At 47.4% G+C, this 141,768-nt stretch overlaps 5 protein-coding genes across 15 annotated transcripts in view; 1 reads left to right on the top strand and 4 right to left on the bottom strand.

The window, feature by feature from the left end:
• FZD9 (frizzled class receptor 9) overlaps positions 1–3,435 on the top strand; it is a 6,006-nt gene extending 2,571 nt beyond the window's left edge. The window contains exons 1-2 of the mRNA XM_043454959.1: positions 1–1,134; positions 1,662–3,435. The exon at positions 1–1,134 is cut by the window's left edge and continues 2,571 nt beyond it. The gene's annotated coding sequence lies outside the window, so the exon portion shown is untranslated. The remainder of the gene's footprint in view (positions 1,135–1,661) is intronic.
• A 137-nt stretch (positions 3,436–3,572) lies between these two features.
• Positions 3,573–57,814, bottom strand: BAZ1B (bromodomain adjacent to zinc finger domain 1B). Its single transcript, XM_043454958.1, has 19 exons — positions 56,648–57,814; positions 47,673–47,789; positions 45,365–45,509; positions 41,967–42,168; positions 38,606–38,727; positions 36,417–36,614; positions 27,476–29,177; positions 25,212–25,350; positions 24,577–24,710; positions 22,870–22,975; positions 22,068–22,166; positions 20,938–21,115; positions 18,897–19,079; positions 12,868–13,015; positions 11,512–11,659; positions 9,592–9,701; positions 7,218–7,363; positions 5,981–6,084; positions 3,573–5,725 (listed from the first exon to the last, which is right to left on the bottom strand). Exons 1-19 carry the CDS (start codon positions 56,752–56,754, stop codon positions 5,368–5,370), a joined length of 4,446 nt encoding a protein of 1,481 aa, XP_043310893.1. The 5' UTR covers positions 56,755–57,814; the 3' UTR covers positions 3,573–5,367.
• A 3,629-nt stretch (positions 57,815–61,443) lies between these two features.
• BCL7B (BAF chromatin remodeling complex subunit BCL7B) lies at positions 61,444–78,577 on the bottom strand. 5 transcript variants are annotated; one of them, XM_043455946.1, is made up of 7 exons: positions 78,332–78,577; positions 75,137–75,212; positions 66,282–66,377; positions 65,965–66,061; positions 63,630–63,800; positions 62,771–62,850; positions 61,444–62,508 (listed from the first exon to the last, which is right to left on the bottom strand). In XM_043455946.1, exons 1-7 carry the CDS (start codon positions 78,421–78,423, stop codon positions 62,416–62,418), a joined length of 705 nt encoding a protein of 234 aa, XP_043311881.1. In that variant the 5' UTR covers positions 78,424–78,577; the 3' UTR covers positions 61,444–62,415. The 5 variants fall into 5 exon arrangements, with proteins under 5 accessions (XP_043311881.1, XP_043311882.1, XP_043311885.1 ...); XM_043455947.1 differs by lacking the exon at positions 78,332–78,577 and adding an exon at positions 77,789–78,092; XM_043455950.1 differs by lacking the exon at positions 78,332–78,577 and adding an exon at positions 77,888–78,089.
• Positions 78,578–82,568: 3,991 nt separating this feature from the next.
• TBL2 (transducin beta like 2) lies at positions 82,569–90,027 on the bottom strand. Of its 3 annotated transcripts, none has more exons than XM_043455970.1 (7): positions 89,841–90,027; positions 88,232–88,362; positions 87,786–87,970; positions 87,153–87,304; positions 86,706–86,832; positions 86,195–86,347; positions 82,569–85,956 (listed from the first exon to the last, which is right to left on the bottom strand). In XM_043455970.1, the coding sequence occupies exons 1-7, from the start codon at positions 89,968–89,970 to the stop codon at positions 85,494–85,496; spliced, it is 1,341 nt and encodes a 446-aa protein (XP_043311905.1). In that variant the 5' UTR covers positions 89,971–90,027; the 3' UTR covers positions 82,569–85,493. The 3 variants fall into 3 exon arrangements, with proteins under 3 accessions (XP_043311905.1, XP_043311906.1, XP_043311907.1); XM_043455971.1 differs by having other exon boundaries at positions 88,232–88,466; positions 89,841–89,978; XM_043455972.1 differs by lacking the exons at positions 88,232–88,362; positions 89,841–90,027 and having other exon boundaries at positions 87,809–87,946.
• Positions 90,028–97,373: 7,346 nt separating this feature from the next.
• MLXIPL (MLX interacting protein like) lies at positions 97,374–117,923 on the bottom strand. 5 transcript variants are annotated; one of them, XR_006267089.1, is made up of 17 exons: positions 115,947–116,367; positions 112,116–112,222; positions 107,787–107,869; positions 107,531–107,620; positions 107,153–107,197; positions 106,428–106,629; positions 106,221–106,301; positions 103,147–103,316; positions 101,066–101,618; positions 100,559–100,855; positions 100,291–100,403; positions 100,068–100,187; positions 99,784–99,911; positions 99,575–99,698; positions 98,738–98,867; positions 97,739–98,448; positions 97,374–97,397 (listed from the first exon to the last, which is right to left on the bottom strand). XR_006267089.1 is itself a non-coding variant. In XM_043456282.1 (17 exons), exons 1-17 carry the CDS (start codon positions 116,243–116,245, stop codon positions 98,330–98,332), a joined length of 2,586 nt encoding a protein of 861 aa, XP_043312217.1. In that variant the 5' UTR covers positions 116,246–116,362; the 3' UTR covers positions 97,720–98,329. The 5 variants fall into 5 exon arrangements, 4 of the variants coding, with proteins under 4 accessions (XP_043312217.1, XP_043312216.1, XP_043312218.1 ...); XM_043456282.1 differs by lacking the exon at positions 97,374–97,397 and having other exon boundaries at positions 97,720–98,448; positions 100,559–100,712; positions 100,788–100,855; positions 115,947–116,362; XM_043456281.1 differs by lacking the exon at positions 97,374–97,397 and having other exon boundaries at positions 97,720–98,448.
• Positions 117,924–141,768: the final 23,845 nt, after the last annotated feature.

Below are 141,768 nucleotides of genomic sequence, written 5' to 3'. Positions count from 1 at the left end.
GGCCCGCTTGCCTGTCTGAGCCCTGGGTTCCTGCTTCCCAGAGTGAGACGGGGATGTCTGCTGGGAGCAGTCAGGGAATCCCCTGGGATGACACGCCCCACTCTGGCCCCAGTGAGTCTGGCCTGTTTGGGAGCTGTGGGTAAGAGTGCTTTCCTCGACTTGCATAAAAAATGAGAGCATCAGCCTTTCTCTAAGGCTCCCTCGGAGGCTCTGTGTCTGCTCCCACTGGCTGGCTGGGCCCTCTGTTCTTTCCCCGCGCCTGAGGGCCGGGGCCCCAGACTGCCCTCACTGCCGCTCATGTGGCCGCTCACTCCTTGGGGCCTGTCAGGGCAGCCCCCCCGCAACCCCCGTCCTTCTGGGTGGAGATGGGGCTGGACTCTTGGACATCTATGGGCATCTTGGGAGCAGACACGGGCACAGAGACAGCCCTCGAGGAGGGTGGGGATTGGGTCCCCAGCTTCTAAAGGGCTGTGGAAAGACTGGAGGTGCTGAGCACAGCAGTGAGAAACGGGGCAGGTGTGTGCGCGTGGCTCCCTCCACAAGTAGCTCCCACGATCACGAACCCGGAGAGGAAGAGGTGCTGCGCTGACCTACGTGCCGGGGCGGCCCTGGGGCTGCCGGGACCTGCGCTACCTCCAAGTGTGGCCATCCCAGAAACCCTGGTCCCGTCTTAGGCTGGGCTGTGGCCGCTGTGACTCCAGCCGGGGGACGGGAGGCCCCGGGGTCCAGCCCGCTGCCAGTCAAGGGGAGCCCAAGGCCAACTGCTTCATACAGTAGAACCAAGCCCCCAAACCCAGGGCCTCTCGGGCCAGAGCCCTTCCTGCCCCAACCACCAATCACAGGAACAAGACAGACATCAAGTAGAGATCAAACAGATGGTGTCAGCTCCCTCAAGAGATGGAGAGAGGGCGGTCCCTCCCTGCAAGGAACAGCACTGACCCCTAAGGGGATTTTGCAACCCTTAATACTATGATTCTTGCAGGTGGAATCCTCCCCACCCCCGTCCTTCCGTTCTCATAGAGCACGGACAGCTAAGTCCTCATGTCTGCTTTGACCAGCAAAGTCAAGTGACCCAAACATTGCAACTTTTCCAGGGAGGGCCTATGACTGAGAAACAGAATGAGCTTATTGCAGGTGAGGGGGCCCAAGCTGGGAGCGAGGGGCTGTGGCTGCACTGGGTTAGGCTCACAGGCCTGCACTCGGGCGGGGGCAGAAGCCACAGGATGATTCTGGAAATGGGAGGAGAAAGGCAAGTGATGTGTATGGGCCAAGGGTGGAGGGCAGGGCGAGCATCAGGAGTGGCACCGGATCACCCAATCCCTTGCCAGTCAGTGGACACAGCGGGTGGAGGGCACTTGGCTGTGTCCTGCTCAGTGGAAACAAGACTGACTTCCAGGACAACTGGGACCGGAAGGGGAGGCAGTGTAACCAGGACGGACCCCAAGGGAGCTTTGCTTTGAGGCTAAGATGATTCACAGAGGCCAGGACCCAGGAAGGAGGGAGGGGAGGGCAGGCCTTGGCAGCTAGGGCTTCTCAGCCTGGGAGCTTGGGGCGACACTAATGAGAAGTCCCAGACCCTGAAGGACAGAGACGAAGGAAACATTTGATTCAAGCCCTTTTACAGAAGCCCTCCATCTCATCCTCCCCTGTCCATTTTTCAGACAAGGGCAGTGCCTGAAGGCCTTGGCTGGCTCAGGAGCACACAGCCAGGGAGACTGGCCTCCAGAGCTGCTGTGACTTCACACCATGGATTCCACCGGGCCGTGGGGTGAGATGGACACGGTGGGTGTTAACAACCTAGGGCAAATTCATCCAGAGGAACCTGCCCCACAGTGGGACCTCTCCCCACCCCCAAGAGACTCGAGCCCAAGAGAAGTGCCTCAGAAGCCATCACCCTCCAACCTGTGCACTGCGTGTCTCTGCCACTTCCCTCAGGGGCCTGGCAGCCCCACACAGGGCCCCTCAGAGCAGCACGTCTATGCGCGTGTCCACACCAGCCAAGCCTGAGTTTGTCCTTAACGGAACTTTTGAGCCCAGATGGCAGGCAGCAGAAGTTCCAGGGAAACAACGCGAAATTGCCTGGAGTCAGCAGGGGGAATCTTGACTGAGGTCAGACTGAGAGGTCCTGGGGGTCAGCAGCTGCCCCACTCCCTGCTCAGGCCCTCGGGAGGAGGACGCGCCCAGCAGTCCTGGTGTGAAAAGGCTTGGGTGTCCTGGGCAGGGGGAGCAATGAGTGACCTCCTACCAGGTTTGAGCGCCGGCCTCGGTATCCTGCTGAGGGGACCCTGGCTCTCAGGGCGGTGGGGGCCTGGTCCCCTAGTGAAGCACTGCCCGGAGTAGCTGCTTTGGAATCCAGCCACCAACTCGCTGCTACCTGACTGTCCCCTGCCCAGGAGACAGGATTTGAGGAGAAAGACAAGTAGGCAAGACGAGGGAGAGGTCTCCCTTGATTGCCAGAGTAATGGCCAGACCCCTGTCTTCAGGAAAAAAGTCATCTTGTCTCCATTTGCAGTAGTGGAGCCAAGTCAGGCTTGATTTCCCCCAAGGTCACAGCCTGCTAGGGCGGATGGGCTGGGCTGGTGGACTAGGATCAGGACACACACCCCGGGTGAGGTGACGGGGCCCGAGGCGCTGTCCTCGTGTGGCCTAAGAAGCCACCCCAGGAGCAGGACTTCACAGATGCGGGTGAGCTGGGGCTGCAGGGACCGCTCACAGGTAGCACAGCTCCTCCAGAGCCTGAGGGCTGCTCAAATCCAGCCTGACCTTGGGGCAAACCACTTCCTCCCTGTGGGACTGAGAATCCCCCAGTGCTCAGGCCTGGCTCACTGCCCACGCTCACCAAGGCCACAGAGGCAGTCAACGGCAGAACCCACACCCAGCGCTTAGGTTTCTCCTCGGATTTCGCCCTGTTTTTACCTTCTGCCGTCCCCGGCGCAGCGGTCGGGAACTGGTGGTCTCGCTGCTGTCACTGGGATCACGCCCTATGAAACCCCGGGGTTCCACAGGCAGGTTGCCAGCCAGCAGTGACCCACTCCAATCAACCAGTCTGACTAAAGAAAGGCTCCCGCGTAAAATATAAGTGAAGGCATCAGTAAGACCAGACTGGCTACACAGTGGAACTGCTGAAGCTGAGTAGGGGGAATTTGTTGTAATTCTGCTGTGCATGTTTCAAGTTTTCCTTGAAAACTGTTGTAAAATATCCAAAGCTTCCCCAAAATTAAGTCCTGAATGACCACAAATTCCCACAGTGAAGCCTTAAAAAAATTACTTTCTTCTAATTCCCAGAAGTTTCCAACAGGACTGGGTGGGGGGTGGGGGTGGGGTAGGGGTTTGAAATAGAGACAAGGCCAGGAGAGGCCTAAAGGCCACGGCTGCGATTGCCCAGGGCAGCAGAAGGCTGTGCTGGAAGCAAAGAAATGCAGTAGATGGATCTGACCTGTGGTCAAAAAGCCTGTAACCCAGAGGTCCTCTCCTGAAAAACGGCCTCGAAGAGTCCAAGGGAAAACGCGCTCAGGACATACTATCCACTGAGACCTCCAAGAGCACAAAGAAAAATTCACCAGAGTTGTCACTTCTTTATAAACACAAGTACATAATGTTTATTTGAAAGTCCAATTTATTACAAGTTTACCCTTTAATGGGGGCCTTCCTCCTTAAAGACACTTTAAAAAACAAGTAACTGAGGTGTCACTGAAGTGGGAACACAGAATTCTCACTGTGAACAAACAGACTGGCTCTAGGGCGAGAGGCAGGAAGGTGCTGGCGCGGGGCTGTGATGCTGCAACGTCAGCGCTGCCTCCCAGCCCGGGGGAGCCCAGCCGGCAGCCCCTGGGGCAAACCCCGAGGCGGCCCAGGCATGGGGACCACACCTGGACATTTCACTTTAACAGGCTTTAGTTCCGCGAGCTGCAGTCCCCTTGGTGGACTTCTTTTCCCTTCATTTGAATCGGTCCCGAAGCGCTTAGGTGCTCACGTTTTCCAAATTCAAAGTTGACAGAAAAGAAAATTAAACCCTGTTCTGCGTTTTTTTATCAAAATCTGCCATAAAAGGGAAAGAAGACTACAAAGGTGGCCTGAATGTGACGACTATAGCGCGAGATTCACCGCGGGAAGGGCCACAGAGCCCCCTGCTGCCCTCCGCCCCCGAGCCCAACACGGCGCTGAGATTCGGGTTCTCAGGTCGAAGCCTGAGGCCAGAGGAGCGCGGCAGGGGCGCTGCACACGGAGGCGGCGGAGGCGGCCGTCAGAGCGGCCGAGGGAGCGTCCACGAGCAGGTGGTCCCCACCGCCGGCCGAGGAGCCCCAGCCCACCTGCTCCAGAGGAGAGAGGGCAGGCTGAGGGAGGAGACCGGGCAAAGGAAAGCAAGCACGTTATCATAGAAACCGTACTGTACATGTGCCAAAGCGAGACGACAGATCTTTTTACAGATGTTCTTTATACAATATCACTGCTGAAACAAGCAACCTTTCATAACTAGAAAAGTCAATTAAAAAAAATTAAACATTTAAATTCTTCCTGCTTTTCTTCTGCTCCCCTAAGAGCTTGTCTGGTGTGTGGGTGGGCTGGGCTCCAACACCCCTCTGCCAGACCCATCAAAGGAAAGGTTATACACATGGTTACAAGCAGGGCTCCAGGCTCTGAGTGAAGTGCCTTAGGTTTTGTTTCAGGGGGCCAGGGGCGGGGCGAGAGCTGTCACAAAGAAGGGGAGGGGTACTCAGGAATGGCTGTAGGACATGTCCCTTTACTCTGCCAAGATCAACTCAACAGACCACAACTGTCTCATGATGCTGGTGAATACAGAACTCTGTATGGCACTCACTGATACTGTCAGCTGAGAGGGCGGGAGGGCGGGACGGAGAGACAGCATGGGCTTGAAGAAACAGGACTGTGTATAAATATAGATTTAAAAAATCGACACTACCTCCCCAGTTGGCCTGATTACCCTTCATCCTTCTACGTAATAGAGTAATCCCTCCCCTGGAGACCAGAGGGCTTGGCACTGCTGTGGCGGCCAAAGTGGGAGGGACCTTAGCAAAGAAGAAAGAAGAGGAACTGGGTTCACGAGAAAAGACTTGGACTCCTCCTGGAAACCCTCAAGAAGGGGGATTAAGGCCACCTCTCCCCACAGCATTTCTGGGCAAAGACCACCGACCCAGCAAGAGGCTCTCCAAAGTGCGCTGCCTGATTAAGGCCCACGGAGAGTTCTGGAGATGCGTGCGAGCTCGGGTGACAGGCATTCCCGGGCTCCCCGTGACCTCCTCCCGTCCACGTCCTTCTCCAGCTTCCTCTCTCGCCTCCCTCCCCCCTCCCCTGCTCTCTCCCTCGAGTCCCCCCCGACCTCAGCTCCCTTACCAGGGCCCTGCCTCTCTACTTCTTCTGTCTTCGTCCCCTGGACTGTCCAATGGGCTCTGGCTCACTGTCCCCCTCGTCTTCAGCAAGCCGGTCGGGAAACTTCTTGCGTTTCCTACGGACATACGGGTGGCCAGGAAGGTGTTTATGCAACAGAGCCACCAGACACTGTTCCGTCTTCACCATGCAGCTCAGCACGTGGCTGCCCCGGCAGTTGTAAAGCTCAGCGTTGGTAAACACTTGCTTCATGTCAGCAAGAAACTCCTGCACAGAGCGGTAGCCCCCACAGGAACATTTGCTCTGCATTGTCTGCAAGTCCATGGGGTGGGTAATGATGTCATAGTAGTCCTCAGCCTCATCTCTGGTCACGGGCTCCCTGGGAGAAGAACCAAATGGAGAGGTCAGTGCAGCCTTGAACCAGACAGAAACCTGGTTATCAAACGATGGACATCATCACATGTCTCACCGGAATGCCGAGCCCAGCCCACCAGCAGGAAGGCAGAGCGGGGGTATTCACTTGTGCTCAGAGTGGACTTCCGCCAGTCTGGAAGCTCACTTCCCCGCCCGCCACTGAGATGTGTCCCAGGGGCTCAGCTGCAAGGCTGGGCCGCTCCCCTGAGCCCCAGCTCACCTGAAGGGCCAGCTGAAGCGGTATTTCACTATCTTGTGGAGGATCTCTTCACACTTCTGCAGCTCCAGGCTTTGCCTCCGGGAGCTCCGTTTGGTCTGCAGTACCTGGAGCCAAAGAAAAAAGACAAGTTACCGCAGGGCTGAGAGCAGAGGAGACAGGACAGGAGGCACTGTAAGTGTCTCTGTATCTGCTTAAAAAGCAGAGAGTCAAGGTTAGCTATCTTCTTGGAACAGAGAAGATGGTCAAGATCATCTGACTTCCATCTAGGGAGCGCTCTGAGCCGGCGGGCATCAGCCCACCTGCCTCCCCCCGGGTGGACAGTGATCAAAGCAGAGGACAGGCAGCAGTGGCTGGGTCCCAGCAGTCCTGCCAGGGCCAGCGAGAGGGCCACTGTCCCCAGGAAGCTAGCCCTCTGAGAGCAGCTGGACCTGGGATTACGGTCACGCCGTGGATGAGTTTAAACAAGCAACTGCAGAATGCCAGGCAGGTTATGGGGACCACCTGCAGTCAATTTTGTGGGGGTGGGGATGTCTGAGGGAAGAAAAGTAAGAGGTACAGTTCTTTTCCTGGGCTCTCCCCTGAGAAGCCGCTAAGAGGCTAAAGAGAAAGGGGCAGGCCGCCTCTCCAGGTGGCGGGAATAGGCGTGACTCCCAGCCAGGAGCACAGAGTTGAAGGGATTGGGGCCAGGCCTACAGGAAGGGTGCTCACGGTGCCCGCTGAGCGTCCTGATGGCTTGCTTTAATGCCCCCAGCCCACCTCCAATTTGATCTGTCAAGCTTTTTGTTCTTTAAAACTCAAGTGAAATCCAAAGCAAGACTACTAAGATCACACTGGCTGAGGAGCGGAGGGGAGGGTGCGTCCCTCCCATGACAACTGTCGGCAAAAGCCCCAAGTGAGCGAGGCTCCAACATTGCTGACATTCCCACCACAGAGACCCAGCCCCGCTGAGCCGCGGGAGACACATGGATACTATTTTAAAGTCCTTAACGAGTCGCAGGCTGCCCGTTAACTAGAGGAGATGTTTGCAGGCTGCAGCAGTGGAATGCCAGGCATAGCTGCTCCCGGGGGCCTGCTGCCCCGTCTGCCTACATGGCCATCCATCTGCCTCATCAATCTCCAGAGTGGGGGGTGGTGGGGAGCAGAGGGGCGGCTCCACCTGTTGCCTGGTGAATTCCTGACGCTGGAGTCGGGGGTACGAATCTGAGATGCTAGAGCGCGGAGGAAAAGTGATTCTTACCAGCTCGTCCACCTCTGTGTCGTCCGCAGGTGGAGCCTTCGGCCGAGCCCTCCTGGTGGGATGCGGCTTCTTGCCTGGCCGTCGGCCGGGCCGCGCTGTAGGAGGGATGACACCCTGCTTGCCCCGGACAGTCCTGCGTGGTCTCACTGAAATTAAACACATGCGTTCAGAGAAGAACTGAGGATGAAGGGAGCATGCCCACGGAAGGGGTGATGCTCTGGATGAGCAGAGCGGTGACCTCCCCAGGTTTGGGGGGGTGGTGCTCGTGCCATCGTCTCCTGCTCTCTGACCTCACAGGGCATGTCAAGGGCAGTGGCAGCAGATGACGAATGGATGGATACCTTTCATCAACTGCCCAAGACCTTTGAAGAGTCTATTTAGAAAGCCAGTTCCTTTGGTACATGCATCCTCTGTCCCCACCCCATCCACAGGGAAAGAGGGCTGGAAGGAGTCAATTGTAAACTGACTCACTCGAGAGACAAAGCCATTTGCTGATGGGTCTGCCTAGAATTCCTTCAGCCCAAGCTCAGCCTGAGAACGCATGTATTACATGAGAGATGGAATCTGAGTGTGGAACAGATCCTGTTTCCTAATTCCCAGAGTTATCCTGTATTCACTACCACAGTCTGCTCAGAGAAAAGCTGATGCTTATGTGAAGTCTTCCTCACTGAATCCAATTTAAGGCTTTGATTTCTAAAAAGCACAGACAGTAGTAGGCCAGGCCACTTCCACCAGAGCCCTGTCCAGGACCCCCCGAGACAGAAGAGAAACTACTAAGGCACAAGACTGCCCATTTCTCTGTTTACAACAGGCGCTCAATGTCGCGTGGCCAGCATCTCTCAGTATGTCCCCGAGAAACAAAGCCCCATTTGGCTCAAGGCTGCTCCACTAAGCAAACACTTCCCTGGAAAATGGGGAGGGGCACTGGACCAGAGCTAGGGGCACACAGAGGCGGGGATGCAGGGAACCAATAACCTATGTTTTATATTCTACTTCTAGACCAAGAGGACACTTCACCGACACTCTTAGGTTTTGTAAGTTCTGAGACTAGGCAAGGAAGAGAGTAAGAAGCTAATGCCAAGGATGAAACGCAGGATACACGAACAGCCAGCAGCCGAGGACCTTGAACTGCACCAGGGAACCACATCTTTGTGCCCTAAAAGGCAGAGCAGGCAAGAGGCTCTGAAGCACCAAAAGCTTCCTGGATCCTTTCAGGAGAAGAGGTCCTAGAAACCTGGAGCGGGAACAAGTCCTTGGAAAGAGCAATAACTTCAAAGTGGAAAGAAATCATTACTTGGAAAATAAACAAAATCAGCACATGGTTACATCCAGAATCTGTTCACAGACAACAAAGCATCCAAATCATGACCTGGGCAGTCCTCGGCCTTCTCTGTAATGCAGGCTCACAGACCCCTAGTCTCCTTCCCTCCGATACCTGAAAAGTCATGCCGTGTGAGCAAACAAGAGGAGCCCTAGAGGAACGAGAGAAATGCAGATGTCCCAAACTAATCCCCTGCAGTGTCAGGGCAGACGGAGGTCAGGGGCACAAGCGCAGAGCCCTCGGGTTTCGGCAGCACTGATACAGTCAGGACTGGGTCTGGCACGCAAGCCCTCTCTCCCAGCGCCAAGTATGAGCATGGGAACTGTTCCTCTCTTCAAAAGCTCATCAAAATCTTGTAGTTGTATAGCCTACAAAGAAAGGTGTATTTTGCAGGAAAGGCTGCCTGTTAAAAGGCTAGACTGTAGACTTAGCGGTTTAACCAATAAAAATGACCAACTCTCAAAGCCTCCTGAAGAACGGACGTGAGAGAATGAGTTACCAAGGTGAGAGTAACGACGAGCCCTTCCCTGCTGACGCCCAGTGCAAACAGCCGAGCCTCCTGACAACGATGCCCAGACCACGCGGAAAGTCTCCTCTTTTCAGACTAGCACATCTGCAGCCCTACACACTACTGGGAAGAGACAAATCACTGTAACCAGAGAAAAAATAGCTTCTCTCAAAGGAACACTGCACCAGAGGCCAGAAGAATGCAAGAGACAGCAGTGGGCCTGGACCCTCGCTACCGCAGCCTCACACGCAGGGGCTCAGAACCAGCAGACCTATCGCAAACACACCTGGGGCCTGAACTCCACCAAATCGTGGACCAAGTAGCTCGGCCACAATTTGATGCTCTGAGACCAAGCCACCCAACCTCCTACTAGGCAGTTAACTGGCATCTTGAAAACCCATTTAAAACATGGCAGCAGAGTCAGCCCACTGCCACAACACGGAAAATGGCACGCTGGTGTTGTTGGGCATCTCTTACCAACCCAGTCGTGCCAGGTCAGGTTAGAAGACAGTGAGGTTAACTACAAAAGCAAACCGAATACTCACGTCGCAAACCAGCCACCTCATAATCCTCTTCCTCCTCCTCCTCCTCCTCTTCCTCTTCATCGCTCTCGTCATCTTCGCTGTCCTCAGAGGCAGACTCTTCAGTATAATTCCTGTGGGAGAAAATACTTGTAGAGACCATGGATCCAGGCCAAAGTGGTCCAAAGACAGGTAAAGTCCCACATAAATCGTGGCAACCTTTCCCTCTTCACGGACTAGACAGATTTCACGATAAGGGGAGGGAACCTGAATCGAGGCCAGGGCACAGGAAGCAGAATGGAAACGCAAGCTTTAACCGCACGTCTCCTCTGCCAGGCCCCAAACACAGTGGCTGAAACACGACGGCAACAAAAAACCAAGACCCAAATGCAACCCCACCCCTGAACACATAAAACCTCTCCTTTTGTCTCACAGAAGAGCCAGATAATGTAACATTTCAGGTAGAAAAGCTGTCCCCAGTGCTGGGGTGGACTGAAAGGATAAACAGCCCAGACAGGTGTTACTCCACCTGGATGCCCCCTTCCAGGAGCTGAAACAGCTTGCAGATGACCGTAACATCAAAGCACTGGTAATCCCAGCTCAGAACAGCTGGTCCAAAGCCCCACCGATTCCAAGAGGCGGCCTCCCCTCTCTAAGTGTAGCTGGAATGGAGTGAGATATAACCGAGTAATGCTGTCAGGCAGGGCTGGGATCAAACAGCTCTGTCCTTTCAAAGAGACACAAGCCAGAGTGCCTGCATGCTGCTCTTTCACAACCTCAAACTTCAACGTGGAAAACAACAGCGTTAACTTCGGCAGGTATCAGGCGCCTCCTCTTTACAAGGCCCTGTGATCGGCCTCCCTGGTGAGGGTGAAGGACAGAGCGCCTCCGCTACTCTCCGCACACCAACGCTCTCACAGGAAGGCAGCGGGCTGCGGAAAAACTGAGCAGAAAGGCAAGATGCACCAGTATTCCACTTCACAGACATCAGAAGCCGAGTTGGAACACAGAGGAGGAATAGTTAATCCTAAGGATGTAAGGATGCTTCCAGAAAGCAGTGAAACTTTAGGTAGGCGGCGGGCAGTTTAGCCAGGTAGGAGTTCTGGGGCCAGGGACTATGCCCGCTGGGAAGAAGACACCAGAGGCAAGGATACCCAATAAGCGGTCTGTAAGGAGCACACAAGATGGGAACAAGGGTTCATAAAATCGTAAGCTAGTGCTGTGTAAGAAGAGTCTCAAAAGTTACTCTAGGGAGTCTGGGCTTCATTCTAGAGGCAGTGGGAAGACCACAGTGTTTCAAGAGGATAGTGACGTAAGCAAATCTCTGTCTTTTGTAAAGCATTCTGGTATCACCACAAAGCTGGAAGGAGAAGAGGGGGAAGATATGAGGTCCGGAGTTGAGAAGCCAGTGGAGGAGGCCAGATGAGCAATTCAGGAGGGCCGTAGGACAGCAGGAGGCTGACTCGCAGACATCTAGACACTGAACTGGTAACATTCGGCAATACAGAGACGGGAGAGGAAGATGGCCAAGCTGAGGCCAAAATTCTAACCATGCTAAGGAAGGAAAAGAAGAGGTACAGGTAAGGAAGGAAATGAGTTTCATGATTTCTAGCAGCGGGCAGCTGCAGAAGTCATCAGAAATTAAGAAGTGGGCAAAGTAGAAGTAAAAGACAGAGGGAGATATGTTATTTGAAACGAAGAGATGACCAAGAAAATATAAAACATAGCTGGTAATGAAAACTAGAAATGTCAACAATGAGCTAAAATTAAATCGGAGCCCTTTGAGCACCACTCCCCCACCCACTGTAGTACCTTAAATAAGAGGGCTCTGCACACAAAAGATAAACTTAAAGCTCCCCAGCATCATTCAGTCTGAATAACGATGCTCAAGTACAACAGCTACTTATCAATTTATTTGTTTTTAAAAGAAGAAGAAATTCTCACCTGCCACGGGAGTTGCGCCTGGCAGTAGCAGGCTGGCAAGCTGGGCACTGCCACTCACCATCTGGTACTTCATAGAGGGCCGGCCTCAGACAGAACAGGTGGAAGGCTTTATTACACTCGTCACATAAGATCAGCTTGTCATCTTCACCTGCAAGGAGATAAACATGTACAGCACGTTGGGAGCACGGCCACAGTCAGTGACTTGTAAGGAGGAGCTGCCAGCCTCAATCAACCCGACAGAAGAAGAAACTTTCTAGCGCAGTGCTACCCCATTTTAAAGAGCACAGTCATCTTCTGAAAAGAAATGCAGTATTAACTAAGCTATAGGTAATTTAGGGTTTGGGGCTTCTAACTTACATCCCCAAATTGACTCAGGGCTAGAAGAGACGGTTAACATTCACTAGGAGGCATCAAAAACTCAAGCACTGGCTGGAGATTTCACTGCCCCTCTCCCACTAAGAAATGAACCCCTGACAAAGTATACCTTTCTGCCCTCCTTCCTCTGCCCCGACCAGACAAATGTGTCCCAGTTGGCATCTATTATGGTTTGGTTTCCTTACATTTGAAAACACACCAACCCAATTTAAATGATCGTTTCCCTTCTCCAACCTTCAGTTTTTAGAGCAACTAAATGATTTTAGAGAGGTCTTTTCATCCTTGGGAAGTATATCCTAACCTGTCACACAACAGCTTTAGCCACTGAGAAGTCAATCACTGAGGGGCTTTTAGAACATAATGGGGCTCCTAAAAGCTCCAGCGTTTAATAGTCCCACATGCTTCGATCTGCAGGAGTCCAACATAGATAATCCAAACTTCCTTCTTCATGGCGTTCAAATACTGCCCTCTACTGGCAGCACCCACAGCACTACAGATGAACAAAATTCAGAGATTTTAAATTTGGGTTAAACTAGACCTGGGTTCAATCCTTGGGTCAGGAAGATCCCCTGGAGAAGGAAATAGCAACCCACTCCAGTACTCTTGCCTGGAAAATCCCATGAATGGAGGAGCCTGGTAGGCTACAGTCCATGGGGTAACAAAGAGTCGGACGCGACTGAGCGACTTCACTTCACTCACTAATTTTGCTCCCTAGAGAAAACTTAAAGCTTGGCAAGATCAACTGTTATTTTATACTCCAAACTGAGGCACAAAGGGACTGCTCTGATTTGTGGGCATGCGACTTTAAAGACCAGCATTTTATGAACTTTCAGAAGGTGAAATCTGTCCCCCCACATCTAAAACTGTGTGCACAGAACTCTTTAGTGGAGAAAAGAACTTGGAAATGGAAGCCCAAGCGCCTAATATACTCAGGTAAGCCACTCTGACTTAAATATACCTTTCTTTCTGATTTAAATATACCTTTCTTTCGACAAACTTTGCATCGAGCATTTTCAGCTGACATATCCCATTTGATACAGGCATCAAGCATCCCAAGTAGAACATGCATTCTGGAAAAAGTCTGAGCCTCGCGGATAGCTGTCTTCCACTTTTCCAGAGCAGATGCGACCTAAACAGAGACCAAAGCAGGCCAGCATTACTATGACTGCAAAGACACAGAATATGGACCTTTCACATCATATTGACAGAGTATACACCGAGAGAGGAATAGTACTAGGTAAAGACGAGAGAATCCTGAGTACACTCACCTTCTAGAGCCCCTCCGGTCTAACCCATTTATCTTACAGAAGAAACCAAGGCCTTGAAGGGTACAAAAAAGTTGCCAAAGGGCACACAAAGAATTTGGTGGCGGGGGGAGGCGGGTGACTAGAGGCAAGTCTCTTCTAGTGAAATCCACTTAAAGACTCTGTCATTTGAAAGCAAGAACACTATGCTGTGTAAATAATGCTAGTATGCAGCAATGTCACGGAGCTAACAAAACTGTGGTCAACAAGAGTATCAGTTTCTGCACCAATATGTGCCTCAATCCCAGATAACAGGGCCTAGAAATACTAGTGATATGAAACGTTCTACAGTCCTTAAAAGTATGAAGCACAGATATGTGACATTTCTCTTGACTTGATCACCAACTTCTAACTGAAGTGACAATTGTAAAGCGCTGGGGGTTGGCCTCATTTCCTTCTGGGCAGTTACTCTCAGCATAAACCACACTGTCTCCTGCCATCATCAGAAAATGGAAATTAATTTAGAATTAGCAAAAGAGTTGGGATGGAGAAAAATACAATTAAGAATCTTCAACCCTCTCTATAAAACACACATTCTGAGGTGGAACAAAAACATCATTTTAGAATAACTCATGTATTTGTATTGCTGTTTTATTAATTAAAAGGTGATTTTTTGTGGACCCTTTCAAAGCACTTAAGCCTAAATGATTAAATGGCACGATAGAGGGCATCATTCTCAACAGTCAGACAACACAAGAGCTGCCAAGGCGCCGCTCAGGCGGTCCACCAGGAGCCGAGCGCCGTGGGTATCTCACTGTCGTCCGCCTTGTGGAGGCCATCCTGCTCTCAGTCATGACCGAGCTGAAGTCAGCAGTGCTGGCTACTCTTACAGCCTGGCTAGCTCCAGCTGACTGACACCACGCCTGCTGGGTTTTACTGCCCTGTCCTAAACAAAAAGGCCTATTTCAAGTAATAGTCTCCCTCCTGTAAGAAAGGCCATATGGCCTTTTCATGGAAGGCCATAGGCTTAAAACAGAGCTGCCGAAGGAAAAAGACAGTTGAGCTACTTCTGCAACCCTGGTGTACAGGTGGAGGGAGGGGGAAGAAAGGCTGTCTTTTTCTTACAGAAACCGAGAGCCTTGTGTGTGTAAATTTATGAACAAGGGTAAGTAACATAAACACACCAAAACATCTATTTAAGAGGCTGCTCAAGTTCTAGTGAAAACTGACTCATTCCTTACTCCAACTTGCAGTGCAGATATTTCAACATCTGCCTCTGAAATACAATTTCCTTCCTTCCCTTTTCAGAGTGCCTCAGCAGGATGTAAGATATACAATCACAGCTGCCTCGCTGGTCTTCAACCCTAAAGTAATGAGAGCTGACATGCGGTACCAGAGAGTCTCCTACTTAATCTTAAATCTTCTTCATTCAATTAAAACTTAAATCTTCTTCATTCAATGCAATATAAATTTAAGAATTTTAGGTTCAATTCCTAAAAGAGTGTTACTGAGAATAGCCAGGGAACAGCTAAAATGGGCTTTGGTGTCCTCTAGTGGTCAGATGGACACAAGTTACCAACATTTAAAAAACATTTCCTATAAACTACAAAATCTGAGAACCTAGCACACGTGGCCTCATTAGAACAAACAAAGCAAAACACTGAAAGAGACCTTGAGAATAAGCTTATTAAAACCTCATTTTAAAAACTGACTTGAGATATAATTTATATATTAACAAGTTCTCCCTATTAAACATACAGTCAATGGCTTTTCATATATTTGCAGAGGTTTACAACTATCAACATAATCTTAATTTTAGAACATTTTTATCACCCCCAAAAGACTTGCCAATTCCTATCCCTACGCTAACCCACAATTCCCTACCTTATCCCACCACTTCCTCAGCCCAAGGCAACCACAATCTTCCTCTGCTTTACAGATTTAACTATTCTGACATTTCACACAACATGTGGCCTTTTGTGACTGGCTTCTTTAATTGAGCATGTTTTCCAGCTTCATCCACATCCCAGCATGTGACAGTACTTCATTCCACTTAAACTGCTGAGTAACACATCCATGTTGTTTATCCACTCATCAGCTGGCAAACACTTGGACTGCTTCCGCTTTTTGATTATTCTGAGTAAGACTGCTATGAATGTTTGTACCCATTTGTATAAACGTTCGTTTGTTATTTTTCGTGAAAAGAAAGTCTGCCCAAGATCCCAGCAATCTGGGCCAGGTCTCCTGATCCCCAATCTGGTGCTGCTGGCATTTATACATTAGCTCCTGTTTTATCCCCTGTGTTATTCATCCAGACCAGCCTTGTCTACAGTTTAGTTCAGTTCAGCCGCTCAGTCAAGTCTGACTCTTTGCGACCCCATGGACTGCAGCACGCCAGGCTCCCGTGTCCATCACCAATTCCTAGAGCTTGCTCAAACCCATGTCCATTGAGTTGGTGATGCTATCCAACCATCTCATCCTGTCGTCCCCTTCGCCTGCTGCCTTCAATCTTTCCCAGCATCAGGGTCTTTTCCAATCAGTTCTTCGCATCAGGTGGCCAAAGTATTGGAGTTTCAGCTTCAGCAAAAGTCCTTCCAATGAATATTCAGTACTGATTTCCTTGAGGATCGAGTGGTTTGATCTCCTTGCTGTCCAAGGAACTCTCAAGAGTCTTCTCCAACATCACAGTTCAAAAGCATCAATTCTTCGGCACTCAGTTTTCTTTACAGTCCAACTCTCACATCCATACACGACTACTAGAAAAACCATAACTTTGACTAGACGGACCTTTTTTGGCAACAAAGGCCTTGTCTCCAACCAGCCTCTAGTTTCAAGAACAAAAACAACCGGCACTCATCATTTTAAAGAACATCTTAGTCTCCTCCCATTGCACAAAATTCCAAACAGTCTAGAACATTAAAAAAAAAAAAAAACCCACCATATCCAAGACTTAAAAACAGATCAACAGCAGCTAGATAAAGTTTTTACAGTCAACACAGTGCCATCAAGTAAATACTGTCTTGCAGTACTGCTGGGAAGCCAGACACACTATTCTTTTTTTTTTTCCCATTTATTTTTATTAGTTGGAGGCTAATTACAATATTGTAGTGGTGCCAGACACACTATTCTGATGAAAAAGTCAAAGTCTCCAACATATTTAAATCAAGTTGGGCCCTAGTTAGAAACAGCAGAAATGTGTATAACAAAATTAAGGGGAACTCAGCTTTCCTAACAGTAAAAAGACAACATCATATTTTGACAAGAATATAATGAGGCGTCAGACCATATTCTTCCATAAAAGAATGTTTAAAATGGAAAAACAGATAACCAACTTGTCAAGACAAATGCATCCAAAGTAAACAGAGAGCCTAACAGAACCCAGGATTTCGCCCAATTATAAAACATCTTTCCCACTGAATGCAAGAAAATGAAATAAACATTAAATAATTGAAATAATTGACTACCACATGAAGGGATTTAAGAGATAATCTACTTTCACAAATAAGGAAACTGAAGCACAGATTAGAGACTGACATTAGCTCCGTGCAACAGCCTAGTGCCAGCTGAAAAACCCTGGCCCATGCTAAGTGGAAACCTTCAAAGCAAAGGACAGTGGAAAATTTCAGAGCTGTGGCAAGGTTGACCTTCAGTGGGGAACTGCAAGGCATAATGCCATTTTAATGGAGAACATTGTTGAACTACTTAGTCGGCAACCTAATTGATTTTCCAAGAAACTCCTCCATGTTTTCCATTTGTGTGCTATGTGTCTGGGCCCCAAGGTTAAATCTGCAAAGTGCTCACATTTTCCTCCCCAACCAAGCTAAGAATCGTCTCATGCGACAAACTGAAAAGAGGTTCCTTCACGATGGGGCTCAATACTAAAAAGGAACTTGATGAGAACGCTATAGAGCTACTGGCTCCCAATGAGGAGAAAACAATATGAGTAAGGAATGGCAAGCAAAGACCACATCAAGGAGGAGACTGTTCTGCACAGAACTGGGTTAAAAACGAAACCCATGAAGCATTCAGCAAGGCTGAAAGTTACACCTAACGAGAAGAGATTTAGGAAAGGAGAGTACGAACTGTCTGATGTCTTATTTCACCTAGAGGTTACCTGGATGCTGTATTCCTGTAAGACAATGACACGTGTGTGAAAGCTGAGTCTATGTCATGAATTAATAGTTAAAAGTTTATCTAACTGAATCTTAGTTCTTGGCTCACCTCTCACCCAAAATGTTTCTTGTATCACATATCACTCTCGGTCTTAGGAAGAAACTTGGGGGGAACATGACAACTGTGTACAACTCCCAGAGGAGCTTCAGAGAGTAAACTCATTCCATGTCAACTCAGAGGATGAAACTAGGACCAGCGGTCAGTGATGAGAGGCAATTCCAGCTCAGGCTAACACTGTGCCCACCACTCTCCACAACCTAATTAATTTTTACTTGTTCTTTAAAATCCAGGTAATAGGGTCTCTCCTCTGGCAAGTGTTAAGTGGCCCTTGGAATCTCTCACAGGCGAGCCATGGACTCATCTTTCTCCACATCTGTCACACTGCTCTAAGCATCTCTCACACAGTTCTTGAGGGCAAGGACTTCTGGCTTCTACTTATCACCAGAACCCCCAGACTGTGCACAGTGACCGGCAGAGGAAAGCCAGTCCCGGGCATCATCCAGTGGAACACTTTCCCTTGTTTTCACTTTTCTCCCTCCCCTCCTCTCTCTTTGCCACTTGCTTCAAGCTTGGTCAAAGAAGACAATCTTCCCTGATAGAGGAGGACCTTTCTTCGCCCAGGGTGCACAAGTAGTTGTGTTCCCTGAACAGAACCTCCAAACAAGCTCTAAAGGCCCTCACAATAGTCAAAAGGTGGAAGTGACTCAAGTGTCCACTGATGGACTGATAAGCACAATGCGGTCTATACACACAATGAAATATTACTCAGTCTGATAAAGGAAGAAAATTCTGGCACGTGCTATAACACAAGTAACTTTGAAGAAGTTAAATACACCAGTCATAAAAAGACAAATATTGTATGATTCCACTTATATGAGATACCTAGAGTACTCAAATTCATCACAGAAAGAAAATGATAGCTGCCAGGGACTGGGGGGAAGGATGAAATGGGTAACTTAGTGTTCAATGGGCATTTCAGTTTGGGAAGATAAAAAAAAATTCTGAGGACAGATGGTGGTAATAGTTGCAGAACAATGTGAATGTACTTAATGACACAGATTACATGTAAAAATGGCAAAGTTATTGATCATGTATATTTTACAATTTAAAAAACATGAAAAACCACCACCCTTCAAAAAAGGGCTTCCCAAATGGCTCAGTGGTAGAGTCCACTTGCCAATGCAGGAGACACAGAAGATGTTGAGTTTGATCTCTGGGTCAGGAAGGTCTCTTGGAGGAGCAAACTGCCTGGGAAATCCCATGGGCAGAGGAGCCTGGTAGGTTATGGGGTCACAAACAGTCAGACATGACTGAGCACACACACACAAACACCTTTTTTAAAAAGGAATTCGCTTTGGTAAAGGTAAAAGGTGTGTGTGCTGGGGGGTGGGGGGTCTGACACAGTATCCAGCACTATAGGCAGGGCTGTGCTCCACAGACCAGTCTGAAAACAACATTTGGAGAAAGGGATGAAGATCAGACACTGGCTCAGGGAACAGTGCTTATGTAGCTAAAAATCACAGGGTTAGATAATTTTAATACCAATTATATACTTCTACAGTCATAAAATGACATCTTCATTAGCTAAAATACCTTTGCTTCCTCTGCCATTTTTTTCTCTTCATCCACCTCTTCAGTCTTGACTGAATCTTCACTTTGGAGTTTTCTTCTCTTCTGCTTGGGAGCCATGAAGCCTTGGAGAAACTTCTTTATGACACTGGCTTGAAGGGCAATCACACATTCACCAAAATCCTTCAGTTTCTCTAGTGAGATCACCTACAGAAAACGATTTCAAGACTAGACTGAGCGAAAGGCCAAGAGAAAGATGAAACCAGACTATCCTCAATTAAATTCCAATCAACCTAAACCATAATTGGTCACACAACGTTAATTTAACTGGGTGCCTCAGTTCAATGGAAGGCTTATACATTTGAAAGTAGCCAGACTACTTGGATATCCCTGATGAAGGGTCCCATGAGATGCTGAAACTTGCTCTACTTAAGGAAGTTACTGAGCTCATTCATTCACTCAGCAACTGAGTGCCTACTAAGTACAAATGACAGCCTCAAGGCAAAGAAAAACAGAAGGAAAGCAAAAATTTACCAACCTATTAGCTTACAAACTATAAGCCACATAATACATTTTAGATGACGATCTCATCAAAGCCTCACACCGATTTTATGAATGAGGAAACACAAGCTAGATCACTGATCCAAATCACGCTCTACCTTCTTAGTCACACAACACATGCCCATGTAAAAATACCATTTTATAACGACAGAATCAAAATATGGTCCATGGAGAAGGGACTGGCAAACCACTCCAGTCTTTTGCCTTGAGAACCCCATGAACAGTATGAAAACAGAAAGAATGATGATAATCCAATGTTAGCAAGGTATGGGTCTGGGTTTGACACAAAGTAGGCAACTGATAAATACTTGCTAAATAAAAAAGCAATTGTAGTATTTGAAACTGGCAGAATCCTTTTGGTTGAATAATTCCTATTAAAAAAAAACTTGAACAATAAATATGTTTCAATCCTTTTCCCCAGAGAATGTACCAAAAATTCATAACAGAACTAATGAAAAAAAAAGTTACATATATTAAGATGATCTATGATTTGCTAATACAAATAGCAAAGAAAAAAACAGAAGTCTGACAATAAAAGATTTACCATATCAACTCCATGGCTTATTATGTACACCAAAGTGATACAAAAACTAAAAGAAATGGAAAGTTCCTATAAAGGAGGGAAAACTGGGGGGGTGGGGATCCCCAACTGCTCATAAAAATCATTTAACTATTAACACATATAATGCATATGAACAATTTGAAAACACTCACCAATATTGATGTTTGGAGTTAGGTGGACTTCATTACTTAAAATTAACATAAAAATTAGCCTGCCAGGCTCCTCTGTTCATTGAATTCTCCAGGCAAGAATATTGGAGTGGGTAGCCATGCCCTTCTCCAGGAGATCTTCCCAACCCAGGGATGGAACCCGGGTATCCTGCATTGCAGGCAGATTCTTTACCATCTGAGCCACCAGGGAAGCCCCATAGTAATAACTGATGGACAGTGTTTTCCAATCTTTTCTCCAGCTTTGATACCTAAACTTATCTAATGTTGGACACAGAGTCTCTTTAACTGGGTCACCTACAACACTTAAGGGTCCTTCTGAGCAGTAAGTGACAGAACAATAAATGCACCTTCACTGAAATTACCTGTTTAACAGCATGAGTGCTGCCCAACAAAAGATTAACTCTACTGAGTTGATCAGGTTAGAGAATGGACAAAAGCAGGATACACAAACGTTTCCTACCTTAAAGCACAGGCATCACACGGGAATGGACAGGTTAAATAATGTTATATGACTATGACTTCAGGACTAGTTTTCTTGCAACTCAACAAAAAAGCTCTTTTTTAACAAATGTTCTGTGCCAACTATTAGATTTTTCTGGATACCAGCAGATGATGAAAAGGGGAAAATATCATATGTACACAGAGAACTTAGGGTTCACATGTGTCTTTCAAAATAAACTCAAACATATGATCCCCGGGGTCATCTAGGGAAGTCAAGAAGAGTATCAGGGAACAATTCCAAATTAAAAGAGTATTTCCCTGATGGTCTTACCCGAGCTTCAAATTCTGAGGTTTCTTCCACATAACCAAGTCCTCCCTTCTGTAACCTTGTTGCAACTTCAATGAGATCACTTCGAAGAAAGTTTAACAGCTCCTGGTTGCCATCACAGGATTTTAGACCTAAATTTGGCTTCCGGGCCAGATGAATAGAATGAATAATGTCCTGGTACCTAGAAAAGTTGAAGGAACGGGGAGGAGGAATAAAGGAACTTAAAGAATGATTACAGATTCCAATGACTTGAATGACATGTTTTATTTCTACAAGACTGATTTAGATCTTTTTAGCTTTGCTTTTTAATAATCTATTTCTTACACAAATCTCTTGATTCTTTTAAAAAACACACAGATTGTATTCTGCACATGGTAATTCCAGTATTTTAAGTGTGTTTCTTTACCTAGCTCTCATTCATGGTACCTGATTTGTGTGGGTTTTAACTTTTTTTTACCATGAGTTTCTTGGAATTCTATCTGTGGAAATTCTTTGAGGCCTGGTTTGAAGCTGTGCTCCTCCAGAGAGAATGTTCATTTGTACACTCTCAATTCCCCCCATCCCTCATCCCCTGGCAACTACTAATCTATTTTCTGACTATAAATTTGCGTACTGTGGATATCTCATCTAAGTGAAATCACATACTATGTGGCCTTTTATTGTCTGGCTTCTTTGACTAAGCATAATGTTCATTCATGTGGCAGCATATTTCAGCACTTTTTTCCTTTTAATGGTTGAATTTATGCATACACCACATTTTGTTTATTCATCCATCAGTTGATAAAATTGAGGTTGTTTTCATTTTCTGGTTATTCTGGATACTGGGAGAATACTTCTGAATACCAGCTGATGCAGAACTGTGTTTACAAAGCTGCCTAACTACAAAGAAGCTCTCAGCCTGGTATGTGGCATGTTAGTGAATAACCCTGCTACCCTGTATACACATGCTTTAATAGCATAATTTTCCAAATAATTATGAGGTGTCAAGAAAATACCAAACAACAAGAAGATAAGAGGGTTACAGGCTTTTAAAATTTTACTTAAGCTTTTATGGATAAACCACCACCACGCCCTAAGGTATGTGTAATATCGAGCGCAGAAGAAAGATGTGGAGAGCAAGATGGAACCCTTACCTCTTCTCCAGTCTCTCTTTGAGCTGACTTTCTCTTATTCCCTGAGGGTGAAGGCAATTTAGCAACTCATCCAGTTCCTTCTGACTATCACATAAAAACCTGCAGGGGTAAAAAAAACAAACTTGTTAACTCTGGGAGGGGGGAATCAAACACTACGGTGGTGGGAGTGGGAAAGCAAAATTCCAACCTTGCTCAGAAGTAGAACAATTTACTGTTGCCACAAGACCTAATGTTAACTTTATCCCAGGACACTGGAGCCAATGTTTCTGCTAAAATGTAATATGAGACAAGTGTACAAATTCACAAAGTTCACTCTTGTCCCTACCCCTTTAAAGAGTAAACTTATATCCAAAACCAAAGCTGAGCACAACCAAAGCAGCTGATGCGATCACAAAGTGGGAGGGACCCTCTCCAAAACCTAGTTCCCAGCTTAAAGCAGAATAGGCACACAGAAGATTAATGGCTATATTTATAATTCTTTATTCTTTAATAGAGATGAAAATACTGCTCTATTCCCAAGCAGACTGAAAGGCATTTTCAACGCTATATAAGATCTATCATATAATATAGTTACATCACAACAGAAAAATAAATTCTAAATCTTAAAGCAAACAAATATATTCTCATAAAAAAAAAAAAATCAAGTCTGCTTTTAAAGCAATGTGCTTACATATCCAAGAAATCAGAGTCACACAAAATGCTCTCAATAGTGAATAACTCACTCACTGGTGTCACTGTATCAAATATTTTCTTAACACTGAAAATGAAAAAGAAAGAGCAACCAGATGAATGCTCACATTACCATAGATTCTGTCCTTGTTTGGGTACAGTGGTCTCGACAGCAATTTCTGTTGCTGGGCCGTGTTGTGTGTTCATGCTTACATTTTTGCCTAGGTTTGCTTTCTTACCTAAGAAAAATGTATACGTTAGGCTGAACACAGCAAATAACTCCACTCCTAGTTTTAAATTTAAGCAGTACACAGACGCTGCCTATTGAATATATCCACATATACAACAGATGCTAATTTCTCTTAAACATCTTACAGACAGCACAGTATCTGGGATAGTTGTTCTCTACACAGCTGAGCAGTTGTACAGGTCAAAGTTTAAGAGTATCACAAGTTAGAATGAAGAGAGATGACTAAACATCTCAGAGCACATAAATAATCTGCTGCTGGTACATGACGATGTTTGGCACGAAGACACAAGTACCTGTGGTGAAGTAGACACAAATGAAATATATAAACTACTACAAGTTTAGCCCTTGGAAGTGGCTGCAAATGTCAAATACAATGCACTTTTTTATAAACCCAATATATGATGTCAGTAGATAGCTCTAAAGCCAGTATTTGAGGCTTTACCTAATCCTACAATTGGTTCTCTCCCCTGCCCTCCTTCTCCCACTTTAACCTGCACATCTGCCCTGCAACATTAACATGTAACCTTGTTGTGTCTTTTCCGTCAGGGAGTTCTGAAGAAACCCTGCCATGCTGGAACTAGACAACAGGAAGGCACAACATCCACCAGGATGCTCTAGAAGTGAAGAAATATGGATGACAACCTCCTCTCAGGAGAATCCGTAACTGTGGGACTGGATTTCTAAAAATAGCCATTAATTTTCTGAGACACATAATAAAACCACAGTGCATCCCACTGGAATCAGTCTCAAGTCTGAAGATCCTCACTTCACATTTGCTGCTCTCACCTGGATATTTACAAAGTCTGCCCAAACTAGATTTTTCTACTAAGAGCCACATTTGGACACACAACATAATTCAACATGAAAAATGCCTTAAATCTGAAGTTTAGGGATATACATTAATTTCATTATTTAACAATTCTGTGAGTTTAAAGTCTGGATTATGAGTTTCTCTAAAATGAAAGAAAACACATTTTAAGAAGCAATTTTCATATATTTATGGATCATCTAATGCAACGGTTCTCAACAGAAAACCAGGCTGCCTCCTAGAGGACATCTGGCAATACCTGGTGGCATGTGGTTGTCACTAACGGCATTCAATGGGCAGAAGTCAGGGATGCTGCTAAATAACCTACAATGCATAGGACAACTTCCCACTACAAAGAATTATCTGGCCCCAAACGTCAACAACAGTGATGCTGAAAAAATTTGATCTAACCATCTGGTATTTTTAAATTAAAAAATTTTTTTCTTTTAATTTCTTTCTTAGGAAAAAAAAAAGAATTACCTCAATTCCAGCCTTTGAAATACCTACAAAGAGACTCCCAAGGAACAAAGTCTGAAAACTACTTGTATAAATATAATACCCAAATATCCTAAAACTCAAGTTTTTCATCTTTTCACACTATGCCTATATCAACACAAAGCTGGTAATCAAATGTTAAGTTTTCTTCCTTTTTCTAGGCATTTCACATCTTCCCACCTCACTCAAATAGAATTAAGAAGATGATAAAGAAATTTAGCAAGTGAAAAAAAGTGACAGAGGAAAGACAGTCTTGAGCATGATAAATAACTAATAGATATACATACTCCGGGGACAGTAGTCCTCATCAGGAGAGTCTGTGTGGTCTTTCCGGTGATGGCTGAATCGGTAGTCAATGCTGTCATGGACCCAGCCTTTCTCAATGAACAAACCTGGAACTTCATCTGAGAAGAGCCAGTATCTACAAATCACAACCACATGTTAATATAATAATACAACACCGTGAGCACAGGATGACTTCCTTGTTGAGCAAGGTGATTACAGAATGTCACTGAACATTGAGCAGATACAAATTCTAAAGTAAAGGACAGCATACTAAAATTTGGGGAATCTGAGATTCACTTCCTACCTATAATTTTTATAACTACTAATATTTCTCTGCTTTAGGTTCCACACGATGTATGCAGTTAAAATATCTTACCATTTTTAGAGACTTCTATTAGGATGACATTTCTCCTACCACCATAACTTAAGCTTCCTATCTGTCTGGTCTTCAAGGACAAGGTCACATGTTATCTAACTTCATAACCCTAGCAGTTGGCACAGTAAATATGCAAACAAATGTGCGATGAGCAATTCTGTGTCCAACATCCACAAACAGGGAAGCTTGTCTAATCTTAATACTAACTAGCAACACTGTAACAGCCCTAAGAGATGACAAAAACTGAATTTAACAACTGACCTGTTGTGGTTCCTATCTGTACCAATTGGAGTCCTCCGCATGACCAGTTTTGCCCTGGCAATCCCTTCCTGGAAAGCCTTCTCAGCAGCGGCTTTGTGCTTTCGTATCCGTTCTTCTTCAGCTTCGCGTTCTAGTTTCACTGTTGAAGGTAAAAAGAAGCAATAGTTAAATTTTTTTTTCTAGTAAATCTTACAAATTTAAATAAGGAGTGAAAAGTGCCTGATATAAACTAGATAGTCATCAAAGCTTCATTTCCTTCTCTTTATTCTAACCTGTTGTTAAGAAATAATATGAAAGGCAGCAATTTCTATCTGGTCCTTCTATGGTCTTTGAATTTCTGTGACGTCTCAGCCATCAACTCAGTGCAAAATCTGTTCTCTCCAAATCTTAACATTTTATTAATTTTATAATAAATTAATTTTATTTTACTGACAATTTTAAATGAAACCTTAAAACAGTCCTCATGTGGAATTAACTGAAACATTTTCTGACAGGACTAGCCACAGGGTCCTCAAAATGGTCAGGATGAATAAGACCAGAATAGTTATTTCAAAACAGAACATATTTCAGTCCTGAGGAATTTAGAAAAAAAGAACTGAGAAAGCAAGAGCAGGGAAGCATTGGCAGATAATAGCAATTACTGCCTACTTAATATAATTTATCAAGTTACTCAGCAAGTTAACACTGTCAATAATGAAAAAAATTCTTAATCCATTTATTTGTGGTCATTCCTAAGTTTATTCTATCTAGATAGAAATCTCCCTCAACAAAGAAAGAAGTCCTGGAATTTTGCCTTTTCAGTTTTTCCACAACTGTCACAAATTTTGTTACTATAAATAAAGGGTACTGCTATTTACAATGCCAGAAATCTTACTGCTCTACTGATGATAACACCTACAATGTAGCAAGAATCTGGAAAATGCATCAGTCTAGAGATGTTACTTTAAAAAATTAAGACAAATTTCATCTATTTAAAACCAATATAGGGAAATTCCTAGGAGGTGCAGCAGTTAGGATATGGCGCTTTCATTGCCATGTGAGTGAAGTCGCTCAGTCGTGTCCAACTCTTTGCAACCCCATGGACTGTAGCCCACCAGGCTCCTCCATCCATGGAATTTTCTAGGCAAGAGTACTGGAGTGGGTTGCCATTTCCTTCTCCAGGGGATCTTCCCAAGCCAGGGATCGAACCCAGGTCTCCCGCATTGTGGGCAGATGCTTTACTGTCTGAGCCAGCAGGGAATCACTACCATGGGCCCTAGGGAATCACTACCATCACACCCATGAAAAATGAAAACATGTGTTCCCACAGAAACTTGTACGGCAATGCCTGCAGCCAGAGTAGTAAAACAAAACAAATGTCCATCAACTGATAAACGGATAAACAAATGTGGCATGTGCAAAAAGTGGAACAATATTTAACCATAAAAAGGAATGAAGTGTTGAAACACCCTACAACCTGAACCTTGAAACCACAGTTAAGTGAAAGAAGCCAGTCACAAGAGACCACATATACAACTCCACTGATATGATGTAACAGAATAGGCAAATACAGAGATGTATTTCATCAGCCGTGGAAGCTGACTGCTTAGGACTGGGGGCGGGGATGGGATCATGGTAACTAAAGGGCATGAGGTTTTTTTTTGAGGTGATGAAAGTGTTCTAAAATTGATTGTGATAAAGACTACACATATCTGTGAATATATTAAAACAATGAACTGTACAATAAACATGGATGAGATGTGTAGTGTGTGAATTATTTTTTAATAAGGCTGTTTTTCTTTTTCTTTTTTTTAAAGTTCAGACTTAACTGTGCTAGAAAGCCCCCGGTTTTTATTTCCTTACATCTTAATAAAGGAAAGATTAATATCTGAGGTGGCGACCAAGCCGAGGACTTCAAATACCTTGTCATTCAATTGTTACAACAATCTTGAGCATATGAGGATGAGCAACTTGCTCAGAGAACTACATAGCTAAATCAGAGGTAGGGTTTACACCCAGACTGGCCCATTCCCAAGTTGTATGTTGTCTCTAGCACGTCTCTTTGTGGATGTGGTCCTTCACTAGAGCCAGAAAAGATGCCGCCACCACACTAACCCAAGTCAAACTATGCCTGTCAACCAGAATGCCTGGTTGAACACTCCTGCTAGACTCTTACACATGTAGGAGGAACTGGGTTATCACACACAAAAATAACTGCACAGTTGTGACAAATGAAGACACTACCATGACACCTTAGTGACTTCCATCTTTCCACAAGATTTTACCTTTCATTTCTCTCTCCTGAATCTCTCGCTCCTTCTTAGCCTGAATGGCAAGCAGTCGTCTGCTCTTCACAGCACTAATCATGTCTTCAGCTTCCATATCTACTTGGGGCTCAAACTTCACGACTTCTTTTTTCCTGTCAGCTTTGCCTAGCCCATTCTCCTCTTTTCCATTTTCTTTATTCCGGGCTTCCATTTCTTTCCGTTTCTGTTTCTCTGCTCTCTTCTTATCATTTTCTTCCTTCAACACAGCAAGCCGTTCCTTCCATAACTCTGCAGACATCTGCTGCCTGGTTTCCATGTGGTCCTGCACGGAGTATGTCATGAGAATCCGGTGGCAAAGGGCTGTCAAGATCTGCAGTTTCTCTTCTGATGTGAGTTCAAAAAATTCAGAGGTCTCCAGCTTTTCTAGGAACTCATCTTGGACCTCATTGTCCTCGAATGACGCAGAGTCTTTATTGTCGTCTGCGTCTGAGCCCTCGCTCTCTTCCTGAACATCAGATTTGCGCAAGCAGAGCCGAACCAGCTCTGACACAGAATGCAGGGTCAGAGGGATTTCTGACAGCTTCATTCCCAGTTCACCATAGTCTTCTGCTATTTCGTCTTGTAACAAGGTCTGCAGGAGGATGACCAACACTCTATTCAAGTATAAAAAGCCACCCTTCTCTGCGCTCAAGGCTTCCATGAGGGACACAGCAGTGATGGGATACTGGGCATCTGGTAGGAGTAACCCGGAGTAACAGCTCAAGAACTCCACCACCATGGCCACGTCCCCAAAGAGTGTGTTGGGCAGCCCCTCAGGGGTATCTACCAATTTAAATGTTGGAAGGGTTTTGCCAGTTAACTCTTGGTCCTCGTACCGCTTCTGTTTCTCAAGTCTCTCAAGCATTTCTTTCTCCCTCCGCTCCTTTGCTTTCTCCTTTAACTTCTCTTTCAGCTCCTCTCGTTTCTTTTTCAGATATTCTTTGCGCTGCTCTTCGGACATAGAAGCCCACCTCTTTTTGTGCTCTAGGAGCTCAAAGCGCTTCTGCACGAGACTCCGCAGTTCTTCCGGGAGGCGCGCCCTGTCTTCGCTGGAGAGGAGACGAGCTGTCTTGGAGATCACGCAGGACAGCGCGCTCTTCTTGTCCTCCCTGTCTTTGTTTTCCTTGTAGTAGGCGATGAGGTGCAGGGCAGCGGGAGGCAGGTGTTTGTGAGGCTTGCTAGAGGACCTGGGGGTGCCCCCGGAACTCCGTGGGGCTCGAGTCACCTTCTGAGTGCCTTTGGCCATGTCCAACAAAGTCATCTGTTTCATTTTGGTTTTAGGGGTCTTCAGGCCCTTCTTGGGAGATTTGGAATTCCCTGTGGATTTCTGTCCGTTCAAGATGCCTTTGCCTCTGCCCTTGGCTTTCAAAGGTTTGTCACTGTTCTTCCCTGACCTCTTGCCAGGTGGGCCTTTCTTAGGAATGTGAAAGTTGGCATGTAGCTTGTTGGGTGACATCATCTTCATCATTTCCTCCAGATGCTCCTCTGGAGATTTGGAATTCTTTGAATTCTTCACTTTGAGTGGCGAGCCATTCAAGGATTTTTTCAGGTGTACGTGACACCATAACTTAGGATTTAGTGGTGAACTGAGAGACGAGTTGTCTGTCTTGGATTTCTTTGAAGGCTTCCTGTCTGGAGATCCAGTATTCTTCCTTTTAGTAGATGGGTTGAGAGTCATATACTAGAATTTAAGAACAGAAGCAAAATTAATTTTAAAACCTAATTTAAAGAAATACTATTTAAGCATCCTAAAGGCCCTCTTCCCATCCACTCAGGTAAAGCTACATATTCATTCTCTTCACAGACACCCTGAGAAAACAAAGCCATGAATGTTAGCTAATATTTTATTTAGCCTTATCAACACAAAATTCTCCTGACACCAAGACTTAAAAGTCTATACTCCAGGATGTCCCTGGAGGTCCAGTGGTTAAGACTCCATGCTTCCACTGCAGGGACACAGGTTGGATCCCTGGTCAGGGAACTAAGATCCCACATGCCATGAAGCATGGCCAAAAAAAAAAAAAAAACCTATATCAGGCATTTCTGGTATGAGACTACTTTCTTACATATAGATTTTGAGTCTTTAAATACCTTAAAGAAATCTGTGAACTCTTTCCCCAGAAACATACAAAAATCATGTATACAATTTCAGAGTCCATGGGACCTAGATTAAGGACATTTGATCTGGATAATGGCAATATCTGATAAATCTTACAATATACTGCTCAAGACAGATTTGGATTTTTATCCTTTAAACCTCTGTTACAACTGGCAGTATTCTGTGCTTAGGATGAGAGAAAGTATACCATTTAAGTACTTTTGTTTAAATTCAGAAGCATATTTCCTTATGAAGAGTATCAGTAAGTATAGTAACAACAAAACACTGCTCACAAATAAAAAGCCTTCCTGATCCTGGCGTTCTGGCTCCCCACACCTCAAGAACCCATTTCCATGAATACATTGTTAACTACAAGTCTGATAAGTTTTCAACCTCATACAATTCTCTCCTTGATTGTCCTCTCACATCTTTCGAATTCACTCCCTTTAGCACCCCAACTACACAATCCTTCAATCCCAGCAGAACCATTAATTCATTAATTCTATCACATTTTTACCAATCTCACTTCTTCATCCTTTACCCAGATTAAATTCCAGTCAGTCATTCCAATCAACCTTACATAAATCTACAGTCCCCTTGCTCTATTGTATCTAGTCAGTCCTAGCCTGCATACGTTCAGCTTAAACATGACTAGAATAAAAGACACAAGGACAGTGTGTGGACTTACTTTAGATCTCCACCTTATCCCCATCATACAGAATTACTTAATAGGTTAGAATACAGTCAACCTATCATTCCACCACTGTTTCTACTTAGGTGTTTAAAACAAAAACACTGTTGATTTTGATGCTTTGAAAGAATATAATTACAGAGAGAAAAGCCTGGCAGTTAAACTACATGAAATAATAACCAAGCAATGAAAAAGTATCAATTCAAAAAAAAGTTACTGTCTTAAGTGATTAGAAGAAAGACTAGATAACCCCTAGAATACTTGACTTCTATCACCAAAAGCAGTTAAGCACACGGAAGGCACTCAGACACAGAGGAGTGTAACTTCAAGTTTCTGCCTTTAAAGGACTAACTTGTAAAGAGGCAGGCTGGAAGTAGTGGAGAAGACAGGCCAGGGGAGGTGAGACTACATGCAAGGAAACCACTGGAGACCATCAAATATGAAATTAGGACCCTTTAAAAGCCAACAGGGAAGAAAAATAAAATAAAATAAAAGCCAACAGGGAAAAGGCTATGGTGAAGTTAAGTCTCAGTGATCATACAGAACACTTATGCTCTTGTTAGGAGTAAACAAAACAGGTACAGTAAAATTTAATAACCTGTACTATAAAGCCAAATAAGATTTAAACATCAAGGATATATGATCATCAGAGAAACAAACTCCTAGAACCTAAGTTGCAGAAGAGGTAGAAATACGGTCTGTAATGAATGAGTGGACTACACTTAAGCAATCCTTCTGGCTAAGTTCTCTAACTTTAAAGGCCAATCTGCCCTTTAAGAACTATAAGCAACTGCAGGTTACCTCTCCCCTAGCAGGCTGTTTTTGTTCCTTGACCAAAACTGGATGTTCTGTTCCCCAATTATCCTCAGTATGGGCTAATAAAAAGGTTTCATAGTTTATAGAATATATACATTATCTGTGACTCAGGGCACATTTTCCCCAGAGGTAAGAATTTCCCAGTTCTAGTTCCCCAGAACTCTATTTCAAAATGTTAAAAAAAAATAAGCAAAGGTAACTTATTTAAGAGTCCATTCTTCTTGTGGGCAGAATAGCAACAAAACTTCAAAGAAAACAATTATTTCAGAGACCACCCTACAAATCACAGACTAAGGCCCAAAATTACCCTGTCAGGAATTAAAGATAAATACATGCTTTCCAAAAGTTAATCATCCACTTCAGCTAGACTTGGAAAATCTTCAGAGTATAGACATAACAGATTGATGCTTTTTCTAATGTGCAGGATAACAGATTATCTCTGAAGTCATTCCAAAAATTTATCACTAAAAAGGAGATGAGTATGAGACTTCATTTTTACATTTTTAATAGATATCTTGTAATAGGATCTATTATAATTGGGCCACTTTTTAATTTACTGATTACATTTCTATTTAAAAAGCCACTCAAGCATAAATTTAGCATAAATTTCTTCTCCTTAGAAGCACTGTATTAGGCAGAAATGATTATGCAAGAAAGAGCTGGGAGGATGGCTTAGCCATGAGATGGTCCAGTAGCCCATTTATAAGGTGTGTTTGTTTGCCAAGCCACACCATATATATATATGTATTTTTTTTTTTCTTAAAAATGAAAGAAATTAACTCACCCAACCCCCTCCCAAAAGGCCGGCTCCCCGCGTGAGCAGTCCTTCAGTAACTGGATCATCTCAGCATAGGGCATGCTGGGCAGCCACAGCCAGTGGGAGCCGGCATGGCTGGGCTCAGGGGGAATCTGAAAAAGTATAAAACCATGTATGTGCTAAGGGTCTACCCTGTCCCTCATTCAACAAAAGTAATCTACTAGAACAGTGCACCGAGAGGGAGAAAAGAACGGGCACCTGGATTAGCAGTATTATAGCTTTTCCAGCAAAGGCCCTTCTTAACTGATAAACGGGAAAAAATTATTTATGTCTCAGGAACACAAGAGGTTATACAATTCCACAATTGTGTCTACAATTCCACACTTGTTCCCTGTCACCTGGAACAAACCACCACCACAAATAAGGAAATCTAATAAGATAAAAATGAATAAACATATTTATAGCAGCTCATTCAGATGCTAAATTTAACTTAATAGTTAGCAGTAAGAACCTTGAATTAGAAAACTCTGGCAATCCATATTCTGATTCTTATTTCACTCTTCTCATTTGCCCAAGGGACCGTGTTAGGAGTTTCAAGATAACATTCAGAGTGGGCTTGTCTCGATCTCCTGATGCTTTTATCAGCAAATGTGTGAAATGTGTTACAATACAATAGTTTTAAGTGCTCTGAAAATCATTTTATTTTTTAAAATACTTCAGCTCTAGTCTCTATTCATAACCAAACTTCACAAACCAAAATTTATTCAAAGAAAAATCTTAGGACTATTAACACTTGAAATATCAGTTATTAGGATAAGAAATATCAAAACGTACAAGAATTAAGTATCACTAGTAATGAGACAAAATTACACCACGTGCCTTCTGATATGATTCACTGAGAATACAACAACAATTCTGTGGTATTTCTAAGCATGAGGATATAAACTCAAATTGAGGAGCATTATGCAAAATAATTGACTTGTGTTCTTTAAAATGTCAAGGTTTTTAAAAGACAATGGACAACTGAGATTAGAGAAGACAAGAGACGTAACAGGTAAAGGTAATACATGATACTACATTAAATCCTACTGGGGCCAAGACAAAATTTGTTTGGCTAAAAGGATGTTATTGGGACAATTAGCAAAATCAGAGTTAAAGCTGTGACTCCCTTCCTTCCACACCGACAGCACTCTCGCAGACATGGGGCCATTCCTAAAGCCTGCTGGACTCTCTGCAGTCAGTGGCACAAGCACCAGGCCACAGGGAGACACAGTCCAAGAAGCACAAGGAGTCTCTATTCTCCAGAGAAAGAAGAGTTATGACAGGAAGCAGAGTGGCTGTGGTGGACAGACTTAGCTGGTTTTCCAGAGAAAGGCTAAAACCACAAAGAAGATTTTGCAGAGGCTTGAATGCACTGAGCCCAACTACAGATCTAAGAGAATGCTGGCTGTTAAGAGATACATGCATTTTGAGCTGGGAGGACATAAGAGAAAAATCCAAAGTGATTCAGTTCTAAGCTTCTTATTTTATTATGAAGATAATAAAATCTTGAGATTATGGTCACTTAAAAAACTCTAGATCAGGTAACAGTATTGCTATGATGCTAATTTCTTGATTTTGGTAATTGTACCACAGTTATTAATAGAAAATATCCTTGTCTTTTAAGAAACACATATTCAAGTATTTTGCAAAATGGCATCCTATCTTATAACCTACTACCAACGGCTCAGAAAAAAATTTGTGTGTGAAGAGAAAAAAAATAAATGTGGTAAATATTAACATCTGAGGAATCTACCTGAAGAATACACAGAAATTCTTTGTAGTATATGTCAGTTTTTCTGCATGAAATTATTTCAAAATAAAATGCTTTATACATGTATTAAGAATCATATTAAACCAATCCAAATTATTTTAGGACTTCAAATGTCTTAAAAAGTATTATTTTCTTGTTGTCTCTATCCAAATGTTTCCCTACTAGGATATACCAGCTCAAAATAAGAGTTCAAAACATTATGGACAGGGAATTCCCTAGCAGTCCACTGGTTAGGACCCTGTGTTGCCACTTCAGGGGGCGTGGGTTCAATCCCTGATCATCCTGCTTGCTGTGAGGCAAAAAAAAAAAAAAAAAATTATGGACAGACCAACAAAACACTACAGCGGCAATGTATTACAAGAGGGAAATGAGCTAAGATGGCTGATTTCATCTTAGATGAACGTTATTTTATTATTCAGGTGCCTTATAAATCATTCCTCCAAGTCATTAGGCCTACAAAATGTTTTCCCTAAACTCAACTGTCAGCTGCATTTTTCTCAATGAACAGAACTTCTTAAAGAAATGAATTCACTAGCCATATACATATTATACCTGTGCTAAACATCACAGGATATAAGATGAGTAAAACAGTTCTTAATCTCAAGTAAATTATGTTCTAAGGTTTACAAGACCACAAACACATGCCTATCACCACATCAGGCTCTGCTCAGATAGCACTCAAAAATTCCACTTTTCCAAATAATTTCCCTCTCTCCCACTTAAGCTCTCCCCGTCAGTCCTTTCCTGACACCATTACTCACAGCTTGCTTTCTCTCTCCAGACCTCATCTCTCTCTCCAGTAGTTGTATTCAGCAGCCTCCCAAAACACTAAATTCTACTAAACCAAAGACAAAAAAATTTTTAACCTATTGCTTTTGGTTCTGATTTTAATGTAGGTGTTACTGAAGCAAGCACAAACCCATTGCCTTTGGGATAGGCAGATCACAAGTGATCAACTTTAATTCTCCATGAATTATTTTAAATTTCCTTTAGATCAGGAAAGAATCCAAAGCACTCTTTCATGGTCTTCTTATCTGTGCCTTAAGTATATTCTGTCTTGGCTGTGACGCCAAAAAGTTTTTTAAGACAGCTGACTTTAATAAAAAGGAAAAATAAACATATATAAACTCAAAAAAGAAAAATCAGTGAAATATCACATAGTATTGGGGAATAAGAAATTACTCTTTAGGGATGCAAAATACATAATAAGGTAAGTATATGCTCTTAATTTGTAGACTGGTTATCTTATATGACTCCCCATTTCTCTAAGTAGAATCACTGTCTTCTTACAGCAGTTTAGTCTAAACAAGCTTGTACTCCCTAGTCTCCAACTGAATTATAGACAAATTTCATTACGTTAATATTTTAAGCTCTCATTAGAAAGTTTCAGAATAGCCAATTTCTTCAGAAATTGCTTTTCAACAGATAAATTCCTGGAATTCTAAGTCTCTGGCTCCTATAATAAGTATGGATCAGTTTTTTTGTTCTAATAAAACCCAGAGACCTTTTATCCATAAACAGTCTTTCTTTCATGTTATTCATATTATTTGAATCACTAAACTAAATTACATAAAAGACAACTGTAAAATTTTAAGAGAGGAAAATGTTTAAGGACTTAGAAGATTCAAGTCTTAAAACTCATTTAGAGATGATTTTATATAGAACTGTTTATCTTTGCTTGATCATGCTGGCCTAGAATAAAAAAACATGGTAATGCTAAACCATGGTTGGAGGTCTTTTCCAAGGTTTGAAAAAATGTATGTATTTCTCAACATACTTTTGCTAGCGATATCAACATAAGATAATTGACATAATTTAGTTGTATGACTCACTTGTAAGATATCCTTAGTTTTTCATAATTACAAGGAAGAGATAAAAAGAGAAATCCTGAATTCTGACTTAGTTTTAATGCACCAGCTGCCCTCTGCTGATCACATTCTGGCCCAGAGATCAAGATGAAATATCAGTATGTAAATAAGTAAATTTATCAACAAAAGGAAATATAAATACTCTCAACACCCACATTTAAAAAATATCATTGAAGAAACCCTGAGATGGAAAAGGAAATCAGAAATCCAAGGCCAATGTCTTAGCTTCTGTCATTTACTTTCTGCTGGTTCTAATTACACTAGTCTCAGTTTCCCCATCTGGAAAATAAGATTAATACAGATATACCATATGATTTCATCAGAATATTGTGAAAACCCAATGAGATAATTAAAGGGAAAAAAAACAGAGGGGAATGTTAGATTTTCTACTAATTCTTTTCAAAGATGTCAGTATATTTGACCTTATCTGACAATACAAATATCAGCTTTCATTTTTAGCAATCAATTTGCAAAATATTTTCAACACCATACCTCATTCCAAGAAAGATCTGAGACAAAAAAGCACATGCTAGCCTCCAACTAATAAAATAAATAAATAAATTAATTAAATAAATAAATAAATAAAAGTTAAAAACTACTTTAAAAAAAAAAAAAAAAGCACATGCATGTTTCTTTAATTATGCAACCACAGTAAAAATAAGTCATATTAGAAGAAGAGATATTCAATGCAACCTCTCTCCTACCAACCCCAATATCACAACCTAAATGAAATAGACACATGTGAAAAAATTTTGAATTCATTATTTAAAATTACAGTTTAAAATCTACTGTAAATCTAATCCTATTGGAGCCATCAGAGAAAATAAATTCATTTAATAGTGTCCTATCCTTCTGTCCAAAAATTAAGGTGCCTTACCTTGTATGGATCAAGCAGAAAGTCACTGAACTTGCTAGGCAAGGAGTATTTCTTCACTAACTCATCTTCCACCACCCAAGGGGCATTTTCACCCGTGCCAGCCCGTAACGCATTGTGCCGTATAAAGTATCGAAGTATCTCCTTATTTGGTGGGCGTTCTGTACGAATCAAGCTGTCTGCTGGCACATTACTGATGATCTAAATTAACAAACAAAAATAACTCATTACTGGGGTCAAAAGCAATTAACCAATGAGAACAAAGATCTATACTTTCTCCAGAGAACTCCTAATTCCACCTATGAAATAGGGTTATCACCTTTTTCAGAGACAGAACGTTAATATATCTCTAGTCAATTTGTCAACATGTATCAAAGTCAGAAAAATGTATATATCCATTGTCCACAATTCCTCTTATTAAGAATTTAGAAATAAATGGACAGTCATCATCAACTGCTTACAAAAGGTGGGGCGGGGGGGGGGAGGGAAAATACATAAAGGTATATCCATAAAGGACTCATTTTTCAAATTAAAATATCCACATAGACACTATGCAGACATGGGGGCGAAGAGTTTCTCAATCAGGACAGAGTTATCAGAATCATCTAGGGTGCTATTACAAGGCAGATGCCTGGGCCTCATCCCAAAGCTACTGAATCAGAAGAATTTGTGGTGGTGAAATCTGGAAATCTGCATTTTTAATAAACTACCTTGGTGACTATCATACATACTTAACAACCTGAGAATACTGTTTTGGAAGAAAATTTAATGATACTCATACCGTAAATGAAAAAAGCAAGTTACAAAATATTATATACTGAATAGTCCCACTTTTGAGAGTCATTTAAAAGGTAGCCACCCATTAACTACATCTATATTCACCAATTATCTTCTCTAAGTATGGGATCAGAGATACCTTTTTTCTTATTTGTATTTTGTTTTTCTATAAAACCGTATTTCACAGTAAACCATACTTACTACATGTGAACCAAACAAGTTACAATCATCAATAAGAAAACAAACGTTAATTAGGGAAGTGATTGAGACTTGCTAGCCATGTTTTTAGCAACCCACCTTGCTGAATGGGACATAAAACATTTAGTAAAATAAAATGTATTTAACACCCAATTTAAAATATAAAGAAATCCTGATAATGCAATTAAGTCTTCAGATCACTAACTATAAAACAAATGATTCAAAATGAAATAAGACTTGTCAACATTTTGACGTGGGGGAAAGAAACAACACTCTAAAAGAGGCTTTCTCAGGCCTTAGCGCCTTCCTCTATAAACCGGTAAACAGGGAGACAAGCGTGCAGCTGCCTTCCCCACCTAGCTGCCCCACTTCTTCCTAATGATAAGACTTTATACATACGGAAATACAAGTACCCGAAACAACATGCCACGTTTCATGAAATCTAAGATGTTATTAACAAAAGACACATTACTTTATGTACCACAAAGAAAAAAATTCTTGCCAACTGATATTAAGATATATCCTGATTCCAAAAGATACATAGATAAACAAAGTCCTAATGTATAGCACAGGAAATTATATTCAGTATCTTTTAATAAACTACAATGAAAAAGAATATACATATATATGCATAACTGAATCACTGTGCTGTACATCAGAAACTAACACAACACTGTAAATCAACTATACTTCCGTTTAAAAAAAAGATACATCCTGATTCTGGGCATGTAAAAATATGGGAGTTGAACATCTCAGCATCAATAATACATAGTACTAAGTTACTTAAACAGTATTTACCATTTTAGATGATTAGCTCCAGAGATTCCTTGTAAGAGCACTGGTTAGAGTTAACTCAGTTTTTGAGCTTATTTTATTACAAATAGCTCTACTTTTAACTGGGAAGAGCTATTTCCTCAGGAAGTCCATAACCACTGGAAACAGATTATTATTTTTTTTAGACAACTAACTTTGAAGCTCAAATGCAAATTACTCTTACACTCTAATAATTCCTATTAGAAAGGAAAAAGCATGTGCTCTCCTAGAAAAGAAAATTCAATTTAACTTAAAGTCTTAATTACAAAGACCAGAAAACCACTCAGAATTTGTTGTAGAAACAAATTCATTCACACAACACATCTTCTATGAGAAAACTAGCTCTTCGATCCTTTCTTAAACAATACTATGTGTTAGAGGCTCAATATAAAGTGTCAACTAACCTTATCTTCATTCTGTAGCTTCACATCATATTTGTGAGGCAGAAATTTTGGAGGAGCCCATTTCCTCTCTCCTTTTTTTAATGAAGTAGGAAGTTTTCGTGGAGATCTGCGTGCTCTGTCGTCTAGTCAAATCAACAGAAAGTTAGTGAAAAAAAAAATAATTCTTTTAATTCTGCCCATTCATTGATTAACAATAACCTTACTGAACACGTACTCTGCAACCAGGCACCGAGTGATGGGACCCAAAGATAAACTGTAAAGCCTTTACCTCAAGTAGCTAAAGTCTATGGGAGGAGTCAATAATAATTACAATACAATGAGGAAAATACTATAATAGAGATTGGTATAGAAAATTACTACAGGGAGAAAAACACTCAAAAAGAGAGAAGTATGAATTTAGTCTGGAAGACAGGTAGGGAAGGCCTAGAAAGAACATGACCTGTTCAGAGACTACAAATAATGAGATATGGGTGAATATGATCTACATTATAATTAAAAAAAAAAAAATCAGATTATAGGACTTCCCTAGTGGCCCAGTGGTTAAGACTCCAGGGGGCACAGGTTCAATCCCTGGTCAGGAAGCTAAGATCCCACATGCCACCTAGTATGGCCAAAAAAAAAGAAATTAGACTAAAGAGGTAAGTAGAGGTTTATAAATTATAATGAACCTTGCACAACACTTAAATAGACTGGAATTTGTCTTACGGGCACTAGGGAAACAAAGGATTTTTGATCTAACTAACCAGATGTACATTTTGGAAAGAGAACTAATGTGAAAAATTAAGAAAAGGAAAAAACACTTTCAGCAGTGAGAAAATGAGTAAAATGGGAAGGTGAAACTGAAGAAAGGAAATCAGAAGATATAATCATAAACATCTGAATTTATGTATCAGGAATGGTGAAGCGAACAGCTGAGACGACAGACCTGGTAACCAACTAGATGTGGGAGATGCTACAGGCTTCCCAGTGTTCTGCCTTAGAAACCAAGTAGATGTGTTGAAAAATGAAAAGACAGGACAAAATCATATGAAAACAAACAAAATCTAAAGGAACAGCAGTGGGGAGAGGAAGCAAAAAAAAAAATAGTTGGAGAAAAAGGAGACCCTGATAGTAAATAAACTAAAAATGAGAGTGACCAGTAGTGTTAAATACAAAAATAAAGCACACTAAGAAGAAAACAGTGGGTTTGGCAATTAGGAGTCACCTAAAACCTTCCCAGGAACAGTTTCAGGAGTAAAGCAGCACAAGTTAACAGCATAAGGAATAACTGACGGTCAAAAAGGGGAGACAACATTATCAAGAATTTTGGCTTGAATGAGTAAGTCAGAAAGAGAACAGGATCAAGGAAAAGTATGTTTTGCTTTTGGAAAATGGGACTTCATTTATAAGTTGAGAATAACCATTCAAGAGCACTGCAGTGCAGAATAATAAAGTTAACCCAATCCTGAGAAAGCATGAAGGAATGGAATTCAGAGCAGGTATTGTGACCAAGAGGAAGGATAGTTCTTTTCTGATAGAGGACCACAGCAATTCATTACAATGAGGTTAAGAATACAAAGCTGAGAAGTTCCTGCCTAGTACATTTTCCTCCCATAAAGTAGAAGGAAGGTTACCTTGTAAGAAAACATTTTGAATACTGGAATTTGTCTATCATATTTCTATGGAAATGCTAATCAGTTTCCCCTGGAAAACATTCAGAGTACATTGTAACATTCTTTAGCCCGTCTACTTCTGCCACCTGATGCGAACTGACCCATTTGAAAAGACCCTGATGCTGGGAAAGATTGAAGGCAGGAGGAGAAGGGGACAACAGGGGATGAGATGGTTGGATGACATCACCGACTCAATGGACATGAGTTTGAGTAAACTCTGGGAGCTGGCAATGGACAGGGAGGCCTGGTGTGCTGCAGTCCATGGGGTCGCAAAGAGTCAGACACGATTGAGCGACTGAACTGAGCCCGCCTACCATTCTTTCCACAGACTAGCAATAACATTATATCCCCAAACTGAAACCTAAACTAAGGCATATAACATCCTAAAAAAGAAGCCAAAGTCTAAAACTAGGGGTTCCTAAGTACACAATGCTCAAGGAATAAAACTAACAGCTGTAACACATTACTGGTATTCTGATGATCTGATTCTATGATCTTTTATTTTTGGCCTAGCTTGGAGGGATCCCAGCTCCCCTGATCAGGGATCAAACCAGTGCCTCCTGCGGTGGAAGCGCAGAGTCCTAACCATTGGACCACTAGGGAAGTCCCTTCCAATGATCTGATTCTAGTAGTGTCAGAAGACATATCATCAGTCAATCCTTAACCAAAACACTTATCAACCTCAAGTCTTGGGTATGTAAGTAAAACTTCAGTAGCAAAAAGAAGGAAAAGAGAAACTGAAAAAACTTGATATCAGCATTCATAATACAGAGTGAAAAAACTGAAGCATCAACAACTGAGGTGGACTCATTACAGCAGTCTCAGAAGTCCTCGGGACAAGAAAGGACATCCCTTTAAAACCATCTGCACATGCCCCAAACATAAGGAGATACAAAATAGAATGGAAGACATACAGCATAACACTCTAAGGAAATGTTCTAATTCAAACTTTGTAATAGTTACATAATGAGGTAAAATTTGATCCTCTGATAGTCAAGAGGAGGAAGCTCAATATATTCAAACCATTTGAATACTCATATCTTCAGAGATAGAAGAAGTCTATCCCAGTTAAATTCCTAATTGACACAGATTTTTTTAAAAAGGAGGAGGAGGGAGGGAGGCCTCAGAGGATAAATGATTTTCCCAATGTGTAATGTCTCAGTTCTTGAACTTTCAAAACATTATGTTAGGTATCCAGGTCCCTAAAAATTACTTTTAGACATCACAGTGCTTCAGAATTCTGGCAGTTCCCATCTGAGAAGGAATGTGAATTACAGATAACAGACAAAAGGAAGTATCTCAAAACCATCACACTGGCTTGCAATGTGAAGAGAAACAGGGATTAGAATTTATCCCTCCTACTCAGATCATCCCCCTCCTACTCAGATCATCCACGCATATATACATAATTCCAACTTAAAGAGAAAAAGAAAGCAAACCTTCTTTCCCATCTTGAGTAGCTTGGTATGTGCACACAGATTTCCAAGCAACTAGAGGAAATGACTTCCCAATGTCTTAATTGTGAAAGGAGATTTAAATCCTGAGTCACAGTATACGTATGCTTTCCAAACCATAAACAAACAAAAGCATGTCTATCTAACAACAAAATTCAATTACAAACTGAGTTGTAAGAGAACTAAAAAAGATCTGTGCATAATAAAATAAGCAGAGTTGCACAGCTCAGTAAGGAAAGACAGTATCATACATACTAATACTCTCTCTCCTTCCTTCCTCTTCTTTCCCAATTGCCTCCTTCTTCTGATGGTCCTGAGCCATTTGGCTAGAATTCTCTTTGTCACTTGAAGGAGAGTCACAGGAGCCATCAGATTTCTTCTCAGTGGCCTCTTCATCTACTTTCTCCAAAGGATGAATCTTAACAATCCTCACTTTGAGCATTTTTTCCTTCCCAACCTATAAGAAGATAGGAGAGAGAGTCAAAGATAATAATTAAGAACTAGAAACCTAAAGGTAACGGTGATACACCTTCCACATCACCTGACCAAAAAAGTACATGAAAACTCTAAAGGAGCTAAGTACAGTGATTTTTTCCCCAACTTTATTTCCCAGACCTCTAGTTTGAAATAGGACATCTTAAAAAAATAAAATGATCACCATCTAGTTCATAGTTCATGTACCAATGTATTAAGGCCAAAGGGTAACTACTATACAAACCTGATATATGTAAACAAGTTCAAGAATTTCCATTTTCTAAAAAAGTCAATTATATATGGATAGCCAATTATTCCAGAACCATTTATTGAAGACTATCTTTTCTTCACTTTAATTACCTTTCCACCTCTATCAAAAATCAGACTATAATTGTGTGTGTGCACATGCAAGCATGCATGTGCACATGTGTCTATTTCTGGATGCTATTCTGTTCCACTGATGTATTTGCCTATGTTTATACCAAACTATACCATCTTAATATTTTAAAATAAGGTTCAAAATCAGAGAGCATTAGGATTCTACTTTTGCTGTTCTTTTTCAAAGTTCTGGCTAGATTCTTTGCATTAAAATCATTCTGAAATTTTTTATCCAATCTGACAATCTCTACCTTTTAATTGAAGTTTTAAAACATTTATGTCTGGAAAAGAAAATGGCAACCCACTCCAGTATTCCTGCCTGGAAAATCCCACAGATGGAAGAGCCTGGTGGTCTAGAGCCCACTGGGTTGCAAAGAGTTGGACACTGAGCAACTTTCACCTTAGAACATTTATATTACATGTAACTATAGATATTGTTAGTTATTTTCTATTTGGTTTCATCAAAACTAAAAACGCCTGCTCTTCTAAAGACACTGTTAAGAGAATAAAAATACAAGTCCTAGATTGGAACAAAAAAAGCATATATATAGCAAAGGATTTGTATCCAGAAAATATAAATAAGTCTCACAACTTAAAAACAAGAAAATAATCCCATTTAAATTAAATTTTAAAATGGAGGAAGATTTGAACAGACATTTCACCAAAGGAAACACAAATAAAAGGATAACAACAAGCAGAAAAGGTGCTCAACATTATCAGTTATTAAAAGAGAAAATACTCAAGAATAAAAACCCTAGTCAAAGAGCATATTGTATTCAATAATGCCAAAGCAGTTACTGAAATAGTTAGCAATGAATGAGCAGCTCCACAGTCTTGTCAAAACTTGGCATTATTTTAACTTTTCTTTATTCACTAGTCAGATGTGCATAAATGATCTCACTGTGGTTTCCATTTGACTTTCTAGATTACTAATGAATATAAACATCTTTTCATACGTTTACAGACACACCTCTCTCCCTCTTCTGGAACTCCTCCTCTTCCACCTTGCAGTATCTTCCTTTTCACCACTCAAGTCCATCTCCAGTCTCCTCTACCTTGCTCTGTGCTGAAACAGGCTGACCTTCATGAACTACGTCAAAGGGCTCCTCTCTCCCTAGGTTTTGATGAGTTCAGTCCGTGGGGAGCATAAGTAGGAAATCACGGCGTGAAAGAAAGGTGCCACTGGCATTCTCCTGACTGTCAGCCTTAGCAGGCTGGTTACCTCTCACTAGACCAAAGCACTTTTCTACAATTACATTATTCTCTCCTAGTTCCAGTAACCTTCCCTTCCCTCATTTACTCGGAGTTTAGAAGCAGTAAAGCCTCTCCCCTATTGATTGCCATGAGGTACTTAACCTTTTCTTGTTGGTTTTCCTTGACCTAGATCAGACTGTGATCTGAAGTTTCTTTTTCAAACTCAATTCAATTACACCATTTGAATATGCCATCTGTTTCCTGCCAGGACACTGAATGATATAAAGTGTGTGATTAAAACCCAATGATGACTCCACAGACATTACAAATATAAAAAGTAGCTGGGAGATACAGGGAGTCAAAGTAAATTGAGGAAAGAACAAGGACTTTGGAACCAGACAATGACTTACTGGCTACTGCTGGGTTATCCTAAGCCATTCCCCTCCTCCTTTTCTCCCTCCTTCTTTTGAGGATTTAAAAAAAAAAAAGGGAGTATTCACTTCCTTAGCCCCCTTGTAGCTGAAGGTGGTTATGTAAGCCATGGTCTAGTCAATAACATGTAAAGATAAAAGGGAATGGGGAAGAATATGCTTCTGATAAAGATTTTCTTACGATGCTTAGACAAGCATTTGCTTGCTCTGAATACAGTCATAATTTCTCAACCAAGAGGCAACAGAACTAAGGACAAAACCAAACCCAGCAAGAACAGAACAGAAAGGCAGAAGGACAGCCTCTACACCAACCTTGGAACTGCCTGCTTCTAAGACTTATTATGTGAGATAATCAAATGAATTCACTGGGTAAGTTGATGCTACTCAGAACAGTTGTCCCCCGGGTGTTCACATCATCACATCCTGGAGCGTGTTAGAACTGCCAACTTTCAGGTCCTACCCTAGACCTTCCATGTGAAGTCTCAGGGGACGGGGCCTAAGAATGCATATTCAGAAATCCTCAAAGTCATTTTATTTAGGCTAAACTTTGAGAAGTCCTGGCCACTGTCAGTCAGCTATTTCGTTACACACTAGTACATTGTATCAACCTGAACAAGCTATTTAAACATCTAAGCCTGTGTACCACCTCAGCCTTTCTGTGCAGATTCTGTAAGATATTATGTAAAGCAACAAGCCCAGCATCCAGTACATACAGAACTTCAACAAATGAATCTTATCTTAAACTTTCAAAGGACTATATAGGGATTGCTTTAGTGTTATGTAAATAGTTTACCTATTTACTTTAGTAAATCCTTTAGTAACAGTCATCCTACCTATTTACTTCAGTGATAGTTATCCTCTAGTAATGGGCTGGAAAATTAAACTTATATAGAAAGAAGTCAACTCAATCACTGTTGCAGGGAAATGGAAATCTTTTGCCTTAGATTCCATAGATTTGGACTAAAAATATCTGAAAGTCTTTTACATAGTTCTAAAATTTAGTGATTAAAATACTTAATATTAAATGTTTAAAATATATTTAATACTATTAAGTAAAGGGGACTTCAATATTACTCACATAGAAATACTTCGTGTAATCTGCATGGAAGCTCCAATCCTGTCATTTGGTTAGTCAATCAAATCACATTAAAAAAATAAGTAAAAACAGGCGCTCACCTCAAAGTCACACTCTTCTCCCACTGCGTATTTGGTCATGATCTCCAGCCAAGCAGTATCCACCAGCTTCTCTAAGGAGGCTGTGTTATGGTGAACCATTTCCAGGACAAGTTTCTCATACCAGGCGGGGAACTCCTCCTTCAAACTAAACAAACAAGTCATCAGTTTCCAAGAAAATGCAGAAAAGACTATCCAGAGAGTTATTCGGGTCAATTGAAAAAGTCCTTTAGCACATACAGGCAAGGCACTGGAAAATACAAAGATTATTCATAGAAGTAAATATAAACACCTCATCCCATCCTCTGCAGCTGGGCACAAACTATCCTTCAAGTGTCACCTTCTTCATTAAATCTTGTGGAGTTTCCCCCAGCAACTCTAAGTTATTAGTCTTGCTAACCTCTGAATTCCCACTGTACTTTATTTCTTTGTGTGAAGGAGAGCAATTTATTTTCATCAATTCTCTGATCTGTTCCTAACAGTTGTCCACCTGATTGTCTTTGGGTTTTCCAGGTACATCATCATATTACAAGCAACAATAACTGATCTCCCGCTTACTACCCTTTATTTCCTTTATTTGCTGTAGGTTAATGGTTATCATCTTTCATTCAAAGAGAATTTTTACACACCCAAAAAGACATCCAGAAGGTAGCATTATCTCTATTTTGTAAAGAGCAAATTGCACATGCTTTTACAGTACAAACGACGTGCCTAGGCACTGTAACCAATTTCAGCATAAATCAAACATGAGACCTGCCCTCGAGTTTACAGGCTACTACAGGGGTCAGCAACAGCCTATGAGCCAACTCCACCCTGCTACCAGTAATTTTTTTTGGTAAATAAAATTTTATTGGGACCTAGTCACTCCCATTCACTTATGGTATTATCAATAGCTGTTTTCACTGTACAACATCAAAGTTGAATAGCTGAGACAAAGACCATACTGCCCACAAACCCTAAAATATATTAACTGGCACTTTACAGAAAAGGTAGGCCAACCCCGGGTCTAGTACACTAACAAGGTATAAACATAAATAACACTAATTCAAAACGGAACGTCAGTGACCCAAGCAAAGAAACAGGCAACAGGTTAACAGACTCAACTAATTATTAATCAGTGATGGAGCCATCACTGGAACCCCGGTCTCAAGCAAAGATAGTGCTCTGTTACACAGGCAAAAGAGCAGAATGGTATTAATTACTAAACTGTATGCTCTCTGTTTATATACTATTAAGAGAAGTCCACAGAAGACGCTTCTACTCTGAATTTCCAAAAGGGTACTGTTTTTCTATAATAACTATAAATAGTTGGCTCACTGTATCTCACTGTTCGCTGAACCCGTGGTAGGCAAGTGTGAGCAAGGAAGCCGGAAGAAAACTCACGGAGCCATAGGTTTATTCTCTTCGGGTTGGCACAGCCGCAGTAAGGCAGCCGTCCTGACCTAGTGAACGTGGCCGCAACGAAGCTGCAAGGGCTTTTCACGTGGAGCTTATATACCTTTACAGAACAAAAGTGGCCTGCGGCCAAGCAGGTACCCATCGTGATGCGCGTGCGCAGTGCTGTAAGCGCCCTCAGCTGTTACACAGCCGCGTATTTCCAGACCCTGGGGTGAGAGCGAGCGCCGGACTACTTCCAACCCGGCTACTCTCCCTACACAGAGCATAACCTTTAAAAACTGTGAATCACCGCACTGCACATCTGAAACATAAATACTGTATATCAGCTGTATTTCATTTCCCAAGAAAGTACTGTTTTATCATCCCTAGTTCCTACTTATCTTTGCAAGCATCTGTTGTCTAAATTCTGAGTATTTTCTTTGAAAGAATACCCAGACAAATACACCCTTTGAACACAGAATTTTTAAGATATCTCATTTAACCATCCTACTCAGGTAATATAAACTATCTTCAAACTGTATATTTATTTTCAATAGCTGCTATAAATACTGTCTTAAATTTCAAATGACCACAAAATAAAGAAAATCTGCTAATTCGCTGCCTCCGTATTACTTCTAGATTATATCAGCTTCCTTTGCTCAGAACCACATTGCCACAGTATTTATAAGGGACAAGTAAACGGCAAGAACATTCAAAAGCCTAGCACATACCTAAGTTAAGTGTACGCACAACTGTATATTCCACATACTGTGTTACTCACAAAATGACAACAGGCAAGACACCAGTACATCAATATAATGCATTCCAATTTATGTGCCATAAACTTAAATATAAATACTGTTCTGTGGTTAATAGTCCCCTTTTCCTAATAATGTGAAGACAGCATTAAACGGGCAGTCCTGCTCCTACTTACAGTTCAGCAACTTCCTGCTCCTCCTCCCAGGCCTCCTTGTGTGTGAGCTGACTGCTCCCGGTACTCTTGCACGTCCAGATGCGCTCACTGTATCTTTCCAAGCGGGCTTCATACTCTCTGTGAGCAGTGGCTCAGGAAAACGATACTCAAGCAGCAGAGACAGACTAATCCACAAACTACTTATCATATATGGAAAAAACCACCGTGTCCTTTCTGTAATGCACAGCATAAACTGAAGTCAGAGTTTTCAGCCGGCAAATCCAAGCAAGACGATTAACACTATTCACCCAAATTTCACTTCACAAGACTCCCACAGAACTAAGAATTATAAGAAAAAAACTACGGCAAAATAAAACACAAGAGATAAGGAATAAGAATCTAAGGTATGTGAAATTGTTACACAATTCAAATGGTCATCAAGTTTAAGAATCAGTTGCACAGTAAGATAAAATGGCCAACACCAGTTTCCCAGGCAGTTTAGAATAATAACCCTGTGCACATGCTCATGATCCATTTACTAATAACCTTCCAGTCTACCTTGGAAACACTTCTTGATTCTCTTGGGTTTAAAAAATAAATACCATAAAATCCTAAAAATAATTCTGACGTAGTAGTATGTATCCAGAGTTTATGTTATCTCCAGTAACACCGGGTTCACAAGTCATTTACCAGTAATTAGTCCGTCTTTGTGAGGGAGAGGGAGGAAGAGGCCATACAACTAGCGCCGTGTACATGGGAACGTTCCACACCACCCCAACTGGAATTCACTATCAGCCAGTCACATTCAAATTCAGGTGACAGGTAACGGATTTCCTTTTATGCACAGCAAAAGATGCTGTGCGGGAAAACTGGCACCACAACTGGAGAATTACCTGCCAATCTCTGTACTTTCCAAGTGACAGCTTTTATAATGGTTGAAATAAAAAGTATTTAAACAGCTCCTCTTGTAATATTACTGAACAACTAAACAAATAATTCATTTTTAATATAAAGGAGATTCTTGGTCTTCTAGGGCTATTATGAGTTAAAAGAAAAATGACAGGGATAAATCCACAAATAATCCAAAACTGTACTTTTAGTCAATAAATAAGTACCTTCTCTCAGTGTATCATTCTCTGGATCTGCCAAAAACAAAACAATACATCTCTTTTTCCTCAGTGGGGTGATGATAATATTTAAAAGATTAAACTAATAAAATAGAATACCAGTGAAAACCAGGAGTCAGACTTCCACAGAGCCCTATGCAAATCCAATCACTGAAAATTTATAAAATCTGCAAATCCAATCACTGAAAATTTATAAAATCCTATGGTGAAAATGAACTAGCAGGGCTTCCATAGGGACATTAACTAACCAACAAAATGGGTTTGTTTTCTGTTTCTCTATTTGCATCTGGAGAGGGGAGGTAAAATAAAAATCAGTAAGTGGATTTATTTAAACATTCAAAAAGCTTAATAACATTCTAATACATCATTCAGCTACACTGAAGAAATCCACTGCATCATCAGAGAGAATGCGAGATTAACAAATATATCCTAAAGAGAAAGCATTACGTTTTTATTACTGTCACTTTCAAAAGTTGGAATAACATGTCAAGTCCATTCTCCTCAGACCAAGACCCACATGGCCAATAATACACAGGACTGCTACCACCCAGACGCCTCAGCGACTCCTCAAATCCAACTTTTCCCAAACTCTCACTACCCTCCACTCGTGCTCAATCGTGTTCTTTAACAGATATTCCCAATCTCACTGAACGGTCCAAGTCAGGACTCAGGCAATCATCCTAACCTCTTGAGCCCCCGAACTGTAACCACTTACATACTTCTCAATTCAGTTCTTTCTCTCCCATAACAGAGCCATTATCCAAATCCAGCTTCTGATCCTCATTTCTCAACCAGTCATAACATTTTAAAACATTTAACTGGCCTCACCGGTAATCTTCTTCTTCTCAGGTCCTTTGTGCTTCTCACCCTCACATCCCTTTTCCCCAGTCTTGTTTGCTTTTAAACCCATTTCTTCTGATTTAAAAATCTCACTTGCCCTCAGGCCCCTTGAAATGCAAACATGTTGCAACAGGAAAAATACTCTAACCCCCACAGTACTGAAAACCACTCATCAAGATTTTATTGGGTTTTACTAAGATTTTTATTTTCAGAAGGAAAAAAAAGAGGAAACTACTTTCAAACAATATATATTTAATAACAAATATTGACTGATTATGGTTTTTCAAATACAGTAATGAAAGTCCCTTCTACTCTGTTACAAGTCTTTCCCACCCACCTTTGGAAATCTTTATCAGTATAGCATTCTCGTTCTGGGTGGCCTCATCCACTCCTATTAACTTCAATTACTATCTATAAATGCTAATAACTTCTATCAGCAGCTCAGTCCCCTCTCTCTGAACTCCAGGCCCATATATAGGTATATACTAGCAACACACACATCTCCATTTGGATAGCCTCAGCAATTCAACATAAGAACGTCCAAACTAAACACTTCATGACTCCACAGTCAAAATAAACAACTAATCCTCTTCTAGGTGAAACCCCAGGTCTCAGATTGGGACTCAAAGCCAATTACAATGCAGATGGGACTTGAACCCAGTCTCCCTGCTGAAGTCACATACCTGGTTCTCAGGACTTAATGAAGCTCAAGTTTAGTATCAGCACAGAAGGAATTCAGCAAGAAGCAAAGCTATAGGCAGGAAGTAGATTTATTAACACAGAACACTTGTGAAGGATGCAAGCAGTCAGGCTCTGCCCTAGGACCCAAATGGGAAAGCAGGTTTATTTAGGGAGACACACTCCACAGACAGAGTGCAGGCCATGTCAGAGGCGAGAGGCCCTAAAATACGGGATGGTTAGTTTTTAATGGGTTGGGTAAATTCATAGGCAGTAGGGGTATTATTCCAACTATTTTGGGGAAGGGGCGGGCATTTCCAAGAATTGGGCCACCACCCACTTTCTGGCCTTTTACGGCTCAGTTTCCAAAAGGTCTTGGTGGCTGTGGGGGTCATTTACCATGTGCTAAAGTATTACAAAGAGTGTATATAATGAGATTCAAGGTTATTGGAAGTCCAGGCTTCTGCCACCTTGGGCCTATTTGGTTCTAACCACTTTATGTCCTCGGGGGATATGTCTTTCTTTTAAGGCTGGGCCCTGCATCTTCCTTCTGGTCTCATAGGGTCCTCTATGTCACAGTCAAAGCTTTGGTTATTCCAGTAGTCATGTATGGATGTGAGAGTTGGACTATAAAGAAAGCTGAGCACCAAAGAATTGACGTTTTTGAACTGTGGTGTTGGAAAAGACTCTTCAGAGTCTTGGACTGCAAGACAAACCAGTCCACTCTAAAGGAGATCAGTCCCGAATATTCATTGGAAGGACTGATGCTGAAGCAAATCTCCAATACTTTCGCCACCTGATGCAAAGAACTGACTCAATGGAAAAGACCCTGATGCTAGGAAAGACTGAAGGCAGGAGAAGGGGACAAGAGAGGATGAGATGGTTGGATGGCATCACCGACTTGATGGACATGAGTTTGAGCAACCTCCAGGAGTTGGTCATGGACAGGAAAGCCTGGTGTGCTGCAGCCCATGGGGTCCCAAAGAGATGGACACGACTGAGTGACTGAACTGATGTCACAGGACACCACTAACCAAATGATAACCAAAACATAACCTGACTCCTACTCAATCAATCACCAAATCCTGCCAAATCTACTTATTTCAGAAATTCACAAACTGTACTTCTCTCCACTTCAAGGGCTAGTGAATTTATTCAGACCACTCTTATCTAGTGCAGAGATGACTTAATCACTGGTCTAGTTGCCACTGGTCTCGAGGCTACAGATCCATTCTTAACCATTCTCAATGCTGCACCCACAGTAATCTTCCTAACCTAAAAGCTTGCTTCTTTGCTTTTCAGATTCTTTTAACACCCTGCACTAAATTTAAGGCAAAGTCCAAATTCCTCAGTCTATCTCACAGCAACCGGTGATGCAGGCCCATTTGCATATCTCATCACTGCATCTCCATTTCTACTTTTTCACTCCAGCCACATGAAACATTTCAATTTTTCAAAATCGGGAATTCCCTGGTGGTCCAGCGGTGAGGACTCAGTGAGTTTATTGCCATTTGCCTGGGTTCCACAAGTGCAACAGCACACAAAAAAAATAAATAAATAAAAGGTTTTAACATTTTGTTAATAAGTATTTTTTTTCAAAATCAAGAACTATCAAACTCACAAGCTCTTCAAAAGATTAAACCTCTTCTTCATCTAATTAAATGTTTTTTTGTTTTTTTTTTTTTTGCTGCTCTGTGTAGGATCTTAGTTCCCTGACCAGGGATCGAACCCATGTCCCCTTAAGTGGAAGCGCAGCATCTCAACCGCTGGATCTCCAGGGAATCCCCATCTAATTTCTAACCATCCTTTAGATCTCAACTTAAAAATAACTTTCCCCAGGAAACATTTCCTTAACCCTAAAATGTGGCAGACAGTACTATTCTTTCCAAATATCCACTCCCCTCCATTAAGAGGATTCTATCAATACATCACCCACTACCACGTGGCTTGAAATGCCTCCTAGGAAGAGGAAAGTACATCACCCACCCATAACCACCTTGGGTTTGACCACATGACTTGCTTTGACAAATAGATGGAACAGACGCCACCTCCAGGAAGAAGCTTAAAAAGCCATCATGGTTTCCTGTTGTTCTTTCTGCCACCAGAAAAAGATGCTGCAGATAGAGACCGCTCCTTCAGCCTGAATCTTGGAAAATAAGAAAAATGTGCCTTTCCTTTTTTTCACCTGTTTTCCTTTTTTTCAAATGTGGCCACTAGAAAAAAATTTAATTACATGTGGCTTGCATCACATTGGGGCTTCCCTTGTAGGTCAGCTGGTAAAGAATCTGCCTACAATGCAGACCCAGGTTCAGTTTCCACGTTGGGAAGATCCCCTGGAGAAGGAAATGGCAACCCACACCAGTATTCTTGCACGGAGAATCCCATGGACAGAGGAGTCTGGTGGACTAGAGTCCATGGGGTCACAAGAGTCGGACACGACTTAGCGACCAAACCACCACCACCATCACACTGGACAGCAGTACAATCCTAGTGCTTACATCTAGGAATGAAGGTCCTCTGACAACACAATTTTTAATTGACTAGTTATTCAAATTAGATTAATTTTAAAAGTTTAAAACTGCAATTTCTACAACAACTCCTAACATGAGGTACTTTTAAGTTTATGTAACTCTTTTCTGGTTATTCATTTGACTTATGTTTAAAAAAAAAAAAAGGAGGAAAAAAAAAGCCTATCAGAAAGATATTGAGTCAGCTGCCTCTGAATCCTATTTCAGATTTTAGGTTACCAAAATAAGTCACTCACTCTCAAATAACCCCTCAGGGCAAATGCCAATTGAAGTTTTTATGTTCCGGGACTGCTGTACTTATAATTGCAGACAAAATGTCAAAGCAATTCTCCAAAGGTTGTGTAAGCTATAAATGATAAGATATTTTCAAATCCTAGATTAACTCATTATGTACCTCCCTTTTCAGGAGTTTAAGAGGTACCTCCTTACCACCATATGCGGCTTCTTGTTCTCCTTAGCCTTTTAAGTATGGTTTCTTTCAAGGAAGTACTTGATAGCCTGAAAGGAAGCGGCCCAGAAAAGCATGGAGGTTGAATAAGCATAACTATAACCCGAGGAGTTCTAAGTAAGAAGACAAAGCAGCAACACAAGGTTTGCTTTTTAGCCTATTTTCTCTCTTTGGACAAGCCTGTCATTAAGTTAAAAATAACTCTAATCTGGTAATAACTTGTTACTTTAAAGAAATTAAATTATGAAAATCAGCATACGAGCTCAGTATTCCAACTGTCCAATAAAACCCTGTCTCGCAACTACAATTTAACCCCAGCTCTTAAAATGTTTGTCATGTTTTTCTTGGCAAATTAAGTTATTCTTACCTAGAGCCAGAATAACTGTATATTCTAACAGCCTCTCCTTATTATATCATCTAAAACTTCTCATAGTGATGCTACTAAGGTTATGAATTAGTTTCTAGGCTTTAGAAACTAGGGTAGTCAAAACAATACAAAAAATAAAATTAATCTACAGCAGGCTGCCTGCAAGTTCAGTTCCTCCCTAAAATCCATCTTGACTTAAACATAGTCAATGCAGACTTCTACTGTCAAACAATCACATCACAAAACAATTCCGATAAAGTTAACTTTTCCAAGTAAGATCTAGGCCCTTGCCTGTGGTAGTACTATCCTGGGAAGCAATGTGCCATAGATTTAAAGGTACAGTACAATAATCATCAATATACAACCCAGTCATTAAATGTGTGTGCATCGTTCACAGCTATCTGTAAGTTTAACGAAGACATACAATGCCTTAAAGAACACAATGCTCACAGCTTTAAGTCAATAAAATACCATACAAATTTGCTACAGAATATACATGCAATCTAACGGGAAGAATCAGGAGAAAATTAAAGTATGAAATCCTATTAAAAACATAACTGTCTAACTATAAACTTAAAACTGAAAAAACCAACACTTCAAATGCAGCAGTTATCCAACCACATATTCGTTCTCCTCTATGAAATCACTAATAGCCTAATAAAAAAAATATGCCAACCTGCCAACCACAAAGTACAATTGTTTAAAAACCATCCTCAAAGTGCTTCCACTTGTAGAAATTCCCAAGGGAGCAATTTCTCCCCAACAGGTTAACACAATTTAAGAACTCTTTTGTTAAAAGGGTTCTAAAAACTGGTAGGGGAGATTTTAAAGATGAAGAATTTTTATTAAATACACACCACTTAAAAAGTTCCACCTATCAGTGTTCAACTGTCATCATTAAAAGAAACGCTTCATATATACCATTATATTTCAACAATTTCAGCAAATCATATGAAAAAACCTAGGCTGCCAGTTCTAAGTTAGCTATCTACATCCATTTTTTTTTTTTACAGAGCTCAGTTCCTATTAGAGACTCAAAATGGGTCTCCTCCTTATTGCAGTTTCTTATACTTCACTAGAACCAGACGTGAAAATCAACATTCAGTAATATTCGTGTGAATAACCATCAACTGTTCAAAAGACATGTGAAAAGGATACAGTATATTTCCACAAGTAATTTTTTACTTCACTAATGTTTTGGAATGTTATTAAAAAAAAAAAAAGGACACTTTCAGAATAATGCTGTGTTTGGGAGAGCTGGAGCACTTCTCCAAAACAATCCCCCAAAAGCCCTAACAGGACAAGAACCAGATTACCACTTCAACCTTTCCCTTAAACACACCGCAACTTATACCACGGGCTTCCCAGGTGGCTCAGTGGTAAAGAGCACACTCGCCAATGCAGGAGAGGCCAAGAAACGGGAGCTCCAACCCTGGGTGAGGAAGATCCCCTGACGCAGGAAATGGCAACCCACTCCAGTATTCTGGCTCGGGAAATCCCATGGAGAGAGGAGCCAGGCGGGCTATAGTCCACCGGGCCGCAAAGAGTCGGACATGACAGAGCCACTGAGCACACACACATCTTGTGCTACCAGCTGGAACAAACAGTGGATTAACATTATTAAAAGCGAAGGAATAGCACTCCATGTTCCTTCTGTGATCTACTTTCAGGCATGAGGTACCAAGAGCATTGGATTCTCCTCCTGACTCTCAGCATTTACAAGTGTGTGATCTCAACTGTCTGGGCCTACCAGGCATACCCAGGCAGGGGAACTCTACCATCTCCAGGATCTAGTTCCGCTCTGAGATGCTCTGGTTGCATTTCTTTGAGAGTCTTCCTACAAAATGGACTCATTTTCCAAGTCCCTTCCTGCGTGAACATCTAACATCCTCAAACTGCACTGAAACAATCCCATAAAGCACTACATTAAAGGGAGGATCAAAAAGAAATGTAATCAAATGATATGGCTCACACTCGCACTTCCTTTTACACGGAAGCAGACACTGCTGAGAAATCAAGTCCTTCCAAAGGGAAAGCGGTGATAAAGCTAACATAGTAGCCTTCACTCTTGAAGCTTTCTGTACACTAAAGAAAGCTAGATTCAAAAACCTTTTTAACGGTTAAGATTCAAAAAGGATGCATCAGGCAGCCATAAAAAAAGTAAGAGTGGTACAAGTTTAGCTAAGAGACTTGACAATAAGCTTGACAGCAAGAAACCTTAAGCAATGATTAGGATGCCTCTCATTTAAAACATCAGCCTCGTGTTCCTAAAATACAACATAAAGACTGTAAGCATGTCTTTGAAAAACGCTGTTTAAAGAAATCCAGATCTTGTATACCGTCAGAATTCCAAATCCGTGCAAGTACAGGGATAGACCGATCGGCTCCTCCAAGGTAACTTTTTTACTGTCTTTCCTCTAAGTCTGGAAATTCATTCTTGATTTTGAGCCCCACGATCCCGTCAGTTCATCAGCCTCCAGTCCACTCGGAAGGAGCAAAACACAAATGTCCCCGCAGAGATCGGGGCGGGCGGGGGCGGGGGGACGAACGCAGTCGCGCCTTGTACAACCCGGATCACGAGGCCGCGCAAGTACGATTTCCAAAACTTAAGTGGAAGGCTTCTTTTTAAAAGAAAAAGGCAGCAGCAAAGGAAACCCCACTCATCCCCGGTACTTAGGGCCTAACGCCAACCCCCCGCTGGGAGTGGGATGGAGGGTCGCTCCTCCATAACGAGGCCCGGGGACAAAGTGAGGAGCCGGGGGAAGGATGGAGGGCGCAAGGCTCGGAGACGGCCTGAGCCCAGCCGGCCGGCTGGCCCGCCCGCGCACCCCCACCCCACCCCACCCCACCCCACCTGCCCAGGATCGGCGGGCCCGGGGCTCGGGCTCTGGGTGCAGGCCCGCCGGCGCCGGGCTGGCTGACAGCTGCCACTGGCGCGGTGCTGCGCGGCCCACCTCGCCCCACCCCACCCCGCGGGCGGCCTGGCCGGCGCTGCTGGAAAAGGATACTCCCGGGTGCGGAAGGCCTCCTGAGTGTGCGCGATCGTGAAGAGCGGCTCTTCGCCGGGAAGCGGCTTCACCAGGGGGAAGGGCTTGCGGCCCAGGAGCGGCGCCATCGCGGCGGCGGCAGCGGGGAAGACGACGGCTCCTCAGTGGACCCGCGGCGCAACACTAGGCCCCGCGGCCCGGAGCGAGCGCCTGGCTCCCGGGGGTGGGGTGGGGGAGGGGAGGGGTGAGAGGGCGGCGCGAACTCGGCTCCTTCACTGCTGGCGCCGCTGCGCTAGAGCCATGGAACGGGACCCACGGGCACAGAACTCCCTCGCACACTTCCGCGCCGTCCCGAAGCCTCCGGCCAACCTTCGCTACGGGTCCCCGCGTTCGGCAGTCACGACTCGTCCTCAGCTGCACCGGAGGAAATTATTGAAAAATGGCGGGAGATTCCCCTCCACCCCCCCGCCCGGCCAGCGCGCACACTAACTTGCTCCCCTGTGGCGCCGGTGGCGAATGCTCCAATAGGCGGAGAACTGGTCAGCACCCAGAACCTATTGGCTCAGAGGAGCTGCCGCTCTGCGGTTAGGTTCCGCCCCCTTCCCGGGCCGCCTAGTTGGGTTGCAGCGCACTAGAGGGCAGTATGAAGAGGTGAAAGGTCACGTTATGTAAGCGCCAGTGACAGACGCGCGGGCCTCCAGCGGCGGAGTTGAAAGTGGGGAAAAACGGGGAACCGAAAGGCCGGGAATTCAGAGAGGTCAGGCCAGAGAAGCCCTCTAACATGTACTGACTCTGCGCCATCTGTCACCGAAGGCGACACAGACATCCGGGCACCACTGTCCGTGTGGTGCGCCGGAGGGGGGAGGGGGAGCGCGCGGCCAGGGGCTTTGTCTTTCCACTCGGGCTCCGCCCCCTTCTTAAAGGCACCGCGCTCGGCCACGCCCGGAGATGCGCGGGTGGGGAGCACGGAAGGAGGGGTTGGCGGGAAGTAACCCAGAGACTTTATCGGCATAGGTTCTGCTGAGAGGTAACTTGTGGTTCAGGTTGGGTCCCCCTAAAGTTAACTTCTAGACGAGAGTGGGGTATTAGTATAATGCTTGCTTCTAGGGGTTTGCTGGAAAGGATAATATAGAAGCTTCGTTGGAAAAACATATTAAAGGACATGTGTATTAAAGATAAATTCATTCACTCATATAGTCTTTTCTAGCATCTAAAATGTTCAGGGCCCTACGTGGGGTGCAACAGGGGAAGAAAATAAGGCAGCGACTACTGCTCTGAAAAGAATAAGAGATAATCACCGTTCTGTGTGATGAATGCTATGCATAGGGTGCAGTAGGGAAACAAATAACCGTGCCTGGAGAGTGAGAACGTTTGAGCTACTTCTCTAAGTAGACTACAGTCACTCAAAATCTGTTTGCCCATCCAGTACAGCCAGAAACACACTTATTAATCATTCATCCCTATTAAATTGTTTTGTTTGTTGTTGTTCAATCGCTAAGTTGTATCAGGCTCTTTGTGACTCCCTGGACCGCAGCACACCAGTCTCCCCTGTCCTTCACAATCTTCCAGGAGTTTGCTCAGATTCATGTCTATTGAGTCGGTGATGCTACCTAATCATCTCGTCCTCTGTCATCCCCTTCTCCTCCTGCCCTTAATCTTTCCCAGCATTAGGGTCTTTTCCAATGAGCTGGCTCTTCCCATCAGGGGGCCAAAGTACTGGAGCTTCAGTTTCAGCATCAGTCCTTCCAATGAATATTCAGGATTCAGGTTTGATCTTGCAGTCCAAGGGACTCTCAAGAATCTTCTTGTTTACTACCTTGGTTCAAAAATCTGCAGTGGCCTAAGAACATCTTTCCAGCCTAGACAGGGCTAGACTGCTAGGTGTCCCTGAATGGCAACATGCTAATACCAGACCTTTTTCTCTTTTCTTCTTACCTTAAAGTGAGAAGGATCATTGCCAGTTAAAGGTAAGTTCTCATTTTTCAACTGAAAAATGCACAACCTAAAAGTTGTGAATTATGTTTTATTTGGCAGATAAAACCAAGGACTTAAGCTCGGGTAACAGCATCTCAGACAGTCTGAGAGACTGCTCAGAAGTAGGGAGGAGCCCGGATACGTAGGAGTTTTTGCAACCAAAGCCATGTAGTCAGAACACCGAAAGACTACTGGGATTTTTGTTTTTTTTTTTAAATGTTTATTTGGCTGTGCTAGGTCTTAGATGCCACATGCAGGCTCTTTAGTTGTGGCATGCAAATTCTTAGTTGAAATATGTGGAATCTAGTTCCCTGATCTGGGATCAAACCCAGGCCTCCTGCTTTGGGAGCAAGGAGTCTTAGCCACTGGACCACCAGGGAAGTCAAGAAAGATTACTGTTAAAAGAAAACCAAGTATCTCAAGTTGAGGAATTTACTGCTTCCCTATGTATGGGAAGATGCAAAAGTTTCGGCTCATTGAAATCTTTCCTTTGATATGCACCTCAACTATCTGGGGCCAGTACCTGTGCTTTTTCATCCTGAGTTTCCTGGGGAGGGCTGGGGAGGGTGGACCTAGATGGCAGGGAAGGAACTTTCTATCCCAAGTTCCCTTCCTTCGGCTGCTGAAAGGTGATGGCTTGATGCCTGCAACATCTTTGTTTACTGATATGGCAGGCAACATTTTTTCCCCCACTGATCTAGGTCAGACATCAGCTCTATGAAGCCCCTTCAAACCATCTATCAGCAGAGAGAGCTCATCTCCCTTCAGTAGCCATTTCTTCTAAGAGGATTAGGAGAAACCTCAGAGGCCGTGACATTTGAGCTGATTGTGCAGAGATGAAGTTGCAGCTTGCTAGGCAGAAAGAGGGATGGACATCCTTCCTAGGCAGGAGGAGCAGCAGAGCAGACATGGTAAATTCAGGGCCTAATCATAGGGATCTCCAGGCAGAAAGTAGCAAGAGAGGAGAATGGCAAAGGGAAGTTCTCTTTCTGCCACAGCATTTGAGGGTTGAATAGGAGTGACCACGTGGAAGGTAATGGCAGGAGCTTGTGGTGGTGATAGGGGCATCGAATGGTCAGCAAGGTCGGTGAAGACAAGTGGCCGGACTTCAGAGGCACAAAGATGACTAATGGGATGGATGCTTGCAGGACTAGACACCTAATGGCAGACTACACGCAGAATGAAAACTCCAAAAACATTGGGGGGAAAAAGATGGGGGGCCATTTTTGGTATTTCCAAAAACACACCCAGTTGCACATCAGAATGGGCACCATAGTCATTCCAGCGCTTGTGGCCGCTGTGGACCAGAACCCAGCCCTGGTGTTGGTAAAGCAGAGATCTAAAATGGGAGACTCAGGGATGGGCTCGGGCTCAGCCCTAAGAACTAGAGGTACCCTGGAGAGCCATCAAGAACAGCTGGAAATCCTGCAGATGGAAGTGGAAACTAGAGGTGGGGCTTTATGAATAGAGAATATCAGCTGCAGCTCCACGAAAAGGAGCTGAGAAGTGGCTCTCCAAATAAAGAACAGTGCTTACCTTGGAGATGGGAGTTATGCGTTGTTGTTTTTTTTCTTTCATTATATTTTCATGTATTTTTCCAGTATGTTTTTCTATAGTGATATTTTCATTTTAAAATAGAAAAAATAAGAAGCTTTAATGTGGCTGTTGCTTGGCAGTTGTCCTCCATTTCTATGGCTCCAGTTTAACACCCATCTTTCACTGATATAGACCTACACCCTTGATTAGACAGTTTCAGCTTGTCACTTTTTTTCATTGTGCCATGCAACTTAAGAGGATATAGTTCCCTGACCTGGGATCAAACCTATGTCCCCTGTAGTGGAAGTCTGGAATCCTATCAACTGGATGGCGAGGGAAGTCCCTACAGTTTCAACTTCTGGCTGATCTTTTCCGGCCTGTCCCGTTGGTTCCTAAACCTCAGAAGGTCCCAAATCCACTTTTGTTATTTCCCTTCCCTCCATCACCTTGGGGGAGGGGCAAGTGGGAAGTGAGGGCTTAATGGGTACGGGTTTCTGCTTGAGGCAATGAAAATGTTTGCAGCTGTATAGTGGTAATGATTGTGCAATGCCGTGAATGCATTTAGTGCCACTGAACTGTGCACTTTAAAATGGTTAGGAGAAGGCAATGGCAACCCACTCCAGTACTCTTGCCTGGAAAATCCCATGGATGGAGGAGCCTGGTAGGCTGCAGTCCATGGGGTCGCAAAGAGTCGGACACAACTGAGTGACTTCACTTTCACGCATTGGAGAAGGCAATGGCAACCTACTCCAGCGTTCTCGCCTGGAGAATCCCAGGGACGGGGGAGCCTGGTGGGCTGCCGTCTATGGGGTTGCACAGAGTCGGACACGACTGAAGCGACTTAGCAGCAGCAGCAGCATATAAACCTCAGTATTTTTTAAACTCTCCAGGTGAATCCAATATTCAGCCAACTTTGAGAATCAGTGCCCTAAATACTTTGTATAAATAAAGTGTCAAACTGGAAAAAAAAATAAAATGGTTAAAACGGTAAATTTTATGGTTGTGTATTTTACCATAATAAAAAGTTAAAAGAAAAACTTAAGAGTCAGTCACCTAAGGACCTGGAGCTGTGGGAAATACATCCCATGTACACAGGGTTGTATTCGGCGTACACAGGGGCAGAAGTATAACTCAAAGGACATGACAACCTCAGAGTCTCCAAATCATTGTCAATGGAGTCACTCTATGGGAGTCAAAGACAACTGGCAGGGCCCAGCCCGCAGTGACTTTACAAGCACTCAGCCACCATCACCGCCAGCCCCTGCCCCCACAACCCTCAAGAATGAAGCACTCAGCTGCCAACAAGACATATTTCAAATAGTTTAATTTTAAAAATATTCTATTCAGTGCTAAAATATGTCTTCACTCACCGTTGTCCATTTCCATTTTCTTAAACTTTTTTGAAACAAAAAATAAAATCACAAGGTTTGATGAAACATGCAGATTTCAAAGAAAAGGGAACTTTCTAGAAAGTCTGGGCTGAAGAAGTACTGTGGGGATGAGTACTATCAGAACCTCAAATTCTCGCTGGGGCAGAGTCTGCGGCAGGAGAGCTGGGGACCATGGCGGGAGGCAGGGGGATACTGGAATGAAATGTCCAGGTGGAAACAACTGCGAGTATATGTGTGTATGTGTGTTGGGGGAAGGGGGTGGTTACAGTGGGGGGACAAAGGACTGTCAACAGCCAGAGAGCCCATGCGAGGCAGGATGGCCTCAGGAATGGGTACAAGTGCCAGGACAGCATGAAGTCTAGGTGGGACTTTTCTGCCGTCATGTGGAGTTAAGCCCTTCCCTTCCCTCCAGCGTCTACTCAGGCATTCTCCAACAGCAGCCTATAGGGTCCCTAGCCCTATGGGCAAGTCCATGAATCTACAGTCTCCATTCAAGTTCAAGTAAGCCCTCGGCACGCTCTTCTCTGGAGGGTGCCTTCCCCCCCTCCTTCCTCTTGCAGAGGCACCAGCAGCTCAATCCAGAGGCTGTGGAGCAGAGACTGCTACTGGAGGTGACAGATGATCCTGGAGTGGCTGAGGCGCCAGCCTCCTTGGGGTGCAAAGAGGACAGGAGTGCTCCTCTTCTCAGGATCAGGCAGACACAGGTGCCGGGGACGGGAAGATGATGCTACGACCCCAGGTCCCGCGTCCACCTTCCAGCCCAGAAGGCTCTGAGGTGCAGGCTCTGGACCCCGGTGCTCGCCCTTACCCCAGCAACACAGCACAGCCAGAACCAGAATGCAATAAATAGAGGCATGGGGCCTGGAGGTGAAGGGCGCCAGGGCGGTGCTAGCTTTCCGACGCTGTCTGCGGCACTGCAGGCTGGTCCATACAGAAGCGTTTCAGGGGAGGGGCACTTGAGTCTTCCTCTTCCTCAGCAATCTAGACGTAGCCAGAGCACGGAATGACAGGGCTATCCCTCTGAAGCAGACCTCCCCTTCCACCCTAACTGTCTCACCCGACTGTCTCACCAATCACAGGACCTCTTCCCTACCTCCTGACCTAACCTTCCCCGACCTTCTAACCAGCATCCCTCACTGCCTCTCCACCCCCACTACATCCCTCCCATGCTAGAGAGCCAGTGCATATCAACAGAGCCCTGACATTTTCCTTAGAAACCAGGAAACCCAAAGCACCTCCTTACCTGTGTCTCTAGAGGAACTGGTTCTTCCTTCGTGAGGGTCGGAGGTTCATCAGCAACTTCTGAGGCAGGCAGGGAGGGCTCTGAAAAAGCAAGGTCAGTGTAACTGCAGGGCCTGCTGGGACGGGAGAGCCCCCAGGTTGGGGGAGTGCTCCTAGGAGGCACCTTGGTGAAGGGGTATCCACTGGTTATAGAATCAACATACATTCTAAGAAGAAATTTGCAGAATCCAGTACAAAGGGCACTAACTCCGAAGTCAGAAGGAATGAAACAAATCAGGCAGTTCCACTAAATGTGGGATCGTGGCCAAGCAACTGAATTTTTTAAGACAACTTCCTCATCGATAAAATGGAGACAACAGTTGCTATTCCATGGGCTTTTCGAAAGGAGAATCATGTTTGCTGTTTTAGTCACTAAGTTGTGTCCAACTCTTTTGTGACCCCATGGAGTGTAGCCTGCCAGGCTCCTCTGTGGGATTTCCCAGCAAGAATACTAGAGTGGGTCGCCATTTCCTTCTCCAGGGGATCTTCCCAACCTAGGGATCGAGCCCACATCTCTTGCACTGCAGGCAGATTCTTTACTGCTGAGCCACCAGGGAAACCTGAGAATCATACCAGGCCTCAAATATGAAAAGTGCCTTCCTTGCGGAGAGCCTGGCACTCAATCGTGTTGCTGTTTCTCTCCGTCATTCTGTGAAAGGGGAAAATACAACCATTCCCCAAAAGAGCCTCAAACAACTGACAAACAGCTTGAAGCTGCCAGTTCTGAGGCACCGTCTCTAACCTGTGACTCTAAAGAAGAAAACCATCGAGAGCAAGAGCATGGCCCTCCAAGACACACGTCCTGGGCCAGGGAGACTCACCCTCAAGGATCTCCTGGCCCAGGGTGGGGGGCTGGGAGTCGTCTGTGCGGAAGTCAGAGGTGTGCGCAGGGCTCAAGGACTCGCTCTGCTGGGGGCTGGGGCTCGAGTTGGTGCTGCTGTCCACCTTGAGCTGGTAGACATCAGACACGGAGCTCTGGTTGCTGTTTTCATCTGAAAATCACACACGACAAAGGCAACGGCTGAGGCCGGTCATGGTTGAGGGGGCTCAGTGCAGAGCCAAGGGCCTGGGGTCTCTGCAGACAGCGTGGACACAGCTGGGCACACACAGATCACAGCTGCAAACAGCCCCTGAACCAAGGGCAGACATTTCCAGGGCTTCTGCACATCACGAATTACCAACAGAATCTAAATTGATGAATTTAAGCACATGTTATTTTATGACATATATTCTAAGCACCACCGGATGCAGTCAGAATCTTTAAGTTTATGCAAAATTTATATGTCAGGGAGGTCAATATAAGCGTATGAGTCCCTTCTTTAGCATCCACTAATTATAGCTGGGACCTGGTATCTTCTCACTATCCAGTGAATGGAAGGACATGGCTCTGCCTCTCAACCTTTCTCACAAGAGGTATAGAAAAGGACAGTCTGCCTGCCATTCTCAGCTATCTGAAGGAGGGTGACGGGGTCTGGAGATGGTCAGCTCAGGCCTTGCACCTGCCCAGGCTCTGCCTCACTGCCTCACAGACCACTGGATCCCACCTGGGAAGCGCTGTTGAAGGCTTAACGTCACCAGCTAAGTTAAAAACCGACTCAGCAATTCCTTCCTCTCCCCCACCTCCAGCAGCCAGTCACCAAATTGTACCCGTCCTACTGCTCTGCTGCCACGTGTATCCACTCCTTCCTCCCCCACTGCCTCAGTGCAGGCCTGGCCTCTGGCAACAGCCATCCAGCTGCCCTTCCTCGGGTCTCAGCCACGCCCGGCGACCTCACACCACTGCCAGAGTGAACTTTCTAAACCCTTCTGTGGTTCCCTGCTGCCCACGAGAGGGCCCTATCACATCCTACACACTGCTCTCCAGGCCCACCGCCTGCCCTTCTTCCTACGTACCCCTGGCTCCAGCCAGGTCAGACCCAAGCCTCGGAGCAGCTACCAGCACCATGTCTGGATGATGTGCTCCTTCCCGTCTTCCTGCAAAGCCCCTACACCTGGCCGCCGGCAGCTCAGGCATCCTCTCCTCTGCAGAGCCCTGTGTCCCAGGCTCCCCTGGGTGGAGACGACCACCCCCTCTCATGCCCCTGCTGCTTCCTATGTGCACCTGCATTTACTGTATTCACACCGGTCTACCTCCAGGACACCCGGTGCGGGTAGGCTCTGTGGCCCACAGAGGTCCTTGGGTCTCCAGCACAGTACATAGTACCCGGCACCCGGTAGGAGCGCATTAAACGTTCACTGCTTGAAAAGGATGAGACAGTGGCCAGGCTGAAGAAACAGAGCCTCCCATGTCTCCCGAGCTTTATGCTGCGGGGAAAGCTCACGCAGCTGGAGAACTGTCCACCCTTCTGTACCACACCAACCTTGGGGTTAGGGGAGAGGGAAGGAGGGGATACCTGGTCGTTCCCAGTCTAGCTCCAAAGAGAAAATCGTAAGCCTTTTCTAGTCTTCATCCTACAATGACCACTATCTTCTACACTAAAATGGAAGTAGCATTTTATTATACAAAATAATAAAGTCCTGTCAGTCTTCAGCTTAGGTAGATGCTTTTCTTCTCCAAGTATCAGTTTCCTTAAATTGGGATGATGGTAACTGCCTGGTTTGTATCCCAGGCTGATGCAAGGGTAAAAAGGAGACACTGAAGTGAAAGTGCCTCATAAGCAGTAACTACCACACAGGTATAAAAGGTAAAGTTCTCAGTGCAGTGCTGACTCCGGCCGGACGTCTACCAGAGACTGGTTTAGGAGGCAGAACTTGGACAAACTGTAGACAAACAAGCAGATGCCCCAGCCTGGGTTGGGGGCCGGGTGGGGTGGGGCACGGTCCTCTGAAGCGCTCTCATCACACACACAGTCTAAAGAAAAGAGCTTCTGATCCAGAAAACCAGGACCTACCATGGGTCCTCACTTACGAGTGACTAACTTTAGATACGTAACCTCACGTCCCTGAGCCTCAGTTTCCTTAACTGGAAAGTGAGGAGACTGTTGTCTGTCTTGCAAGGTTACTATGAAGTTGAAATGCAAAGACTTCTGTCAGGTGCCCGGCAAGATACTAGCAAAACCGTGGGCACTGAAATGACACACAGACTAGTCTTTGGATTATTGATGGGTCATTTAAATGCTCATTTTCCTGCAAGGAAGACATAAGGATGCAACTCACCCTGGAATTCAAGAAGGAGAGAGGAATTGGCTGAGGCATCAGAGGGAAAGCCATTAGGTTCCCGGGCTGCGGAACTGTTCGATTTTGACTTTTCTTTCTAGAAAAGGAAAAAAAGAGGAATATGACAGAGCCAAGCAGAAGACTCACAGAGAGAGAGAGAGAAGGTGCTGAGACACCACAGAGGTCTGGATTAGGAACATGAGGAACAACAGTGGTTTCAGGACCCAAGGAATAACAGGATCCTGGACAAGGTGTTCCCAGGCCTCAGTGGCTCTATCAGTAAAATGGACCCTTCCCACTTTAATCTCATGACTCACAAGAGACAGGCAGCTATATACATCTGCTTCCACTGGAGTTCTCTGTGGGACCTTCCTGCTTTCTGCCCTCATCAGAATGCTCTGCCCGATCCTTCCCTACATGGATGGGTAAGAATTACAAAATACTCATTTGAGAAAGATCCCTGTTTCAGGAGCACAGCTAGGGATAAAAAGAGAAAGAAGAAAGGCCCTTTGACTGGACAAAGGAAGGATTCACTTTATATGCAATGTGAGCAGGGACAGGACAAGGGGTCCCTACAAGCTCTACTCCTGACCAATCTACCCCATCCACTCAGTGACCTCCCATGTCCACCTCTGCCTTCAAGCAAATGCAAGTCACATGGGTAGGGGAACCACAGTGGAAGGTAAGCACTAGCTTGCAACATACCAGCCCACAGGAAAGGCAATCACCAATCCAAGCATTTGCAAATGAGAGCATCCTCACAGCTGGAATTTCAAATCTGGACAATCCCAAACTTGCTAATCCATACTTCACATACTTGTCACTTTATTGTACATGCATTGTACTAGTAACACAGCTTAGTTTTTGTGAATACTCTCAATCCTAACTCAGCAATAAGTCAACTGTACATATATATGTGTGTAGTCCTTTCCTTCATGTTTTATATGCAGACATAATTTTAGTGCAATTACACTTTACCATTTAACTACAGAGGCTACCTAAACCTGATTTTTACTGGCTGCATAATATTCCAGGTATCATACTCATTCAATCAATACTCAACTAGTGGACATTTAGCTTTACCTTATTTAGGACTGTGTTTGTTTAGTACTAGTAGAAATAAATCTACAATGCTTAACTTTTATTTTTTCCTGGATTATTTGGCTAAATTCACACCAAAAAAAAAAAATCCCTTCTAGATCAGAAAGTAAAAACATTTCGCTTAAAATACCCTGTGCCTCCCAACTCTCCACCAGAAGGCTGGCAATGCATTTGGAGTATGAGCATCACAGCACCCATGCCAACTTTTGGTGTTCCTGTTATTTTTTCCTGATCTCTCATTAGTTCAATGATTCTGTGCCCACATAAAATATGCACTCACCATAAGAAATTCTGAAAATACATGAAACGAAAATCACCTGCACAACCAGAGATACCCGAAACATATAATTGTATCGAAATGGACCATGATTCAGTATTATAACTTGCTCCCCCGCAACTCATCATATTAGAAACATTTTTCTATGCCATTGAGTAGTTTTTTAGACCATCTTTTACAAGGGTAACAAAGCTGTACAATATACGGGTGCACAATAACTTAATTCTTTAGCTAAGATCTTCATTTTGCTTGCAATTTTTAAATACCATGAACAACACTGGAGTACTCAACACAGCAGATGTAACTTGTACACATCATGATTATGTCCCAGAGAATAAATGTCTAGAGGTAAAACTTCTAGATCAAAGGCATAAATATTTTGAAGGCTCCCCCCGACACACACCCTCAGCTTCACTGAGGTATAAGTGACAAATAAAACGGTACAGTATTTAAAGTATATCCTGGGGTGATTTGATATGTGTATATATTGTGAAAGGATTCCCAACATCTGGTTAATTAAGCTTTTAAGTATACATATATGATCAACCTGTAGAAAGTTTGTCCCAGTTTATTCTCCCATCAGCAGAGTCCCACTCCCTTACATCCTTCACTTATTCTTCTTTACCAATTTGATCATTTTCTATTTTTCCTAACCTAATAGGTCTATGCTAGTACCTTCGAAGCTGGCACACGACCACAGACCACTGGAAGGTAGATAAACCAATGGACCTCAGGGTCCAGCTCAGAAACCAATACAAACACTGTGAGAAGTCCTTCGGAGAGACAAAAGGAGCAGAGTCCTGAGCAAGGAGAACCTGAAACAGCAAAGGGGGATGTCCCCCAGGTCCAGTGGTTACGATTCTGCACTTCCTATGCAGGAGGGGCAAATCTGATCTCTGGTTGAGGAAGTGAGATCCCATATGCCGCATGGCACAAGCAAAGAAAAAAAAAAAAGAAATAGGAAAGGGTCAGGGGCTTCTATGTGAGAAATGGGGAATGGGCTGTTGGCAGTGTCCTTCCCCCACACAAGAGATCTAGCAGCCTGACCTTTGGCCTTTATGGTATTGGCATCACCAGAGCCAAGGTTAGATGAAATACAAAGGGTGGCCCCAGAGCCCCTCTAACGTTCACCCACCGGCTCCATGGACTTGGCGAGGATGGCTGCTTGCAGATAAAGGCAGCATGTGGAGACCAGTACTAGAGAGCTCCTTGGGAGACAGCGGAAGATGAGAGAGGGGAAAAGGGAAAGACTTAATCCCGAGGCTAATCCCATCCCCTCAGCTATAGAGGAGAAAGCACGGAGCTCAGGCTCATGGTCTCCCCTCGGTTACACGTTTCTAGCCAACACAGCTCAAAGTTAAAAGGAATAAAAGATGAGTGCACAGAGAAAACCAACCAGACACTGCAGGAGAACAAGTACCATGAGAGACAATTAACAGAGCAAGCTGTACCAGGAATAGTGCACCAATGGGACATGAGAACTTCAATAAAACATGGCAGGTCTCCTAAGAAAGACAAGGATGACACGGGAAAGTTATTCTGAACCACCGCCAAGGATATTTGGTATGAGCAATGAAATTGTTCAAAGTAAAAATTAGGTGAATGAGTTTATTAGCAGAAATAGATAACAGCTGAAGAAAAGATTAATGAGCAAAAACTGGATGAAGAAGTCAGAATATACAAAGAAAGGATAAAGAGATGAAACAAACTAAAAATTAAGAAATGAAGCTAGATGTCATCATTACAGGATATTGCATTTAGGGAGTTCCCTGGTGGCCCAGTGGTTAGGATTCCGGGCTCCCAGTGCTTTGACCAGGGTTCAATTCCTGGCCAGGCAACTGAGATCCCACAAGCCACATGGTGTGGCCAAAAAAAAGATGAAATTCCATTCAAAACGAAGGACAGAGTAGAGATGAAGGGTGGGGGGAGGGGGGGGTGATGGAGACCAGAGGCTCAGAGGAAAAATACAGATTTTGATAAGCTTTATACATTGACATGGAAAAATAGTGTAAGTTTTATTAGGTTGGAAGTTGCCAATAAAAAGATTAAAAATAGAATGTAGAACTTCCAGATCAGCAGAAGAAAATGTGTCTAGTCATCATGAGGTGAAGAGGAAAAAAATAAAAGGAAAGTGTATTATGACCGAAATCCTTGTCCATAAAAATATAATTTTTAGGCAGTCACACTTTCCCAGCCTTTCTGGCACCTAGACGTGCCACAGCTACTATGAACACTTAGTATATATGTCTTAAGGAGACTTCTGGGAAACTCCTTACATTCATTAAAACACTATTTGCTAACCCTCCCACTCTCTTACTGCCTTGAACTTGAATGTGCTGAATGATGGCTGGAGCTCGAACTTGGAATATAAGGTCAAACATGAACAGAGGAATGGGGAATTATTTAATGGGTATAGAGTTTTTTACCTCTGCAAGATGAAGAGTTTCAGAGATGGGTTACACAAGGTGAATGCACTCAACACTACTGAACTGTACACGCTGAAGTGGTTAAGATGGTAAACTTCATGATAGGTATATTTTAACACAACAGAAACAATGTAAAATGAATAGAACCACTACTCTCTTAAAAGGAAATTTAAAAACAAAAGGAATAGAGAGGGTGCCAGAAACCTGAGTCCCTGGGGACTCTTAGAACAAAATTACCACACCAGTCCTGGACTGCATACTTCTGTTTCTCTAAGAACAAAACAACTGCTTTAAACCACTGCTATTTTGAGTTTTCCGTCACCCACAGCTAAACCTAATCCTAATATGCCCAATAAGCAGAAAAATGTAAAACAGGAGAAATAGCATTACAAGACATACCAGGCAAATACAAATCAAAAGAAGACGGGATATACAGTTAGTATCAGATAAAACAGAATTTGAGGTGAGAAAGGGACAAAGAAGGACTTTACATACTGGTAAAAGGAGGAACAGGTCACGATGAGGTAAGAATCATAAACATACATGGATCAAAAATAGAGCTTCAAAGTACAAAGGATAACTGACTCAGACCATGAAGAAGCAAACAAACCAACGATTTCACACACTCTTCTCAGAAACATACAGAGCAAACCATACAAAGATGAGCAAAGATACAGATTTGGATAACATAACAAATCCATCAATTGTTTAATTTCATATATATGTTTTAATTATAAGTGAACTGTCCACAATTCAATTACAGATCAGGTCACAAAAAAAGTCCCAGTAAGCCCAAAGAACAAATACCCTACCAATTCCATAGAATCAGTGCACCAATTTTAAAAGGACAGCTTTAAAAAATCTCACCTATCTAAAAACTAAATTATCATTCTATTAAATAACCTTTGGGTTAAAGAGGAAACCAAAGAGAAACCTATGAAAATCTTACAGTGAAACGACACTATCAATGATATCCTGATACTCATGGATATCCAAATTTGTGAGAGATAACTACAGAAGTGAAATGGACTACAAAAAAAAAAAAAAGCAAAGAAAAACTAGAAAAAAACATGCTAAGTATTCAACACAAGAAGTGGAAAAAACAGAATAAAACAAACAAAGGAAAATAACAAGGGCAAAAATTAATCAAAAAGAGAACAAAGCAAAATGAAAAGAAAGATGAACAAAAATTACATGATGATTCTTTTAATAAAGATTTTAGGACCATTTTACATGGAAAAAACATAAATAACAAATGCAAAAAAGACAAAATAATTACCAACAGAGACTTTAAAGTACAAAAGGATATTATAAATGACTACACAGCAGTACACATGAAAACTGATCAGTGTTCATCAGCAGGGTACTGCTGGCCTTCCGGACAGGCTGATTAAGTCTTCACTGCACAGGACTGACTCATGTATTGCCAAAAGCTTAGCATGGCTGGCCAACCAAACAGTGCCTTGTCTCATTTCTAAACACTCTTGGGGAAGTGGGTAAGGGTGAAGACTCAGCACTGTCCCCCACTAAAGAAACAATCCCCTACTTGAAATGGAAACATTTTTTAGAAAAGACACAAAACAGCAAAATAAGTACAGAAAAAGGGAAAACCTAAATACATCAATCACCATGAGAGCCACTGTAATGATAATCAACACCTCTCTCGCCACCAAAGACCCAGAAGGTACTAAAGGTAGACCCTTCATTTTATGCAAGTTGTTCTAGAAATCAAAAGAGGAGAATCTGCCTAATTTGTTTTAGGATGCTGGTGTAAACAAGGTAAAGATAGCATAAGGAAAGAGTATTACAAACCAATTTACAAACCAGATGCAAATGCCTCAATTATTTGTGCATTGAATGTAACATTAAAAAGGAAAAAAAGAAGAAAGGCATGTCCAAGTAGAATTTGTCTTAAGAATGCAAGAATGGTTCAAACATCAGAAATTCATCATTTTAATAGATTAAAGGACAAAAGTCCCATGAACATTTAAGTAGATGCAGGAAAAGCAGCTGGATTAAGTCCAAATTATCTATTCATAATTTTTAATAAGCCTTAGAAAGCTAAAGAGAGAAGGAATTTTTCATTCTGGTAAAGACTATCTTTCCAAAAACCTACAAGAGAGAAAACTCACCCTACTTAACATGAAGACACACTAAAAGCATAGTAAATAAATCTAGAGCAGAAACAGATAAAATAACAACAAAAAAATGGAAAGCTCAAAAACAAAAACATGTGAATATAGCATAAAACAGGAACGACATCACATACCAGTGGAGAAGGACAGATTATGGAGTGACCAGTATCAGGGGTAGTGGCTCACTATATGAAGGAAAATTAAAATTAGATTCTTATCTTCACCATTTAAAAAAAAACAACAAAAAACCTACATGGATTAAAGGTCTAAAAATGAAAGTTAAAATTAAAAAGCTAGCAGAAGATGCAGAAGTCCTCTATAACCAGGAAATGGAGAATAATTTTGAAACATCACTCTGGAAATAAAAATCATAAGGAAAAAGTTAACTTGACAGAAAAAAATTAAAGGCTGTTACTGACAAAGTTACCACATGTGACATGTTAGACAAAGACAACTGCCATGTACAAATCTAATTAGAGGTTTTCTTTATCTATAACATGAACGAATCCATGCAAATCAGAAAAGTAAAGACAGGAAGTCCAATATAAGAATAAGGAGAATTTAAGAAATCAGAGGGGAATTCCCTGGTGGTCCAGTGGTTAGTAGGACTCCACGCTTTCACTGCTGAGGGCCTGGGTTTAATCCCTGGTTGGGGAACTAAGATCCCGCAAAGCCACATAGCCAAAAAAGAAAGAAAGAAGAAATCAGAGAAGAGGAAATCTAAATGCATAAAAAGGAAATCTGAAGAGATAAAATTATCAATCTCCCTAGTATTCAGAGAAATGCAGAATAAACAAAGAGATACCACTTTACATCTACCAGACTATCAGGATTTAGGAATTAGGTGTTAGACGATACCAAATGTTGGTGAGGATGTGGGAAACAGGAGGTGACTATCCAGGGAAACTGTTCAGGAGAGAGATCTGGCCGCATCGAGTAAAAACAATCATGTATGGGACTTCCCTGGTGGTCCTGTGGCTTAGAATCCACACTCCTAATGCAGGGGGCCTTGGTTTCAATCCCTGATCCAGGAACCAGATCCTGCATGCTGCAACTAAGACCCAGCACAACCAAATAACTAACTAAATATTTTAAAAAATCAATCATATATGGACAGCCAACAACAGAGCAATCTCACTCCTGGGCATCTAATCCAGAGAAAACTTCTCACAAGTCCTCAAGGAGAATGGATAAAGGATGTCCACCACAGTCAACCAGGCTACCAAAAAAGCTGGCAGCAAAACACACAAACAGACCCATATCTATACTTGAAATATGGCAAAGGTGGTTCTACAGAGCAAGACGAAAAGAAGTCTCTTCAAGTGGTGGCATAAATGTATACCCACATGGAAAAATATGAAATTGGGCCCCTACTTCAAAATACACAAAAATCAACTCCAGGTGTATTATAAATGGGAATAGAATAACAAGCTTGTAGATTATACGGAAAAATATCTTTGTAACCTCAAAAAAGGAAAAGATTTAAGACATTTAAAAGCACTAATTATAAAGAAAAGGATTATTTTGTCTACATTAAAATTAAAAAAACTTCTGCTACTCGGGCCTGCATAAACAGAGGGTGAAGATAAGCCATGGAATGGAACAACGTACAGACAGTATTCAAGCAATAAAGAATATGTGTCCACAACACAGAGAATCCCTACAAGTTGCAAGAAAAAGACCATAACCAATTAGACTTAAACTGGCACTGCCTAAAAGAGGAAATCCCAAAGGATGCTGAAAAGGTTCTCCATCTCATTAGTAATTACGTCCTTAACCACCCTATCAAAACCAAAATGAGATATCTTAATACATGAAGTCCAAGAACAGTAACTGTTGATGAGGGTTTGGAGCAGGGAGAACTCTGGTATGTCTGGTGGGAATATACAATGGTACAATCACTTTGGCATTCCTGGTATAGGTCAAAATACACATACCCTAAGATTTGGCAATTCTACTCCTAGGAATATACTCTAGGAAAACTCACACACATGTTGACCCATATACAAAATAAGAACGGTCACAGGAGCTTTGTTCCTATTATCCCAAACTGGAGACAATCCAAATATCCATCTACAGGAAAACTGATAAGATATTAATAAATTATGGTACAGTCCTGTAACAGAACTCCATACATCAAAGAAAAGGAACAAACAGCTCCAAGGACAACATGGATGATTCTACAAACATAACACTAGGCAAAAAAAGCCAGACATGCAAAAATAGATACTTCGTGATGCTGTTTAAAGAAATGTTTACATATGACTAAATAAGTAATAAGAAAAGCAAAAGGAGATTGATCTCCCCTGGAGGGGAGAAAGAGGGATGATAGGAAGAGTTTCAGAGGCTGCTGGGGGAGTTAGCAACATCTATCTTTTGACATAGGTGGCTTTTACAAGGGTATTAGCTTCATATTTTTTTCCCTATATAGTACATTATGTTTTAGATACTTTTGTATGCATTTTATAGTTTAGACCTTTAAAAAACAATTAGAATAAAAAGAAGGGGAGAAATCTGGGAGTTTATCACTCAGGGAATGTATAGATAGATAAATGTGGTTACTGCACATAAGAGAATATAATGCAAGAGTAAAGATAATAATCTTATTTACAATTATAGAAGTATGTTCAAGTTTTCAAACAAAAAAAGAAAAGAGGTTTACAGCACAGTGCTATATATGAATGCAAAGTTTTAAAAATACAAATATGAAACAATGTGTATTTTTCAAGAATATACAGATGTACAAATAAAATCATGGAAGGGGAATTAGAAAGGCATATATACATACAAAACACATCTAACATGCTACAATGGGCAGCAGGAGTCCACAAACTTTTTCTTATGAGGCCAGATAATAAATATCTTGGGCTTTGCAGGCCATTAGATGTTATGGCCTACTCAACTCTACCATTACAACTCAAAAGCCACCACAAATAAGGAAACCAACGGGCACAAGTGTGTTCAAACTAAACTATATGGAACCACAGGGAGCAGGCCTGGGCTGTAGTTGGCCAAGCCCTGGAAAAGAGGAATGGGTTAAGAAAAGGGAATAACGGGGAGAAGGGGGAATCTAATAAAATGAGAGGCTTTGCATGGAACAATGACAGAGGGGTCCCTGAAGTATTTTCAACTCAATTCTGGGGAAATAAATCCCATAACAGCTAAGAGGCAATCAAACAAAGAAAGAAACAAGACGTTACCTTTTTGTTGTTTTGATTTTCTTCCTCACTTACCTCCTTGCTGTCTGTCACAGGAACCCACTTAAATATCCTAAGGGACGTGTCACCCACAGTCACCCACTTCTTCTCCCTAAAACAAAGACACTTCTCAGAACTGATAAAATAAAACAGATTTTCTGATCAGAACTTGTGCTTTTCTACTTCTCACCAGATGTCTTCAATCTTAAATGCTTCATAAACTTTCTGTCCAATCATACTTTACTTTTCAAGGCAAAATCACCCTTTCCAGAAACACTTTGCTATCGAATTCCTTTAACCCTGAACCTTCCACCTGTCACCTCTGCTCACATGGTGTACCAAAACCATTTTTTTCCTCACAGACTACAGTAGTACGGAGTATGAGCACAAATTCAAACTCAGGTATCCATCTCGCATAACTTCTTCATCTCCCCAAAATTAATTCAATCCCACTGATATTTTATAAAGTCCTATTATACAGAGCCTTACAGGTGATAAAGGATATATAAGATAGCGTCCCTATCTTGGGAACTCACAGCAATGAAAAGATAAGTAATATGTGAAGGTGGCAAGAAAGAAGGCTGAAAGACCAGGATATTCCATGGAAGGCAAAACTCCTGTGAAACTCTGGGTGCATTAGTCGCTCAGTCGTGTCCAACTCTTTGTGACCCCATGGACTGCAGCCCGCCAGGCTCCTCATGGGATTCTCCAGGCAAGAATACTGGTGTGGGTTGCCATTTCCTTCTCCAGGGGAATCTTCCCGACCCAGGGATCAAACCTGTGTCTCCCGCATTGCAGGCAGACTCTTTATCATCTGAGCCACCAGGGAAACTCTGGGTTGAAACACAATTCCAATACCAAGGAGCAGGACACGATGCTTTCAGCTAACAGAACTGAGCCTCACACTGGCTTTTGGAAAAGGTGAAGGCCAAGTGCCATGGAAATATGGCTTTAAGGTTTTGTTTTACAGAAGAGATACTTTTGAGATAGGCCTTTAAAACAAACGAGTAGCTGTTCTCCCCTCCCCACACATACCTGGGGAGGGAAAGGCAAGTAACATTCTTAAATAAGGGGCAGATTATGGACGGCAAGAGTTGGGGAGCCTGAAGTGTGACTTCTGAAAGTTTCGAGTCCTAATGTGAGCACAAAAAAGCAAAAAAAGTAACTGCTGTTATTAATGATGCTATTCAGCAAATGACATCACAAAAATATAAAGACTGTGATGTAACATGAAAAAGAATGAACTAGACTTAGAAACTAGAATTAATTCCTGGACAAGCCACTCATTTATTCAACAAGTATTTAACTTACAAGACCCTCTGCTAGGTCCTGAGCACACAGGGCACAAGATGCACAGTCCTGACGCTCCCGAGCCTGAATTCCAACTGGAAACAGACACCACACAACTCATTTCAGTTAGACACCTGATCATTAGATTCAACCACATCAAACTGCCATTTCTGCAGATAGAAAAGGCAAATACAGATGTCTTATAGTTCAACCTAATGCCACTGTGGAAAGTTCCATATAGGAGAGGACCCGATTTAGACTGGGGCTCTTGAAAGGTTTTGGTGAGGAAGCAACTGCAGAGCAGAGCCAGGCACTAACTAGGCAAGTGGAAGGAGCAGGGAGAGGAAGGTTGCCGAGAGGAAGGAAAGGTAGGGTGGCCCCAACTGAAAGATGGCCAGCATCTTGCAAAAGAGGGCAGTTTGAGCCAGTCTAGTGAGGTATGAAGAATCATTTTTGGTCTTTATCCTAAGGACAAGAAGAGAGCAATGAAGCATTATTTCCTAAGCAAAAGAGTGCTAAAAAAAAATTCACACTTGAGAAAAATACAAAGTAATGAATGGACCAGGGAACTGAGCCAGCCCTGAAGCAGGCAGACAGATCACAGGGAGCCCAGTACAGAGTTCCAGGTGAGACAGAGTTCCAGGTGACAGAAGATGCTCAACTGCCCCAGACTACAGGTAAGAACAGAGATGGCCAGAAGAGGAAGGGATGCCCAGTCCTAGGTTTCACAAAACCTAAAGCATTAGATTCGGAGGAGGAAAATCATTAACTATTTAACCTAGTATTTGTAAGTCCTTAGAGATGAGGAACTTGATCATGTAGCAAAATGGACAAATAAACATGCAAATAAAGTCCAAGGTAATGATGACCTTCAGTTTTCCAGGTGGCTCAGTGGTAAAGACCCCACCTGCCAAAGCAGAAGACGCGGGTTTGATCCCTGGGTTGGGAAGATACCCTGGATAAGGAAATGGCAACCCACTCCAGTATTCTTGCCTGGAAAAACCCATGGACAGAGGAGCCTGGCGGGCTATATGGTGTTGCAAAGAGTAGGACATTACTTAGCGACTAAACAGTAACAACAATGACTCTACAGGGAGTGGAGGGTGAAGGGCAGGAGGTCTTGGAGAAGGCTTCCTGGAGGGAGCTAACACCTACCCGGCTTTAAAGTTACTAGTAAAGTAAAAGTTATCGGTAGCAATCAGCTAGAGAAAAGTACTCAAGAAGTTGGCGCAAACACCTGGCTGTGAAAACTTAAGGTGATAGCGGACTGGAACTCTTGGTACAAAATAGGCGGTCAACCTGCGCCTGCAATGAACATGACAGCAGCCGTTTCCAAACAAAGCGGAGATCCTGACTCTTCTACTAACAGCTCCCAGGTCACCAAGAGAAAATGCCTACCCAGTTCGCGCGCGTGAGCCCATATTAGGAGAAAGATAGGAATTTTTCTTCTAATGATTCCCTGGTCCGGTGGCAGGTAGCTTGACGAAAAGTTCTCACCTAACCCAGACGCCTTAATACGCAGAGTGCTCAGTCTGGCCAACGGGAACCCCTCAGAGATTGTTAGTTAGTATACTGGACAGTTCAGAACGCAAAAGGTTCCTCACGCAGGCGAGCGCGGAGACTAGGCCCGCGCCTACCCGCGGCTAAACAAACCCCTCAGACCCGGCGCCGCCGGAAGCCGGCAGCTCCCCGCCGGCGCCGCGCTGCCGGGGGCAGGAGCAGGTGGGCGGGCCTGCGGGCCGGGCAGCCCTCTGATTGGTCGCGGCCGGCGCGCCCTCTGACCTCACGCCGACGCGAGCGGCTCCCTCCTCCCGCCTTCTCCGCTCCCCCCTCCCCCCCAAGCGCCCGCCGGTCGGCTCCCACCCCACCCGCCAGTTCGCCGCTGCTATGGACCTGGGCCGGCGGCCCTCCCCGCCAGCACCCTTGGGCCTGGCCCCTCACCATTTCCGCACTTTCTCGATGGCCGCCATCACCTTCTTGATGTCATCCTTGGCCCGGCTGCGGGTCTCGGCCCGGACCGACCGGCCCGACATGGCGGCAGCGGGAACGGCGGGGGCCGGGGCACTGCTCCCAAGACACCGAGAATCGCGCGCCTCACGCGCCGCCGCCCGCCCGGCGCAGTAGCGTCACCGCGGCCGTCGCCCCCTCCGTGCGCGCGTGCGCGAGAAGTGCGCGCACCCGCCCTCCCCTTGGGGCTCGAGGCATCAGCGCGCCTGCGCGCTCCGCCCCAGGTGCCCCACCCCGGGCGTCCCACCCAACAGGCCCCACCCTGGGCATCTCAGAGTACACTGAGCTCCCAAGCGGCCCAGGGTCTGCGGGCAAGGTGGCAGCACGTGTTGTGTGCAGGGTGAGGTGCGAGGCACTGCCAGTGGGGTCTCTGGCTCTTGCCCAGGGCAACATCTTAATTCTCTGGTCAGGGCTGCAGCCATAATCTATATTTTATGGACTTGACACCAATGTTACTGAGGTTCTACACTATCCTGTACTGCTTTCTCTCCTGTTTGGGGCCCTCGCTCCGCAGATACACCACTGTGCTCCAACTATAGAGAATTTCACACCTTCAATATGCCTTCCAACGTTTGCACACATCTGTTCTCACCTGGAATTCTCTTCTCTCTTCTTGATGACCACTTACTCTTCCAACATTCAGTTAGAATTCCAACAAGACTTCCCCCTGAGATCCTGAGGTGCCACTTTGTCCATACTTGACACTACATCAATGTCTCATTTAATTCAATAATCGTTGACTAAACGATGCCTGCGCTGTGCAAGTTGGCATGCAAAGTGCTGAGGACAAAATTGGATTTTGCTTTCAAAGAGCTTCCAGGTTAGCAGAACATGCAGACCAGAAAACAAGCATTTCAAATGCCATTTTATAAACGCTAGGTTAAAGGGAAGTACTGTACAAGATGCTATGACAACCCTAATCTAGATGAAGGGTGTCCAGAGGAATCTGGGGGAAAAAATGACCTTGAAGTTGAATTTTGAGAATACAGTAGATGCAATTGCTCTAAGTCCTCACTGTGTCCACAGACACTGTAGATGCTCAGTAGATGTTTGGGTGAATACTCAGTCTTCACTGCAGCTCCCTGTCTTCTCCTGTCACCCCAGGCATTTATTCATGCTAGCGGTATGCAGAGAGGGCCCTGAAGCAACTGCTTTGAGAAACATAAAGGAAGCAGGTGACAGTTTGCATTGCTTGGTAGCAGCTATTTCTTTCACCTCTAGAGAAACTTCCTTCTGTGTACCCAGAGAACTGTCTCACTAACCCTGAACTTGACATAGCCTCTGACTATGACTGTTCCCTATTCTGTAATCCACCAATATCATGGCTCGATAACCACATATCACCTTGCTGATGAGGAGCCCAGGAATAGTGTCTGCCCCCTTGAGGAGTGAAAGAGCTGAACTAGCATGTGGAGGGAAGGATGGGTCTACTAATAGTGAGATCAAAGGTGGCACATGTTTCTCAAAGCCATTGATTCAAAATAACTGAACCGAAGAGCTAGCTTGAGTATCTGCTACATGCCCTATAGTGGTGGACACTGTGGGTGATGCAAAGATGAGTAAAACACACTCCCTGCCCTTTAGGTGAGGATAAGGAAAGCAACAGGAAAATTCAAAGGCAGAGCTTGCTAAGTGTTGTGACAGAGGCCAGCTCTCTAGAATTCTCTAGTTTTCTTCTTAGGGCCCCCTGGTCTAGGCACACAGCACCCGGCAGTTACGACTCTGTTCTCTCTCAACCTGTCCAAGTCCTGGCCAGCCCCCTACCCCACCCCCCAGAGGTTTCTTATCTATAGCTTCCCAGCTCCACAGCCCACTGCTCCTCCCAGCAGTGTTAGCCTCCTGCGCCCTGCTCTCCTCCAGCCCACCCTGCCAGTCACCACCTTCCTCGGGCCTTCCCTGCTCTGAAGACCCAGTGATCCTCCTGATTCCCACTCACGTTTGTCCACCTGACCCTACATTCCCCACCTTCCTCCCATTGATGCTTTATTTAAGAGAGTGGTCAAAATGAGCAACTGCCAACTATTCCCCAAAGCCTGCACAAATGCCCTCTGATGACATACTTCTCTTTAAAAAAAAGTCTCCCCTTGGGACTTCCCTGGCAGTCCAGTGGTTAAGACTGAGTTTCCAATGCAGGGGGTGTGGGTCCGATCACTGGTTGGGGAACTAAGATCCCACATGCCATGTGGAGTGACCATTAAAAAAAAAAAAAAAAAGAAAAATTCTGATACATACCTGGCTGAACATCCAGGAACTCACAATAAAATACTGTTTTTCATGTCTGATGTGTTGAGAAGTTTAGCTTAGTGAACTTGAAATTGCAGGGAAAAGATGAAGTGTGGTCAACAGAATGGTTAACAGTGTCAGATGTGGGCAAGACGACTCCTCCAGAGGGACCCATCCTGGCCCTGCCCTGCCATGCCCTCCCCACGAGGCATAGTTGCAAGACCAGGGAGATGTGACCACCTGGTGCAAGCGGTCACCATCCCATTCACCAGACCCCGGCTTCCCTGTCCAGACAGACGCAAGCCTGCTTCAGGGGCTTGTACGAGCCTCTCCCCTGGGTCCACCCTCACAGAGGTGGCACTGCCCTGGTGCACAGCCTGAGGCCTAAGTGGTTGGTGGCCAAGGGGCGGGTGTTTGTCTCACAGGGATATGACGGCATATGAGGTGTGGGCTGGGGTGTCCCTTGCAGTGTGGAAAAGAACCCGGTGGGAAAAGGAGAGCGGCCTTGATCATGGGATGGTCACCTTTGACAACACACTGTGGCACAGACCTAAGTGAGAATTCTGAATTTGAACATGGCCTTCCAGGACGCTGTATCAAGGGAGGAGAACAGCACATATTGGAGCACACCTTAATTTATAACAGATAGTAAGACTTGCACAGCATGTGGGTCTCCATCTGTATTCTTGTCTCTGGCTTTACACACGTTGGTTAAAGGAATGTATTTTATTGTGTGAATGTATTTATTGTGAGTTCCTAGATAGGCCTAAACTCAAAGGTCTGGGCAAGCCTTTTATAGGTTATGTGTGTTGGGCAATTAGACTCCCTAATAATATTGATGTCAAGGCTCTCTCAGTTTCAAGAGTATCCCAATTCAAATTGACAGTCATACACAGGACTTTCTTGGCTCTTAGTAACTTGGTTGTCCAGTGCTGGCAACCTCAGGTGTCTGGATCCAGCAGCTGAAACAAGAAGCATCCTCAGCCTGAGGTCTCTTTGGCTGCTTTCCTGTGTTGGCTTCATTCTTGGGCAGGACTACACAGTTAACAACTTTACGTTCTACTTATTAAGCAATTCTAGCAGAAAACTAAACATATTTTCAGTTTTTTCTAAAGTCCAGCAAAGTCCAGGAGTCTGCTGATTGGTTATATGCCTACCATTCTTGCCTGGAGAATTCCATGGACAGAGGAGCCTGGTGTGCTGCAGTCCATGGGGTTGCAAAGAGTTGGACATGACTGAGTGACTAACACTTTCACCTTTCATGGAGGGTCAAGGCTTATCCTCTATAAATTGTACAGATAAAGATTTGGGGAGGTGGTAGTTCACCAGATAAACACTAAGATAGGGTTGTTTCCTCAGGCAGAAACAATAGTGAGATGGTAGGGATTGAAGGCTTAGCACTCAATGTGAGCCACTATCAACGGTGAACAAGAAAATGCAAATACACTTAGATTGGGTATGTCTACTGAATAGAAAGCAACTGGAGATCACACTCATTTTCCTACTGCCCTGAACTCTGGGATCAGAATTGGAAGCTTGAAGAAATAAAGCTTCATACAGTCACAGTCTCACAAGGCGTTCCTAGGTTTGTGTTTATGAATCATGCTTTCAGTTTCTGTGGCTGATTCTGCAGTACCAACCTGTGTCATCAGTGGGCCTCAGTCTCAAGAGCTGTGTGCTGAAATCAAGTCATGCTCACCTGGAAGACTCATATTTCTGGAATTTTGTAGAGAACATGAATCCCAAATTATTAAATTTCTAGACACGTGGCCAATTTGGGGCACTGTTGGGTCTATGATATCACATATCATCACTGATAATTCATCACAACAGTAGGTGTTTCCTACTTACCTGCTATAATCTCCAATTATAGAACATCTTTTAAAGATAAGTCTTATTACCTTAATTGAAATTGATGAAGACTATCAACAGACCTTCAGACGTGCACTTTTGTGCTTTAAGTATTTTTTATTTTTAATGACTGATAAAAATAATCTATACACCATTTTTTAATTTCCCCAAATTGTTATTCTGAAAACTTTCAAACCCACAGAAATTGAAATAGTAATATTAAAGTATTAACACTGCCTTCACACACAAGGATTTTTTATCAAAAAAACATAGTGGCCTCTGGGCTACATGAATATCCAGGTAACTTTTGCCAGGCTGACAAGGGAAGCAGTCTCATCTTTAGTGAGAGGAGCTGTTTTCTTTCCCCGGGACATCTCTGTAATGACTCTTCTAGTGTTTTCATTCATTTTATTAGAAATTCATAACCCTGGCAAGGCATGCAGGGCCGGATTTATTCCCATTTTACAGATGAGGAAACAAACTCAGAGAAGTGAAGTGATGTGTGGGTTCAATAAGTGCCCAGCCGAAACTGGAACCAAAGACTTCTGACTTCAGTAACTCAACATTCTGTGATCACTGCCCCTCCTGGATAAGTGATGAGAGTAAAGCCAGAGCCAAGCAGAAGTGCGAAGAGTTTTAGTCTCATTCTTCTGACAGTCAGAGAGCACAGTGTCACCAGGACCCAGGTGCACAGCATTACCAGTCCTAAGTCTGTTCTCCGGAACATCAAACCACAGTGCTAACTGGGAACACAAAACCACAGTACACAGAGGGTACTGAGATTTCTGTTAGCTACCCTGGTTCCAGTTCAACATTTATTGAGCGCTTACTCTATTCCAGGTACTGTGTGTGGGATACACAGCAAATCAGACAAGGACTCCTGTCACATTCCAGTGGCTTAATGAACAGTCCCCAGGCTGCCAATGAGAGACTGCTGGGCTGCACCCTGCCATTAGCGTTGTTTGGTTCCTACAGTGCTTACGTTTTCCTTTTTATAATAAATTGCCAACTTCTGGCTTCTCTGAAACGGGCAACTTCTGCTGGATTCCTGAATATTAAGTCGCAGCCACCCCTGCCCCTGACCCAGGCCCTCTAGAGGTGACTTCAGTTCCCACCTTTTCCTACTGTCTTTCACCCAGACAACTGTGGCCCAATTCACCTACTTCTATTACCCACCTGACACCCCTGAAGCCAACAAATATCCAAACAAGATAATTTCAGATAGCATTAAGTAATGCAAGCCTGCCAAGAGAAGGGAAAAATGCTTCTAAGCAGAGGGAAGAACAGAGGCACAAGTCCCCTCTGAAGCTGGAAATAACGTGGCCTGGTTGGAGGCATGGCACGGCTGGGAGAGTGGTAGCAAGGCTACAGAAAGAGGAAGAAACCGGATTACACAGGGCCTTGTACGCTACGGTGAGAATTTTGGATTTTATTCCGAGTGCGATGGGGAGTCTTGAGAGGGTTTTAACTTGGGAATGATGTGATCTGCTTTATATTTAGAGATCACCCTGCTATGTACAAGAGTGACTTAATGAGGCAAGCCAGGAAGCAGGAAGGCCAATGAGGAAGCTACATTATCGTGGCCCTTTAGGTGACAGTGGCTAGGACCAGGATGGTATCAGAAGAGATGGAGAGAAGTAACAGATTCAGGATTTACTGCCATGGAACCCAAAGCATTTTCTGCTGGAGTGGATGGTAGTCGTGCAGTAGGGCAGAGGGAGTGAAGAAAAGGGAGTAACTGAGGATAACTCCAAGGCTGTGATTTGTTCACATGTTTATTTGAGCTGGGGGTGATTAGGGGAGGTCCAAGTTTTAGGGAGAGGGAAGAATTTATCTTGGATAAATTTTGCTGAGGCTCAAGTCTTCCTAGATTCCTCATTTCCCTTACCTCTCCCATCCAAGCAGTCCTCAAAGTCCAAAAATGGGAACTTCTAAATAGCCAATCTATTCAATCTATCCCTTCAACGCCACTGCCTCTGTCCTGATTCAGTCCTCTCTCTTGCCTTGACTTTTACAACAGCCTTCTCCAGCTGTGAGTAAACTAACAAAAAACACTTCACAGACATGTGTACCTCTCTTCCACCAGCCATCTTCGATGGCAGAAATCATGTCTTATTCACATTCATCTCCAGTGTCCATGCTATGCTGGGCACAGAATAGGCACTCAAATGCTGGATGAACTGAAAAGAAGTTCTCCTCAAGCAGGATATAACCTCCTGGAAGAGAAAAGCCCTATCTTGGGATTCTGTGATTCCTCTACCCAACGTAAAGCAGAAGCAGATATGAAATGTACAATCAATCAAATCCCAGAAACTTAGCTTTCCCAAGAGATTCAAACTGCCCTATTTGAGTCCCAGGTTTACGCAGTAGTTAATAAATGATATTGGACAACAGATAACAGTTTATGACTCTTTTCCACTTTTCTTCCAAATCTAGGAAGGAGGTCAAAAGATAATTATTCTCCATTTGACAAATAAGAAAACTGAGGCACAGGATGAAATCCCGTAATTACTTCTGGATGAAGTTAGGCGCTTTGCCTGGGTTAAGATCAGCCTTTCCCTGAGCCACTCCCCAGTTCTGGAATAGGAAGGAATCTGTCTGCCACCCCTGCAAGACTGCTGATTAGCACTCAGGTCTTCCCTGGGTTTTGCCTCCATAATTACAAGCTCCTTTGGATAGCAGGGTGTGTTGCCCCAAGGTCAAAGACCATGTGCTCTCTCTCTTCTAATTACCACTCTCCTCAGTGCTTGATGAAGACAGACTCCACCCCTTGGGCCCAGGAAAAAGAAAAGCACCTTGGTCATTAGCCTGGGAGGTCGTCAAGTAGGCCAGGAGTCACCACCAGCAAGGAGAGAGATCTGAGTAGGCCGGAATAGTTTCAATGGGGACAAGGAGAGAGAAGCTGCCATTAGGAAAATCAGGACACTCCTTTCAAAAGGCTTCCAGCTGGGGAGTACCGGAGAAAGGGCAGCAGTGGAGGCAGCAGCAGGTCAGATCCTTCCTACTGTCCCTCCTCCCAGAGTCATTTCTTCAAGGCCCCCAGGTTCTTCAGGGCCTCCTGGGCCTGCGTCAGCTGCTGCTGAAGCCTCTGGCGGGTGCTTTCGTTGGAGGCTCGCTTCAGGAGGGCCTGCATTTCCTCCACCACTGCCCGGTAGCCAGGCGTGTTGTGGAAGAGCCGCACTGCCCGGTCCCCACAGGAGGCCAGAAGCCGGCCAGTGATGTCAAAGGACAAGTCACTGATACACTCCCCGTGGACCTGCTCGAAGCTCTCCTCCTTCTCACCCCGCCGCGTGTTGTAGAGATGAATACTGCTGCCACTGGCCAAGGCCAAGACCTGGGCATCAGGGGAGAGCGCCAGGCGGCACATCACGGTGCTCGCTTCTTCAAAGCGGCCTGTCCTCAGCAAGTAGGGGTCCTGCTGCTTCTTGTATTCCACGTCTGTGTCCCACAGTTTCCACGTGCCGTCCTTGGAGACAGAGGCCATCCTGCAGCATGGAAAGTCAGGGCTCTAGCCTCACACACCCTGGATGGGAGGGCGCTGGGACAGCACTTGGGGACGCTAGCTGGGAAGCCAATTCCACTGCTATGTCTACTTCCTGCTGAGGGCAGGAAAACCCACCCACCGCACAGCTGCTGCAGAGAATGGCTGGAGACCCCTGGTTGACAAGAGGGGCTGGGAGTCTTGGTAAGAAACTGGTAAGAAATCAGAGAGGATTCGCTCACCTCCGGGAGTCATTGGAGAAAGCGAAGAAGTGCACGGCTGCAGAGTGGCCCTTCAGTTCAAATGCTCGCACAACCTCCTGGAAGTCCCCTTTCTTCCCAAAGCAGACTTCCCAAACTTTTACATCTGGGGTGAAGCCACACGAGGCTACAAACCTGCCAGACAACCCAGGTTCCTTTAAAACTTAATTTTAAGGGCAGTTTTTTCTGCAGATCCACTAAACCCCTTTCCTGAGAGGGTTCATAATCATGTATCTAAATAACACTGTCTTTTAAAAGTGCTTTTATACATGACCCCAGTTCATCCTCACAGCTATAAGATACATAGGACCCCCGCCCCAACCCTTTATATGCTTTAAATGAGGAAGTAGAAACTAAGGACTTGAATCTAGGTGTCCTGATTTCACATGCTTGCTCCTTCTGCTACTCGAAGTTGGCTCTCTACTCTCTCTCCACCCTAGCCCCCAGCTCCAACCTCGGCCCACATCCGATGCCAGAGTCCCCTCTTCCTTACCTGCTACAAGGGGATATAGCAGCATATGTATTGTTCATGTGGTTGGTGTTGATGGTGGACAGCACCTGGCCTTTCAGATTCCAAATGAGGATGGTCGTGTCACTGGAAGCAGTCATGATGAACTTCCCTGGGGGTGAGCGGGCGTAACATGAGCTGAGGAAAATGACCTGATCAACTGACTTATGAAGGCCTCTGCTGCCCTTCATATCATGCTGCCCTCCCGCACCAAGGGTCGCCACAGATAAGGATATGACTGAAGACTATGGTGATTATCTGCCTCTCCTGGGGACTTGCTGTGGCTCCCAGGACTCCAGGCAAGTCCAGACAAGGTCCCTTTGGTCACACCAGAGCTGAGCATACCTCTCAGGCTGCATTCACTCCTTCAGTGAATATAACAGTCCATTCCCTCTTGCCTGGGGCAAGCTCCATCCTCTGAATGCCTCTCACCTGTGTCAGCGATGCCAATGTTGACAATGGGTGCCTTGTGCTTTTTAGGAAAGTCCTCCGGGGTGGCTGTGAAAGTATAGCCCCCATCTTCTCGTTTCATCATCTTGAAGATACGGAGGGTGTCTCCATTGGCCAGCCAGACAATGAATGCTCTACAAACAGGGAGTAGACAAGTCTCTCACTCCTTCAGACACGGAGACCTGTCTGTGTGAGGTCCTATGATAGACAGGCTTTAAGGAAAATCAAGATCTCCTTTCAGGACCTAGAGTCCAGCCTCACAACCCTTAATTCAGAGTCTTGTAAAACTCCTTAGGAGGTTAGGACTCTCATAGTTCTGGCTCCTTTAGCTTCTCTCTAGGGTTTAGAAAACCATGAGAGCTTCCAAGACTAATCTGGAAATCAGTCGGCTTTGGTACTTCCCAAATAGCAACAGATTTTCCCCACTCTACTTCCTTGTTAGGTAGCTGCATAACCCTCCAGGGGGCCTCAGTGTTCAAGCTATCTGGATGTTCCCTTCTGCCACCACAAGGAAGACCCTGGGTCGCTCCCTCACTATCCCAAACCAGGCATGGGAAGGACCGAGGCCTGGGTCAGGGCTTCTGCAGGCACACCTGGGGCTCCATCCTGTCCCACCTGCAGTCAGGGCTGAAGCGCACCAGGATGGCATGATCCAGCTCCACGTTGGCTCTCATGCTGCGGTGCTCCCGCTGCAGGAAGTCCTTTGTGCTCCAGATGCGGACGGTACGGTCATCTGCACAGGTAGCCAGGTACTTGCCATTGCTGCTGAAGTCCATGCAAGTTATGTTCCCACTGTGGCTCTAGGGCAAGGGCAGCAGCAAGTATGAACGGGAACCCCCTGGGCAAATGCGGAAACCCGTGCAACCATGACTCAGGGGCCCTGTTGCTTAGATCAACAGCAAGCTGCTGATGGGATGTCAGGAGAAGAGATGGGACAGGGCGTCCCCCCTGATCTGGGTCAGAGGCAGAGGAGTCTGTAACATGCACAGAATCCTACAAAGGAGAAGTCTGCGGGGCCGTGAGTCTTTATATATACGTGCGGTGCCTGGGTACCCGTGTACCTTCAATGCTGCAGCCAGAAGGCGGTGGGTGAAGTTGTGTTGCTGAGGCTTCTCCTTGCGAATCCGCTGTTGCGGTTTCTGCTTCTTGGATTTCAAGGACTTGTCAGATGGGCATCCGTTTGCTTTTTGGCCTATAAGGAAGGGCCAGGTCAACCATCCATTTACTGGCTCAGTGAGCACTCAGTGACCAACGATGACTGGCCGGGCATTGAGTGGAGAGGCACAAGAGATGACCCTGTCCTCGAGAAGAGAGAGGGATACAGGGGAAAAAAAAACAGAAGCTTTGGAATCAGACCTGGGTGTGGACTATGTATCACTGAGTGATCCTGGGGAGGCTGCTTGCTATTAGTGTCTGTAACATAACTACATAGCACCTCACTGCACATTAGAGAAGGTGCCCTCTCTGGGCAGGCGGGCTCAGTGGGTTCACAGAAAGCCCAGTGGAGAGCAGATTCTTAATCAGACCTTTCTAAGTGAGGGACAATGTGCACTACAGAAGCTGCTGACGCTGGTGTCAGGTTAAGTTACTTAATTGCTCTGGGCCTTGGCTTTTCTAAAAGAAAAGTTGAGAATTGGGTGAGATAATATATACAAAATGACAAGCACAGTACCCAAAACAAGCACTAAAAAAGGCTCAGAGGGAATCCCAGAGAGAACCCGGCAATGAGAGGTAGTCAACATGTGTTAAGCATGTTCCCTGTGCTGAAAAGGGTGCCAGTCATTTTTGTATAAAATAGCTAATTTGATTGAGAATCAGGACAGGTGCAAAGCGGGCATGTGTCAGATCGCTACAGATGCTCAATTCTTACAGGAAGAAAACTCCGGAGGCTACTGTTACAAAGGCAAATCTGCCCTCTGCTTGCCTCTTAGCCTTGTCTTAACAAGCCCACTCCTCTCCTCTCACATCACAGTCAAACCAAACGCTGTTTCAGGACTCCTCGGCTTCGTGCACGTTGCTATTGCCAGGAGTATTCTCCTTCTCTTGGCCGTTCTGGCAAACCATTACACAGATCCTTGAAGACCCCACCTTCAGCGTTCTTTACTTGACCCCCGCCCGCCACCGACAAAAGCGGGGCTGACCACTCCCACCCGTGGGAGTACTAGTATTCTAATACTGATCTATGAAACCCACGACACTATATTTTTCACTTACATTTTCAGATGTTCTTTACCCGACATTGGACTCCCCAAAGCCTACAGGAGATAGTAAGTATTCAATAAATGCTGTTTGTCGGTAGACCAGAGCGTTCATAATGGATGTCTCTGTCCCTTCCTCCCCGTTTTCATAAAATAACGAACAAGGAGCGCGCGGGAGAGTTTCCGAGCGGCCTCTCAGCTGTGCTCCGAGGGAAGGTGGCTTGGTTTCGGCCACGGAGAAAGCACACAGCCGCGCGGGACCCAGGTTCTAACAGATCGTCCCAAAGGGACGGGACGGGCTGGGCAAGGCGGCCCCTACTCTCGGGAAGCGAAACTCGTGTCATAGAGGAGAAAATGAGGCGGCAAGAGCGGGTCACTGACAGCCCACAGGCCGGAATGGTGGGTCGGACCCCCGAGGAGGCCGGGGAGCGAGGTCTCGCGGGTCGCCCCTAACCGTCCCCGCCACACTCACCGGCGGACCGGCCGTTCGTCTCCTCCTCCGCGCGCAGCCACCCCCGCGCTACCGCCGCCGTCGCCACGAGGGCCAGCAGCCCTAGAAACAGCGACAGGCCCATCAGCTCCGGCATCTGCGGGAGCTCCATGTCGGCAGGGCCACTGCCACCTCAGCCTCTGGCCTGGCGGACGCCTGCACGTCTCCGCGGGGACGCGCACGCACGCGGGGCGGGGCCCGGCCGTTGGTGCATCCCGAGGGGCGTGGCCTGGTCGCTGTCAAGTCCGAGGGGCGTGGCCTGGTAGTCGTTGAGTCTCCAGGGGCGGGGCCATGATCTTTGGGCCCCCGGAAGGGCGGGGCCTGGCCATTGAGGCTGTGTGATCGCGGAAGCGTTGCGGGGCAAGAAATGTAGTCCAAGTAGTCCAGGCTCAGGCCTTCCCTTGACTACTTTACTGATAATCGTTAGTAACGGCATTATTCCAGCCGTCATCACACTGGATCCTTTCAAGGAGGCAAGGGTCCGATTATTACTCCCGTTCAACAGGTGGGAACGTCTTAGTATTGGGAAATTCAGGTGGATTTTTACTGTTAATGGAGAAGGGAAAGGGTAGTTCTGGAATTAGGGGGTGGGACAGCCTCAGCAAAGACTTGAGCAGGAGGATGCTTTGTGGAGGCAGGGTATGAGTAAAATAAAAAGCCGGTAAGGGAATTCCCTGGCAGGCCGGGGGTTAAGACTTCACATTTCCATCGCAGGGGTCGTGGGTTGGATCCCTGGTCTGGTAACTAAGATCTGGCAAACCAGGCAGTGCAGGCAAGAAAAAAAAAGTAGCAGGTAAAATTGGAAGCTTCCCAGGTGGCTCAGTGGTAAAGGATCTGCCTGCCAATGCAGGAGATGCAGGTTTGATCCCTTGGTCGGTAAGATCCCCTGGAGAAGGAAATGGCAATCCACTTCAGTATTCTTGCCCTGGGAAATCCCATGGACAGAGGAGTCTGGCGGGCTACAGTCTGTGGGGTTGCAAAAGAGTCCGACACAACTCGGCAACTAAACAAGAAGATTGCAAAAGTGTTTGAGGGCCTTGAGTGCTAGTTCAGCCCAGCGAACAGTAGCCTCTGCTAGTCATTTCAGGGTGAGATAGATCAAAATTGGTATCTTGGAGATTCTATGGATGGACTAGTGTGTGTCAAGACCAAAGGAAAGCCAAGAGGCGGTTGCAAGAGTCCAAGATGGAGGTGATAAGAGCCCGGACTTGGGGGTGGCCTGATGGTAGGAAGGAAGCTGAAAAGATTTTTTTTTTTTAATTTGGCTGTTCCATGTCTTATTTGCAGCATGGGGGATCTTTAATTGCACCATGTGGGATCTAGTTCCCTGACCAGGGATCGAACCCAGGCCCCCTTCATTAGGAGTGTGGAATCTTAGCCACTGGACCACCAGGGAAGTCCCTGAAAATATTTTTAACAACACACTTTAAATTTTGAATTATAGATTCAAAAGGAGTTGGGGAAAAAAAAAAAAAAGAACAGGAAAGTCCATGGACTCTTCCCCCAGGTTCCCTCAATGGCAACATAACTATAGTGCAATATCAAAAATCAGGAAGTTGGCAGAATTTAGTCACCAAAAAAAAAGAGATATTCTGAAAGACTAATGATAGACCAGACCCACTTACTGTAGAGGGAATGTTCCCAGAAACAAAGGTGCTCCATGGGCCTCCCACTCCCACAACCCAGAACAAGTGGAAGTACCAGAGTGAGCGCTGCCAGATTCAAACGTTTTCCTGGCCACCAGGGAGCCTCTCCTGGCAGTGTGGGCCCTCTGGCTCTAGAAGGACCCTCGGAGCACAGAGGCTGCTGCAGAGACTAGAGGACAGACAGACTCACCCACAACCTCGGGTGAGGAAACAGATCCACTCAGAGCAAATGAAGTGGCCTCACTTCCTTCCCTTTTGTCCTTGGTGAGGGGGAGAAGGGGAGACTGGCATTGACTCAGCTGTGGGCAGTGGGGTGGGGAGGGCCAGAAGTGGGGTGTCCAGAGCATTCTGGGGCCTTTCCTCCTTAATTTGCTGTTTAGAACCGAAGGCCCAGTCCTGAACCACTTTCTCCACCACCTAGAGACAACGTGGTACTTTTTTTTTTTTTTTTACAACGTGGTACTTTTAAGAATTTCATTCACCAAGCATTTTGCCGATGCCATTTGTTGATCCAGGAGCTTGCAGTTCTTCGAATCTTCTCATATTCCCATCCCACAGATTAGGGGACTGATGCTCTAGGAGATGCTCACTAAGTGATTTTCCATAGGTGACACAGATGAAAAGTGAACCTGGGGACACATGCAGGTCTGTGACACTAATCTATCGATGTGGGGGACAAGGAGAAGCAGGAATAGGGCTCTGGTTCAGTTGAGAGTACAGGATTCTTTGACATCATGAACTCAGTTGATCCTTTAAGACAGATGATGCTATGAAATAACTTTAACCAGACCCCCAAAAAACCCTAGGCTCTGGTCAAGTGACTTACCCCACGTTAACAAGGAAGCCAGGATTCAAACCCAGAGTCCTACTAGGGTCTGCTATACCCCGAGATCCTTATCCATCTGACCTTGCCACGGGGCTGTGGTAATGGCCTTGTTTTTACCCCCAAGTGTCCTACAGCCCAGCTGGAATCTGAAACCAACCCTCAGAAGAACAACTGGTGACACAAAGCAGAATGGGGGAAAACTGGGCAGATCAGGGAGGGAGATCAGCTGATGGGTTCAGAAGGGCAGTGAAATTCAGCTGTACCTTCAAGGGTGGGCATTTAGAACAGGTGAAACAGGATAAAAGGGAATTCTAGGAGGGAAAGTAAGGCATGAGCAAAGGTATGGTTGAAGGGGTAACAGGGTCAGTCATTAACCAATGATTTTAAATTAACATCTGCTAGAAACCTGGTCTCATCAGAGGCGAGCAAGAGCCAGAGAAGCAATGGAAGCCCAGCTTCATTTTGCAATTGAAGATCCACCTGGTCTTGCTTGGTGCCTCGCTCCCTACCCCAGGCCTCTCTGTCCGGTAAAATGATACATTTCCTCATCATTTAAGTAGTGGTTCTCAATGTGTGGGCCCTGGACCAGCATCATTAGAAATGCAGATTCTTAGACTTCACCCCCCCAACCCCCCACCCCGTCTGCTGACTCAGACACTTCAGAGATGGGGGCCCTGCAAGCTGTTTACTTTTTTAATACTTATTTTTATTTATTTATTTAGCTGTGCTGAATCTTAGTCACCATATATGGGATCTTCTTTTCTGTGGCATGTGGGATCTAGTTCCCCGACCAGGAATCAAACCCAGAAAGGACCCCCTACATTGGGACTGTGGAGTCTTCACCACTGGACCACAAGGCAAGTCCCAGCAATTTGTATTTTAACGAGCTTATTAGGTGATTCTGATGCCCACTGATGTGTAAGAACCAATGATTTAGATTAACTTGAGCCCCAGACGTAGGTTATTTGCTGCTCACAGTCTCCATTACAGTGGTTCTTAACCTTGAATACATATTGGAATCACTTTAAAAAAAAAATGCTTATGTCTCCTTCCCACAGCCAGATATTCTGATATAATGGGCCTGGACTAGACCTGCTCAAGAAGATTTTGAAAAGGCCCAGCTTATTCACATGTACATTTAAGTTGGAGTTCTAACTGCAAGGGATACCAGAGGCTAATGCAGGGGTCTACGTGTAAAAGTGATGTTTGTCAGACCAGGGCTGTGGCCATGGCGATGGATACTTATAAGATCGACTAGAGACAAGAGGGAAGGGGGCAGGGCACAGCCATTAAAAAGATGGCATAGCCACTGAGGATACAACAAAAACTGGTTAGAACCAACTAGACTCGAGATGGCAGAAGATTTAACTAACTTCCAGTGGACCTGGAGCCTCACAGTACAGCTCGCTCATTGAGATAGGTTCGCATATGCTACATGACAGACTCACCCAAGCCACGAAGTGGGCGGGTAGTCCAATTTCTGGAAATCTCCACCCCTTCCCCCGAAACAGTTGGAGTAACCCTCCCACTTGTTAGCCTGTGGAATTACCCAGCCCATAAAAACGAACCCCCCAGATTCCGGGGAGCTCTCATTTTCCCACTTGACCCCTGCCCTGAGGCCGCTCTCACCTTCTGAGGCTCATGAGCCAGGCTCATGCTGGCTGGTGGTGGCTCATGCATCCCACCGCATGCTGTCTAGGGAATGTGCGCATGCGTGCGTGCTCTATCTGGTGGACTGTAGCCCACCAGGCTTCTCTGTCCATGGGAGTTTTCAGGGAAGAATACTGGAGTGGTTGCCATTTTCTACTCCAGATGGAATGTGTACCTCTCTCAATAAGCCTACTTTCACTTTACCGGGGCCGCTGTTGAATTCTTTCCCCGTGCAAAGCCAAGGACGCTCACTTGGTGGTCTGACCCAGAGGCTCACCCAAGCCTGGCACATGACCATCTCCTTGTGCCCCATTTTCCTGCAGCAAACTGGCCAGGCCTTGGTAACACACCAGAGGGCAGTGGGGAGTGGGGAAGAGCTGAAGACGACTGTTTTCCGAGGGCACAAGTGTCTGGACGGCAGTGCCCTTCCTGGGCTTGGGGAGCATGGGAAGGTCCAGGTTAGAGGGGGAGCCTGTGAGTTGCAGTCTCGGGAACACTGGGCTCTGTTTTGGCTCCGTCCGGGTTAACGGAGCTGTGGACGGGGAGGTCAGGGTGCGGCTCTGAGCGAGAGCAGCGCAAATACAGGAGAGGAAGCCCTGCAATGGCAGGGCCCGGAGCTTGCCATAGAGTGAGAAGGGAAGTGGGCTGAGGAAGGGACCAGGGGTGGGGCTGGGGGGAAAGGCTCCCACGGCAGGGCCTGGGAGTCACTGCCAGCGGGGAGAAAGGAGAGCCTGGATTTGCAGGAAAAGAGTGATTCAAGAAGGAGGTCCAGGGGACTTCCCTGCTGGTTCAGGGGTCAAGTCTACACTGCCAATGCAGGGGGCCCAGGTTCAATCCTTGGTCAGGGAACTAGATCTCACATGCTGCAACTAAAGATTCCACGTGTGGCAACTAAGACCCAGCGTAGCCAAATAAATTTAAAAAAAAAAAATTTTTTTTTTTTTTTAAGAAAGAGGTCCAAAGGCCCTGGGGGCACTGCAAAATGGTTGTTGGATTTGGCAGTGAGGGAGCCAAGTGACCTTGGAAAGAGCAGATTCAGGGCAGGGATGAGGCTGGGGTAAAAGTAGGGAGGGAGGAGGAGTCCAAAGGCAGGGTCTGGAGGCAAGTGGGAGGGGAAGAGGGGGAAAAGGCAGGTGTACACGACTCTCTTAAGGGAAGGTGGCATCTAGAGGGGGACACAGGGTCAAGGGGATGTCCTCTGGGGACCTTTCCGTCAGGATGAGTGAGTGAAAGCAGCAGAGCAGAAACTCCCAGGTATTGACCTTTCTGAGAGCCTATAAGCCTCTGTCTGCAGCAGCAAGTAACACCTAAAGGCTGGGTACCTCTGTCACCTGCTGTGACAGTGCTGCGCTTAGTCACTCAGTCGTGTCTGACTCTTTGTGACCCATAGACTGCAGCCCACCAGGCTCCCCTGTCCATGGGATTCTCCAGGCAAGAATACTGGAGTGGGTTGCCATGCCCTCCTCCAGGGGATCTTCCCAACCCAGGGATCGAATCCAGGTCTCCCGCATTACAGGTGCATTCTTTACGGTCTGTGCCACCAGGGAAGCCCAAGAATACTGGAGTGGGTAGCCTTTCCCTTCTCCAGGGCATCTTCCTGACACCGGAATCGACCTGGGGTCTCCTGCATTGCAGGTGGATTCTTTACCAACTGAGCTAGCAGGGAAGCTCTACCTGCACAGTAAAAAGTGGCTAGAAGTAAGACAGCCTGGGTGGGCAGCTCGCGAACCATGAGAACTTGGGCTAGCTAACTTCTCTACACCTCAAATTTTTGGTTGTAAAGTGGGGATCATAGTAGATAGTAATCATTATGACAACTCTTCCATTGAATTTACGCCAGGCACTGTGGTAAGTATGTATACTTACTCTTTGGTCCTCACCGCAGGCCTACTGAGGTAGGTGAGATGAGAATTAAGTGAGGGAATACACATAAAGCACTTAGAATCATGCTTGGAACACGATGAACACTTGGTAACGGTGCAGCTAGTCCTGTTATTGTTATTATTATTCTACATAAATGTAAAAGCCCCCAGAAAACTGTCTCCTGTTTCTAGCCGGCAAACATCTCTGGATGGTCTGAGGACATGCGAGGATTCAGGCTTGAATGATAGTTCTCAGCGGAGAGCGGTACAGCTATGAACATACTCCTCAGAGCCAAGGCCACCATCTGGTCCATAGTGGGCCCTCAGGAAATTGTTGTTTTTTTTTTTAATTTACTTGGCTGCACTGGGTCTTAGTTGTGGCATGCAGGATCTTTTAGTTCTGGCATGTGGGATCCAGCTCCCTGACCAGGGATTAAACCCGGGGCCCCCTGCACTGGGAGCATCCAGTCTCAGCCACTGGACCACTAGGCAAGTACCAAAATATTTGTTAAATGGGTCAATGAAAGGAAATTCCCTGGTGGTCCAGGGGTTAGGACTCCATGCTTTCACTGCAGGGGGCGTGGTTTCAATCCCAGGCCGGGGGACTGAAAGACCGCTCAAGGTGCATGGTGTGGCTTAAAAAAATAAAAGGATCAATGAAAGGATCGATGAATTATTGGGACCATTTACCCCAACTCCCCATCTGCAGCATCGGTTCCTGCTAAGATATCCAGACCCGGCAGCCACCCACCCTCTGCTTGCATTATCTCACATGGTGCGGTGGTCACGACCCCCAAGGCAGCTTTCTCCTTCTGGAAGGTTCCGATGGATCGCCCTGTCGCTTCCACCCTGTGGTCCCTGCCCTGCCCTCCTCCTGTGTGGAAGGTGCGGAGCCTCTCTGAACCTGCCGGGGCCACAGAGGGAGGATCTCCAGGCTGTGTGCTGAGTCACTCAGTCGTGTCCGACTCTTTGCCACACTATGAACTGTACCCTGCCAGGCTCCTCTGTCCATGGGATTTCCCTGGCAAGAATACTGGAGTGTGTTGCCGTGCCCTCCTCCAAGGGATCTTCCTGACCCAGGGATCAAACCCGAGTTTCTCAAGCCTCCTGCCTTGGCAGGAGGATTCTTTACCACTAGTGCCAGCTGGGAAGCGTCTCCCTGCTTCCACCCTTTACTCTCTGCAGCCTATTCTCAACTCTCCACCAGAGGGATCCCGTTAAGGTCCCTCTGATCTTGTCCCACCCTTCAGTCAAAGCCCTCCAGGGGCTTCCAGCTCAGAGGATAAGCTAAGGTCCCCTCGTGGCCAGCGAGGCCCTCTACAAGGCCACAACTCTCTCTCCATCCCAGAATGAGACACGCTGAAAGTCCCTGACAGTTTCTGTTTTTATTGATCAAGAATTCTTTACAAAATACACACACACACACACACACACACACACACACACACACACACACACACACACACACACACACACACACACACCAGATACCTGCCCTGGTTTGGGACACACACACACACACACTACACACAACACACACACACACACACACACACTATCACACACACCCCAAGAATACCTGCCCTGGTTTGGGACACACCACCACAACATCAACATCAACCACACACACACACTACACACAACACCCCAGACACCACACATCATTGCACACCCCAGATACCTGCCCTGGTTGCACACACACACCACACCACACACACACACAAGCACACAACACCCCCCAAGTACACACACACAGCACACACACCACCAGAATACCTGCCCTGGTTTTGGGACACCCACACACCACACACACACACACACCACACACACACACAACACACACACACACAACAGACACACCACAACAACACCACACACACACACACAACACCACACCACACACACACACCACCCTCCCCCCCCAGATACCTGCCCTGGTTTGGTCACCCCCCTGCCCACTCTCTCCTGGGATCAGACCTTCCTGGCCTCATCCGGGGACGCCACCCTGTGGCCTCTTCCCCTACCAGCAGAGGAACACAGAGAAGGAACTTCCTTTGTTTCCCTGCTTAGAAACACAGGCTGGGGCTGCACCTGTGGGGGGAGCAGGTGGGAGTGACAAGGAAGCATCACCCCCTTCCCTCTTTCAAACTCCCTGAGTTGCCAGGTTAGCAACCTGGCACTATAGCTGCTAAGGCCTTGGGATCCTTTTCCATTCAAAGCTTCCCCATCCCCACGTTGCAGACTGAAAAATGGAGGTCCAAAGACTGGAGGATGAGCCCCCTTTAGCCGCCACCCCCGCCGCCCCTCCCACCCTGCCCAGGTCACAGCATTAGTTGCTGTAGTAGGACAGGGACTGGAACACAGTTCTTCCTGGCCTTCGAGAGATAAGAAGGAACCCAGCTTGACAGCCAGGACTCAGGGCAGGAGGGGCGTGCCCAGGGAAAGTAGCCCCAGGGTAGCTGAGTGAGCAGCAGGGTCTGGCCAGCACTATAAAGATTTGCCAAGGGCGCCCTCTGTGACTGCCCGTGTGGCTTGCTCGGGTATACAGTCTGGATCCGTCAGGATGCTGGTGGATGTACTCAGCTGACGTAGGGAGTTCAGAACAGCTGGGAAAAGAGAGAGAAAGAGGGGGAGAGACACTTTCTGGGGTCAGGGGTCATCCTACACTTGGATGCTAAAGACAAAAGGATCAGGGGAGGAACTAGTCAGCAAGACTGTCAGTCAGCCCCTGCCAGGAGCTCTGTCTGCAGGTGTCCTAGTGGTCCACCCTGGAGTGTGGTGGGCGATGGACAAAAGTCTAGGCTATACTGAGGACAGGCTGGACTGGGGTCTGAGCAGGGTGGGCCCCCCACCCCCTGCCCTGAGGCTTGGACACTCTGCTGGGCAGGCACATACTTGGTCGGAGAGCAGGCAGGGAGCAGTACTGGTCCAGCCAGGCCAGGGAGGTCTGGCGGAGGCTCTGCAGGCTTGCTGTAGACACCATCCCGTTAAAGGACTCGAACAGGGGCCGGATGAGAATGCTGAACTGGAGCCGGGTCAAGGAGCAGGCCTGGCCTCCGGCTGGTACCCTCACCCACTTCACATGGAGCCCAGATGCCCAGCCACTGTCCAGCCGTGAACCCCAAGGACCCCTACTGTAGCCGCCTTCCCATCCACCGAGGTCCTCCCACAGCTCTCTGGCTCTCAGCTCCCTCCACCAGCTCGCCCATGGCCTTCCCTGGGCTAGCCCCCACCCCTGGGCTTCCTGCTCTGGCTCAGTCAAGGGCTCGACCAGGTAAGGGAATGAAAGATTTGAAGTCTTCCCGAGGGTCCACCCCAGTCATCTTACTCAGAGTTTGGGCCTTCCCTGGTGGCTCGGATGGTAAAGAATCTGCCTGCCATACAGGAGACCTGGGTTCAATCCCTGGGTGGGGAAGATCCCCTGGAGAAGGCAGTGGCTACCCTCTCCAGTACTGGGTTCTCCCCAGCTGCCCCTAGCGCCTTCTGAGGGCAGGGCTGTGGTCCTCTCATCCAGGTTCCTTCCACTCCCCTTCAGTTTCCCTCCACTCCCAGCCCATCACCGGGCAATGCTGCTGGCCAAGGTGCCAAGGGCCAGGCAGGAGAGGGTGGAATCGGAGCCCCTTCCTCCGGGAGCAGCTCCGAGACCGTGCCTGGCCTGGGGAGCAGGGCCTGCATCAGGTACAGCTTGATCTGGCTGCAGCACACACCGGGCCGCTAGCCCAGTGAGGATACTACCCAGAACTTCCAGTTGTGCAGCGTGCGGGTCCGGACATAGTCATCGAACATATCTCGCATTTGGTCGAACCGCTGGTGTGTGATGGGCACCCCAGTAGCAGGCAGCTGCTGCTGGCACAGGCTGGAGGGCATGGGGTGGGTGAGGGCGGGGAGTCAGGCAGCAGGCCCCCCCGCTGGCCCTGCACACCCTCCCCGCCCCCACCTACTTGATGGCGGCATTGAGCTCCTCAATCTGGTCCCGGAGCTGCTGGGCCTCCTCCTGCTTGGCTGCGCGCTCCTGCTGAAGCATGGTGATGTACTCGGCTGTCTTCTGCAGCGTGGTGGCCTTGCTCATCTACGGCGGCACCAACCAGGGCGGCCTTGGGTACTGGGGCCCCGGGGTGAGGCATTGGCAGGGGCGGAGGCCAGCGGGTGTGTGGAGGGCCTTGGGGTTTGGTCTTGGGAGGGTGGGTGGGGGTCCACATGCGGCCGGGGGGGCCTGGGCACTCACTTTGAGGTTGGGCTGGGTGCTGAGCGTGCTCACCAGCCCGTGCAGTGTGTCAAAGCCCAGCTTGATGTTGAAGCGCCTCTTCTGCTCCGCAGAGATGTGTGTGATGCGCCGGTTTTCTGTCTGGCGGTTGGGGGAGAGGCAAGAGAGCCGGAGTGAGCCTGGGAGGGAGCACGGGAGGGCCTGGGGCAGAGCAAACAGACCTTAGGATGACAACGGGTGCCACCTTGCTGTCTGGACGGCCCCGGCTCAGCATGGGTTGTGGGGGAGAGATACAGATGCTCAGGGCCCCCGGGCCTGGCAGCGAGGTCAGCTCTGCAGACAGCCGCCGCTCACCACCTGTGCCGGGGACAGATGGACTCACAGACCGACGCAGGGGAGAGGGTCCCATGGCCCCGTCCCTCTCATCCTGGCCCCAGATGTCATCCCCCACATCCCCCTTCCCCTCCTTCCATCCCACAAATCGCCCCTCCCCAGCTCCAACCCCTCCTTACTGCTGGGTGCTGGGGGTGAGAGCCGCTCCACTTTGGGGACAATCAGGGGTCTGGGAGGGGCCGGGGCAGCCGGGCCAGGAGGCAGTAGGGGTGGTGTGGGGGCCGCCGGGGTCGGGGGAAAGAAGGTGCAGGGGAACTCGGGGAGAGTGTCCTGCTGCAGTGGAGAAGGGCAGAGAGTCGGGGTGAAGGCCCAGGGTGCAGCCCCACCTCCCAGTGCCCGCTGTCTTACCGGTGACCCTGGGGGCCGGAGGAGAGCGCCGGACACAAGCGGTGGCTCCAGGGCTTGCTCAGGCTTGGCTGTGCACAGACAGCATGCTGGGGGCCCCATCCACCGTCTCCCAAGGCCCCACCCCTTCCTTCCCAACAGCCCGCACCCCTTCCGGGTTCCCTCTCAGGGTTAAGGAGCCAGGACCTCTGGCTGAGCCAGCCCTTCACTCCCCACCCTCTAATCCCGCAGGCTCCCCGCGTCCGCACTGGGTCCCCATCTCCCCCGCCGGCCTGACTCACCGGCTGTCAGCAGCTGCGTGAGGCAGGGGTTGTTGCTCCCGGCAGCGGCAGTGGGGCTGGCAGTGGCAGGGGCCACGGCGCGGGTGCCGGGCTTCCGCCCTCTGGGGGACGGGGCAGGGGGCTTGCCTCTGGGCCGCGTACCTTGGGGTACCGGGAAGTGAGGCCCAAAGTGGGGCTCTGAATAGCCGGAGGGTAGCAGGTCTACGGGGAAGGGGGCGGGGCCGGGGGCGGGGCCTGGGCCAGGCTGCGGGGTGGGTGGGAAGGCCGCGGGAGCAGACAGCGGGGACACTCCCGCGGCAGGAGGGACGGCTGGGAAAGAGAACCTGGGCGAGAAGAGGGGCTCTTCTTGCAGCAGAGCAGGCGGCGGGGCCATGGGAGGGAAGGGGGGCGGGGGACAGGGCTCCAGGCCCAGCCCCTTGGCAGGGCTAGGGTACTGGAGGAGGGGTGGGGGTGCGGGAGTGGGTGGGAGCTTGGGCTTGGGGTCTTCAGGAAGGAGGAAATCAGAGTTCAGGTAGGTGCTGGAGTCCAGGGAGCCAGGGCAGCTGCTCCGAGCCTGGTTGGGGGACAAAGAGCGGGGGAGAGAGCTGGCCTTTTGGGGGGCCTCCCGAGCAGCCTCCTGCCTGGCTGAGCCCTGGGTTGGACATTGGGGGAGTTGAATAATCCTTGGCCTCAGACACACACATGGGGGACATTACAATCTAATGAGGGGAAAGAGTGGGGCGCATTTATACACAACTTAAGCACGAGAAAGAGCATCAATCTTTCCGCCCGCTCATTCATTCACTAAATTATCAATCTATCCACCAACCCATCCATCCATCCATCCATCCATCCAACCTCCATCCATCCACCTATCTATTTTCTCATCTATGAGCTAGCTCATCCACCTATATTTCCACCAGCCCACCAAGTACTAACCCATTCACCAATCCATCCAACCACCTATACTTCCTTTACTCACCCACCAACCCTTCCACAGTCCATCCATCTATCCACCAGCTACATATCCATCCACCAGCCCATTTATTGATCCACCACATACCACGTGGTTGTTGCTCAGTCGTGTCCGACTCTTTGCAACCCCCTGGATGGTAAACCCGCCAGGCTCCTCTGTCCACGGGATTCTCCAGGCAAGAATACTGGAGTGGGTTGCCATGCCCTGCTCCAGGGGGTCTTCCCAACCCAGGGACTGAACCTGGGTCTCCTGCATTGCAGGTGGATTCTTTACCATCTTAACCGCCAGAGAAGCCCTTTACTGATCCACCAAACTACTTATTCATTTATGAATCCATCCACCAGCCCATCCACCCAACCAACCACTCACCGACCTATATATACACCAACCATACAAGCATCTACCCCCATCTACAACCCAACAATCTATTCTGCAACACACCCACCCACTCACACACTCATCCATCCACTGACTTGTTCAATTACTGGGCAACCATTTTTGCCTGCTGTGAATGTGCTTGATTGGTGCTCAGGATGGGAAGATGCAATGTGGCAAGTGTGAGGATGTGGTGAGTGAAGCAGAGCCCTTCCAGCAAGGAGCTCATCATCTAGTCCAGTAGACAGACCTCTCAAACAACGAACTAAGACAGTGCCGGAAAAGTCTGATAACGGAGGGAAAAGGCAGCTAGCCTAGCATCGGGGGCGGGGGGGGCGGGGGGGCAGCATCGGAATTGGCCCTGGAGTTCCTGAGCCAAAATGACAAGAGTCACATCTTCCTAAAGGCACATGCTCAGCTTTGGTCTCCATGTTTCCGTTCATACTTCTCCTCACATCTCGCTTACCCTGTACTGGTCTCTTCTGCCCAAACCTGACTCATTCACAAAGCCCAGAACTGCCCCCTCTTCCAGGAAGCCCTCCAACAAGCAGCCCAGCCCCATGCTCCTCTGTCCTCAGCCTCCCTCCCTCAACCATCTTGTCAGCTCTGCTTCACGAGGGTCTTTCCTCCCCAGCTGAACCGTGCCCTCCGGTCTCTCTCGATGGACTAAGCATACCCAGGAAGTACCCCGAGGATCTCCTGGACATGGGCAGGTGATCGGGAAAGTGTGGGGCGGGGTGGGTGAGCTCACCTGCAGGCGGTTATGCCCTGAGAGGTGGGTCATGCCCGAGCAGGCAGGGGGCACCTCCGAGCCCAGGATCCCACTGCCGAGGACCGGGTCAACCATGGGCCCGAAGCCGTGGGGCTCTGGGAAGTTTGACGGTGTAGGCGTCTGTGGGGGGCGGTGGTTGGTGAAGAAATCTGGAATTCAGACGCACAGGGTGGCAGCCGTCAGGGCTAAGGCCGTGGCTGGAAGCAGCGGGCTGGCCCTGTCCCTGGCCTGGGTTGGCGGTGGGGTGGGGGCCGGCAAGGGAGGGGGGCCTTCCAGGGGAGATTGTGAAACTGGGATAGTTTCTGTCTCACTCAGGGGAAGCAGCGGCGGGGGCTCTAGTGGGAGACAGCCGGGGAAGGGTGTGGGGGTGTCAGCAGGACCCCAGGAAGCGGCCCTCCCACTGAGCCCCCAAACTGGCTCCTGGGGACCCCCTTCCACACCCCCAGACCTGGGAACCCCAAGCCTTGTCTGCGCCTGCTGGGGACATCGAAAGTGTGTTGGGGGGAGGAGGGGGTGACTAGAGAGTGCCAGGAAGGGAGAGAGGGTGAGGTCCAAGGGGAGGAGGTCTAGGATGGGGAAGGGCACCATCGGGTTGTCAGGAGGTCACGGAGTGAGTCGGGGGAGAGAGAGGTCAGAAGGTCAGTGGGTCTGGGACAAGCTGGGTTTGTTGGAAGGTCAGTGGGTAGGGCTACAAGGGTGGAGACCAGGAGTCGGGGGTGAGAGGCCTAAGAGGGTCTGAGCAGGGTCAGAGGGTGGGCTCAGAGTGGGGGCAGAGGTGAGGGGGCGCTAGAAGGCCTGAAAGAGCTGGCTGGGTGGGGGGCAGCTCTTGTTGGAGGTGGGGGTTGTGTAAGCCCCAGGCTATTCTGGTTTTGGGAAGCAGCTGTCCGCGGCCTAACCACATCCCGGGCCCGCTCGCTGCCCGCCCACCCGCTCCCTTCCGGGCACCTTTCTCTGACCCTGAGCAGCCTTCTGTCTGCATCAGCTCCCAAGGCCTCCTGGTCTGGCCAGAGGCGACCCCACTGGCCCCAGCCACCCTGGCCAAGACAGCCGGTCAGACTTTCTCCCAGGGGCCCCTTGAAGGAAACCCAGGAGTGGGATAAGCCGGCATCAAGCCGCGAGCCCAGTGGGGTCTTATTTGTGCGTCTTATGGGACGGTGGGGCCCAGGTGCTGCTGGGCGGCTGGTTCTGGGTGTGTCTGTCTCACGAAGCATCTGTCTTTCTGCCTCCCTGTGTGTTGGTCCCGCCGTCTGTCGCTCTGTCTGAGCCTGCGTGTACCTGCCCTGGTGTGACTTGGTGTGTACATGTCTGCCCCCTGCCCATGTCTGTGTTGGGCTGTGTGTCTTTCTCAGCCACGAGGTCAGGATCCTCCAGCCTCCCTTCAGCAGAAGGACTAGGAGGTGGAGGGTGAGCACCCACGGACCCCGCGCCCCCAGCCCCACAGGGACCACGGGCCTCATCCCGTCGCCCCAGGATGCTCAGGGTCTCAGAGCAGCCCCCCTCACAGCTGCCGCCCACTCCCCAGAATCCGGCGGGGCTCACAGAGCAGCAAGCCCAGCCCGGCCCGAGTCACCAGGGTCCCCTGGTGGGGACCATAGCTGGTCCCAACCCCACCTTGGTTGGCAGAAGTCATTTCCTAGCCCCAGCCACCCAGGGAGCCTTCCCTGGCCTGTTCCCCCTCACTGACCTGCCATCCCCTGGCTGAGCTCCAACCCCCACCCCCACCCCCCACCAAGCCCCTTCCCTCCAGAGAGTTATGGCTCCCTTCCTGGGTTTCCTCTCAAGAGAGGAGCTCTTGGGGACAGAGCAGCACCTCTAAGGGCCCTGGTGCTCCGGATGCCCCCAGTTCACAGGGGCACTTGAAAGGGCCACATTAGCCCCCTTGTGTGACCCACGCCCCCTATGGTAGGTCACCCCAGCTGGACCCCACTCCCGCAGCCACCCTGCACTTCCTAACTCGACACTCAGATTTTTGCCCAGAGCCCTGGGGTGGGGGCCGCTGGGCTCCTACCTGTGGCAGGGGTCTGTGGGCCCCGAGAGGGCCGCTGCCCTCCCAGGCGGGTCTGATCCCAGGGCACTGCCATCAACACGGCTGCGGTCCCTGCAGTACCCCCGCCCCCAGGCAGGGGTGGGGGTGGTTCCTCATTCCCTCGTCCCCGCCCCCATGGGCCTCCACCTCTCAACTGACAGGCCCAGGACCCCGCCGGTCAGGCAAGAGTGGAGGGGTCACCAAAACCAAGCCTTCATGCCAGGAACCCTTTTTGTGTCTCCGAGGCCTCGGCTGAGACAGGTTGGGCCCCAGAGTCCCCTAAGCGTGTGACCATCGGGAGCAGTCTCCAAGGCCGACAGCTGAGTGAAGAAAGCAAAGTGGGAAGAAAGCTGTCGTGGAGACCAAGAGACATCTGTCCCCGTGTGCTGTACAGACGGGATGTCTCTGGAGCGACACGAGCCACCAGTGGCCGGTGGCCCTGGGGCTCAGGAGAGGGAGGTAGGGCAAAGGGCTACTTTAAAGAATGCTTTATAAGTTTCCTGGGATTTAAAAAAAAAAAAAATTACATAGGAGGAGAGAAGTGGGTGAGGTCTAGATGAAAGAAAAATGGCCAAGAAATGATAAATGTTGGTGTTGGTGAGGGTTCCATGGAGGTTCTCTTTCCCTACCTGTGTGGGTGCTTGAAATGTTCTTTAACAAACAGTTCTTAAAAATGAGTTACATAAATACAAATAAACAGACTCAAACAAAGGAGAGGGATGAAAGCCCTTCTCTCCCCTGAGAGAGTCCATGCTTTCCTGCGAACTCCTCAGAGCTGGTGGCTTCAATGGACCTGATCCCCTGTCCCCCTCCGGGTACCCTGATCTCACCGGAGGCTACTCCGGCTGCATCCCAAACATCTGCATCTGCCCAGACAAAGGGAGACCAGGAAGATCCCTCAGAAATCACCCAGATCATCTACCCTTTCAGAGGGGCCTGGGACCAGCCTGAGGTCTCAGTCATGCTGGGGCCTTCCTACCACTGACGTGTGGAGGCCCACCCACCCAGGGGGCGGGGCCTGCCCCACCTGAGATCTCCATGAAGTCATCCAGGCTGGGCTGCAGTGGCGTCAGGTCCGGCTGGATCATGTCAGCATTGCCCACATAAGCTGGAGGGGGCAGGGGTGATGTCAGGAGCGTTGGGCAGGGTGGAGGTGGGGGGCACCCGTGCCTGGCCACCTGCCTCTGGCTGCCCGGATCCCTTCAGGCCTCCCTTCCCTCGTGCAGGCCCTCACCATCTTCGGGTGGCAGCTGCAGGGGTGTGGGACTGGGCTGTGTCATGGTGAAGAGCGTATCAGAGATGTCGGACAGGAAGCAATCAAGATCCAGAAGCTGGCGCCCACCGGGCTCCTCCTCCGGGCCCCCCAGCAGCACGGGCACCACGCTGGTGAAGAGCTGCTCGCACCATCGCTCCGGCGGCTGCCACCCCCTTTCCGCCTGGGGAGACAGAGCCGTCAGCAGCCCCAGGAGACCCCACCACCACCCCATTCCTTCCCGCTCCCACTGCCCCTGGCTCTTCCGGGTCGCCCCCTGCCTGGGGGGAGGGGGTGGTCAGCCATCTAGACGGGCTGCTCTCCGCTCCTCTCTCGGGTGGACTCAAGTTTGCTGCCTGAAAGGCTAGGGTCACCGCACTGGCCTCTAACAACTCTCCCCAGGAAATAGACTGAGACGGGATTACTGAAGAGCAAAGGGTCCCCTCCTGCCTCCTGCACTTTTCCCTACCTGGGACCGCGGTTCTTACAGCCCTCGGCTCCCCCATGCCTCTCCACCACTTGCTTAGCCAACCAGAAGTCTTGGGGTCTTCCCACTACTGCGCTTCAATGCTACGCCCCCCAGGGGAAGAAGAGCTCAATTCACCAACCACAGGACAGCGGCCACGCCCACTCCCCTGCCCTCCCACCGCCTCTGCCTAGCCCACCCAGAGGCAACCGTCCATCTTCTGGGTCCAGGGAGCACCCACCTGCTTTGGGGCCAGGAGATCCCCTTCCCGACTGGACTTACGGAGCTGCAGGAACACACAGAGGGGGACACTGGACCTCCTGAACCCATCCATCCCTCCCCGCCAAGGCCTCCCCTACTCGCGGGCTCCCCCCAGATCCACCGGATCCCTCGCAGCCCCTCAGGAGCTCTTTGGCGGTAAGGAGGCTGCGAGGAGGTCCTGTGGCCACGCGGTGGCACTGTCGGCCTGGGTCTTAGTGGAGGGCCGGTGAGGGGATGTTGGTGCAGGGGGGTGGGAAGGGGGCGTTCCCCCAGGGCTCTTGCTAGCGACGCGGTGGCCAGCAGCCGCAAGGGAAAGGGTCCTCCCCCCACCCCACCCCCACCCCCCGCGCCCACTGACCCGCTTCTTGTAGTAGATACGCCACTTGTGATACTCGCGCATCACCACCTCGATGCGCCGCTTCCAGTAATTTCCCTCCAAGACGACGGCCTGGGGAGGGCCGGGAAGGGGCCTCAGTGCAGGGGTAGCACTGACCCCACCCTCACCCCAGTCTCCCTCTGGCCCAGTCCCCTCCCGCTCAGCACGAGGAGTGATGGGCAGGAGGGGGCCCGGTTTGGCAGGGCGGCAGGTGATTGGTCCAGCTGGTCTCGGCTACCTGCGGTTTCCGGTGCTCATCAGCCTCAGGCCCCTGCAGGGGGGTCACGAAGCCACACACGGGGCTCTTCCTCCGCTCCACATCTGAGAGAAGGGGGCCAGGTCAGGGGTGCCCAGCTCCCTCATCTGCCACACTATGAAATTCTGCCAGGCCTTCCATGCTCAGATTAAGTGCCACCTCCTCCAGGAGGCCTTCCAGGCTGCTCTGGCCCTCCTAGATCTCCCTTTTCTATGAGACCCTGTGAAACAAACCTCCCACGCTCCATCTGCTCCTTTGGGAGCTTAGTAGGTGTGCAGGCAATGCTTGCTGAGTGGGAACTGTGGGGCCACAGGGAGTGAATTGTCCAGGGAAGGTCTTAGTCAGGCTGGCTGGCTAAAGGTCCAGAGCCCTGGTTCCTGCCTCAGGGTGCCCATTTCCATCTCAGAGAACCATCCCTGCTCCACTTCAGGCCACCTGCCTGAGTCCTTTACCTCCTCCTCTCCCATCCCTGATCTCTCCCCAGGCTCCTTTTGGGCCAATAAACAAGTGCCAGGCTCTCCTTTACCTCTCAAACCTTCCCTTTGGCTTTCCTCCCAAACGCTGGAAGAGCTGTCACTCACCACCTCCACGTCCACGCCTCCCAGTGGCATGGTCACTCCTATACCCCAGCATCTGTCCCACACTCACCCCACTGACCCAGCTCCTGAACTCAAGGCTCTGGCCCTCCCCAGCCCCATGCTCCCTGACCTTGGCTTCAGGGCACCCCTCTCCTCCTCCCTAAGCCCCAGGAAACTTCCCTCTGTTCTCCTGTCTCCCTGACCACTTTTCACTGGCCCTGCTGCCAGCCCCACCCTAACCTTTGTCATCCTGCTCCCTTGCAGCTTCAGACTCATCTTCCAGCTGCCTGGGGGAACCTCCACTAGGCTGTCTCAAAACATCCCTCACAGATGTTTGGGGACTTCCCTGCCAAGCCAGAGCCTCCTCTGGACTGCCCACCTGGCCTCCCAGTGCCCCAACGTCCCATCACCTCCCAGTGTCCCCATCTAATCCATGGACTGACCCTCTCAACCTCAAGGATGTGTGACATTTCTTCCACCATTCCCTCCCCTCCATATGCTCACTGTCACCCCCGGTCTGGTGTCATTTCTCACCTAGACCTCCCTGACTCCAGCCCCACCCTCTCCAGTTCACCTTCCTTCTGTGACCAGGCCAATTCTTCCTAAACCACTGGCAGTACAGGCCTAAAACACTCCATGGATCCCTGAACCTCCTAGGTAAAGTTCACGCCCCCTTGCCTGACTTCCAAGCCCCTATGACTGACCCCGCTGCTTCTCCTGCCTTTCCGTCTCCTTCATAGGCCCCACCTGGAAGCCAGACAGCTACTCACCCACCCCACTCCCCTGCCCCAGCAGCCCTCTGGTTTTATTCTATGAGGAATGCCTTTCCCTTCCCTCCTTTGCTTCACCCACCCACATCTACACCCCCATCAGGATAGCCCAGGACAGCCTCTCTACTGGGAAGCCTTTCCTTGTCTGAAACAACCCCTCAGTCCCACCTGCCTCGCTCTCCACCCTGCCTCAGCCATTTCTCTGCACGCTGGCCTCTCTGCTGGGAGTGAAAGCAGGGGTGGTGCCCTTTAGCCCCAAATCCTTGCATCTGGCACAGATGCAAGGCACACAGCAGGCCTTTAGAACCCTGGAACCCACCCCCGCCCCGCCCCACGATGAAGTGACTTTTCCTGGCAATCTTGACAAAGAGGACTTCCGGGGTGTCTGTGGAGCCCATCCTGCTTCAACCCACAGCCAGCTTCCTCTGACACAGAGGAGGGGGGACCACCTGACCATGGAATTTCTTGGGACCTTCAGCATCATTTACAAAGTTCTGTCCTAAAGGACATCCTCCAAGACTATCCCTGTGGGAGTGGGGATGGGGGTTGTCCTGGTTGCTAAGCAGGGCTTGGACAGAAAGCAAAGGGAGGGCCCTTGGCTGTGTGAACTCCTGGGGATGAGAGCAAGGAGGATCTCAGATTCTCTGCTCCTGGCTTCGTCGTTGAGAATGTGAGCCAGGAAAGATCGGGCTTGTCCAGGGTCTACAGAGAATAAGCGCTGAGCAGGCCTGCTCAGGCTCTGCCCTCCCCCACCCGGTGACCCTGTGCTCTGGATGGAAGGGCAGGGATCATGTGACTTCCTAGGGCTTGGGCATGCTTTACTTAACAATGGTAAGTTCATCCGTTCCTGCAGCCTCCTAGCCCCTTGCACCTGTGCTGGGACAGGGGACGCACAGAGGAATCAGGGATGAACCTCCCAGCTTATGGGGAAAGACAAGGAAAGCACACACATCACAAAAGCTAAAGCAGGGTGGCAGGTCTGCCCAGGAGAGGGGACAGTGCCCTGGGAGCTCAGAGGTAATACGATGATTTGGCGGTGTGGACAAGGAAAAGGAAGGGAGCTTGGAGGCCCGGAGCCTGCCCAAGAGAGGCAGGTGTGAAGGGGAGGAGCCAGGCAGCCCCCCAGCAAACCCACTCCTCCGCATTTCCTGAAGCCCACCTTCAAACCTTCCAGGCTCAGGAAGGAGGAGTCCTGATACTGGGTTTCAGGCCAGCCTGTGTGCTGTTGTTATTATCACAATAACAGTAATAAATCCCAGCATTCACCTGAAGGGAGCTCTTGTGTGTGTCTGGCCCTGTGATGCGACACGGATCATCTGTCTTGCTGAAAACCCACAGCAAGCCTGAGCAAGAGGGTGTATTATGATTCCCACTTTACAGATGAGCAAGCTCCAGCTGCGGGAGGCAGGGGCCTTGCCCAAGGTCACAGAGCTAGGACATGCGAGAACTTGACTCAACTGCCCTGTCTGACTCGGAACTCGGGGCCCTTCCATCAGCTTGTGCCATAGTCTGGGTGAGGACCCCCGGCTGGCATCAGAAATTCCTTCTGCAGAGAGAGAAGGGTTTGCATCCCATCCTGCTTTGGAGGGAAAGCCTAGAGGTGGGAACCTCAGGGTGGCATGGGATGGTGGGGGAAGTTAGAGACTCCTTCTCCCCCTAGCCTACCAGCTTCCTGGTGTGGGCAGGGCCTGTCCTGAGCGTTCTCACTGGAAGCCAGCCAGCTGGGAGCAGTGGAAGGGGCGTTGGGCTGAGCTGGAGAGCCCTGAACTCACAGCCAGTCAGAGCTCCACTCCTTTTATGCTCCGTCGCCCTGAACACGTCAGCATTCCTGCCTGGAGAATCCCCATGGACAGAAGAGCCTGGCGAGCTACAGTCCATGGGGAGGCAAGGAGTTGGACACGACCGAGAGACTAAGCACACACCCTGAACAAGTCACTCGCCTTCTGGGCCTCACCGGCTCATCCGTAAAATGGGGGTAATAATAACCTGTCTCCCAAGGTTGCTTGGAAGCCTTAAGTAAGATGATTTATGAACCTGCCAGGCACATAAGGCAAATAGAAACCAAAAAACAAAACAAAACAAAAACAAAAAAACCACTCCTTTTCTCTGCTTGAATGGAACCCAGTGGGGCCAGTACAGAGAACACACGGGTGGGCCCTTGTGGGCTGTGTGTTCCCAGCTCAGCACAGCCTTCGACCCTGCAGGAGGACCTTCCTGAGCTGGACAAGGTCCAGCATGGGATCGACCGGCCTCTCAGCCTCTGCTGCCCTGCCATCGGGGATGGGTGGGTTTTGCATCCCCAAATGAATGACTGTGACCTCCTCAAGGGTACATCAGATTCAACCGTCATTTATTAAGCGCCGGCTTTGTGCCAGGCCTGTTCATACCTGTGATCCCCATGCCAGCCATGAAAGTTAGGACTCTTGGCCTCCTTTTATAGATGAGGAAATGGGTTCAGAGAGGTCAGACAACTTGCCTGCAGTCACACAGCCAGCAAGGGCCAGAGACAGGGTGGGAAACCAGCTCTGGGTGACTCTGAAGCCAGAGTCCCTTCCACTCAACCACGTGGCCTCTCTGGGCTCCCTCCCCTCAAATCTCCATGGCAGAGGGGGCACCTAAGGACCTCAGGGGATAGCTGGTGGAGACCCACCAGGATATGAGTTTCCCCTTTGTGATTGGCCCAGATAGTGCTGAACACCTCTTTCTACCCTGGCATTTGAGGCGCCTGACTACACTAATGGGGTGCAGAATGGGCTTTGAACTGTTCCCCCAAATCAGCCCACGTTAGGACTTCTAAGGGGTAACTCCTGCTGTGCCCAGCTTCACAGTGGAGAGTGCCCTTCGGGACGGACACGTCCCCCGCGACCCTCTGGGTTTAGAAGCTGTCGAGGGGTACTGATGCCGGGGACCCCGGTCTCCCCCAAGGTGCTCTGCCGGAGCCGGGGCTGAGGGTGCCCACTCACACTGGATGTACCAGGCCCTCCAGATGGCGTTGTTGAGGCGGATCTTGTCCCTGCACAGCAGCTTGAGGCCTTTGAAATTCTTCCACTTGGGGGAAACCAGCTTGCCGCTGTCAGAGGGAGAGGGCCGGGTCAGGGTGCAGGTGTGGAAAGTTGAAGGGGGGTGGTGGGCTCCACTCTCTTCCCGGGCCCTGGGGTACTCATCTATGGTGAGGGACCACCCCCAAATCCTGCCCCTCACTCTTACCTGCCTGAAATGACTACCTTTAAAATACTCTCCCAGGCCCCACTCCAGGCCTCTGTGTTCCTCTGGCGAGACCTGCTGAGACCTGTTTCTAAGCTCGGGTCCTTGGAATGACAATGGCTGTCCATTTCTTACTGAAGGAAACTGAGGGTCAGGAAGTAAAGGGGACGTGCCCAAGGACACATGGTGGAATCTCACTCAGGCCCTGTGGCTTTTTTTCTCCATCCATCTCACTGGCCCCCTGAGTCCCCAGGGGGGTGGGTCGGGTTTGTCTGAGTACAGAGGGAACCAGTTCACCAGAGGCGACCTCCAGGCAGCCAGCCACTGCCTTTTCACTGCCTGTCCAGTGTCTGCCCAGCCCAAAACCCCAGCATGGCGATCTGGACTGAGCTGGAAGGTACAGTGTCTCCCAGAGTGTGCGTAACGCGACAGCCACCAGGGCCCAAAGGAAGGCAGCTAGGATGGTGGAGTGATGGGCAGGACCCTGACCCAGGTAGTCAATCAAATCCACGCAATGGATTGGGCTTTCCCATGTGAGGGGCTTGACTCTCAGGGTCCTGATGGTCGCAGGCCAAGTCTGCCACCCCCAAGGAGCAGGCCTAGGAGGTCAAGATGTTCAGGGTCTGAGAATCCCTGCTGCTCCCTCCCTCTTCCCTTTTCCCTCCTTCCTCATGGTTCACCAGCTGGGGTAATATACGAGTCCCCTCTGGCCACCTTCTCTTGCTCACATGGAAGGCTGAGGCCCCAAGGCTTAGTCTTCCAGAAGACCAGGTCTGCTCTCTCTGGGGGCCTCTCTCAATTCCTGGAGCTGAGGGGCAGGTGGGTGGCAGTCTGGCTCCTACAGCCCCTTGAGTACCCGAGTCACTGGGTCCCCTCTACTCTCTGGTCTCCCAGCTCCTGTGTTTGCTTTGGGGTGGGGTGGGGGGACTGCTACCCCAGGGTACAACAGGCCTCATTACCCAAATAGGGTACATGGCCCAAGCACCCAGCCCGCTGGCTTCCCCTCCATCCCTCCTAAGTTAGGTAAACACCATCTGTCCAGTAGGGAGACAGAGAGGGGGGCACTCTGATACCTCCTGGGCCAGCTTCTTTTGTGGCACCTGGGGGAGGGTACTCCTGAGTTTGTGGCCCCAGCCTGTATCCTAGCAACCTCCCAGCCCACTCTGATCACCCAGTGCCTGCCCCCATTCCCCACCTGCCTCCCTCCCTCTGCCATTACCCCACTGAGGTTATAGTGTTTGTGGCCAGGCAGGGCTCGGGGAGGTGAGACAGTGACATCCAAGCCTAGGAGAAAAGGATTTGGCTGGGAGGGGAGGAGAGGGGCCCAGCCTGGAGCAAAAAGCCTGTAGCCAGAGTTCAAAGGATTTTTTATGACCAATAGAAATTCTGGGAATTTAGGGAATGAGAAGAGGAAAATGCATAACTGCCTCCCTCACTCCACATATCTACCTTGCAGAAATTCCTTTAGAGTTTTCCCTGATAGCGTCCTGCTTGTTCTCCTTCATCCCTGAGGCCATTCTTAGCCAGCTAGCTCTGACCATGAACAGGTATTTTCTCAGAACTTTCAGAACTTGCCTCCCTGAAACTTCCACCCACAGAATCGTGGAACACGGGCCTTCTGCCCATGCAAGCAGTCCTTTCTCTGCCCACACAGCCCTGCTGAGGGTGAGAACTGACCAGACGTCCACAGGCTGTCCCTCCAGGTCAAACTGACCAGTTCCACCCCGCACCCCTGGACCCCCCTGCTTTGCTGTCCCTCCCCATCTACTTCCTCTCTTGGGATACCCCAGCTTCGTCACTCCTCTCCCCTCCAAGGAACCCCTAAAATTAGAAGTCTTTAAGGGCTAAAAACACTGTCCGAGTCTGACTCAGTTTTTCCCTCTGCCAAATGGGAGAACTCAAGAGTCCTCTGGTACTGAGCCACTCCCATCCCTACCCCTTAGGCCCCCACTCAGGGCCGGCCACAGAGATGGAATATTCTTGTTTTGGGAGAAAGCCCAAATCTCTCTACCCCAGCTTCCCCTAACTGGGGTCACAACAGTGTCGTCAGCCTCCTAGTGGGGGTGGTTCTGTGAGTGGGCTCTGTCCCCTGCCTGGCCTTTTCCCCTGAATATCCCCTTTTGGGTCACCCATGGTCTGGGATGGGGGGTGGGCCTGAGCCAGCCCAGGCAGAGCAGTGTGTGGTATAAAGCAAGAAGCCTAAGTTGGGAATGGGTGGGAAAAGAGGACCCTGGAGGACCCTGGGAGCAGGTGCTCCCCCTGGCTGGATCCCGCATCTGGTGCCCCGTGACCTTAGATGCCCTGTCCCCTGAGGTCCCGTGATGTCCAAGGAGGGGAGGGAGGAAAGGGATGGGAATTTGAACTTTCCACACAGGTCTGGCACTCTGGGCGATCAGATTGCAACACGACCTGGGCCCGGGGCCAGAGCGTGCGGGCCAAGGTTACAAAGCGTCCAGCCAATGGGGTCCAGGCTGGGCGCCGCAGCAGGGGGTGGGCGACACTCCCCCGCAATCCCCACCCCTGCTCCGGGCTCCCTGTCAGTGCCGGTCTCTAGCCAGCGGTTCTCAGAAGAGGAGGAGGCGCCGCAGAGGAAGAGGAATATTTGCACAGAGAAAAGATCAAGGCCGGCCGATCCTCCTTTCTCTCCTCCGAGTTTTCGGTTGATAATTTATCCTGGTCCCTCCGCTCCGAGGAACTTTGCTCCGGGGCACAGAGCCAGGACCCTGGTTCGCGCCCTCCCTTGGGATACAGGCGTGGAGCTGGGGCCGGGGCGCGGCCGGCGTGCTCTGTGACGCGCCGAGCAGGGGTCCCAGGCAATATTAGGCGCAGAACCTCGCGCGGCGACTCGGGGAAGCGATCCCAGGCACCCCCCTCCCCGATCCCGGTTCCCGGGGACCAGCGCTGCGCAGCCTGTATCACCCCACGCCGGACCCCGCTGGGAAACTGCGAGGGAGCGCCTCCTGGGTCCTCCCCAGGCACTCTCTTCCCGTCACCCTCAACCCAGCAGGTTAAGAACAGGTTAATTGTCCCGCAATCGAGGGGTGCAGGGTGGACGAGGGACTGGATTTCGGTCGACGTTGACTACGAACTGGGACAACCAAGGCGCGAGGAGTATCGGGCGGGTGCAAGAAGAGTCGGCCTGGGCAAGGGGCTTCCTTATTGGGAGCAGAAGTCTGCAGGTAGTCGGGTAGAGTGACCCCCGGGGTGAACGGTGGGGATGTTAGGACCGCCTAGGGTCCTGGGAGCGATGCCCTGCTGGCATTCTTTGGGAGCGGAGGGGTCAGGACTCGGGGAGAGAGGCCGGAGGTGGGTCTCCGGAGGTCGAGGCGGAGGGCAGGAGGTCCCTGCCCTACGGAGGGAGTCTTGGTGGCGAGGAATGGGAACCCGGGAGGGATGCAAGTCGGGGGGCCAAGTGGAAAGGGAGGGATCAGAGACACTCCGGGGTGGAGGAGAAGAGGGGATCCAGGATGTGGCCCGAGTCTCTGAGAACAGCCGGGACCAAGGCTTAGGGCCGGGTGGGTTGGCCGGGGGCCCCAGAGCGAGGTCCCGCCATGGAGGGCCGAGGCCGTCGGCCCCGGAGCCGCCCTCACCTGTAGGCCAGGCTCATGCACTCGAACAGGCGGGTGAGTGTGGGGTCGATGCTGCGCGGCCCGAAGTCGGCGTGCCCTAGGGACCCCTCCTGGTCGCGCCGCCGGGTCAGCGAGTCGCTGTGCGGCGACGACACCATGAAGTGACCGCTGTGGATGACCTGCGAACGAAGCAGCCCGCCCGCGCTGCGCCGGGTATTCGGGTCCTCCGAGTCTGTGTCTGAGTCCGAATCCGGGCTGGGGACGACCCGCGGGCCCTGCAAGCCCGCGACCAGACCCGCCAGCGCCCCGGCCATGGTCATCGCCACCGCCGCCTAGCCTGGGCTCCGGGCAGCTGCGGGCGCAACCTGTGTGGCCAGACCGGCTAATTAGCATAGGCCCTCCCACCGCTTATAGCATAGCCCCGCCCTCCCACCGCGATAGGTCGCTCGAGGGGGCGGGGCCTCGGGGCGCGCGGGAGCAGACGGGGCGGGCTTACAGTAACAGTCAATACGCCAGTTGTGAGAACGCCGGGTCAGAGCTCTCGCAGTTTTAGAGTTTGGAAGAGGAGATCTCTTATCTCCTCTCCCGTCTTTCCTTATGCTGTGACCACCTGGTTCCTGGTGGAACCGCCCCTACGTCACCAAAACGGCTCTCAAGAAGAGTCGTTCACGCCTGAGCCAGAAAGTCCTCACTGCCAGGAATCCTTGCTCCCCGGGTCGCCCTCCCGTGAGTCGTCTCATCTAACTACGGCCCCCCCTGCCCTCTCTGACCTCCCGGCTCATAGTAACTCCCTCTCCCGTGCTCCACACAGCGGAAAGCACCAAGTCTCGCGTGGCCTGACCCACAGGAAGGTCCGGATACCTCCAGTTATCATTGTAACCGCTGCAGCTGCCCAGAGGTCGTGGGGGGTTTACCTGAGTGTGAATCCTGCCTGGACACGCGGGGCCCTTACCCGTGGTGAAGGGGAAAGGAGAGCCTTGGTCACCCTCCCCCGGACACCCCCTAGGCAGCCCACCGCTCTGGGTCCCCTCCTCTCACCGACCCTGTGGTCCAGCTTGTGTTCTCGTTTCTAGAGGCCCTCTTCTCATCTAGAAGAGACAAACTAGGCTGTTTGGTCGGAGGCATTTCACACCTGTCACTTCACTGGCACCTTTCACAACCTTTCGGGTGGGTTCTTAACCCACATCAGAGGGGGCACCAGAATCCACAGGCATGGAAACAAGCCTGGAAGAATTCCAGGCTTCCCACCCACGGCCATCTCTGCTGGCGGGGGTGGCGGGGCGGTTGCTGAGGTCTGGAGGCAAATGTTAACCTCCCTTGACTTTGCGGAGGGTGTGGTCTCTGTTAAGTCACAGGCAGACCAAGGGAGGACGTGGTCAGTTGGGGGCTGAAGGCTTGGACAAGGCTCCCCCACACACTTTCTTCCAGCCCATGGCAGGGTCACACAGCTCCAAGAAGCAAATGGCAGAGCCCTGAGAGCCACTGAGACCGCTTGAAGTGCTGAAATGGTTACCCAGGCTGGCCACAGGCCAGCCGTTCCATCCACCACGTCCCCTGGACAGGTTCCCTTTGTCCCTGCCAAACAGTCACTACATGTTCCCAGGAGCCCCAGCGACCCTGCACCACTTCCTCCCTGCTGCTCTCTGCAGGGGGAGGATTCTCCCTGCGCACCTCTCCCAAATTCTGGGGAGGTGGGTCCTCACGTTCCCACCTCAGCCTGCCCTCCTCTGGAGAGAGGGCCATCTCTAAATGGCCCTTTTGGAATCCTTGGCTCAGTGAATTATCCCTCATGTGCCTGTCTGACTTCTCCTCTGGCCTCTGGGCCCTGAGGCAGAACTGTGTCCTGGAGTATCTGAACCCCCACAATGGGCACCCAGGGACTTGGGGGACACATTGTGGGGGTAGGGGTGGGAAGCAGGGTTTCCTCTCCCTTGGAGCCTCCTCGCTTCAGGTGGTGATTTAGTCACTCAGTCGTGTCCAACTCTTTGTGACCCTATGGACTACAGCCCACCAGGCTCCTCTGTCCATGGGATTCTCCAGGCAAGAATACTGGAGTGGGTTGCCATTTCCTTCTCTAGGGGATCTTCCCAACCCAGGGATCAAACCCAGATCTCCTGCCTTGCATGCAGATTCTTTACTGACTGAGCTAAAACAGACATCTGATTTCATCCTTCTCTGCCTCTAATTGCATGAAAGACCCTGGGCAAGTCTGTGTCTTACAGGGAATCTGTCTGTCAAATGTGCTCAGTGTATGCCCATTCACTTCAGTCATGTCTGATTCCTTGTGATCCCATTGACTGTAGCCCTCCAGTCTCCTCAGTCCATGGTATTCTCCAGGCAAGAATACTGGAGTGGGTTGCCATGCCCTCCTCCAGGGGATCTTCCCAACCCAGAGATCGAACCTGGGTCTCCTGTGTCTCCTGCATTGCAGGATAGCAGGGACTTAGAACCAAGAGTGTTTCCAGTTGCAGGACCCTAAGACAGGGGATTCCCTGGAGAAGAGAAAGGCTACCCACTCCAGTATTCTGGCCTGGAGAATCCGTGGACTGTATAGTCCATGGAGTCGCAGAGCTGGATGCGACTGAGTGACTTTCACTTTCTTTACTCATTGAGCCGCCTGGAATGGGGAAGTTGAATTCATTGATGTCTTAGGGTCCTGCAACTTGAACCACTCTTGGTTCCAAGTCTCCACTATCACCATTCCAGCTCATGCTCCCATGTTCCTCCAACCTCCTGTCCCCAGGAGAAAATCTAAGAGTAGTGTTCTGTGGCTCAAAAGACTTTCCCCAGGGGCTTTCTCTGGTGGTCCAGTAGTTAAGACTCCATGCTGCCACTGCAGTTCAATCCCTGATCGGGGAACTAAGATCCTGCATGCTACACAGCATAGCCCAAAAAAGAAACTCTCCTCTGAGCTAGTTTTCACCAGGTGGGTTATCTCCCTTACTTCATGCCTCTCTCTTTGCCCAGACATCAGTTGGCTCTCCACAGGCATCTGTACCCCATCTCTGCCCTCCTGAGGCCTGAGCACTGAAAATATAATCCCTCTGCACATAATTCAAAACAAAACAACACTGCAGGAAATAAAAGGAAGTCCACAATAAACAAGACCCTACTTTATAGCATGGAGAGCTGTATTCATTATCTTGTAATTATCTGTATCAGAAAAGAATCTGAAAAAGAATATATATGTGTATGTATGTGTGTATTTTATTGTTGTTTAGTCGCTAAGTCCTGTCCTACTCTTTTGCAACCCCATGGACTGTAGCCCGCCAGGCTTTTCTCCAAGGGATCGCCCATGCAGAATAATGGAGTGGGTTGCCATTTCCTTCTCCAGGGGATCCTCCTGACCCAGAGATCAAACCCAAATCTCTTGCACTGGCAGGGAGATTCTTTACTGCTAAGCCACCTCGGAAGCCCATATGTGTGTGTGTGTGTGTGTGTGTGTGTGTGTAACTCAATCACTTTGCTGTACACCTAACAATCTAATACAACACTGTAAATCAACTATGCTTCAATTAAAAAAAAAAAACTTGACTCCCAAAATACGAAACAGTTACCCAAATGAATTTTGGAAAAAAAAATTTTTAATTCATTTATTTGAATAAAAAAAAGGGAGTCCACAAATTCTGACTTCTCCCATGATGACATCTTCAATTTTTAAAAATGTGTGTATCACTGAGGAAACCAGATCTGAAAGAGACACGTGCACCCCAATGTTCATCGCAGCACTGTTTATAATAGCCAGGACATGGAAGCAACCTAGATGCCCATCAGCAGATGAATGGATAAGGAAGCTGTGGTACATATACACCATGGAATATTACTCAGCCGTTAAAAAGAATTCATTTGAACCAGTCCTAATGAGATGGATGAAACTGGAGCCCCTTATACAGAGTGAAGTAAGCCAGAAAGATAAAGAACATTACAGCATACTAACACATATATATGGAATTTAGAAAGATGGTAACGATAACCCTATATGCAAAACAGAAAAAGAGACACAGAAATACAGAACAGACTTTTGAACTCTGTGGGAGAATGTGAGGGTGGGATATTTCAAAAGAACAGCATGTATACTATCTATGGTGAAACAGATCACCAGCCCAGGTGGGATGCATGAGACAAGTGCTCGGGCCTGGTGCACTGGGAAGACCCAGAGGAATCGGGTGGAGAGGGAGGTGGGAGGGGGGATCGGGATGGGGAATACGTGTAAATCTATGGCTGATTCATATCAATGTATGACAAAACCCACTGAAATGTTGTGAAGTAATTAGCCTCCAACTAATAAAAAAAATAAAAAATGTGTGTATCAATTACTAAATTTTAAAAAGTGTTCTAATGCTTCAACCTTGCTGAGGCCTTGGATGTATGATTCATTCACCTTGTCTAGCCTCCTCCAACCTATCTGTTGACTGTTTAAAAGGAGTTTTCTTTTTTTTTTTTGGCTGTGCCACGTGGCTTGTGGGATCGTAGTTCCAGACCAGGGATTGAACCCGCACCCTCAGCAGTGAAAGCTTGGAGTATTAACCACTGGACTGCCAGGGAAGTCCCTGCGTCCAACACTTCTGAAACATCATCTCTAACCTACTGAAGTTAGGTGCCACTACCTTCATTTTACAGTTGAAAAGACAGGCTCAGAGAGGGGAAGCAGTCACTCAAGGTCCCCCGCGGGGAAAAGGCAGAGCCAGATCTGACTCAGAAGTCCAGGTTCCTTCACCTGTGAGGCTGCCACCCAAAGCTCACCCATCCTAGAAGTGCCACTCTGCCATCTTCCCCAAGTTACCACAACTCTTGTTCAGCTGCAACTGCAATTTCATTCGGCCCTGGGTTCACACGCACATGCCTCTCTTTCCCACTAGATGGCAGCGTCTCTGAAAGCAAGACTCGCATCTCGCTCTCTCCATGAACCATAATCTCCAGTGCAAATGTGGAAATGGGTATTTGCTGAATGAATGAGTTTATATTTATCTAGAATAAGTGTGCTCTCCGTATCTATCCATCCACATCCACACACATAGATAATATTTATTAAGTGCACATTATCAGCTTGTCCCTGTGCTAAGTATTTCACTTAGTTAAAACACAGTTAAAAAACAAAAAAAGGCAAAGATCTGGCGCTTTTATTTATTTATTTTTAGCCACACTTCGAGGTGGGATCTTAGTTCCCTGACTACGGATCAAACCCATACCACCTGCATTGGAAGTATGGAATCTTAACCACTGGACCAACAGGGAAGCCCCTGGCACTTTTACTATCTATAGGGTAGGAAAATGGAAAATGACTACTACAGGTACAGGGTTTCTTTTTAGGGTGTTGAAAATATTCCAGAATTAGATAGTGGTGATGTTTGCACAACTTTATAAATATACTAAGAGCCAGTGAAAAAGGGTGCAGGCGTGAATGCTAAGTCTCTTCAGTCTTGTCCAACTCTTAGTGACCCCATGGTCACTGCCAGGCTCCTCTGTCAATGGGATACTCTAGGCAAGAACACTGGAATGGGTTGCCATGCCCTCCTCCAGGAGACCTTCCCAACTCAAGGATTGAACCCAAGTCTCATGTCTCCTTCATTGGGACGTGGGCTCTTGACCACTAGTGCCACTTGGGAAGACTCAATAAGTGTATTATATTTTAGTAAAAAAAAAAAAAAATTAGGCACTTTAATATATTTAATTTATATTTAAATATATTTAATATATTACTTAACTCACTGGTAATCTGCTCCACTGTGTGTGTATGTGAATGTGTTTGTATTTTCACTGCCATTTTACAGAAGGGGAAACTCAGGCTCTGAAAAGGGAAGTGATTCAGAGCTTGTTACGAGAATTAACCAAAAATAGCTAATCTTTATGGAGCCTAAACTGCTTGGTGTAGGGTATCTTTCTTACAGTCCCATGACTTTCAACTCATTTTGTAGACAAGAAAAACAGGCTTTGCAGAAGGTCACGAGTAAAAAGAATGGGATTCAATCCCAGGCAATCTAATGGGGGGAGCCTGCCTCCCAAATACCCAATTTCTCAAATTAAAAGGACTAACAGGGACTTCCCTGGTGGTCTACACTCCCAATGCAGGGGGCCCAGGTCTGGTCCCTGGTCAGGAAACTAGATCCCATGTGCAGTAACTAAGAGTGCATGCTGCAGCTGAAAGATCTGACATGCCAAAATGAAGATCGAAGATCCCACATGCTGCAACTAAGACCTGGTGCAGACAAATAAATAAATAATTAAAAAAAAGAAAAAGACAAGCAATTGTTTGCGAGGATGTGGTGTGCGTGGAACCTCCTCCACCGCCACCACCGCTGTGACTTGGCACAATTGTTTTGGAAAACTGTTAGTTGGTATCCACCAGAGCTGAACACCCGTGTACCTTATGACCCAGCAGTTCCACAGATACGGGCGCATATGTGCACCAAAAAACAGGTACAAGACTATTCAGGGCAGCATTACCCTTATTAGCTCAGTAGTAGGAACAACGCAAATGTTTATCAACGGGCGAATGAATAAATATATCTCAGCACAGACACACGATAGAGTCTTAACACAGCAAAGAGATGAACACTCTATTACCAAATGCAACCATATGGATGAATCTCACTGACAACATGTTGAGCAAAAGCAGCCTGACGTGGAAGTGTGGATGCTGTAAGGCTTCGTTTATATAAAGCTCCAAAACAGGCTGGTCTTCCCAGGTGGCACTAGTGGTAAAGAACCCGCCTGCCAATGCAGGAGACGTAAGAGATGCAGGTTTCCTGGGTCAGAAAGATCTCCTGGAGGAAGACATGGCAACCCACTCCAGTATTCTTGCCTGGAGAATCCCCATGGACAGAGGGGCCTGGCGGGCTACAGTCCATAGGGTCTCAGAGTCGGACACAACTGAAACAACTTAGCATGCACGTACCAAAAGAGGCTAATCTCTGGTGTTAGGCTGTGTTTTAGCCTTGGGGTCACTAGAGGGGATCAAGAAGAGGCTGCTAACATTTTGTCTCTTTATCTGGGCTCAGGAAACATGTGTGTGTTCATTGTGAGTATTCACTGAACTGGACACTTATGAACAGTTTTTATATGGATGTTAGACTTTTTTTTTTAAAAGAGAGGCTAAGGGACTTACCTGGAGGTCTAGTAGTTAAGACTCCATGCTTCCAATACAGGGGGCCCGGGTTTGATTCCTGGTCAGAGAACTAGATCCTGCATGATGCAACTAGGATCCTGGTGCAGCCACATAAGTTTTAAAAACAGAGAGAGAGCTTAAGTTTGCACATGCAGCCTCAAGGAAGCCTGCCTTGCCTGGGAATGGATTGTGCATCCAGGTAGTGGCAGGAGAAGAAATCACTGAGTGAGTTGAGGGAATAGAGGATGGAGAGGTAGATGAGAGAAAGAGGAGTGAGTCTTAGCTAGGTCTCTAACTGGTGGCAAGTTGAAAAGTCATTTCCCCTATCTGGGTCTCAGTTTCTGTATCTGAAAAATGGATGTTCAAGTCACGAAGGGAAAATTGATAAACATGACTACATCAAAGTGAGGAAGTTGGACTTAATGATTTTTCATATCAGAAGCACTCAATTGTTCTATCAAAAAATATGAGTCTCAGACTTCCCTGGTGGTCCAGTCGTTAAGAACCTGCCTTCCAATGCAGGGGATGCAGGTTCAATTCTTGGCCAGGGTACTAAGATCCTACATGCCATGGGGCAACTAAGTCTGTGTGCTGCAACTAAGATCCAACACAGTCAAACAAATAAAATCTTAAAAAAAAAAAATATATATATATATATATATATATGAGTCTCATCATAGGAGGAATGAAAAAAGTCACTTCCCTTTGCAAAAATACACTTCATGCTTACAGACTTTCTGCTTCTATATTTACAGTTAGTGATATTATAAGTAAGGTCATGTTATTCATACTTTAAAAAAAATTTTATTTGGCTATGCCAGGCCTTAGTTGCAGCATAAGAACTCTTAGTTGCAGCGTGTGGGATCTAGTTCCCTGACCAGGTATAGAACCGCTGCATTGGGAGCACAGAGTCTTAGCTACTGGATGGCCAGGCAAGGCCCACTAGTACAGCTGAACAGTAGGGAGGAGAGGGAAGCCATTCCCAAAGGGCCCTGGGGTATAGCCCCTAGCAGGGCAGGGAGCGGGTGGCTGGCATGCAGGGCCAGCCGGGGGAGACGGGGGAAGAAAACAGTGGCCTGTGGCAGGACTGGGGGGAAGGAGTTATCAGCCCAGAAATTTTCTTTTTCTTTTTGGCTGCACCTTGAAGCTTGTGGGATCTTAGTTCGCCAACCAGGGATTGAACCCAGGTCCTCGGCAATGGGAGCTTGAAGTCCTAATCACTGGCTGGCCAGGGAATTCCCTGCCCAGAAACTTCTTTATCCAGCACTGTGGCTGCTTCCTCAGCAGCAAGAGAACCCTATTCTAGGTCAGGTGGAGGCAGGAATGCCATGGGCCAAATTACAAGCTTTTCCCCTCTTCTGTTGGTGGACCAGTAACATGGGATTCTATTTTTGCAGGACCATTTGGCAAAATCTGTTACACCAAAAATGTTGGTACTCTTTGACCCAACAGGTTCAACTGTAGGAATCTGTCCTATGAAATATCTCTATAAGTGTGCAAAGATGTACAAAGACGTTCTGGGCAGCACTGTTTATAATACTGAGAAACTGGAGAATGAATGAATAAATTCTGATAAATCCCTACAGTGAAATACTATGTAGCTGTTAACAACCTCGTGTATAAAACAGGGATAATAATAGGATCTGTCTCTCATAGTTTTCATGAGGATCAAGTGAATTAATACCTGCAAAATGCTTCCATAGTAATGCTAGCTATCATCATCACTACAGATGTAGAAACAGGGGAAAATGCAATGTTGATTAAAAAAGAAATGAGAAATGTGATCCCATTTGAGTAAATTAATAATAGTAAACATATATTAAAAAAGAAGAAAAGTCTGGACATACAAGTATCAAATGATGACACTGGTGGTCTTTGGTGGAGGGGAGGGTAACGGAGACATTTATTTTGCAAATTTCTATAAATTTTAAAGTAATACCTGTGTATTGCTTTTGAAACCGGGGGTGGGGGGGGTGGGGAGGGGGAGAAATCCTCCAAAACAGTAAAGAAAACAAGAGGAGAGAGTGAAGTAGAAGATGGCATGAGAGGGACTTCCTTGGTGATCCAGTGGCTAAGACTCTGGGCTCCCAGTACAGGGGGCCTGGGTTTGATCCTTGGTCAGGGAACTAGATACCACAACTAAAATCCCACATGCTGTCAAATAAATACTAAAATAAAAAATATATATGGCATGAGAAACCCCCTCCCCTCTTCTTGAGGACCCTGAAGTCCAGAGATCAAAGCTACCCAAACAGGCTCCCTGGGGAATTAAGGGCCTGGGTTTGATCCCTGATCAGGGAACTAGGATCCCACAAGCTTCGAGGCATGACTCCACCCAAAAAGAAAAGGCTCCTGTTTTGGCTGATCAGACACTGGGGGTGCAGCTTCCCACACAGCTTGTCTGACACTTTATTCTCATTCTGGACCCCATGGGGACATCTTCTCTTCAGGGCACAAGGCCCGGGAGGCTGGCCAATCAGGGAGGCTGGACCATCTCACACAAGCCGTTTGCCCTCTCTGGGCCTCAGCTGCCCTCCTTGCAACATGGGCAGAAGCAGCCAGCCTCTCGGCGTGTTGTGAACAGCTAGGGGAACAGAATGCACCACTGGCATTGGAGCAGAGTGAGGGAGGGGGGCCAGCCCGGAGCTGCTGCTTCACCAAGAAGAGCCGCTATGCCAAGAGTCTGTCGTCTGTAAAAATGCTGACGGCTGCCATTTGTCAGTGGGCAGTTTGTACTCACAACACTGCTGACACCAAATGCGCGATGTCTTCTCCAGTTCTCCAATACCAGCTGGGTGTCCTCCAATTCAATTCAGCTCTGACATCGTCTACCCAGAGTTAGCGTCAGATCCCACAAGTTAAGGGCTCGGTTCCACAAGACTGCCTCTGCTTCAGACACCAAACTTCTGACCAACTGGCTATAAACAGGGGGATCCTGTGACCCCTGACTGAGGCTCCATCATTTGTTAGAAAGGCTCACAGGACTCAGGAAAGCTCTTTACTTATATTTTGCGGTTTCTCATAAAGGAGAGAACTCAGGAGAGGTGAATGGAAGAGATGCATAGGGCAAAGTACGGGGGCAGGGGGTGCGCGGACCTTCTATGCCCCCTCCTGGTGCACCACTGCCCCCAGTACCCCAACCCAGAAGCTCTCTGATCTCCTTCATTTAGCGATTTTTATGGAGGTTTCATTTCATAAGCACGATTGATTAAATCGTATAACCCTGGGGACTTGCTGGTGCTCCAGTGGCTAACACTCCAAGCTCCCAATGCAGGACCCCTGGGTTTCTGACCCCTGGTCGGGGAACTAGATCCCTGCAGGAACTAGACTAAAGATCCTGTGTGCCACAACTAAGACCTGGGTGCAGCCAAATAAATAAAGAGAAATGAAAATAAAAACAAATCATTAGCTCTTGATGATTGAACTCAATCTCTAGCCCCTGTCCCTCCACCACAACCCTGGAGCTGAAATTCCAACTCTCTAACCATGCCTTGATCTTCCTAGTGACCAGTTCAAAACTATCTAGGGGCCACCAGTCATCTATTAGCATACAAAAGACTCTGAAGATTCCAGGGGTTTTAGGTGCTGTGTGCTAGAAACTAGGAGACAAAAACCAGGTATGTCTGTTTCCCAGGGTACCACAACCAGGCCTCCCTAGCCGCTTGCCCGGCTCTGAACACTGGGTGTCCTGTCTAATCAACCCACTCAACCACGTGTCATCTGGGGCTGATGGTCCCCAGCTTACAGAGCACACCTGGCTTGGAGTTGTTTGTTTACATGTGTCAGAGAGAGTAGGACGGTTGTTCCAGGTCATACAGTTAATGAGTCGTGTCGCCTGGATTTGAACCAGGTGCGTCCGATGCCAGAGTCCCAGTGTGTCCTTCCACTGGGCTGCTCGGAGGCACTGAAGGCTGACCTGACCTCCCGCAAACATCAAGTAGCAGAAGGCGTGCATACCAGGGTGGGAGGGGCAGCCGACACACAGTAGGCGCTTTGTGAATACTTGCGGAGTCAGCAAAGGATTGGCACGTCCTTCTCCCCACACGCTCCAGGGTTCAGGGTGTCATCAGCTGCACAAGACTCATACCCATGATCTAGAAGGTTGTAAGTCAGCGAGGGCCACAGACCTCGTGTTACTCAGAGGGAGAGTGGGGATTGGTTGGGCTCAGGGACCGTCTCAGACCACTGGCATGGTGCGACAGTGACCATGCCAGGCCTCCTCCCCCCCCCCCCAGCTCTGCACACTGCATCGCTGGAGTCTCACAAGAGCAGGCTGGGAGAAGCAGAACGGGGACCATTCCACAGAGGAGAAAAGAGAGAGCTGGATGGCAGGTACGCAGCCTCCTCCTCTGTGCATTTCTGGCCACCTGTGTGTACCAAGCTGAAGTCTGGGTGTGGCAGCCCAGCGTCAGTCTCTGGAGAGTAGAAAGGGAGGTATCTTGGAGGGGTGGAATCATCATCAAGACCGAGACCTCCCTGGCCCCTCAGATCCCTGCCTGGCTGGGAAACGTCAGGGCCAGAGGATGCCTGGCCCGTCTGGGGCTCCCTGGCCCAGAGCCGTGGACTGTGCTGCCCAAGCTACCCCTGATCTGTGACTTTGGGCCCTGCTCTGGGTGTGACCCCAGTATAAGGAGTAAATGCTTCGAGCACTGGTTTCTCATCTTTAAAATGGGTGTGGCAGGACGTCCCTGGCAGCCCAGTGGTTAAAACTCTGGGCTTCCAATGCAAGGGATGGGGATTCGACCCCTGGTCAGGGAATTGAGATCTCACATGCCATGTGGCCAGGCTGATAAAATAAAAAAATAAAATAAAATGAGTGTGTGATATGATGTTATATTTACCTTAAGGGGGTGTTGTGAGGATTAAATGAAGTGAGTGAGTGACAGCCAGTGGTCGGCACTGATAAGTGTGGTTTCCTTCCATGTTCCCTCTCTGCCTCTCCCACCCCTGCCCTTTCTTTTTTCCTTCCTTCCTAGCCAACACCTCTGGGAATGGCGTTAGAGAAAGAACTAGGTACTCTAGGACACAGAAAACAACCTCCACCAGGGAACTTGGGGATGGAAAAGGCCTTGTCAGACCAGCTGTGGAAGGGTGACAGACAGCTCCGCCCTGCCCAGATCCCTGGGCTCCTCTACTGCTGGGGAGCTCTGGGAGTCACACCAGCTGTGCCCCCATTCCAGCTCCATCAGGGCTTCAGGTCCCTGGACTGACATGGAAAGGGGGTCCCAGGGAGGCACATTTTTCACCCAGAGTCTTACAGCTGATGGGGTCCCCCAGCAGCTGACCGTCACCTGCCCACCCACCTGCCAGTTGACCTCCAGGTCCAGCCAGGGGGATGCATCGCCTACTTATTGGTGCCAGGCTCTGCTGTAGGAATAGTCTGTTCCTTCCTGCTGGGGTCTGCCAGGGTCCCCTACACAAGGTCAGCTTGTGTGTGTATGAAGTCGCTTCAGTCATGTCTGATTCTTTGCAACCCCATGGACTGTAGTCAGCCAGGCTCCTCTGTCCATGGGATTCTCCAGGCAAGAGTACTGGAGTGAATTGCCATGGCCTCTTCCAGGGAATCTTCCTAACCCAGGGATCAAACCCACAGTCTTCTTCATCTCCTGCATTGGCAAGTGGGTACTTTACCACTAGCACCACCTAGGAAGCCCTACTGCTGCTGCTAAGTCACTTCAGTTATGTCTGACTCTGTGTGATCCCATAGATGGCAGCCCACCAGGCTCCCCCATCCCTGGGATTCTCCAGGCAAGAACCCGGGAGTGGGTTGCCATTTCCTTCTCCAATGTGTGAAAGAGAAAAGTGAAAGTGAAGTCGCTCAGTCATGTCCAACTCTTAGCGACCCCATGGACCGCAGCCAACCAGGCTCCTCCATCCATGGGATTTTCCAGGCAAGAGTACTGGAGTGGGGTGCCATTGCCCTAAGGTCAACTCGAAAAGGAAAGACAACAGGAGCTGCCTCCTGTCCTTGTATCTCAGGAGGAGGAAAGACAGATAGGGAAATGGATGAGGTGAGGCCATGAGAACACCTATGAGCACCCATGAATACAACCCTTCTTGTGTGCTGCATTTTGAATACAGAACACACACTCACCCACGTTGCCCAACAGTCTGGGTAAGAATGCTTAGACCCAGGTTATAGATGAGCAGAGTGAGGCCCAGGAGAAGACAGGGTCACCTGGAGAAAAGTCAGAGGCAGCAGGGGAAATAGAAGCTTTGGAATTAGGCTGCCTGAGTTTGAATCCCAGCCCTGCCATTTCCAGGCTGCGTGACCTTGAGCCAGTGCCTTGACTTTTCTGAGCCTCTGTTTCCTCATTGGTAAAGTGGATAGAATACCCTTCCCATCTCAGGTTATCAGGAGGAAGGAAACAGCAACAGAAAAGCACACAGTAGGTGCACACAGTGCCTGGCACACAGTAGGTGTACAGCACATTTCGGTTCCTGCCCCGACTCCCAGCTCCCTTGAGCCTCCTTCCTCTGCTTCACACCTGGGCCCAAATCTCTTCTTCAGCCCTGATCAAGGAGTGAGAATTGACCTAAAGATGGCTTCTGCCGGCCTGACAGCCCCAAAACCTGCTTTTGCCCAGAACAGGGCCAGCAGCAGGGTCAAGTGCAGCCTCAGAAGGAGAACCCTGGGAGGGGAGTCTTAGTATTTCTGCAGGTGAGGTCATGGAGTCTCCAAAAAGCCACCCTTCCCACTTCTGTTTCACTCTGCAGTTCCCCAGTGCTTATTACCATCCACCTCAGTTTACAAAAGTCACCTGCACCCGTGTCAGAGTTTCATTCACAGCATTCCAGGACCCCTGCTGGGGCCCTGACCTCAGCTCCCAGCAGCCCTCTCACCCAGGCCCAGGTTGAGTCCTGATCCCTGCCCTAGACCTAAGCCCAGGTCTCAGATAGATTGTGTCCTTAGAGGGGTAATACGTTGGCCAACTGATGCAAAGAACTGACTCATTGGGAAAGACCCTGATGCTGGGAAAGATTGAAGGCAGGAGGAGAAGGGGACGGCGGAGATGGTTAGATGGCATCACCGACTCAATGGACATGAGTTTGAGCAAGCTCCGGGAGTTGGTAATGGACAGGGAGGCCTGGCTTGCGGCAGTTCAGGGGGTCGCAGAGTCAAACACGACTGAGCTGCCGAACTGACTTAGAGGGGTAAGGGGGGGTAGTGGAGGGGCACAGTCGGAAGAATCACCCTCGCCAAAGAGGGAACTCCTGGCTGCCACAGCACAGAGCTCCTCAGTGGGATTCATCCTCTCCTCCAGGAGCCGTTCCTGCCCTGAGGCTGAGGCGCTGAGCCTCCCTAGGGTGGACCTGAGCCCACTACTCAGGTTCCCAGGCTTGAGAGTCCCAGGCCCCTCTTCTGAGGATCTGAGCAGATGTTGAGAGAATTTGGGTAAGATGGAGGTGGGGGCTAGATCCTTGGCCCCATCTGCCACCTGATTCAGCTGAGCCTCCAACATAATCCCCCTTGGGAAGGACTAGACCGATCTGGTTTGGAGGGGGCTGCCTGGTCCTCTGAAGTGGCCCCAGTTTATTCTATCCCTGTTTCTATACCAGTGGCCCAGGAACAAGCCTCCCCAAGTCACAAGAGGGAGAGCCAGGCCCAGAGAAAGGAGGTAACGTGCCCAAGGTCACACACACAGCCAGCCACAGACAAGAGACCAGTCCTGACTCTGGCTTCCTGGCCCCGCGGGTGGACTCAGGAGACCCGGGATGGGGGCAGGGCAGCAGGGGACAGGGTGACTGGGGAGCCGGTGGGAAGCTTCTTCCCAAGCCAGTAGGAGCCAGTGTGGGTGCTTTCACCACTTCCTGGCCCCTGCCTGTTGGCTAGAAGCCGGGTGGCTGGGAATCCAGACGGCTTCTCCCTGTCCAGCCAGGAGGAGTCTGGGTCCTTGTCCCTGATCCACCGGCCCACCTGGAACCAGCTTCTCTACAGACACCCACCCCTGCCCAGGTCAGGGGGCGACAACAGGGAGGAAGGTCCTTCCTCTCGCTCCCTGGCCCACACTCAGCTCCCTAGAGAGCCCCCTGGGCACCTGACCTCTCCCCCCATCCACACCCCTGGCCCGAGATTCAGTCCCACCAGCTGGGTGGGACTGAGGAGGCAGCGGGGAGCCTGCGCAGGCTCTCGATCTGAGCCTTCTCTAGGGTATGAACTTCAGGGAGGCAGGCAGGTTTGCGAGACTATTAACCCCTAATGCTCGGCAGAGCCATAGGAGCGCCCCTCCCCCTTTGACAGGTGGGGAGACTGAGGTCCGCCTGAGAGAGGTTCCCACTCCCCTCGGGCTAAGCACCTATCCCCACCTGCTCCCCCCCATGCCCCTTACTTGGATTCCGCTCTATCTGCGGGCGGGGTGGCGCCCAGCCAGGGCCACCGGGTCTCCCCGGGCGGCGTCGGGGCGCACGCGGGATGCTCCGGGCCGCTGCCGCCGCCTCTCGGTGTCTTCTCTACGCCGGCGGCAGAGGGCTCTGTGCGCTGCGCTGCGCCGCCTGCCCGGCTTTTAGCAGCGGGTGTGGACGCTGGCACTGCCGGGGCCCCCGCCCTCCCCGCCCGCTTGGGGTGTCCTTTGCCCCTTGATCCGGTGCCTCCTCCTCTCCTTAGCACGTGGGTGGCAGCCGCTCACCCAGCTGGCGGGCTGTGGGGCAGCCTTGGCCCGGACTATGGGCTCAGGCGCCTGCCAATCCCCTTCTGCGACCCGCTCGTGCCTGATCACCTTTAACCCCCCATCTCCGCGGGGGCTTGGTGCCTGGTGCCCAAATCTAGGGCTGGGTTGGAGAGAGGAGGAGCCACAGGTGTGGAGCCAGGCCCAGGTGGGCAAAGGCAGCGCCTGGGAGGCACAGTTACACCCTGAGCCCCAGCCCCTCTTAACTCTCTTGAGTTCCCATCAGGCTATCTGACCACCATTCATTCCCCCTGGACGCCAGCTCCATGGTGCTGGGTTCCCAGCCCCTCTGTCCCTGATTTCCCTTCACCCTTAGGATCCCCACTCCCTTTCCTCCAGAGCAGCCCTCCCCTTCTCACACCCCCACCCCTTACTGCCCTAACCTCCTCCTCCACAGCCTCTCCCTCCCTAAGCGGTTCCTCCTGGAACCTCCTTCCGACATCCTTTCTCCCCCGGGGGTCCCCGTGTCTTTCTATGACCCTGCCCTTTCCCGGAACCACTCCCCACCGTGTGTGCTCATCCTTGAGGCTCAGTCCTCCTCCCTGAACCCCACCACTTTCCTGAACCCCCTTCCCTCACCCACCCCCCAGCCTCCTGGGGCCCACTGGCCTCCCCTTGTGTAACCTCCCCTTCTGGGTCCCTACATTCCTCCTGATTCTTAGCATTCATTCCAAAACACCCCAGACACTCACAGGGTAGCAGCCCAGAGAGATGACAGGGACAGGCCAAAAAGTATTCATAAATAAGAAATTTTTTTTTTTTAAGTTTAAGTATGTCTCATGCACTATTTAGGGTATGTGTGTGTTTGCGTGCTAAGTCACTTCAGTTGTCTCTGACTCTGTGTGACCCTATGGACTGTAGCCCGCCAGGCTCCTCTCTCTATGGGATCCTCCAGGCAAGAACTGGAGTGGGTTGGCACGCCCTCCCCCAGGGGGTCTTCCCCACCCAGGGATTGAACCCGCATCTCTTATGTCTACCTGCATTGGTGCGCAGGTTCTTTACCACTAGTGCCACCTGGGAAGCCCTCTTTAGGGTATACTTGTACTGAAGGATGATTCAGGACTTCCCTGGTGGTCTACTGGCTAAGAATCCACCTGCCAGTACTGTTTACAACAGCCAGAACACGGGAGCCACCTAGATGTCTATCAACAGATGAACTGATAAAGAAGCTGTAGATTACTCAGGCATAAAGGGGAATGAATTTGAGCCGGTTCTAGTGAGGTGGATGAACCTGAGCCTGTGACGCCGAGTGAAAAAGGAAATGTAAGTCAGAAAGAGAAAAACAAATATCATATGTTAAGGCACATATATGGAATCTAGAAAAATACTACTACTGAACCTATTTGTAGGGCAGCAATAGAGATGCAGACATAGAGAACAGACTTGTGGACACTGTAAGGGAAGAAGAGGGTGTGATGAATTGAGAAAGTAGCATTGAAACACATGTATTACCAAATGTAAAATAGATAGCCAGTGGGAACTCGCTGTCTGATTCGGGGAGCTCAACCCAGTGTTCTGTGACAACCTAGAGGGATGGGAAGGGGTGGGAGGTGGAAGGGAGGTTCAAGCAGGAGGGGACACATGTATACCTACGGCGGACTCATGGGGATATATGGCAGAAACCAACACAACATTGTAAAGCAATTATCCTCCAATTAAAAGTAAAAATCTTTTTTAAAACTGCAAAAAAAGAAAAAAGAATTTGCCTCCCGATGCAGGGGACATGGGTTTGATCCCTGGTTCGGGCAGATTACAGGTGGCGTGCAGAGACTAAGCCCGTGCACCACAATCACTCAAGCCTGCCTGCTCTACAGCCTGAGCTCCACAGCAAGAGAAGTCACTTAATGAGAAGCCCCAGCACCACAACTAGAGAGTAGCCCTCATCTGCAGCAACCAGAGAAAGCCTGCACACAGCAACGAAGACCCAGGGCAGCCAAAAAATAGATTATCCATAATGTTTACCAGAAAGTCAGATTTAACTGAGCAACCTGGATTTACCCTACTCATATGTAAAACAGGGGAGGCAGGGAAGTTTGGACAAGATTTTCTCTCTCCAGGGCCCCACTTAGCTCCAGCTACATCTATAAAAAAAAACCCTCAGGATGACCTGAAAGTGGGTCTGGAGGTGGTTACATCCACCGTAGAATAAAAGGAGAGCAAGATGAACATGGGAAGCAGCGTGGGAGTGGGGTGGGGATGGCCTTCACATTAGAGAAAGACAGAGGGAAGGAGAAGTTCATTGAGGCAGTCCAATCCTGGAAGGCTTCCTAAAGGAGGAAGACATTCATGGTTGTTTTGATGCTGAGAATGAAGAGAGGTGAGTTAGATGGTCTCTGGTGGATGCCTCCCCCTTCCTTAATGGAAACCTGGAGAGGCTTGAGGGTCTCTCCGTTTAAGGACGCCTCTTGAAGATCAGTAGAAAGTATCTCCCCCTTTATATGAAGATTCTTTAGACTTAGGGATACTAAGTCATGTCCAACTCTTTTGCAACCCCATAGACCGTAGCCCACCAGGTTCCTGTGTCCATGGGATTTCCAGGCAAGAATACTGGAATGGGTTGCCATTTCCTTCTCCAGAGGACCTTCCTGACCCAGGAATCAAACCCATGTCTTGTGCTTGACAGGTGGATTCTTTACCACTGAGCCACCTGGGAAGTCCTTGAAGACAGGGTCTCATTTCAACCAGAAACTTCTACCACATCTGGCTAGCATTTGCCAAGAGCTGGCTGCTTGCTAGGGTCCTGCCTGCACTTACTAAGCCCTTACGTGGGTTAATTCATTGAATCCCTTCAACAACCAAATGGTGTGGGTATTTTTCCTTATTTTATAGATGAGGAAACTGAGGCACAGAGAGGTTGAGTAATTTGTCTGAGGTTCACACAGGTGAAATTTGAGCCCAGGTGTCCTGGCCCTGGGCTTCCCAAGTGGTAAAGAACTCACCTGCCAATGCAGGAGACATAAGAGACATGGGTTCGATCCCTGGATCAGGAAGATCTCCTGAAGGAGGGCATGGCAACCTACTGCAGCATTCTTCCCTGGAAAATCTCTTGGACAGAGGAGCCTGGTGGGCTTCAGTCCATAGGGTCACAAAGAGTCGGACATAACTGAAGCACTTAATGTGCGTGCCCTGGGTCTGCAACCACCATGTAGCAGATCCTGTGCTGGGGGTTAGGACTGGAAAAAATGACACAAATTCTGTCCTTGCTCTTAGGGGACCTCTTATCTAACAAGAGAGGGGGATGGGTGAGTCTTCAATGACTGGCGCAGGTCAGGCTGGGACTGGGGCTGGGCTAGAGTGGGCTGGGAAGGAAGGATGGACTCTGCCTGTGCAGGAGGAGGTGTGTGCAGTGCCAAAAGGATGGGTCAGTTCTTCAATAGCTCTAGGTTAAGGCATCGGGAGGAAGTGCATTCTGGGTGGAGGGACATCTTGGGCAAAAGCAGGAGAGGTGCAGAGATGCAGCGATGCAGCAGACTGGGGAATGGTCAAGAGTCTGGCATGACTGGAAGAGGGTCTATACGTTGAGTATGGGATGGGCAAAAGGAAAAAGGAAGAAAAGCATAGAGGAACACAAGCATTAGACAAAGTAAGGTAGTTTCCATTGGGTAGAGGATAGGGAGCTGTAAGTTTCCATCAAAGGCAAAACTGGTCAGATTTGCTAGAACAAGAGGGAGGCAGTGGAGGGCCAGCAGGGGGCAGGGGGGCTCAGCCCAAGAGTGGTCAGTCCCCCTGAGCTGGGCCAGGACCACACAACCGTCTTGGGGAAGTGGGTAGAGGACTTACCCAGCAGAAGGGACTGACAGTCACTTGATCAAAGATCTTGGGTCTCATTCAACTCTAGATTCAGCCCCAGAACAGAATCTTTGTTAACAAAATAATACACTTGTAAATGTCAGGAAAACTGGCTAAAGAGGGGACTTACCTGGTGGCCCAGTGGTTAAGAATCCACCTTGCAATGTGGGGACTGGGTTCAATCCCTGGTTAGGGAACTAAGATCCCACATGCCACACGGGGGAAAAAGGTGACGGAGGAGTGATAATCCCTAAATTCAGGGGTGTGAGCAAGCAAAGTAGGAACACCTAGATGTATGGTTGTGGTGAGGTTCTAGTTCTGGAATTGGGTGGGAGATTCACTGGTGCTCATTATAAATGAATAAATCCACAAATAAATGAAATAAATGCAGGCTAAGTAGACACCAAAGAAGAGAGTGTTTTGAAAAATAAGAATTACTATTAATCTATTTCTGTGTACCTGAGGTCTGGATTGTAAAAGAGGATGTGTATGTGTGTGTTCTAGAATAACTGGATGTCCACATGCAGACCCTTAACTCATACCATATACAAAGATTAGTTCAAAATGGACCAATGACCTAAATAGAAGAGCTAAAAACTGTAAAACCTTAGAAGAAAACATAAAGGTAAATCTTTATGATCTTGAGTTATAGAATGATTTCTTAGATATGATGCCAAAGCACAAACAACAGAAGAAGAAAAGAGATAAATAGGATTTCATCAAACTTTTCATAAAAACTTGTGTGCATCAAAGGGCCCCATCAAGAAAGTGAAAAGACAACCTACAGAATGGGAGAAAATTATAAACCATATCCCTGATAAAGGACTAGTGTCCAGAATATATAAAGAACTCTTACAAACTCAACAATAAAGAGACAAATATGGGCAAAGGATCAGAGTAGAGATGTCTATAAAGCAGATATTGAAAAGGACAAATTGCATAAGAAAAGATGGTCAATATCATGAGTCATCAGAGAAATGCAAATCAAAATCATGAGATACTTCATACCCACTAGGAGAATTATAATTAAAAAAAGATAGACAATAACAAGCGCTGGTGAAGGAACTGGAACCTTCTTTAAAATAAGTAAAATGGTAAATTTTATATCGTGTATGTACCACCAAAAAATCAAAAGGAATTAAGCTCAGCTGGTAAAGAATCCGACTGCAATGCAGGAGACTCCAGTTTGATTCCTGGGTGGGGAAGATCCCCTGGAGAAGGGAAAGGCTACCCACTCCAGTACTCTGGCCTGGAGAATTCCAAGGCCTGTATAGTCCAGGGGGTCACAGAGTCGGACACGACTGAGCGACTTTCACTTTCACTTTTTCACAAGAATGAATCTTAAAAACATTATGTTAAATGAAAGAAGCTGTTCATGAAAGACCACATATTAAAGAATTCCATTAGTGTGAAATGTCCAGAACGGGCAAGTAGGTTAGTTGCCTGGGGCTGGTGGTGGGAGTGGGGGTTTGGAGGCACTGGGGAGTCACTGTTAATGACTACAGAGTTTTTGGTTTGTTTTTGTTGTTTTGCCTTGTGGGATCTGAGTTCTCTGCCCAAGATGGAACCCATGGCCCCTACAGTGGAAGCATGGAGTCATAACCTCTGGACCGGGGAATTCCAGGTACAGTTTCTTTTGGGGGTGATGAAAATGTTCTACAATTGTGCCAATGGATTCACAGTTCTGTGAATATACCAGAACCCACTGAATTTGTACAATTTAAATTGTTGACTTGTATGGCATGTATCTCAATGAAGCTTTTTTTTTTTTTTTTAAAGGGGGTGATGATTGAATCCTTTGAGAATAATGAATTTAAAGACTGCACCAGGCAGCAGAACCCTGAGGACGAAGTGTCCCTTTTCTTTGGGCAGCCCCTGGTGGTGAGTAGGTGCTCCATAAATTAAATCCAAGGGGTCATTTCTAGACAGAGGAACCCATTGCAGCTGCTGTTTCTGGAGCACGATGAAGTGGCAGTCATTGTGCTGGACACATATCAAGTCACTGAATTCTTCAACCACCCATTTCACAGATGGAATCATTGAGACTCTGGGAATTGAGGAATTTGCTCTTGGTCACATAGGAAGTGGCAGAGCTCAGAAGCAGACCCAGGTCTGTCTGACTTCAAAGCTAAGGTCTAAAAATATACCCTTAAAATTATTGGGTGAGTGTGTGTGCTCAGTCGCTTAAGCGTATCTGACTCTGCGACCCCATGGACTATGGCCCACCAGGCTCCACTGTCCATGGGATTTTCCAGGCAAGAATCCTGGAGTGGGTTGCCATTCTCTCTCCAGGGGATCTTCCTGACCCAGGGATCAAAACTGTGTCTCCTGCATCTCCTGGATTGGCAGGTAAATGCTTTACCTCTGAACCACCAATTTTATACAAAAAATTTCAGGCTTACCCCAAAGTATGCACCTGTGTGTACCCACACTCAGCCTAAGAAACTGAACTATCTCTTTAATTTTAATTAAAAAAAAATCTTTTCGGATCTTAGTGCCCTACCACAGGTTGAACCCACAGCGCCTGCATTGGCAGCACAGAGTCTTAACCACTGGACTGCCAGGGAAACCCCTGAACTATCTCTTAATGCCATTGAAGTTGTTTCTGTTGCCTCCTAGATTCCATCCCTCTTCTGCCAGACCGCCACACTGCTGAATTTTGTATTTATTGTTCCTGTACTTTGTACACATCTCCAAGCAATATGAAGTATGGCTCTGCATGTTTCTAAACTTTACATAAACATTATTATACTGAATGTATTCTTCTGAGACTGCTGCCTTTATTCTCCGTATTGTTTGTAAGATTCAACCAAATTGACATATGTAGCTGCAATCTGCCCATTTTGGTGTGTAGTATGAAGTGTTCCATTGCCCTGGACATTTGGGCTGTTTCCAGTTTCTTGTTATTACAAATAGAGTCACTGCAAACATTCCTGTTCTTGTCTTCTGGTCCAAGGCAGGGAACGTTCCAAGAAGTCTGTATTAGCTGCTTATTGCTACTATAACAAATTGCCAAATTTGTGCCTTAAAACAACACACATTATTTTTTTATTCATTATTTATTTGGCTGTCCTGGGTCTTAGTTGCAGAATGTGCTATCTTGGATCTTCATTTTGGCATGCAGGAAGTAAGTTGCGACATGTGAACTCTTAGTTGTGGCATGTGGGATCTAGTTCCCTGACCAGGGATCAAACCTGGGCCCCCTGCACTGGGAGCACAGAGTTCCAGCCACTGGACCATCAGGGTGGTCCCAACAACACAGACGTATTCTCTTACAGTTCGGATGTCAGGAGACTGTAATGGGTTTCCCTGGACTGAAGTCATGATATTGGCAGGGGTGCACCCACTCTAGCATCTCTCAGGGAGAACCCACTTCCTTGCCTCTTCCGGTTTCCAGAGGCTGCCTGCTTGTAGCTTCTTCCTCCATCTTCAAAGCCAGCAACATACTGTCTTCAAGTTTCTCAGTGACTAAGACACTCCAATTTTATTGTTGTATCTTCTCTGATTCTGACCTTCCTGCCTACCCCCTTCTAAGAACCGCTCTGATTACTCTGAGCCCACCTGGGTGATCCAGCATATTCTCTGCATCACAAGATCATTGATTTAATCACAGCTGCAAAGTTCTTTTCACCATGGAAGGTGACATATCCACAGGACCCAGGGATGAGGACATGGCTAACTTTGGGGTCTATTACTCTGTCCATGGCACATTGAATGTTCTTTACGAGTTTGTCAAATTGCTCTCCAGTGAACTGATTCTCTCTCCCACTAGCAGTATGTAAGCATTCCTGTCACTTCCCAACCTCACCAACACTTGATATTACCTGACTTTTTAATTTTTGCCAACTTAACACTTGTGAGATGTCTGGACTTTGACTGCTATGTGGTCAGAAAGAGATGGTGGTCGATGATGTTGAATGTGAGAGAGAAGGGCTCTGGAAGTCAGAAGAAGTCTGTGACCTTGGCTACAGCAGTGCCCTTGAAGTGGTGGTGGGGTGAAGTCAGACTGAGTCAAGGAATTAGGGGAGGTATGAGGAAATGGGGGCTGCCCAGCTGGCTCAGTGGTAAAGAATCCACCTGCTGATGCAGGAGGCATGGCATCAGTCCCTAGATGGGGAAGATCCCCTGGAGCAGGAAATAGCAACCCACTCCATTTTCTTGCCTGAAGAAGTCCATGGACAGAGGAGCCTGGCAGGATACAATCCATGGGGTTGCAAAGGGTTGGCCACAACTGAGCACACACGCATGCTGATGAGGAAACGGATGCACGGAGTGCAGGGTGTCGACGGTATGTTAGTCGGCTTGGACTGTCACAACAAAATACCACACACCGTGTGGCTTAAACAAAAGATACTTATTTATCATAATTCTGGGGGCTGGGAAGCCCAAGATCAAGGTGCTGGCAGATTTGGCTTCTGGTAAGGGTTCTTTTCCTGATTCGCGGACGGTGGCCTTCTAACTGTGACCTCATATGGTGGAAAGAGAAAAAACTTTGGTCTCTTTTCCTCTTCTTAGAAGGACACTAATCCCATCATGGGAACCCACTCTCATGACCTCATCTAAACTTACCTCCCAAAACCCCACCTCCAAATATCATCACATTGGAGGCTAGGATTTCAAAATATCAACTGGGGAGGGGGGAGGGTTACTCAGTTCATAGAGAGAAGGAAATGGCAACCCACTCCAGTATTCTTGCCTGGGAAATCCCATGGACAGAGGAGCCTGGCAGACTACAGTCCATGGGGTCGCACAGAATCGGACACGACTGAGCACACACACTCAGTTCATAACCTGGTACTTTCAAAATATTGGGTGGGGGTGAAAGGGAGGTATCAGTCTAAAGGCAGAAATTAAACATGAAAGAGACAGAGGAAGAAAGAGACATATGAACTTCCTGGTGATCCAGTGGCTTAGACTTCATACTCCCAATGCAGGGGGCCCGGGGTTCAATCCCTGGTCAGGGAACTAGGTCCCGCATGCAACAACTAAGAGTTCAAATACCACAACTGAAAGATTGCACATCATGTATGCCACATTTAAGACCAGCAGAGCTTAATAAATATTTTGTAAACATATTAATTAAAAAAAACAATCCATCTTGCTATGCAGGGGACACAGGTCGGATCCCAGGTCCAGGAGCTAAGATTCCACATACCTTGGAGCAACTCAGCATACCCCAACTACTGAGCCTTCATGCAACAACTAGAGTCTGTGCACTGCAATGAAAGACTGTGCTGTAGCAACAAAGATTCCACCCATTGCAACTAAGACCTGATGCAGCCAACTAAATAAGTAAATAAATATTTTTTTTTGAAAGAGAGAGACATAACTAAGCAAGTGGGGGAAGCCTCTCAGAGGAGGCAGGTGAAGGTGAGACCCATGGCAAGGATACTTAATTGGCTTTGGAATGAGGGGAGGTTTCTCTTCCTGGAAATGAGAGGGAAGGAAGGGTATTGGGGCGGGTGTAGAACAAAGAGGGGTTGGTGACGAAGAGGGACAAGCTGGGGGAAGAGCTCCCATCAGATCTCACCAAGGTGAAGAAAGCCTGGAGGAGGGGCCAAAGGTGGGCCAGACAGGAGGGAATGTCTAGGAGACCCCTGGAAGAACAGTGGAAATAGTGGGTCTGGAGGATGCACAGCAGAACCAAGGAGCTCATAACCAGGAAGCTAGGAAATGTGGAAGGGCTCTTGATAATACCCAGGATCCTGATGGAGGGACAGCAGGCACACAACGTGGCCTGGGGAGGTAAAGAGGGTTTCCTGGAGGAGGTGATGTTCCAACTGAGTCTGGAAAAGGAAAACCAAATTTCAGTTACCATAAAAATGTGGAAGTAGGGGACTCCCCTGGTGGTCCAGTGCCTAAGACTCTGCACTCCCAATGCAGGTGGTCCAGGCTCAATCCCTGGTCGGGGAACTAGCTTTCACATGCCGCAACAAAAAAAGGTCCCACATGTGGCAAGTAAGACCCAACACAGTCAAATAAATAAATAAAAATAAATGTTTTGAAAAATGTGGACAAAGCGTTGCCTTCACAGTGCATCAGCAAGCTTGTCCTGCCCCATTCCATCAGTTCTGTCTCTTCCTCAGACATCTCCAGCACGCCTCTGTCCTCCAGCTGGATTGAGGACCTGCATATACAGGAAGAACTGAGATTGTCTGTCCTTTACCTGGAACGTGATTTTGGGCAGGTGACATCATCTCTGAGAATCTGTATCCTCATCTCTGAAATAACAATAATTCATATCAGGTAGTCATTTAACTACAGGTAAGAGACTCTACGGGCT

Source organism: Cervus canadensis, chromosome 32 (assembly GCF_019320065.1).
Source record: "Cervus canadensis isolate Bull #8, Minnesota chromosome 32, ASM1932006v1, whole genome shotgun sequence".
In the NCBI taxonomy this organism is placed as follows: Eukaryota; Metazoa; Chordata; class Mammalia; order Artiodactyla; family Cervidae; genus Cervus; species Cervus canadensis.
Note: the sequence above shows the minus strand (reverse complement) of the source record. Positions and strands in the feature narration are given on the sequence as shown.

Excerpts from the sequence above, each read along its gene's own strand:
- BAZ1B (XM_043454958.1), bottom strand. The coding sequence starts at position 56,754 with ATGGCGCCGCTCCTGGGCCGCAAGCCCTTCCCCCTGGTGAAGCCGCTT. Across the intron at positions 45,510-47,672 it reads GAGCAGGAAGTTGCTGAACT|TTTGAAGGAGGAGTTCCCCG; the intron begins GTAAGTAGGAGC and ends TTGTTTGTTTAG. Across the intron at positions 11,660-12,867 it reads CAAAGTTTGTCGAAAGAAAG|GTGAAGATGACAAGCTGATC; the intron begins GTATATTTAAAT and ends ATCTCCTTGCAG.
- BCL7B (XM_043455946.1), bottom strand. The coding sequence starts at position 78,423 with ATGTCGGGCCGGTCGGTCCGGGCCGAGACCCGCAGCCGGGCCAAGGAT. Across the intron at positions 66,062-66,281 it reads TATATAGCTGCCTGTCTCTT|AAAGAAAAGTCAAAATCGAA; the intron begins GTGAGTCATGAG and ends TTCCTTTTCTAG. Across the intron at positions 62,509-62,770 it reads CAGTTCCTCTAGAGACACAG|ATTGCTGAGGAAGAGGAAGA; the intron begins GTAAGGAGGTGC and ends GGCTACGTCTAG.
- TBL2 (XM_043455970.1), bottom strand. The coding sequence starts at position 89,970 with ATGGAGCTCCCGCAGATGCCGGAGCTGATGGGCCTGTCGCTGTTTCTA. Across the intron at positions 87,305-87,785 it reads CGCTTCAGCCCTGACTGCAG|AGCATTCATTGTCTGGCTGG; the intron begins GTGGGACAGGAT and ends CCCTGTTTGTAG. Across the intron at positions 86,833-87,152 it reads CATTGGCATCGCTGACACAG|GGAAGTTCATCATGACTGCT; the intron begins GTGAGAGGCATT and ends GCTCACCCCCAG.
- MLXIPL (XM_043456281.1), bottom strand. The coding sequence starts at position 116,245 with ATGACCATGGCCGGGGCGCTGGCGGGTCTGGTCGCGGGCTTGCAGGGC. Across the intron at positions 107,621-107,786 it reads ATGAGCACCGGAAACCGCAG|GCCGTCGTCTTGGAGGGAAA; the intron begins GTAGCCGAGACC and ends GGCCCTCCCCAG. Across the intron at positions 106,630-107,152 it reads ATCTCCTGGCCCCAAAGCAG|GCGGAAAGGGGGTGGCAGCC; the intron begins GTGGGTGCTCCC and ends CTGTCTCCCCAG.